The following is a 133,607-nucleotide window of genomic DNA, read 5'->3' as shown; positions in this document are numbered from 1 at the left end:
TCCTGTACGCCAAGCATCTGCCTTCACCACCTTCAGACCCATTTCTTCCAGGAGTTTGTCCTGTGTGGCTGTCTTCAGTATTGCTTCCTCCCACACCTGCACTGCTGTCCCATGTTTTGTCTTGTCCCAGATGGACTGTAAGCTCTTCAAGCCAGGGAGCAGCCATCTCTTATATACTAAGTTATATAATTAATTAAAGAGTAGAAAACAGGATTTTACTCTCTTTCTGCTACAGTATAGCTTCTGTTAGACGGCACCCATAATTGGTAGGTATGTGACCTTTTAATTAATTTCCAATTAATATTAAGTTGTTAAAGATAAGGGCGCAATAAAACCCAATTTAGCTTTCAGGTTCAAACTTCTAGGTCAGTTACAGAAAATGTATTTAGAGAGGACCACTAGGAAACACTTTAGTGATACAACTGAACTTTATTCAAAAGGAAGATGATTAGTTAGGCAGACAGGCATGCAGTTACCACATACACAAACACTACACTCAAAGATGAAATGGTGTATCAATGGATGATCAGTCCACTGACAAGAATGAAGTACTGTACAACCTTATAATCCTGGAAACACCCACCTCTCCCCATGATGTTAATTGGAACTCCCATGCAATTAGCAAAACTACTTTTTATACTTCATAACACTGCTAATTAACATTAAACTCCCCTTCATCATAATTATATTTCCACAACCTTATTGGCTCTTTATATTATACATTATTTAAATTAACATCTGCATCAATGTTCTTCCCATACTATCAATATAGATAGCATTTTAATAAAACTTTTACAATTCTTAAAAACATTGAAAAACCTTGCTTAAACTAGTTATAACGAAACCATAATGGTCATGTCTTTGCTAACTCTTACTTTCCCATAATGCACTTTCTCCAACTTGCCTTTAAATTCTCACACTAGCATCTTCGGTCTCCCATATTCTTCTCCAGTTAGGCTCCTAACTTCTACTTATTCTTAACCCAAACCATCCGATAGGCTACAGGTGCAATGAATTTAAAATAATGCAATTCTAAAACATTCGGGTATTTATATTCAAGAATCAGTCCTGACCCTTTGTGTAGACATGGAAAAGTTAGTTTCCACGTACAAGACTATTTCCTTCCTTTGTCAAGTTCACCACCACTGGGTTTGGGCCAAGGGTGCTTGCTCTTGGCTGGGTTTTGGAGGATCTTTTGTTGCTGGTTTTGAAATAGATATTTCACCTACTCCCTTTCCTCCCTCGCCCGCTTCTTTATTATGCTTCTCCCTCATTCTCCTCTCGCTACAGGCCCTGATTCAGCAAAGCATTTCAGCATGTGCTTAACTTTGAAGTCAATGAGACTGCTTACTTACTTAAAAATAAACATGTGCACAAGTACCTTGCTGAATTGGAGAGCTGCAATCCACAAGAAAATTCAATTACATTTAGTGAAAGACGTGTTTTCTAAACTAGAGGGTCACACAATTGTTTCTGTAGGCTAAGTAGATTGTGTACACCAAGGGGGCTCCTTACATTCCTCCACACAAGCTCTCTGTGCACCAGTCTCCCATCCCCTTACATTTCTTTCAGGAACTTCCTGAACCTGAACCGCCCCTTCTGTGCACATCCTCTCCTCAGGCCAGGTGTTCTATGTGCCCCCCATTTCCTGCTCTGCCACATACCAGGGTTCTGTCCCTCTCCTCCCATACCATTCTCTCCACCATCCCAGGGGCTCCATGTATGCCGCCATTGCACCTTCACAGGTGCGCCACGTGCCCCCCACTTCCACCCATGTCAGAGGCTCTGTGTGCATCCCCATTCCCCACTTCTCTAGGTCTGAGAGATAAATCATTCAGTGTCAACATTTTAAAACTATTGGGAGAGAGGACAGAGCTGGGGTAGGAGGCAGTGTTATGCTTGAAGACAATAATGGCTGCTGTCAACCGGGTCTTTGGTCTATAGACAATTACACACTGGCTAAAGCTGTTGGCTCTGCTAACCAGATACTATGGACTCCGTGTGTCCACCATTTTCATCCTTCTGGTTTTTCAGTTTTACTCAAAGTCAATAGAGTTCTGCCCGTTGGTGCCTAGATGTTGGTATTCAGGTACGCTGCAGCATCATATACCATGAGTTTCAGGCCTTCCTTAATCTTTGCCCAGATGCAGTGGAACCTTTGAGCTACTCTTAGCTTTTCCTTTTGATCCTGATTTTCCCCCCCACTTCCCCTAGCTTTCACAGTGGAGGCACTCAGGGGACTGCTGGGTGTTCTGGATTACTTGAAACTAACATTATTTAAAAAAGGAAAGTTTTGGCCTGGCTGAAGCTCTAAACAACACAGCACTTTTGACTTTCCCTTTCTCTTCTCCACTAAAAATTAGTCAAACATCTCATGACTCTGATTTCACTCTTTTCCTTCTTTGATCTTAAATTTACTTTAGCAGGTGCAGATGAAACATTCTTCTGACAGTCATAGCTATCCCTGAGTGTAGGGGAGGGTGGAAGCTGCAGAGAAGAGCTAAGAGCATGTACGAGCTGGAAATACATTTTATGCTTTAAAATAAAAATAAGGATTTTAAAAATAATTGAAAAGGGCCGAGAAACAAATGATTTAAAGGTACAAGTCCCCACCAGAATCATCATTGGTTACACAAACTTTTCCCCTGGATAATATGGATTTTTAAAAAACCATCATGACTTTCACTCAGCAGACCTGCTTCCTGTGTGTGTTACTTAAGTCTGCTAACAGTAGTGACCAAAATAATTTGTATTACTTTTACTCATAGGAACCCTTTAGAGCAGTGGTTCCCAAACTTTAACAACCTGAGAATCCCTTTCACTAAATTGTCAAGTCTTGCGAACCCCCTCCTAAAAATGAATATTTCTAGGGATTTTTCATAGATTCATAGACACTAAGGTCAGAAGGGACCATTCTGATCATCTAGTCCGACCTCCTGCACAGCACAGGCCACAGAATCTCACCACCCACTCCTATGAAAAACCTCACCTATGTCTGAGCTATTGAAGTCCTTAAATCATGGTTTAAAGACTTCAAGGAGCAGAGAAGCCTCCCTTAAGTCAACCATGCCCCATGCTACAGAGGAAGGCAAAAAACCTCCAGGGCCTCTCCAATCTGCCCCGGAGGAAAATTCCTTCCCGACCCCAAATATGGCAATCAGCTAAACCCTGAGCATATGGGCAAGATTCACCAGCCAGATACTACAGAAAATTCTTTCCTGGGTAACTCAGATCCCATCCATCTAATATCCCATCTCAGAGGATTAGGCCTATTTACCCTGAATATTTAAAGATCAATTACTTACCAAAATCACATTATCCCATCATACCATCTCCTCCATAAATTTATCAAGTAGAATCTTAAAACCAGATAGATCTTTTGCCCCCACTGCTTCCCTTGGAAGGCTATTCCGAAACTTCACTCCTCTGATGGTTAAAAACCTTTGTCTGATTTCAAGTCTAAACTTCCTGGTGGCCAGTTTATACCCATTTGTTCTTGTGTCCACATTGGTGCTGAGCTGAAATAATTCCGCTTCCTCTCCTGTATTTATCCCTCTGATATATTTATAGAGAGCAATCATATCTCCCCTCAACCTTCTTTTAGTTAGGCTAAACAAGCCAAGCTCCTTAAGTCTCCTTTCATAAGACAAGTTTTCCATTCCTCGGATCATCCTAGTAGCCCTTCTCTGTACCTGCTCCAGTTTGAATTCATCCTTTTTAAACATGGGAGACCAGAACTGTACACAGTATTCTAGGTGAGGTCTCACCAGTGCCTTGTATAATGGTACTAAACCCTCCTTATTCCTACTGGAAATGCCTCTCCTGATGCATCCCAAAACCGCATTAGCTTTTTTCACAGCCATATCACATTGGCAGCTCATAGTCATCCTATGATCAACCAATACTCCAAGGTCCTTCTCCTCTTCCATTACTTCTAATTGATGCATCCCCAACTTATAACTAAAATTCTTGTTATTAATCCCTAAAGGCATAACCTTACACTTCTCACTATTAAATTTCATCCTATTACTATTACTCCAGTTTACAAGGTCATCCAGATCCTCCTGTATAATATCCCGATCCTTCTCTGAATTGGCAATACCTCCCAGCTTTGTATCATCTGCAAACTTTATTAGCACACTCCCACTTTTTGTGCCAAGGTCAGTAATAAAAAGATTAAATAAGATTGGTCCCAAAACCGATCCCTGAGGAACTCCACTGGTAACCTCCCTCCAACCTGACAGTTCGCCTTTCAGTAGGACCCATTGCAGTCTCCCCTTTAACCAATTCCTTATACACCTTTTGATGTGCATATTGATCCCCATCTTCTCCAATTTAACTAATAATTCCCCATGTGGCACGGTATCAAATGCCTTACTGAAATCTAGGTAAATTAGATCCACTGCATTTCCTTTATCTAAAAAATCTGTTACTTTTTCAAAAAAGGAGATTAGGTTGGTTTGGCACGATCTACCTTTTGTAAAACCATGTTGTATTTTGTCCCATTTACCATCGACTTCAATGTCCTTAACTACTTTTGCCTTCAAAATTTTTTCCAGGACCTTGCATACTACAGATGTCAAACTAACTGGCCTGTAGTTACCCAGATCACTTTTTTTTTCTTTTCTTAAAAATAGGAACTATATTAGCAATTCTCCAATCATTCAGTACTACTCCTGAGTTTACAGATTCATTAAAAATTCTTGCTAATGGGCTTGCAATTTCAGGTGCCAATTCCTTTAATATTCTTGGATGAAGATTATCTGGGCCCTCCGATTTAGTCCCATTAAGCTGTTTCAGTTTTGCTTCTACCTCTGATATGGTAATATCTGCCTCCATATCCTCATTCCCATTTGTCATGCTACCATTATCCCCAAGATACTCTTTAGCCTTATTAAAGACTGAGGCAAAGTATTTGTTTAGATATTGGGCCATGCCTAGATTATCTTTAACCTCCACTCCATCCTCAGTGTTTAGCGGCCCCACTTCTTCTTTCTTAGTTTTCTTCTTATTTATATGGCTATAGAACCTTTTACTATTGGTTTTAATTCCCTTTGCAAGGTCCAACTCTACTCGACTTTTAGACTGTCTCACTTTATCCCTACATGTTCTGACCTCAATTCGGTAGCTTTCCTTGCTGATCCCTCCCATCTTCCACTCCCTGTATGTTTCTGCTTCTTCTTAATCACCTCTCTAAGATGCTTGCTCATCCAGCTTGGTCTACAACTCCTGCCTATGAATTTTTTCCCCTTTCTTGGGATACAGGCTTCTGATAGCTTCTGCAGCTTTGATTTAAAGTAATCCCAGGCCTCCTCTACCTTTAGATCCATAAATTCTTCAGTCCAATCCACTTCCCTAACTAATTTCCTTAATTTTTGAAAGTCAGCCCTTTTGAAATCAAAAACCCTAGTTGCAGATTTATTTTTGTTAATCCTTCCATTGAGTTTGAACTGAATTAGCTCATGATCACTTGAGCCAAGATTGTCCCCTACAACCATTTCTTCTATGAGGTCCTCGCTACTCTCCAAAATTAAATCTAAAATGGCATTCCCTCTAGTCGGTTCAGCAACTACTTGATGAAGGAATCCATCAGCTATCGTATCTAGGAAAATCTGAGCCCTGTTACTATTACTAGCACTGGTCCTCCAGTCTATATCTGGGAAGTTAAAGTCTCCCATGATCACGCAGTTTCCATTAGTATTTACTTTATTAAAGACATTAAAAAGGGCTCTATCCATATCCAAATTAGATCCCGGAGGTCTATAGCACACCCCAAGCACTATCGTAGGAAAGGCTTTACTAGTTTTCTTCCCCAATGTAATTTTTGCCCACACGGACTCTGTCTTATCCATTGCATCGCTTCTTATTTCTTTACATTCTACCTCATCATTAAGAAAAGGAGTACTTGTGGCACCTTAGAGACGAACAAATTTATTAGAGCATAAGCTTTCGTGAGCTACAGCTCACTTCATCGGATGCATTTGGTGGAAAAAAACCCACCAAAATCCACCAAATGCATCCGATGAAGTGAGCTGTAGCTCACGAAAGCTTATGCTCTAATAAATTTGTTCGTCTCTAAGGTGCCACAAGTACTCCTTTTCTTTTTGCGAATACAGACTAACACGGCTGCTACTCCGATACCTCATCATTGATATACAATGCTACTCCACCACCTTTACCTTTGTTTCTGTCTTTCCTAAACAGCACATACCCTTCAATACCTGTAGTCCAGTCATGACTACTATTCTACCATGTTTCTGTTATCCCTATAATATCTGGTTTCACTTCCTGCACCAGTAGTTCTAGTTCCTCCATTTTGTTACCTAGGCTCCTCGCATTGGTGTATAAACATCTTAATTTTTGCTGTTTGGCCTCGCTCACATTTTGTACCCTATTAGGCACAGTCATTCTACAGCCAGTATAACCTATTACACTAGTATCCACACCGCCCTTGCTCCTTATATACATTCTCCTACCCACGGCTGTATCCTTTCTTACTTCGTCTTCTTCCCTCTCAATGCTAAAATCTGGCGTGGAGATTTCCTGGACATCTCCCAACCATCTCCCCCTAATTCCTAGTTTAAAGCTCTCTATCAGGTGTGCCAGCCTCCATCCTAGAAGTCTATTTCCTTCCCTACTCAGATGAAGTCCATCCCGAGAGAACTGTCCTCTCTCTGTGAATGCCTCCCAGTGGCCATACATCCCAAAGCCCTCCTTATAGCACCACTGCCTAAGCCATCTGTTGACAGTCATAATCTTGTCACACCTTTGTTGCCCTTCTCTAGGAACAGGAAGGATCCCGCTAAAGATCACCTGAGCCTCAATTTCCTTAAGCGTCTTCCCCAGCCTAGCATAGTCTCCCTTAATACTTTCCAGTGAGAATCTAGCCGTATCATTTGTTCCCACATGAAGGATAATTAGGAGATTCTTTCCCGCTCCCTTTCGGATCCTTTTCAACGTCAGGTCTACATCCCGTATCTTAGCACCCGGAAGACAGCACACCCTTCTATTCTCTGGATCAGCTCTAGTTACAGGCCTGTCTATTCTTCTCAATAAAGAGTCCCCGATCACAAAGACCTGCCTTTTCCGGGTGACGGTGCTATTCTCCAGTCTCTCCCCTGTTCCCTCTGGCTGCAAGTTCTTTCCATTCCTATTTTCCCTTATAATCCTCTTCAACCCATCCTGTATCCTCCTGGGGCTCATATTTGGTGTAGTCTCCCTTGACTCTTCTGCTTTTCCTATAGGACTAGCCTCTCTTCTCTTCTTCCTTACCCTTCCACCTTCAACAAGTACCTGCTGAGCCCCTTCTTCATTTTCCAACTCTGCAAACCTGTTCCTAAGCTCTATTTCTCCTTCACTAGCCCGTCTTTTCCTCTGCCTGGTTCTTTTAGTCACATGCTTCCACTGACCACTTTCCTCACCCAGTCTCCCCTCAAAATTCCCCATCCCTGCTTCCATCTGTGAGTCTGAGCTTTTCCCTTCAGATACCTCATATCTTTGCTCCATCATCTGCTCAAACCCCTTCCTAAACTCAACGAGACTTTCCACCTGCATCTCCAAACCTCAGATCTTTTCCTCCATCAGCTCTATCAGACGGCATTTCATGCAGAAAAAATTCTTACCGGTTCCCCCCTCCAGGATCATGTACATACCACAGCTTCCACATCCAGTCATCCTGTGTCTTTCACTACAGGAATCACTCCCACAGCTGCCTCCGTATCTGTCATCGCCTTCCCACCTAAGTCCTGTTAATCTTGGAAACACAACTCACACCAAAAAGACCACCCCCCCCCAGCAAAAGCAAACCCTAAACAAGCACCACAATACAAACTCCCCTTATAGACTCCCACTCAAACTCCCCTGTTTACAGCTCTGGTTGCTAGCTCCTGTGCCACTGCAGCTGTCTGTGCCATTGCCTGACTGGCTGGCTGGCTACCTTTATAGGACCCCTAGTCAGAAGCCCCACCCCCTAAGCAGGGCTCAGCTGCTCTCCCAGCACAAAGCCCCTACACACACAGAAATACTAAAAATACAAAACCAAGTACAACTACCTTCTCCGCCAACAGAACTCCCACTCAAACTCCCCTGTTTAGAGCTGTTTGCTAGCTCCTGTGCCGCTGCAGCTGTCTGCAGCTTATACTCTTTACCTGAGTATAAATGATAAAAGCAGTGATCATGGGAATATAAAATTTATTTTATGACATGCTTATTACACACTTTATTATTATTATTAATCATTACAGTATTTTTATTACATTATGAAAATGGCTTCCAAGATCTCACTTTCGTAGGTTGTATCACTTTGAATAAGCCAAGGCTCCTGTTTCATCAAGGAGTATCAGATGTGAAACAGCATGAAGGGATTTAAGAAGCCCACTCAGAGTTCCTCCTACACAAGCATTCAGGTCTTGAGCAGTCTCGGCAAACAACGCATGTTACAACGAAGCTTAAACTTGTTCTTCATAATAATTTTAAAACAATACTAGCTGCCTATTTAATTTTAAAAACAAAAAAATCCACCTCCCTTTCCATTTTTTATAAGGAGTCTTGAAGTTTAAATCTCCGCAGTGTGATAGATATGCTTGCTTTGATCTGGTTAGCTCTGGGAAGTCCAGGGGCTCTGGGCTGCTCGCCCCATGCTGCCCGGGGTCCCTAGGGACAGCTCTGTCTGCCATTAGGGAATTTTTCCCCAAAACCCCCCTGTAATATTTCACAAACCCCAATTTGGGAACCACTGCTTGAGAGCCAATCCAGCTCTAGGAGAGGGAGCTGCACTCTTAATTCTTCAATACATTTGTCACACAAATACCATTTACTAGTTTTTGACCCCATTGTCTTTAAGACCCTGATGTTTTGAAGACAACAGGCTTCATTCTTATCTCAGTTATATCAGCGTGAATTGGTAGATGTTGTAAACCCCGGTGAGAACAATCTTGACATTAATAGGCACTGAGGGCTAGCTGGTTCCCCAACATATATCAATTATCTCCTCCAGTTTCAGCCAGGTACCAAAATAAGTTAATGAGTCATAAACCAAATGTAAACTTTTAAAAGAGTGTTTACACAGGAGCTTGAGCTGGCGTAAGTTTATTTTAAAACTGATTTGACTTAAATTGGTGCAACATGTGTATGAATAGCATGGGGCTAGGTGGATAAAATGAAACATACTCCCACTGGAGGTAGAAACCTGGAAATCAGTAATAGGAAGAAGCATGTATTGAAGAGATAAGTAGATTTATAGACATTCACAGTGTAGTGTGTAAGGTTAATGATAATTTGTCTGAATCGGCAGAGATCATATCACAAAGCAACAAGGAGAAAGCTCTTTTCCACATAGCTCTGATGTGAAAACATCTAGAACACAGTGTTCAGTTCTGTATACTTGCTTCATAGATATTTAAACACATACAATATCTGTCTATACACACACCCCAATCTAATATTCACAGACACACATTGATTGGTTTAATTTTTCAGGAAACATTTTAAAGATGAGCTAAACACATATAACGTGTAGGTGACAATTATGAGGGGACATTAATGACCATTTACAAATATTTCAGGGGCTGAGAACCAATGAAAGAAAGGAAATATTTAGAGTAATGCAAGAGGGTATTGATAGGCAGAAAGTCATACAAGGAAACTTTTAGCTGAGTATCAGGAGACTAAAACTAAGTAGTCAAACATGAGATGGCATACTGCAGGGAGTAATCCTGAATTGGCAGGGATACAGACTCAAAGATCTAACAGGGCTTTTTGCCATCTCCAGAGTATGTGAGTATTTTAATGAATTCTAGGCATACAGCCAGCCTGATCTCCCCTTGTTGCTCTGTCTACTCTTTCCTTTTCATCTTTTGTTATATTCTCCTTCTGGACCTTTTCATTCCTTCTTTCATGTTAATATGAGCCCAATCCTGCAGTCTTCACTCAAGCAAGATTTCCTTAAGTTGTAGTTTTGCCTACATAAAGACTGCAGGATTGGCTAATAGAGTCACCTCTTTCTTATTCACACCATTTCCCTTCCTTTCTCCTGCTCAAATTGTCTTTAGCTGTGTTTCCTCCCGTCATCCCCTTCCTTTCTGTCCTTGTTTTACATTGAAATGCTCTTAAAGGGATCTACTCTAACTTTGTCTCTAATTATATATTGCAATATGTTAAACACAGGGGTTCAAATCCACACCAAAAGGATCCCTAAAGAGACCAGTTTTTCTTACAAACTACAAATGCAAAGTTAAAACCACAAAGGCCAGAAAACACAACAAAAAAGTCCAAATACCCAAATCTGATCAACTCACATGAGCTCCAGCTCCTTCCTCAAAGAAATCATAGATTTTTAAGACACAAGGGGACTACTACAATCTAGTCTTATCTCCTGGATAACATAGGCCATAGAATATTACTAAATATTCCAACATCTAGCCCAGTAACTTGTGGCTGAACTAGGGAATATTTTAAACTGACCAAAGATTCCCAGTGGAGAATTGCCCCTAGGTAGGATAAAAATCCGCTGGTGTAGAGTTGGTAGAGGTAACATTAAGATTGTTGCTTCCCTGATAAATTTATTTTATCTTTCTCCTGCGTTTGCAGTCTCACACTCGCTAGCATGTGGAATTGGCTCCCTCCCTAGTTTACCAGCTAACACCTGTGAAAATTACAAAGCGCTTTGTCTTCACTAGGATTTTCCCTGTTTCAGTTACTTTGCGGTAACTAAGAAATTACCATTTTTCCTACTGTGGATGCACCTGAAGAGACCTGAAGGTCAAATTTTGGCTTCCTGTGATGTCCTCTTCCCATTCCTCCAAATACGGCTAAAGTCATCCTGGAAAGAGTCAGGACCTGATCATTTTAGCATACAGAATAAATAAAAATATTTTAAAACAAACACAGGCCACCATTTTATATCACAAAGGAGTAGTAAGGGGAGCACAATCATATTTTGGGTTGAAGGTCAGTTTTCCTTCCAGGCTTAGACCTTATGTTTGCTAGGCAAAAGGTGTGAGCTTATGGTGTGTGACCTAATACTTGGTAAAACCTTTATGTGGATATGGCAGTTGAATTAGTTGGTCGAGCTGAATGCTAAGGGAGAGCCTGCCAACATTTGAGAAACTTACAGCTGCCTTGTCTACACTAGGATTTTACTATATGTTAATTGCCACGTGTTAGCTAACATGGTACAATAACACCTTCTTTGCTGCTGGGGAAGCCCTGGTGGGGTTGGTAATGGAGAGACTGACCTAACCACTTGCAAATATATTAACTTTGACTGGAAGATAACACAATCTGTGGCAGACCCATGACACAAAACTGCAGTTGAAACTGTAGAGTTCATTCACCAGAGTTAGTCTTGGTTGGGAGGACTCTCCTCCAAAATGCTTCTTGCCATGAAATAATTGTATTTTAGAAAAAACTTTAAAAACTTTATGTAATGTATGTGTTGGATTAGGATTGAGCACAAATTCTATATTTTAAATTCTTACGTATTGCAACAGGATGTTTCTAGAATAGCTACTATGATTTCTTTTTGTAAAATAGGAGAAAAACAAAGGAAACGCAAAACATTTACTTGCAGTATATTATTCAGCCGCTAGATGTCTCTATGCTTTGAGTTCCAGACCCGGTGTGGTCTCTGGCTGACAGCAAAGAAAAAGCTTGGAACTTGCGCTGTCTGTCATTGCACCTATTTTCTGTTAAAGTATGTTTCTTCACTGTAGTTAACTTGGGTGATCAGCCCCTGGGTGTTAGCCATGCACTGCAAAGTGCCACCGAAGTTACTATGTCCTTACTGGTACTGCTCTGTGGTGTGTGTATCCATGGTTCTTTGTGCTGCAGAAAGCTTGCCTGCTATGATTCTTCCCAGGGAATTGTGGGATAACGTCTGTCCTCCTCAACACACCTGGGAAATTGTCAGAAGGGATGAGAAGACTGTTAGCACTCATGTGGTTTAACCTGTGTCCTCTCAGCAAAGAGGGCAGGTTACCAGCCCAAGTGAAAGTCTGGTGCAAATAGCCCCAAAGGAGCCAGTGAAATCACCATCAAGCTCTGGTGAGAATGTTTTGTGTGTGGATTGTGGCCAGGTTGGGCCAACACCTGAGTCAAAGCCCTGATTAACTCTGCAGTGAGGACATACCCTAAAAGTCTCTTCAGTTTAAGAATGACAGCTGAAAGGAGACAGTAATATAGTTCTGCATGTTTACATGTAGCACAATCTCTGTCGTGCCTTTGGCCCAGTTGTGAAGCAGCAGCCATTTTGTGTTTCAGTTCACATGCAGGATGTTAGTGAGTCATTATGCATGTGCTCTCCTCTCATAAGAAGGCTTTATTTCCTTTTCTTTGATCTGAAGTAAGGCCATTTGGGCAGAAAATAACCCTTATTGTGTTTTTGGAAAAAGAAAGGATTATTCAGAAAAATAAATAATTTCAGGATAAAATCATAAACATTCTAAAAGTATCCTTTTGTAGTCTTGAGGGGACTCTTGTTAGCAGCTCACTGGCAAATCTCTTCCACATTGAATTCTGTTTTCATCACACTCTGAGATCTCAGGAATATGTAATGGACCCATTTGAGCCCTTTACTTAATTGGAGATTGTGTGATACATAGGACTCACTTCCCTTAATAGTAGTCATTACTGGCCTTAATGAATGAGCGTATAGCTGAGTCAAATCCTATCTGTCTCCTGAGATATAATGCCAGGCTGTGTATTTATTGGGCAGAGGGTAAAGCAAGTAGTATCCATTGGTCCATGCATGAGCCCTTGTATCATCTCATGGTTTCAACCGAGGCAATAAAGGGCGGGGTGGACCGAATGTGCCCTCAGTTTCTTTTCACTGTCACATCGTCTAAGTTGGAGCTTCTGCTGTTGTCTTGTACCTTGTGATGCACTTTCCAACTTTTTCTGAAAAAACTATTTTATTCTTGTATATAGTTAGCATGTTTATTGTTTTTGTAGTACTTTTTAGTGTTAGTAGTAGTTTTCAAGGACTTTGTGGTGCTGCTTTGGCGGTTTCCCACTTCTCCTCCCCCTCCGGCCCCCCATACCCAAGCCTGGGTACTGGATTATGCCAAAGATGCTGGGGTTCAAGATCTGCACTTCCTGCTCTTGCTCGTTTTCAATCAGCAATGAGCACCAATGCTGCCTATACTGCTTGGGGGGAAGCCCATGTTGCATCCAGATGCAGTATCTGCCATTCCTTCTCTGACCGTACCCAGGAAGGCTGGAGACTCCACCTCAAGAAGCACCTCATGGAGGTTGCCATGAGGCCACAGTTGGATCCAGGCCAGGAAACCCTCCCTGTACATTGGCCTGAGCAGTTGAGGAGTGCACCTCCTACCATGGAGCTCTAGTCTGGTTCTGCTGGTACCAGCACTATGGACCCTGTGCCAGGGCTTAGCCATGAGGCAAGGAAGCATGCGCATAAGCATGGCAGTAAGTTTTCCTCAAGGCTCAAGAAAGACACTGCTCCTCCCTGAGTCCCAGCCATGGAGAAACGGCACATTCCAAGGCCCATAAGCACAACAAGAAGTTGCATAGAATGCTGGACATGCTCGTCCTGGTCACTGAGCCTCATACCCCTTCTTTCTTGGTATCACCAAAGTCATGAGTCTCATCGGTTCCAAGATAGCCCTCTGCCCCCATTCTGGCTCTGGTTCCGTTGGTGGAATATGTGCCGCTGGCACCAGGGAGACTAGTGTTGGCTCCTGGACCGCATGATCTGTTTGCCATAAATGAGATGAGATTCCCACATCTTCCAGTGCATTCGCCTCCAAAGGGACTCTACTCTCCTGCTTTGCATTTGCTATCTTCAGGTCATGTTCCTGAGCAGTCCCCTATGATTCACTCAGTTCCAACGGCTCTACTGTTTGAACAAGGGTCAGGTGCACTTTCTCGCCATCTGAGAACTCTGTGCACATAGTCCGCCACTCCTGTACCAACAGCAAGAGCATCCAAAGTCTCTGCCTGCCCAATGGCAATATCCTCCCTTCCCTCAGCACAGGACCCATTGATACCCATCTCCATTGGGACCGCCCCAGCAACCACCAGATCTTCCTGGTTGGCCAGGGTCTTGGCCCCAGTATCCGCCTTCTCCATCCGCCTGAGAGGAGTCCCCTATCTCACCACTCCAGCCTTCATCAAGTAGATATTCAGAACTGGGGTTGGCAGTACCACCAGATCTGGAGAGGTTCCCTTCCTCGTCTCTGGATACAGCAGCATCAACTCCTTCTTCCTCCCCTCTCCGGATGACTACCACCAGTTCCAGGACCTGTTACGAAGGGTGGTTAAGGCCCTCCACATTCCAACATCCATTACTGGACATGCTGCAGCATTGGTACCGACCAGAGTGACACTACAAATCAGTGATACCATTCTCCAACTGGCCCAAGCAACTCGTTTGTCCACCCCAAAGGTGTGTACCAGCGAAGGGGTCTGAGTTTTTGTTTGCTTACCTCCACCCAAGGTTATTCAAGCTGCTACTGAGCAGGCCAGACAGCAACACCCACGTTCCACTCCCACTGACAAGGAGTGTAAAAAGACTGGACCTTCTGAGTTGTAAGGTCTTTTAGTCCGTCTGCCTTCAGTTCTGCATCTCTAATTACATGCCATTGCTGGCAAACTATGACTTTTTGAATTATGGCCAATTACTAGAATTTGTGGACAAACGTCTCCAGCAGGATCATGCTGTGATGGGTTGGATCACAGAAACCCCCTTGGGGATGCCAACTGATGGGCCAAGACTACTTCTGCCCCTGCTTTCCCTGCCAGCTTGGGACTCCAGCACCCTGTCTTGCTAAGCCAGACACGCCAGTCTGCTCCAACACAGACCCAGGGTCTGAACCACGTGCCCCAAAGCTGCAGACTTAACTGAAAGCAAGTTAAGAAGTGTTCCTGTCTTTAACACTCAGATGCCCAACTCCCAATGAGGTCCAAACCCCAAATAAATCTGTTTTACCCTATATAAAACTTATACAGGGTAAACTCATAAATTGTTTGCCCTCTATAACACTGATAGAGAGAGATGCACAGCTGTTTGCCCCCCTTCCCCCTCAGGTATTAATACATACTCTGGGTTAATAAGTAAAAAGTGATTTTATTAAATACAGAAAGTAGGATTTAAGTGGTTCCAAGTAGTAACAGACAGAACAAAGTGAATTACCAAGCAAAATAAAATAAAACACTCAAGTCTAAGTCTAGTGCAGTAATAAAACTGAATACAGATAAAATCTCACCCCCAGAGATGTTTCAATAAATTTCTTTCACAGACTTTCTAGCCTTTCTAGTCTGGGCACAATCCTTTCTCCTGGCACAGCCTTTGTTCCAGCTCAGGTGGTAGCTAGGGGATTTCTCATGATGGCTGCGCCTTTGTTCTGTTCCACCCACTTATATATCTTTTGCATAAGGCAGGAATCCTTTGTCCCTCTGGGTTCCCACCTGTCCTTCTCAATGGAAAACCACCAGGTTAAAGATGGATTCCAGTTCAGGTGACATGATCACGTCACTGTAAGACCCCAAGCCTTCATTCCTCCCAGCCTGACTCACAGGAAGGCCTGCTTGCAAACAGAGTCAATTGTCCTGGTTGATGAGAGCCATCAAGATTCCAAACCACCATTAATGGCCCACACTTTGCATAATTACAATAGGCCCTCAGAGTTATATTTCATATTTCTAGTTTCAGATACAAGAGTGATACATTTATACAAATAGGATGACCACTCTCAGTAGATTATAAGCTTTGTAATGATACCTTACAAGAGACCTTTTGCATGAAGCAAATTTTAGTGACATTATATTCACAGTCATCGGCATACTTTCATAAAATCATATATTTCCAGACTATTTTAGAGGAAGGCAAATTGGTTGCCAGGTTGACACTCCAGGCCATGGTAGATTTGGTGGACATGTCTTTGACTACTGTGGCCATAGGGATCATGATGAGGAGGGGGATCCTGGTTACAGTCCTCTGGTTTCCCAAGGGAGGTACAGAACACAGTCAAGGCCCTTCCCTTTGATGAATCTCACCTCTTCAACCAGAAGTTGGATGATTCATTACACTCAAAGACTCTAGTGCAACCCCGTGATCACTGAGCCTTTATACACCAGCACCTAAGTGCAAATTCTATTGCCACCTCCTGCACAACAGTACAGAGCTCCGTTTTTCCGTCAGCGGCCCTATGAGCCTTCCCTCAAGCGTCAAAAGACTCAATGGTCCTATCCACCTGGCCCGTCACCATAGCCCTGGACATCACACACTCTATCTTCATGTAAGTGATATTTCTGAAAACATCTAGGGAGCCATCAGCCACATTGCACCCCACAGTTCTTGCACCCCAGAACCTTTGGGGGTCATCTAACACTCTTTCTATCAGCCTGGAGTGCAAGAACAATGGACAAGTGGGTCCTGGATGTCATTCGAAAAATGGCTATACAGTCGAGTTCATGATGCTACATCATCCACATTCCTGAGCCAACCTCCGGGACCACTCATGATAGTATCCTTGCTCTGGAAGTGGATTCCCTTCTACAGATAGGGGCAATAGAGCCTGTGCTCACAGACTTCCAAGGGACAGGCTTCTACTCCACCTACTTCCTGTTTACAACATGGTTTACAACACTGGACATGCAAGACACTTACTTTCACGTAGTTATCCACCCAACCCACAGATGATTCTTGAGGTTTACAGTGGGCCCTTGGCACTTCCAATACATGGTTCTATTGTTCAGACTCACAGCTTTTCCCTGGGTCTTCACCAAGGTGGTCTCCATAGTGGCGGGCTACCTCCAGTGTCAAAGGGCCCTTGTTTTCCCTTTTCTTGATGACTGACTGCTAGCAGCACAGTTCAGAAACAAGGCTTGAGCATAGACTTTTCTGCTGCTTCTACTGCTCTCCTCTCTGGGAATCAGTGTAAATGTCAGAAAGTCGATGTTTCTCTCACACATCCTGAGAAGAAAGGGAATCAGGAAGTATGCCAGACTCCTTACCAAGTGATCATCACCCAGATAACTATGTGGAAGAGGATGATGGAGTTTTCCCAGGGGACTGAACTGGCAAAGATGTTACGGACTTTCCCCCAAAGATTCCTTCATCGGTGAGGCTGCAGTTGCATGGTAAATCCCAGGTGCTCACAAAGACTGACCTGCCCTTGTGAAAAAGTCTCATATCCCAGCTGGTGTAGGTCCTCACTCCAAGTCCCATCTCACTGCAAAACAAGAGTTCATGGGCTGGGAGTAGTTGTGGCAGAGTGCCCTTTCTGTGGCTACTGAGAGGGCCTCCACACAGATAGGAGGCCAAGAAGCACTCTCTGTTATGAAAGTGGATGGAGGAACAAATTCAGAGAAGTAGCAGGTGGGCAGAATTCTGGAAATTTTAAGGTAAAAGAAAATAAGGAAAAATGTTGCTTGCCCTTGCCCCAAAATAAGACTTACAAATGGACTTCAATGGATATATCAGGGATACTGAGCAGCTGTTCCATTAGAATAGATGGAGGAAGAGACCATGGAAGGGGCCATCAAGTCCCAGAACCCCATGAACAAGCATGAACAGCTTCCAGCATGGGTGGGGGGAAGGGGGCGAGAAGATGGGGATGAAACCTAAATCTCTGTTTGGAGAAGAGATCAGATCCAGAAACACTTTGTTTTCCTTTAGAGGTGCCCATGGTTAATGGCACACACCAGGAATATGTGTGTTATAAGATGCAATCTTTTGGTTCATAAAAAACCTAGCTTTAAACTAACTCTTCAGCAGTTCAAGAAAGCAGATAAAGAAATCAAATAGTCTATTACCTCAAAATAATGATCCTCCTGTTTTTAAGCATATAAAGAGGTAAAATGCAGAGGGGAAAATTCCACATATACACAATCACCAAGCTGCACAGTGAATTAGAAGAACACATTCTGTTCCTAGCAGAGATGTGCCTGTTTCAACTTAATCTATTCCAAATACAGAAAACAAGGAGAATCTTTTTAATATTCATACTATCTGTGTACATAAGTAAAAAGTGACAGAAGACTTTTCCTGCTTAAGAATTAACATTAGTTTTCATCAGAGACAAACTCATTTTAAGTCAAAGAGTGATTCAAATAAGAGGCCAAGTTTCGTAATTTCTCTCCCTCATGAAATAGCCCCAGAGGTTTCTGTGAGACCATTCATATGAGAAAAGATTGCTGGATCAGGTCCAGTATTTGTATCTAGTTATACCAATCATCAGTAAAATTGGTGCCAGCTACTCCAGTGGCCAGCTGCTTGGAATTTTAGTTTTGAAACCCTAGGTTCCCCAATTAGAGAGAAATCAGAAATCAATTCACTGTTAAAGTCACATGGATAAAAATGACCTCAAAAGTAGGTGCACAAAACAAGTCTATTCTTTAATTAGAATGCAGCCAATCAATGATGGCCCATTACTGCACCACCAGACAAAGTGACTCCATGTGTATTAGTCGCTTGAAATAATGGTGCTCCAGGACAATGCAACAGGATCATCTTTTGTTTCAGTACTTAGGTATTTTTATCTCAAAGCATGAGACTTGTAACATTGTCCAGTGCCACAAACATTGCTTAGGTATAATTTATGACTGGCAAAGTTATTTTCATGCCCCATTAAAATGAAGATGTTTAGTTTGTGTATTGTAAAACAAGAACTTTCAGCAAATAACACCACTTGTATAATAAAGCATACAGTGCAATATTAAAATCTAATGCTTTTAAATATATCAGCAGATTCAGACTCTTATTGAAACACACTTGAAGATCCCAAGTGCATGATATCATGTTTGTGCAACAACAGTTAAACTAGTGTGCTACAATACAGAATAAACCTTTCCGGCTTAGACACATGATGCGGTATACACAGTAGTTCTCAAAAAGTGATGTACTTAGCAAAATATTGGGCACTATCTTGCAGAAGATTAGGAGTTGTTGATGCCAGCCTCTTTTAAAGATAAATGAAGGTCACCGGTCTCCTGCTGGAAAAACTAAACCTTTAGTTCACCAGCATCCAGAAGTACAGAAACTACCACTCATGTAGCATAAAGAATGGTATAAGAACATAAACAAAATGAAGAGAGGAAAGAATAAAATAGGTTCCTCTAACTGAATACAAGGTTAAATAGTTTATTTGCAACAAAATGACTCACTCTTATATAATGACAGAGTTGTCTTAACTTAGATATATAAAAGAATCATTCATGGACCAAAGTCATGTATTAAATGTGTTTCTACAGAACAGTGGGCCTATCAACATAAAACAAGCATAACATCAAGGTGAAACAAACCAGGAAAAATAAAAAACTTTACATAGAAAAAGAATACCAGTGAGAAGTCTATACCACAACACAATGTGCAGCATGCTAAAATGGGTTTCATATTTTAAGTGCCCACACACTTCACATACATGGGAAAACCTTTAAAGACACACAAAAAATACTAGTGAGCCTATCCACTGAAAGGTTTCAGAGTAGCAGCCGTGTTAGTCTGTATCCTCAAAAAGAAAAGGAGTACTTGTGGCATCTTAGAGACTAACAAATTTATTTGAACATAAGCTTTCATGAGCTACAGCTCACTTCATTGAATGCATGCAGTGGAAAATATAGTGGGGAGATTTTATTTACACAGAGAACATGAAACAATGGGTGTTACCATACACACTGTAGCAAGAATGATCAGGTAAGGTGAGCTATTACCAGCAGGAGAGAAAAAAAAAACCCTTTTGTAGTGATAATCAAGGTGGGCCATTTCCAGCAGTTGACAAGAACGTCTGAGGAAAAGTAGGGGGGGAAATAAACATGGGGAAATAGTTTTACTTTGTGTAATGATACATCCACTCCCAGTCTTTAGTCAAGCCTAACGTAATGGTGTCCAGTTTGCAAATTAATTCCAATTCAGCAGTCTCTTGTTGGAGTCTGTTTTTGAAGCTTTTTGTGGAAGAATTGCCACTTTTAGGTCTGTAATTGAGTGACCAGAGAGATTGAAGTGTTCTCCGACTGGTTTTTGAATGTTATTATTCTTGACGTCTGATTTGTGTCCATTCTTTTACATAGAGACTGTCCGGTTTGGCCAATGAACATGGCAGAGGGGCATTGCTGGCACATGATGGCATATATCACATTGGTAGATGTGCAGGTGAACAAGCCTCTGATAGTGTGGCATCATTTACAAAAAGTAAAACTATTTCCCCATGTTTATTCCCCCCCCACACACACATTGTTCCTCACACATTCTTGTCAACTGCTGGAAATGGCCCACCTTGATTATCACTACAAAAGGGTTTTTTTCTCTCCTGCTGGTAATAGCTCACCTTAGCTGATCACTCTCACTACAGTGGATATGGTAACACCCATTGTTTCATGTTCTCTGTGTATATAAAATCTCCCCACTGCATGCAACCGATGAAGTGAGCTGTAGCTCACGACAGCTTATGCTTAAATAAATTTGTTAGTCTCTAAGGTGCCACAAGTACTCCTTTTCTATCCACTGAAAGAAGTAGTCCAGTGTAATACAAAAAGTAGCAACACTTGATCAATGTTAAAAGGGTGGGATTGAAAGTTACAATAAAGGTGGGATTGTCTATATGAAAACATAATTTACTTGTTTAGTCATAAAGAGCAATGCCAATTTAACTTGATTAAATGTTCATTTGACTGTATTTTTTCCCCCAATCATAAACAATTTCCAATGACTTAGACTAAGAGCAAAGTAAAATAAAGTGCTGGCAGCTACCAATTTAAGTGTTTTGCCTTGCTAACTTTCATTGCAGCAGAAGCAAATGAGGTACATACTTTCCTCAGATCAGGAGACACATAAAAAGGAATATGTTTGAATGAGAGATCCAAGAGCAGGTTGTCTCAAATGTGGATAGGGAATAGTCTTCTAATGAATTGCTTGGAATGAGTCACTGGGCCAGCTGATGCTTTTGATGAGAATGTGTAACAGATTAAATTTACTAATTAATTTCATTTTATACTACGGTTTGAGAAATCAGTACAACCCCAACAAAAATGAACAGCCCCAATGGCAAGAGACACTACAAATACAGACAAATTTGACTCAAACAGCTTACACGTTTAATTTTTCTATTACAAAAATTCTTCAGACAAAAAAAAACCCATGTACAAAATATTTTAAAACTGATTACTATTTAAGACTTCTGGTTACACTGGCAGAAAAAAATCCACATACTGAATAACCAGATTGAATTGCATAAAATAAGTTTGCAAAATAAAAATGTATGAATAGTGTAATGGGAGATTAGTACTAGCGTCACAAATTCGGTCTTTGATGTGATCCTGTCTCCTGGAGCTACACATCTTAATTACATTGCTGCTGTAACTGGTAGCCCTCTATTCTAAAGACAGCTACTGTCAGACATTATATAGTACATACTGACAGACTTTGCTATTTCAATGCTGTTATTAACCGCTTCCTACCTCTGAGATGCCAAAGAGCAAGCAGTGAGGAAATGTAATGCAGATTCCTTACAGGTAATAAAAATATTTCTTCAGGAAAAAGAAAGTTACCTCAGACCTAGCAATATGTTTATTCTTGTAATTTAGTTGAGTGGTTAGAAAAAGGGCCTGGGAATCAGGGAACCTGGGTTTCAGTCCCTTTATCTGCCCCAGAAGTGTTAAGTAACAATCTCCTATGTGCCCCCATTTTTCCTTCTATACAATGAGGAAAATTCTATCGTGCTTACCTAACTTTACAAAGAGGTTTGAGAATTTCAAGATGAAAAGTGCCTGCTGTTATTTTGACAGTTCAAATGTCCAATGTTATCTAAGAACATTTAAAGCCACAAAGATGCATGCAAAAAAACAAACATTACAACTCAGAAAAAAAGAAATAGCATTTAATTATGGAAAAAATGTGGTGACAAGACAAACTATCCAGATGTACATATAAATACTGCACATTGGAATTTTAAATATTTTGCAAGTCTATTTTTCTCAAATGTAAGTAACATATTCCAAGACAACAAATAATGCTTCTCCGTGCAAATTCAGTCTTCAAAATTAAAATAATTTAGGTATGAAAAATAATCCACTATATACTCATAATAATTAACCTACCTGCAGTTGATTTTGTCATCCTTATTATTACTGAACTGGAGTGCTTAATAAAAATTCCAATAGAAAATATTACCATCTATAACTGAAAATTATTCTGAATTACAGTATCCGACAAGAGTCTAGCTACATCTAATTAAACTTGATTAGCATGTCTCTGAAAAGGATTTATAGCACAGGGGGAAAAAAACGCTTTGCAAATTCAGTCCCATTTTATTGTTTAATTCTTAGCTATGACAGTATCAAAAATCCAAAGTCAGTCATTCCTCATCTGCTACGTTAAGCATTTTATTTTAAAAATGCATAAAATTTAAAAATAAGATGCACGTGTAATAGAACCAGGTTGCAGACTCAAATCACTCATTGCCATTATAGGTTTCCATCACACTTACCAGAGAAGAGAATGCACTAGAATTCTAAGCATTTTGCTAGCTACAGGCTCAATTTAGACACAAAAGAGGGCAGATGCTTGTCCTTTTCAGCTGCAGAACTTTCAACAGAGCTTCTACAGTTTATAGGTCATGAAGCCCAGGATTTCACAAGGCAAACACGAGCTTCTGGACAGCTCAAGTGCAGGAACTTAAACTGCCAAGGAATCACTATATCTCAATGAAATACAAGGGAAGTAGCCTACACTGACTGCTGGCACTGCATCCATTCAACTGAGAGAGAACACTAATATTAAACAGGTAAATGAGTCACTACGATCACATGAAACATAGTGCTATCATCTCTTTAAAATGGCTGCAGGATCTGCAATTTTTGTAGAGCCTTGAATTGAAAAAGCCTTGAAGGTGCTCGGATACATTGGTGATGCACACAACACCTAGAAAAGTAAGTTCTACTGCCCCACCTGCAAGCGTCACAGTACATTAGCAAATCACCAAAGCTGCTTTTGAAGCTTTAATGGCTTAATTATTGCTTGGGCTAAAAAAATCCTTGAGCAAAACCTAATCAAGTGTCAGAAGTGGCTGTATGGATTCTTCTCAAATGCAAAATGACAGTTGGTCTGTCCAACATGCTCACAGGACCCATAAGAACACCACACTTTGCCCAGGACACCCAGGGTTTTAAGCAATGGCAATATCCACCAGTTGCCTTTTGCCTTCCTTCTGTCAGCAACTGGCATGCCAGATCCCAGTAAATTCAGATCTCAATTTTTTTATACAGCTTGAACCAGCCTGTGATATACAGGAGTGAAGACAATAGAAAGATATTAGAATGGCATCCTTCCCCTTTTTGCTTCACTTGGGATTCACTTATCTTTTGCTTATATGAATGGTGAGATCAATCTTTCCCTGGTTGAAGGACTATGTCCTGTCTACCAACAAGTTTCCAGAGACTTTAGCAGAAAGTTTGGAAGAGTTTTAAAGACATATCAGAAAAATTAAATTGTACAGCAAGGAATTACTTAAATTTCAAGCTTTTCAGGGGCAAGGCTCTTCATATGCATTTGCACAATGCCCAACAGTGGGACCCTCATTCTCACTGGGCTTCTGGTAATAAATATCAAATACAAATGGTCAGGATTTTCGCAACTAGTGATTTGAGCCACCATAAAAGCAGCCTGATTTTTATAGAGTTGGCATGCAGCTCTTGGAAATCAGGCTGGATCTGCAGTCTTTAAGAGAGTTAACAGGCCCCACTGAGCACATGGCTTCTCAGGGTAGAATATAAAAAGAAGGGGAAGCTGGGTAAAAAGGGGAAATAAAGGGAAGAGTGTGTCCTCTCCCCTGCTGGCTGAGGCAGGCAAAGCCTCTGGAGATTATTTGCCCAGTGTTTCTCAGCTGATTTGGCTTTTTGTTTTGTTTTGTTTTGTGAAGATTGTGTGGAAAAGGCCTTAAAAGATTTGGCGATTTATTTCCATTCCCTTGCTGGCGAAATGGCCCACCAGCTTACAGACTCCTTCAAGTTGCCTCCAGTTGGGCACCCAAAATCATTTAACAGATAGTGAGATAAAAGTCAAACAACCTACAGTAATCCTTGCACCAAAAAATGCTGGACATCAAGTTTAGAGGGTGTATTACATGTACAAATACTGAAGCTCCATAATTCTTCATATTCTTCAATATAAACCTTGCTAATGCTTTTTCTATATACATGCTATTGTGTATGTGTACCTCTAATAGGACAGCTTTTTCTGGAACCCATCATCAGAGTTTTGCTGTGGTCTCTGGATATTTTAAAAGAGCACTTCATATTTACAAACTGTCACATTGACCAATTGACTGGTAAGTGGCAACTTTCTTTATTTAAATTTATCACAGGACCCCTTAAGCTAAAACAACCACTGCAATTGAATCCACTGACATTGAGGTGAGGATAGGGAGTGTTGGCAGTGCCTGTTAGTACTACCACATTCTAGGCAGTAATTTCCCAATTCCTAGCCAAGAAACCTGGGACTCTCACTCTCCTATGAATATGCTGGGGGAACAGCAACTAAATTTGGTTCAGGAAATATACCGTATATACTCGTTCATAAGCCGAATATTTTTGGTAAAAAAGTGACGCATCAAGGAGCAGGGGTGGGGTTATAAACAAGTCTACACCAATATTTGATGATTTTAAACATTATGGAATCATTGAATTGAATATCTAATACATTGTCATTTTGTTTACATGGAGCATCTGCAGGCATGGAGCCCCTCAGCCCATGCTTGCAGACACTCCAGGTAAACAAAACGTACCGACCCGCCAACGGCTTACCCTGACAGGCCGGGAGCCAAAGTTTGCTGACCCATTTATTGATGACAATACTGCAGCCTTTTAAAGTTGCAAAGACTTTGTTTAGTAGACTAGATTGGCTTGAAAGGAATACTAAAAGAGCAGTGCTGCTGATCTGCATGACATTTGACTCATGCATTTCACAAAATGCTATGCCTTACAAGCCAATCAGAAAAATACAATGAACGATAGTACTGTAGCACTGGTGTCAGTCCGCTACTGTGTAATTTGATCTCTTCATGCACTTCTACCAATGGACCTCATAAGTCTCAAACCAATATGAAAATATAACGTGCAGAATCAATGGAATCTCTAATAAAATTGGAATAGCCCGTTATCCCCACAGACATGCCAATCTACAGGGCTGCTTTGAAATAAAGAACAATAATTTGACAGTGATAAAGTGGGTGATATTCCTATATAAAGTCCTACAAAATCTATAACTACAATAATAATAATAATAATAATAATAATCTATTTTCATACTAGTATTTAAAATGAGCAATGGTGAAATCAAAAGAAAAAGGTCTGCTTATCATGCAGCGTTCAAACTTAAAGTTGTTCGCAGAAGTAATATGCAGAAGCAAACAACAATTGCGCCGCTGCTCGTGAATTCTGTATCAATGAGAAGCAAGTAAGAGAATGGCGAAAAATAAAACATTAAAAGACATGCCAAGAACAAGAAAATAATGTCCAACAAGGTGCGCTTCATTTCCTGAGTTGGAGAGAGAGATCTCAATAATTGGGTTGTTGAATGTTGACAATATGAGTACATTGTCACTAGAACTGGAATTTGTCTGCGTGCTCTGCGAATGTTGAAAGATGACAAAATACAAGTCAGTAAAGCCATCAATGTTTGTCACATCAACAGGCTGGTGTACTCGCTTCATGAACTGTCATAGTCTCTGTCTTCGTCAGCAAACAAAGATAGCGCAAAAGCTGCCGAGAGATCTGGAAGAAAAAAATCGAATCTTTCCAAAGGTTTATTGTAAAATATCGAAAGGAATATGCATTTGAACTGTCACAAATAGCAAATATGAATGAAACACCAATGACATTGATCTCCGAAGCAACAGAATGGTAACCAGTGTTGGCAAGAAAAAAGTTTTAATTAAAACCACTGACCATGAAAAAATCCATGTTACGGTGATTTTATCTTGTTTGGCATATGGATCAAAGCTCCCTCCTGTTATTTTTAAAAGAAAAACCTTGCCTACAAACATGAAATTTTCTGCTGGTGTTATTGTACGTGCACTCGAAAAGGGATAGATGGATGAAAGTGGGACTATTGAATGGCTGGAAAAAGTGTGGAATAAGAGACCAGGAGCATTTTTCAGGAAACCTGTTATGCTTGTTTGGGACATGTTTAGTGCACACAAGACTGATTAGGTGAAAAATATGGCAAAAAATATGAAAACTAATTTGGCTGTAATACCTGGAGGCTTAACTTCAGTTCTACAACCTTTTGATGTCTGTCTGAACAAATCTTTTAAAGACAGGATACGCAAAATGTGGTCTGAATGGATGTGCTCAGGCATGGGGAAGTTGACAAAAGGTGGAAATCTTATGCAGCCTGAAATCAATCTGGTCGCCCAGTGGATCAAGGATACGTGGGTGTCCATTCCCTTGGAAATGATAGAAAAAATCATTTAGGAAATGCTGTATCAGAAATGCACTCGACAGGTCAGAAAATGCCATATTTGATGATGACACAACAGAGGCTGATGATGAGAAGAATCAGAGTCTGAAGACGACACTGCCAACATCTACAATGACAATGCAGGTGCAGTTGTGACTGAAGCTGAGTTTAATGAACTGTTTGGTGAATTAGAGACTGATTCAGACTCTGAAGGATTTTAAGACTTTTTTTTTAAGACAATAACAAAACTCATATTGTTCTAAGTTGCTTGTTTTAAATATCCATTTACTGATTTTAAATATTGACTAATTTTTAAGGTAAATACATATTTGTTCAGTTATTATTATTATTTTACAACAACAGGTTTTTCATTAGATTGCACTAAAATAATTCTAGCAAAACCTGAAGTGGGTTTAGCCCATGAAAGCTTATGCCCAAATAAATTTGTTAATCTCTAAGGTGCCACAAGTACTCAGTTTTGTTTTTGCTGATACAGACTAACACAGCTACCACTCTGAAACTTAACAGTTGTATTTATTTAGTAACCTGTTGATAAACTCCTCTTCCTATTAAATACTGAAATAAATCATCTTCAGTGTAAACTGCCTGCAGAAGATTCTTTTATCGCTGAAACACATTAGAATATTTTCATTTGTAAGTAAGTGAATATCCAGAAAGAGGAGATGACGAGCTGTTATAAAACCACAGAATCTTTGCTACAACCAGGGAACACACACACAATGATTAACAATAGCCAACTTGGCATGGATATTGTCGAGAGAGAAATATACTTGACCCTAAAATTTAGGGGGGTTTTTTATACAAAATGATTTAAATCCATCAAGCTCACTTTGCAATTTATAGCACATTAGATGTAAGTATCTAAAAGCACTTTATAAAAACATTAAGGGTGAAATCAATGGGAGTTTTGCCACGGACTTCAATGTGGCCAAGATTTCACCCAAATGCTTTGTCTGGCTTGTGAGATCTCACCCCACCCCACTGAAATGCTGTCAGCCTTAGGTTGTAAGAACCTAATGTTTCATAGTGAACACAAACTCTGCACAACACTTAAGGCCATTAAAAAAATACATCCACTGGAGATATATGAAGGATTTATAACTGGAGGAAAAAATTGGCAAGAACACAAAGATGTACATCCTAAAAACAGGAACAGCCATATCAGGTCAGACCAATGGTCCATCTAGCCCAGTATCCTGTCTTCTAATAGTGACCTGCATGACATGCTTCAGAGGGAATGAACAGGACAATTCATCGAGTAATGCATCCTGTTGTTCACTCCCAGCTTCTGGCAGTCAGAGGTTTAGGAACACCAGCACATAGGCCTGCATCCCTGACCATCTTGGAATTGATAGACCTATCCTCCATGAACTTATCCAATTCTTTTTTGAATTCAGTTATATTTTTGGCCTTCACAGATTCCCCTGGCAAGGAGTTCCACAGGTTGACTGTGTTTTGTGTGAAGAAGTAAATACTACCTCCTTAGGCACCCTCTCCATACTATTCATGATTTCATAAATCTCTATCATATCCCTCCTCACTTGTCTCTTTTCTACTGAACAGTCCCAGTCTTTGTAATTTTTCCTCATGTGGAATCTGTTCTAAACCCTTAGTCATCTGTGTTGACCTTCTCTGTACTTTTCAATTCTAATATATCTGTTTTGAGATGGGGTGACCAGAACTGCAGTATTCAAGCTGTGGGCGTACAATGGATTTATATAATGGCATTATATTTGTCTTATTATCTATCCCTTTCCTAATGATTCCTAATATTGTCAGCTTTTTTGACTGTGCTGTATATTGAGCAAATGTTCTCAGAGAACTATCCACAGTGACCCCACAATCTTTTTCGTGGGTGGTAACAGCTAATTTAGACCCCATCATTTTGTATGTGTAGTTGGGATCATCTTTGAATTTATCAACATTCAATTTCATCTGCCATTTTGTTGCCCAGTCATCCAGTTTTGTGAGATCCCTTTGTAACTCTTCACAGTCAGCTCTGGACTCAACTATCTTGCGCAATTGTGTGTCATCCGCAAATTTTGCCACCTCAGTGTTTACCCCTTTTTCCAAGATCCTTTGAGTATGTTGAGCAGCACAGGTCCCAGTACAGATCTTTGGGGTGCCCAGCTACTGACCATTCCAGTGTGAAAACTAACCACTTATTCCTACCCTTTGTATCCTATCTTTTAACCAGTTACTGATCCATGAGAGGACTTTCATACTCCTTCAAAAAGTGTGAAGGGAACTACAAAAGCATAGGAGGACAGGACCTCCATTTGAAATATTATCCCAAAGATAACACAAACTGCAGCAACGTAAGATTCCTTTGGTACTATGCTGGTCACTGGGGAAAAATACTCAGCTAAAGACAGCACCATTTACTAAATTCCCAGACAATACTTACTTGAGCATTTAGCTATTCTTTGAAAGTTTCATCTCCAAGTAGTGACCCTGAGAGACCCCTTAGATTGAGAAATTTAGCTGAATCAAGGAGCACAAGGTTTTATGGCTTTTCTTTTAAAAGGAACTTCAATAAGTATCTATCAACATTAGGTATTTGAGCTACAAATTAGATTAATTTCAAGATAGACATGCCAGCTGATGCACACCAGAAAGAAAAAAGTTAAACCACTCCAATCCCATCAGGGTATAAGAGTCAGTTGTAAATTCCCAAGAAGAATCTAGGAGACAGTATGTGTAGCTCCGTCTCTCTGTCTTTGTTAATGACAGCGCTGAAGACATCTGTTCTAATCTACTGCACTCTGCAACTCAAGACAGGGGGATACAATAAACTTAGAGGGCTATACATCGGAAATGGATAAAAAGAAATATATTTTTACACTACATAAAATTTTACTTTTGAATTCAGTGTCACATGATATTGAGGAAAATGGCCTCATAAGATTCAAAACAGGATTAGACACCCATGAATAAGAGCAGAATCTGTAGATACACTAGCTAGGATCAACACTGTAACAAATATCAATCTTAACTTTTCAGTATGTAAGTCAATTTTGTCTTTCTGGGAAACTCTCCTCCCTATCAAACTTCCCCCTGCTGACAATTCCTCTCCACTCCCTCAGGCCAACATGCTGCAGAGGGAGATTACTTGAGTTAGGGAGGTCAAACCTGGGGCAGAAGTGAATTCTGTGCAGGTAGGTAGGCTGGTAGCTTAGGTAAGGCAGAAAAGGAGAGGTACTCCTGGGGGAATTCTGCATAACTGGAGCGCAGCAGAAAAATGAGCTACAAGAATCCCTTTGCTTCCTTGCAGAAAATAGTTTCTGTGGGGAAACAAAGAGAAGCTTCAGCAGTGCTCACTCACCCCTCCCGGCAGCTCAGACATATCTGTTCAGGCAACCAGGGGAAGAGGTAAATCACTGGGGGGAGGGGATCTGGGGATGCCCTGGCCACTCAGGGACATTAGTCTCAGCTGGGCATGGGGGGCGGAGAAGAAGGACAGAGACCTTCCCGCTTTCCTGCGCTGAGTAGCTGGGTCAGATCAAGCCCCAGAAACTTCCCCGGCTACACAAAGCTCTGCACCATGGGTGTGTGTGTGTGTGTGTCTGGGTGCGGGGGGGGGGGTGAGGTTCAGTGGGAGAGGGGGTCCAGATTCACAGGGATTGAGCAGACATGGGGAGCAACTCCCTGTATGGTGACCCCTTCCCCCCCCCCACCGAGCCCCCTTTGTAGTCAGGAGCCCACTGCACCCAGAACCCTCCCAAAGAGTCGCCAAACCCATATGGCTGAGCCTCCCTCTTGCATCAGGAGCCACCCAGACCTGGACCCTCACCCCACTGAGCTCCAACCAGCTGCACCCTGACCCCCACACCTCACCAAGTCCCACTCAGTCCTAATCACCTTCACCTCGTGCCCCCCCTGCAGAGTCCTAGTCTCCCTGCACCCAGAGCCTCGCGCCAAGCCCCTGTGCATTCAGACCATCCACTGAGCTGCCCACACCCAGATTGCACCCTGGTACTCCTGAGGAAATTCTGCACCAAAAAAATAAAAAAATTAAAATTCTGCAAAGTTCTGCATATTTTAATTGTCAAAAATAACAAACACAACAACAACATAATCACACCATTTTCAATTATTTTGGTAATTTATTTAAAAATACTTGTCAGCAAATAATTGAAAATGGTGTGATTGTACTGTTATTTTGACAAATAAAATATGCAGAATATTAAAATATTGTGTGCAAAATATTTAATATTTTGGCGCAGAATTCCCTCAGGAGTAGCGAGAGGGAGACTAACCACTGGGAGTGGGATCTGCCTGCACTCAGCAAGAGTGACTAGAGAATGACAGGAAAACAAAGGAAGTAGGAGTGCCTAGTGGAAAGAGAAGAGAGTAGAATATGCTCTTATCTCCCTTCTCTGAACTAGCAGGACACTATCAGGATTCAAAGAATAAATTGCCAACTGCAGCCATTTCAGAGAACATGAGTTTTCAAGTATCTAATAGGATGTGAAGAAAATATATATGGCACCAACTCTTCTTCCCTAGAGCAGTAAGGAGCATCTGGTGGCCAATCTGCAAGTAACAGAGACTTTCGTTGCTTAAGGAGGACCAAAGCACTCATCCTCTTCAGTAGTCAGATTAGCCTTGAATACCAAACAAACTGTTTTAGTTAAAGTAGTGACTCAGCCATTATAATACTGGCCCTTCATATCTTCACTTCTGACTCACGGGCTTCTGCATTCATTTTCTTAATGTACTTCTGCTACACAAAAGGGAATTTCTGCTTAACCTTCCTGGGCATAGAGTGTTCTATTCATTTTCATTTATAAACAGCCAGTCAGCCAACAAGTCCCCCAAAGAAGCAGTTTAGACCTAAAAATCACTCAATGTGTCGTAACATGACTTTTTCCAAAGAACTGCAAAAATTTTACACTCTTCATACATTTATCCTGTTCTTTGAAGTTCGTAGTCAATTATATTTTCAAGCAAATTTTACATTTTGCCACTTCTTGTATAATCAGTTTCACAGTCTCCCTATATGACTAGTGTTCATCTGTTTTTGGGGGAAATCTTTCAAACAGCAACAAAGATGCAACTTAGAAAATGGCAGGAACAGGGTTTTTTTTTTTCCAAACTGACTAGATTTCTGGTTGAATGTGTCCTTTAAAATTAAGGCTCTAGCCATTTAAAGTATTCTTCAGTGACTACATTGATTTTTCCACAGTGACAGATGAACTACTTGGCTGTGCCATGTGAATGGCAGCTTTTTCTCTTTGCAGTGGTATCTGCAACCACGGGGGATTATCGTTTAACATAGGCCCTCAATACTGCACACCGTTTTACAGGTGGTTAACTTCCATGCAAGTATGTGGACGTGCCTGCAGGATCAGGGCTTCATCTTTTCCCAGTTTGTGCATCAAAAAATGGGGTGCTGAGAGACTGAATTGCTTACAAGATGCTTTGAGATCCTTGGATGAAGTGTGCTATACACATGCGGAGTAACATCATTCCTCTAACTCAAACTAATTTTTTAAAAAAAATATCCAGGAAGTTTTCACCTTTTCCTTATTTATCTAACAGACTAATTCTTACAAAATAAATATTCAGGAGGACAAAGGGATATATTGCGGAGTTTTAGTAAACAAGTTTTGTCTAGTTAAAATCTTGCAATATCTTTCAAAAAACATCAAAACACCACAGAGATACTTAGGGTGCATTTTCAAGCACAGTTGTCATTACAACCCATTCTACCTTTACTCTTGTAGTTAGGATATTACCAGAATGCCGAACCTCTATAGTACACTCTATGGACCCGCAATATTTGGTGGAAACTTGGTACAGTACAGCTTCTTGACATTCATAAGTAACTCTCAACCAATTTTAGAGAATGCTGTTTAATGAATCTCTCTCTCCTTGGAAGAAGTCATCAACTTTTTATCAGCCATCTCCTCTTTTTAATTATCCTTCATTGTTTCTATTATGCTCCCAGTTTAATAATATTTAGACCAGTAATGCTTTCCAAAAGCCAGTGTGAAACAACTCTACATATAGTACAAATTCAAATTACCAGACTATTGTCTTTTGCTACATAGATAAATGACGTTGCAAATTTTTACCGTTTTACAACTAATCAGGTTCCAGGTGACCAACATTCTTAAGGCAAATTCATTTACATGACTGGCTGACTGGTTTCATGGTATGCTTTCCCAAAAACAAAGCAAAAAAGTATCTGAGAGGCAAAGAACATCACGTATAAAATTTATTCTTTCACCTTTGTATCAATGGGAGTTACTTGCAAGAATGGAGAGAAGCATTGACCCCTTATAATCTTTTCTTAAAATAATTAATGTGATTTATCATTTGTCATTTTGTGCAAATTCAGTAAAACATTAAGGTGCATATTAAGAGGTGAAACTCGCAATGCCTTACAAGAATATATATTTTTGGATGCACTTGACAAATGGATCTGGGAATATGGGGAAAGCATCAGTTTAAAGCTACAGAAACCTTCTAAGAACTATGCATCTCTATTGTCACTAGCTATAAGATCTGAAGAGCCCAAAAGGATTTTATGTAACAGATGACACTGACTGTGCAATATAAAACTGCTGCAAAGAGTGGATTTTCTAAGCCCATATTCAGCTATGTTAGAACTTGTCTGTTGCATCATATTGCTGTATAAGATGCTATTGACTATTAAAGGGATTCTATAGATTTTGCTGATTTTTATTTGTGCATAAAAACTGGCCTTTAAGAAATAATACCCTTTCACTATACAGTTGTGTACTTAAGTGCAATCACAGTGCAATCCCATTTGTCAATATAAAACCAAACCAACCAAGCATATTTTGGTAAAGTTGTTATACCACCGCCTACACCAAAAATGCTTAGTGCTTTTCTTAAGTCTCATTCATCACTTTGTTTTTTGCAATTTCAGTGCCCTCACAGCACTTTGTATGGAAGTAATTGGCTACTATGATTCAGAGGATTTTGGAACAAAGCAGAGACTTTAAACTGAATGCAGAAGTCATCTTCGGGAGAGGCAAAGGTGGTAAATTATCGATTAGCTTTGTATTTAGATGCATCCCTGGGTTCACTGCTAGGATTGCTCCAGTCATCAGCTTCAGGTGTAGTCTTGTAGTGTCGCCATGCTGACTTATTAAAAACTGGAAGCCTTTCAAATGATTCACTTGAAAGAGCCTATAAAATGAAAACAATGGTAAGGGATTGTTGCTGAGAAATGTACAATAAAATGGTAAACATGATAACAGACTCTTTGTGAACACTAACTTCTGCATTCAACGAAAGCTTCAATGATTTACATGACGCCCACACATGATATTTTAGAAACCACTTTGACCATGCTTATGGTGACCCAGTTCAAAATGGGTTGACCATATTGCAATAAAAATCCATAAAAAAATCCATTTTGAAATTCTCCCCATCTCCAAGGTGGCTATAAAAAGAATAAAAAGAAAGCAGTTAAAGAGAAAAAAGTTTTAGGGGGCCCTTTATGCGGTTTTTAAAAAAAACTATTTTGGCAGGCCCACTCCCCTAGATCAGTGGCTCTCAACCTTTCCAGACTACTATATCCCTTGCAGGAGTCTGATTTGTCTTGCGTACCCCCAAGTTTCACCTCACTTAAAAACTACTAGCTTACAAAATCAGACATAAAAATATAAAAATGTCATAACACACTATTACTGCTTACTTTCTCATTTTTACCATATAATTATAAAATAAATCATTTGGAATAGAAATATTGTACTTACATTTCAGTGTTTAGTATACAGAGCAGTATAAACAAGTCATTGTCTGTATGAAATTTTAGTTTGTACTTACTTCACTAGTGCTTTTTATGTTGCATGTTGTAAAACTAGGCAAATATCTAGATGAGTTGATGTACTCCCTGGAAGACCTCTGTGTACCTCCACGGGTACATGTATCACTTGCTGAGAACCACTGCCCTATATCTAACATGATTAATTTGAATCTAGAACTAAAGCCAGCTGGCTTGACGCAATCCAGACAAGACTGAGATAGTGTTGGTCGGTTGTGGGGAAGCAGGTGGAAGAGGTGATAGAATTCAAAAAGGGATCGCAACTGCCAGTTGTAACACCAGTGCACAACTTGGGGTTTCTTTCAGAGCCTGGGCTGCTCCTGGATACATGGGTAGCAGTTTTTTCTATTATTACATTTTCCTGGGCTGGTGAGTAAGCCCACCAAACATTCATCTTTTCTCTCCAGTGAGGACCCTGCCATACTTGTCCATACCTTTGTCAAATCAAGATTAGATTATTGTAATGCACTCGACGTGGGGTTACACTTTGGAACCATTCAGAAGATGAAGCCAGTGGAGAATTACTTATGAAATGCCTACTTAGGGCAGCTGCACGAACTAACACTATGTGACATGCACTGGGTTGGATTCAAGCAGTTGGCTTTAAATGCCCTGATTTATTTGTGACCTGGTTACCTAAGTGATGTCTCTCTCGCCATGATATACTGCTACAATTGAGCTCAGCAGACACACTGGAGATGGAACTCCCTTAATATAAAAGAGAGGGAGCTGCTGGCAGAACGTTCTCTGTGAGGGTTTCTCTATTTTGTGATGATCTAGTCTGACCTCCTGTACAACATAGGCAGTAAAACTTCCCCACAATAATTCCTACAGCGTATCTTTTAGAAAAAGATCCAATCCTGATTTAAAACTTGCCAGTGATGGAGAATCAATCCTTGGTAAATTCCAAACAATAACTATCTAACCTTCATTGGCTAGGGGCAAGGTTCGTACTAAAGGGGTGAGCCCCAAAGATGGGAGAAGTAAAAGTAAAAACTGTGAGGAGGAGAAAAAAAAGAATAGATATGGAACATTTTAACCTGTATCATTATTCTGCACTCCCATGTACACTTCACTCCTGCTCTCCCAATTTAATTCACAGCGTCAGAAACCAAAAGAACAAAAGTACTAAGAAAGCAGGGTCTTGGGTATCTCATCACTTTAATATGAAGCAAAATCAAAATATGGAACAAAGACCCAACATTAAGAGATTAAAAAAAATACTGGAAACAAGTTAATTCAGTATCAAAGCTGGTGGTCAAAAATGCCACATTTATAACTTCATTTTTTTAGGATTCTGCATGTCTGATTTAAATAAAGTACAGTAATACAAGTTAAAAAACACTGGTATATATACTGGAAACAAATTTAAGTGTAAAGCAGGAACAGTTGATTGTTGTGCCTGACAAGAGAATTAATTATATTGAGAGCTTTACTATCTTATGATGGAATCAAGTTGTTACCTTCAAATAAATTACAGCATCAGTACCCACGCCTTCCATCGAATAGAGTTTGAGATCTCCTTGAAAGTATCTAGCATAAAGACGAGAGATTGGCAAACCATACCCAAATCCAGCCTACAGAACAAAATAAAAATTTGTGGTGAGGAAGTTAAAAATCAATATACTGTATAAGCTATAATTATTTATCAAAACAAGATGTTAAAATTAAAGAAATTAGTTAAAGAAAACGAATTACCCTACTTGCATCAATTTGCCCTTCAGACTTTCTTTTGTTCCTCAGCCTATATAACATTGCAGCCTTCTTTCTGCCTATATAAGATTTGCTTCTTAAATATTAAATAGAAAAATCACCAACAGCCGTAATACATTTTGGCAATATATAAAAATAAGGACCAAATCTGATTAGAGGCTTTAGGAGACTAGCTTGTGCATTTTGTTGCTTTCCGAAGAATACAGTTAATTTAGCAGCACAAACAGTAAGCAGTCCCTACCAAACAAAAGAGGATGATGCTCTGTACAGCTCTCTCATGAGATAGCTTGTGCTGCAATATTCCATTCATCGTTGGTGATACTGAGCATCTGACAGCAGTTTATTATCTTGGAATAGAATGTGGAAAAAGCAAGACACAGCCCCGCATACTTCAGCTGATCTATAATGTAGACCAGTGACTGTTGAGGGCACGTTGCAACATGCTGCAATGGAGGAGAGAAGGGAGGTGTAGGGAAAGTAATGACTGCAACTTTATTAATTATATACAAAATAGTAATAGACAGATAGTCCTTGCTATGGTTACCTATCATCAAAAAAATCATGCTGCAGCATAGTAGCCCTTCTGTTGAACATTAAGGCCTCATTAGAAGCCACACTCTACTTGCCTAGGCAAAGACTCATTCATAGGCTTGAAGTGGTTACGCACTAAGACCTGTATCCCCAATTACATAGGACACAAGTCTTCCCCTTTCATGACCCTAGCCTATGGAAATGAGGATCATCATACTGGCAGTCTTCTCTCTCACTGAAGATAGTGGAACAAGTTTTTACTTGCAGATCCTAGCTTTCAGCCCCTGTGACAGAGTGCAGAGAGTTACCAGGTATGCTTGCACTCTGATCACTCTGACATTATTTAGTTCCCTCAGAAAAGGCTGATTAGATAATTAGATAATTAACTTACATTATCCCAATCAGGAGTGTGGGGGGGGAGGCTGGATGAGCTGAAGAGCCAATTGGCCCATCAGCTCAAAACTGATAAGAAGGGCACAGGAAAGCAGCGAGGGGGAGAGAGGATCAGAGCTAGCTGAGTCCAGTTTCACAGAGATCTCAGAGAAAAAAAAAACACCTCAGCTCCTCTCAGGTCCTAGTATAAGGGCCAAAAGCACAGGGTACACTGCAAATAGCACTGCTGAAAGAGACTGTAAAGGTGTTGGTGGAGGGAACATAAATGAATGGCACAGTTAGATAAACAATTAAGGGAGTCTAAGCAGGTTTCTGTGATGCAAGGAGGCAGGAGCGGCACACGCCCTGTTTCAGGCCCCCCACAACGTGGGCCCACCTGAGGCAGAGAATCACCATACTTGTTATTTGTTTGAATCCCCTTATATTGGCAAGGACTTTCCAAAGCAAGAAAGATAGGCTGCAATAAACAAAGTGCTTGAAAACTATGCTCTTGCAAAGCAATGAACAAAAAGCAGCTGCCAAAAAAGTCTGAACTACAGCAAAACAACAAGAAAGGCGAACCAGAAGCACAGGAAAAGGACCAAAATGCTCATTTAACATTCAGTCATTTATGTAATCTAGTCCTTGTGAAGAATCACATCCCACAAACATGAACAAACAAATGGCTGCTCCAGCTTCTTGGCTAACTGACTGACTAGAGGAATCACTCACCTCTGTGGCTCCCTAGCAAGCCCAACCACTTTTGGGGGGCAGTAGTGATGAACAGAGCTGTTGTAAGAAACCCTGTATGGGAATTCGAGTACCACCAATACCCAGTAACACATTGCATAATAAGGCTGTTAATGTGTCATCTTGACAAACTTTAGAGAAAAGTTACTAATGAGGTTAGTATTAATAACCCTGGCTTGAGCCAGGCATTATGTACGTGAGTTGCTGTGCTAACTTCCTCACATAGCTCTGCCAAAGAACCTCATCCCTGACCTTTTTCAGAAAATCAACAATGGTACAAGAATCACATTGCGTACAAACTGCATTTATTATAATTTTGCTCTGTCTTCTCCATCTCCTTCATTTAAGACCTTAATTATAAAAGTAAAGTACATCATACTGTCTTCCCTTTGAGTGATACACTTTAAACTGTATGGAAAAGCAGCATAGCATCAAATTGCAATGAGTCTCTACACAAGTATATATCCACTGGGGGCACAATACTTATTGCTATGGCCACCACCTTGAAAGCTGAAACTTTCTATCAGTTCAGACCCAAAATATGCCTCCCAGAAAAGAAGTAGATATCATGTAAGGTAAATATCATGTAAGGTCCTCAAGGACACAGAGTAATACATGCAATGAACACACACACGATATATATGGACATATATTAAAATTATTAGCATGTACAGTAACTCCTCGCTTAACGTTGCAGTTATGTTCCTAAAAAATGCAATTTTAAGTGAAACTATGTTAAGTGAATCCAATTTCCCCATAAGAATTAATGTAAATGGGGGGGGGGGGGGGGTTAGGTTCCAGGAAAAAAATTTTCACCAGACAAAAGGCTATATTATATTATACACACACACGGTTAAGTTTTAAACAAACAGTTTAATACTATACACAGCAATGATGATTGTGAAGCTTTGTTGAGGTGGTGAAGTCATAGGGTGGAAAAGGGTGGGATATTTCCCAGGGAATGCCTTACTGCTAAATGATGAACGAGCACTCGGCTGAGCCCTCAAGGGTTAACGCATTGTTGTTAATGTAGCCTCACTCTCTACAAGGCAGCACAAATGGAGGGAGGGGAGACAGCATGGCAGACAGAGAGAGAGAGACACACCCTGTGTGTAAAAGAGAGAGAGATGCGCATTGCCCCTTTAAGTATGCTGACCGCATTCTAAGTACATTGCCTTTTTAAGTAGATCAGCAAGTTGTGACAGCAGTGGCTGCCAGCAAGCTCCCTCCATCCTGAGCCCTGTCATGTCCCCCACTCTATGGAGATGGGGTAAGTGTGAGACAGGAGCGGGGGGGAGGGGAACACCCTGACATTAAACCCCTTTCCTCCCCCCTGCACAGCAAGCAGGAGGCTCCCGGGAGCAGCTCCAAGGCAGAGGGCAGGAGCAGCACATGGCAGTGGGGGGAGGGACAGCTGAACTGCTGGCAATTGATAGCCTGCTGGGCGGCTGCCGCACAAGGAACTTAGAGACACAGAACTTAGGGGAGCTGATAGGGGGGCTGCTGGTCCACTTTGGTTCCAAGCCTCCACCAGCTAGCTCCAATGGGCTGCTCTTTCTACAAGCAATGGACAAAGCAGGTGGCTGCCAAACAACGTTATAAGGGAGCATTGCACAACTTTAAACGAGCATGTTCTCTAATTGATCAGCAACATAACAAAACAACGTTAACCGGGACGACTTTAAGTGAGGAGTTACTCTATACTGTGTTATAAACAAAAATGTGTAAACAGAGTGGAAGAGTATCATGTGACAGGTGTACCTCTAGATTCTTTAGGGCAAGACCAGGGCATTTTATATTTTGGAAAGCCAGGAAACCTCCATTCCAATACAATGTTTCTAGCCTTGGTAGATGGCAAGATACTTGGTGTCAGATCCTTAGCTGGTGTAAAATGGCCCAGCGCCACTTAAGTCAACAAGGCAACACTGGATTTACATCAGCTGAGGATCGGGCCTGGATTTTAAAATACACAATGGGATGCTATGTTATAAAGGTTTTTCCAGCATGAGTTCGGGATGACCTACACAATTAATGCATGGATTCAACACTCATGAGTAATACATCCAATGAAGTGAGCTGTAGCTCACGAAAGCTTATGCTCAAATAAATTTGTTAGTCTCTAAGGTGCCACAAGTACTCCTTTTATTACAGCTATTCCAAACTCATATTGATAAAACCTTTATACCAAAGCTCCCATGTTCTCTCATGTTGTGCAGCTTTGTCATTTCTATCTTTACAGACACACACACACACTCACTCTCTCTCTCTCTCTCTCTCTCTCTCTCTCTCTCTCACTCTTCCAGGGAAGTTGCCTGATTTTTACAGAATCTAAATGCAGAGACTTGGATTGGTTACAGTATTGCTCAACTTTTAAGTTGATGGCAAAAACAGTAAGTTGAAGCGAAATGGAGGAGAAAAATGGGGAAGATAATTCCTGGAAACATTTGTTATGCTGCTTGTTATATAGTTATTAGTATCTGTGCTTCCACTATGAAAATAGCTGTTTGTTTACTTGCTCTTTCTTTTAAATTAAAAAACAGCATGCCATAAACTCACTTCTCAAAGACTCCCATTAACACAGGACATACAGGCACATGCATTACTTGGAGACATCTCATTTTAAGAGCATATTTATTTCTTGTGAATCATTAACAATGGAAGAATTTTTTCTAGGATAGCAAAATAATCAATTTCCAAAGAAATGTTTTAAAAAACAACACTCAAATCTTTGCTGGACATAGGACACTAGTTATTTTACTAAAGTCAAAAAGCATGTGAATTGGGAGAGCTAACAGTTGACATGATTCACCCTCAAGAGTGGATCAAGACTAAACAGAACTCACTGCCCCCAAATTTTGGGCATCCCCAGAACACACACTGCCTCTCCCCAGACTCCATCATGGAATCCCATTATTACCCAGTCTTTCTTGTTTCCCATCCCTTACTTTTGTCCATGCCATCCCACACCAATTCATTCCTAAATATTATCTTCCCCTCCCCATATTCTCCAGCTCATCCTTCGGAAAGCAGACTTCCTATTTTTCATGCACTGTTTTGGTGGACACCTTGAAGGCCACAAGGTTCAGAGTCCAGGGATCTTGTTTTAACATGACCCTGTTCTCTCAAGTAAAAGTATGCCAACTAACACACATTAACTGCTGTGACAGGGCTGTCCTTGCTCTAGGTCACAGAATACAGGCAATGGGGGCAAAACTCTGGTCTTTGGGAAAACAAGCTTTCTAACACCAATCTTTCATCATGCATCAGACTGTGCACCAGAAACATGGGAAATGTATTCCACACTGTATTAAACATGCTCTGTTAGCATTATCTATTAGATCTACATTAAAGCACGTTTTCCCCCACTATAAATAGTTAACTTAGATTTTAAATGTGTGACTTAAACCGTTCTCTTAAAGATTTAACTGTCATTAAATATAAGTGTCAATGGATTCAATTGTTATTTATCAATTATAAATACATAGTATGGGCAATCCCAAGACCTTCTCAGGATCAGAATGCTGGTAGCACCGGTGCTAGCCCAGTGGGGGCCCTAAGCAGGAATATTTTTGCTGCCTCCCCACACAACACATACTAATAATTAATGAGGGCTGGGGGAGCGTGTGCTGCTAGGGGCCCTAAGCAATTGCTTAGTTTGCTGACGCCTATTGGCAGGACTGGCTGCCATGGTAACAAGGTTTTTCCACTGACCTAATTTCGTAGCAGAAATTATTGAAAGAGAAGGAATATTCATCAAAGAACTAAAACCAAAATCAAATGTAACGTTTCATACATTGTATATGGGCTCTATTTAAAAAAATGGGAGAGAAAGTTAAAACAGAAAAATAAAAGTAATCATTTTACGTTATATGACAAGTTCTGATATATGTTATACAAAGTAAAATAAGAGTATCATACAATCATTTGAAGTATAGACCTTCCTTCCTATGCAGGAGTGATGGGTGTTTACTGAGTTACGTTTTATGGTCTCTGATATTCAGTGATGGAAAAACATCTTCCTATGATATAGATGGGCTGAATGATTCAATTTAAACAGGAAATTCTTTCCTACATTATCCTGAACTATCTGATTTTGTGGCCAAAAAAACCTGAGCATATCATCTCCCTCAACAATGGAATCAGCAGTCGGTCTTATCTCTCTCGACTCCTGAATTGGATGAAACAGGATGGTGAGCCTTGCTTTGGAAATTCTCTCCCCATGACCATGTAGACCTCAATGACCTCTCTCTCTCTCTCTCTCTCTCTCTCTCTCTCTCTCTCAATATTTGGTCCACTACCATAGAGGGAAGAAGTTAGACTTTCAGGACAATAATTGCCAGGATCACTTTTCTTTCCTTTTGGAAGATTGAGGGGCGAGAGAGAGAGAACGCTTTACTGACTGAAAACAATTGCTCATGCGGGCAGAAGAGGGAAATACCGCCTGAAGAGGGAGTAGAGTAGAAGAAAACTGAAGTATAAATGCTATAGAACAGATGTGGCCAAATCGCGGCTCGTGAGCCACATGCAGCTCTTTTACAGTTAAGTGCGGCTCGCAGAGCCAACCACATCCCCATTCTCTGCCTACCAGACTGGGGGCGGGGGCTCGGGGCTTCTGCCCAGCAGCAGGGTGGTGGGCCTTGGGGATTGAGCCCCGGGGGAAGTGCCTGCTGGTCCTAGGGGTTTCTGCCCTGTGAGGGGGGAGCTCACGGTTGGAACCCCGGCTGGTGCTTCAGCCCCATGGGGCAGGAGCCACGGCCGAAACACCTGGTTCTCAAACTTCTGAAGATCATCATATGTGGTTAGGACGGTCAGTGAGTTTGGCCACCCCTGCTATAGAATTGCAACTGGCTTGTAGATTAGGAGACAATATAAGGTTCCATTCATGGGAAAAAATAGGTATGGGAAAATATGAAAGTGGAATATAGTATCAATTACAGGCAGACATAGATTTTATAGTAGAATTCCTAGTGAGAAAGTGTTTTAGAGGAAAGGAGTTCCCACACAGATTGGCAGCACAAGTATAATAGTAACACCTTCCCCACACTCTGAACTTTGTAAAATCTCAGGGGACATAAAAGATGAGAAAACTGGATAAGCAAAAGCCCCAATCCTGCAAGCACTGATGCACATGCTTAAGAATAACTATGCTTGTCAGTGGTTGCAGGATTGGGTTCCAAGTGAGAAGGTATGGATTAAGTGGATGAGAGATTAGATATTAAATGAAATGATTGTATACAGAATTAGGAAAGATAGGAAGGCAGTTTTTAACTGGATTCACAGACGGAAAAGAAGCAACTGAAAATGATACAGGAAATAATTTGCTCAAAATAGTCTAGATCTTACAACATTTAAAAGAGCAGGAGTTTAGGAAAACCATAAAAGGAGAAATTAAAATAGTGATGACAAAATGTGATTAAGAAATGAATAAGATATTTTTATCAGATTCCTGGTATGGATGAGTTCTGGCAATTTTCTGAGGGTGGTAAAAATCAGATTTCTAGACAAAAGTGGTGCTGTAAGAAGAGAGAATGGAGTCAAGGAGGACTAAGCAATTCCGGATACTGGGAACAAACTTCAGGTTTGAATTAAAGAGACCATTCCATGTTGCTGACTATCCAAGAGGATTTTGTAGAAAAAGAGCACTTCTGTTTTTGAAGTATTTGGTATTAATCTAGAATTTGAAAGAGTCAAAAGCAGTAGTAGTTAGAAAGATAGGCTATAGAAAGATGAGAGTGCAAGTCAACAGAGATGTAGATTGGGGTTCATTTGCACTGAAGGAGCATCTGAGGCTGGAGCAAAACAATGAGATACCCAAAAAGAGAAGCAGATGCTTGACATAGAGCCACTCAAATAACCTGAAGGAAAACAATAATTTTCTCTGTACCAATGAGATTGTTCCATGCCAAACACATTACGTGTATGAACTAGATTGTAAGCTCTCTGGGGGAAGGCATCATATCTTCTTATTTGCTTACAAACAGCAAAGCAAACTAATGCAGTTCACCACCACCACCACCAAATACCACACAAGAACACGTTTGGTAGGAGAATATTTAAAACATGAAGAAGAAAGTGCCCAAGATACCATTTTTTACTTTACATACTCAAGGCTAAAAACTGCATGAGAAACTGTACAGAACAAACAAGATGAGAAGAGGGGTATCTATGATTAAAGGCAAGTGAACTGTAGGTCATTAACCAACTCTCTTATTAAATAATGCCAGCCAAGTGGTACACTAGTTAGACCAACTTTTCAATGATCCAATACATACAAAATGTATAAATCCTGCAAGAAGGAATCATACATAACAGAAGGGCCAAACCTGAAATGTATTCAGCATCCTGCAGCTCCCATTGTTCTTATTGGGAGCTACTGGGTGCTGAACATTTTTGTAAATCTGGCACAGAAGATATTACTAAAGAGGAATAGAATGACAGATGCCACTACTAAAGAGCAAAGACTAAAATGAGTTAGCTGGTGACACCACACATTACAAACAAATTCTGATTTCATTTTATTGTTACAGGACAAAGACAAAGCTGTATAAAAGTCATTTTTTAAAAATCTGATACAAACTCACTTCCTACTTACGGGCAGTGCTCTGTAAATACTATAATACTGAAATAAGTGGCTCAGCTAATTGGCTACTATTTGATGTATATGCAAAACACTATATTCTAGTTAATTTAGATACTGAACATCTTTTACATTAATCTGTTTTAAAATGCTGCATTGTATATAGATATAGTTATTTCCAAGCATATGGTGTTCAAAACACTCAAAGAAAAGTAATTTCCTACTCCAAAGTTAAGTTGCTAAAAGTTAATTATAGTGAAGAATCAGCAGCATTTTCTCCTGGTAAGTTTTGCCTATGCAGATTTCCTGATGATATCCAGTTTCCGTGATAGAAAAACTTCAATAAGTTTTAATATAGGAAAAAAGATTACTCTAGAAGAGAGACTAGGAGTGTAACTACACTCGCATTCTAAAAAAATATTTTTCCCTGACCCACAGATGCTTACCAAAGGTGCAGCTCTTGTTGGCTCCAAACTAGGCCTAGGTGCTGTTGAGTACATGTAGTTAAACAGTCGATCTATTTTTCTCAGAGGGACACCACCTCCTTGATCACTTATCTACAGAAAAAAGTCAAGGTTTTACTTGAACACTCAATATCTGCTCGGGAACAGAAAGTTCAAGCATCAAACACAGACAAAGCATTATTTGAATCACTTGTATAAACATTAATGCAAATGGAATGAGTGCCAGAACCTATACAGAGTACATAATTTAGTCCTTGTAAAATTAAAGATAAATTTATCAAAAACATTACTAATGTGAGCATTTCTTTGAAAGTCAGTTCAGCAGTTTAAAATTATTATTAGTTTACCTTTATGGATAGATCTTCTTTCCCCAAAGTGACTAATGTTTTAATTGATGGACAGCCTTCTTTCCTACCTTCATGTAATTCCACAGTAGCTCTCATTGAGTTCTAAAGTTAAAACCATATGTTTTAGATTCTGATATATTCTCCACCTCAACTTTATCATAAATACTTTTAGTAACAATGTACAAATCGAATACATTTTCACTGTGTTATTCTGAAAAACTTGTGAATAAAACTGCCCTAAATTTGCATACACGGATACAGAAGAGGATATGTCTGAGTGAACTCAAGATGTACTTGACAGCAGGTCAACTGTCAATGTATTACATTTTTATATTGTAATACTTTACTGTAAAAGTAATTTAGTATTTCTATTGGATTCCTCACCATAAAGCACAAAACAATACAGTAGAACCTCGGAGTTAGGAACACCAGAGTTACAAACTGACCAGTCAATCACAAACCTCATTTGTAACAGGAAGTACACATTCAGGCAGCAGCAGAGACAAAACAAAAACAAACAACAAAAAAAGAAGCAAATACAGTACAGTACTGTGTTAAATGTAAACTACTAAAAAGATAAAAGGAAAGCAACATTTTTTATGCATAGTAAAATTTCAAAGCTGTATTAACTCAATGTTCATTTGTAAACTTTTGAAAGAACAATCATAACGTTTTGTTCAGAGTTACCAACATTTCAGAGTTATAAACAACCTCCATTTCCAAGATGTTTTTAACTCTGAGGTTCTACCGTAATGTATTTCTACATTAAATTATTCATACATACCAAGGCTGCCCACTTCCACAGTTCAAAAATTTAACACTTGTATTAGTCATATAGATTAAATAAATCACTATACTTTGAAAATGACAAAGTACAATAGAAGTATAGTAAAGCCTTGATGTTCCTGACCCACATCAAAACTGTTAAGTTGCAGTCATTTAATCAATGCAGTTTGCACTCACAGTACATCACAAATTGAACACCATTTACAGCTACTACTGTGTGTTTGACTTTTATATTAGTGCACGAATGATATCATTTTAGAGTTTTATAAACACATCTACAGCATCACTCCACAAATTCGCACCAACTCTGTCCTAGAGTAAGTCACATATCATATAGCTCATGACAGGACAGGGGAAAGATAGCAGTCGAGTACATGCACATTAATGGAGAACACACAAAGAAAAACATATTCTTTGGAAAAACTCCACATTGCTTTCTACTGAATGTATTTGTTTTCTTTAATTTCTAAAATGTGCCCAATTATGCCTTTCTGGGAACTTGCACATTATTTCACAAAACATACAATTTTTGCACTTTAATTTCTCTCCTATTCTCTCTGCTTTACAGTTTAACTTGTCAGTTATTCTGAACATTAATAAACAATTTTTTTAAAAGTTACACCATTCAAAAATAAAACCGACATCCCTCAAGAGGAACACTAGCATCCACCCAAATATCCCAGCCTTTAAACCATCCAATAAGGCAAAAATCCTGAGCAAAATAATAATGTCTTGTACTGTACCATTAAGGGTAGTGTTCTAAATTTTACCACAAGCTGTTTTGAGTCAACCAAATGCAGAAAGGGGTACAATCATCACTGGAGTGTAAATGAGTGTTTGAAGTATGTGCGCTAGGGAAGGGCACAAGGGCAACTTTCATCACATCACTCCAAACTTTCAAAAACTAAGTATGAGAACATGAGGAAGAATTATTTTTGCAAACATTATGACTGAGAAGAATCTTAACTACAACATACAATTACAATCAGAGCATTAATAAATCTTACCTACCTTGAACAACTCAAATAGCATATGAAACAGGTGTGAGGGTACATAGACTACTTGAATAGGCTTGCTTGGAGCTTTAGCTAGAAATAAATAAAACTTCAGTTAGCTTAAAAAAAAATTTCAACATATTCCCCTTGTGGTATCACAGTTCACTCCATCTACTGTAGTGAGCTGAATTTGTAACAAATAAAGACAACTGTATAATTATGTTCTCTCTCACTTTCCAAACATGTAATAGTGGAACTTGAAAACATACTTTACAATTAAACACAGAATGCTGTCATATCAGAAGATTAGTAGAATCAGGCCTGGTAATTACCTACACAATATAACTCGAAGGAAAGCAAAGGCAGCTGCTGGAAGTGATATTTGATTCATCATGCAGCACTTTCCCCTCAGCATCAAGTATTAAACAAATGCTCCTTTATGTTAGGGTGCTCCTCCCATTGGAATCACTTTATTTAACTAATCAACTTCTTTGCTGCCCTAGAAGGGAGAGTAATTAGGAGGGCAATGAAAGAGACCTCTTTGTATTATGATCTTTGAATCCTGCAGTAATTGAAATTTAAAATCTTATCTATTGACTAAACAACTAGCAAGTATACTTGTTTTTATTAAACTTCTATACCCCCTCTCCTGTATTTCCTAGAGCACTTAAAATAAAATGAACTTCCTATTACCATTGAATTCTTCAACTTCCAACTCTGGTGCAACCAGATAATACTGCTCACACAACATCTTAGCTGTTTCATAAGCATCTGTGAAAGAATAAAACAGCACACTTTAGCCTGAATTCTCCATTTATGCAAAAAGGCTAGCAATGTTCATTCAACATCTAAAAATAACAAGGCTGCAAGCAGATATCTGACTTTTTAGGCACTGGCTTACAAGTCTGAAATCAGTGTGCATTTTCACTGTGATGTGTACTGTGTATCTATGTTCCCATCCCTCAAGAAAGGGCACATTATCTTAAAAAAGGATTTACTATCGGAAGTACTGAGTTATAAGGGTTGTGCAAGTAGAGGCACACAACAGTCATCTTGCCTTGGAAATTTATAGTAGAATGAGAGCATACTTAACAGCACACAGCAGGGAAAAAGGCATCCTTAGGACAAGGACCATGGGGTGGGTTACAAGATCTGGCAACTCTGGAATGGTTTAAAACAGAGTAGGTAAAAGTAGTTGAGTATAGGCCAGCTGTCATTCACTAAACCTGTCTTCAATTGCTTTTTATTTAAAAAAGATACAGTCTGACAGTTTCTCCTACTGTATTCATGTGCTGTGTTGCCAGAATGCTTCAAATCCTCTGGAAGGATAGAATGTTATAACATACGTTTGGGGACATTGGAGCCCAAAGAGGGCACAATCAAAATTGCAAGGTGGGATTGGTGAGTACCATAACCTTGTATTTAAGAGATTTAAGCACAGGTGCACGTTGACATTCTGCAAGGGTACAAGGCACTATAGGCCAACCTTAAATCTGAATTTACGAAGTTTTTAGCCCGTGAACTTCCCTGGTTTTTTGAGTAAGTGGTGGTAGTGCAGGGGTCATGGTTGCAGGACACCTGTGGTGGGGGAGTACAAAGCCTCACTGCTACTCAACTACCAGTTCTGTTCTCCTCCTGGCCCCTTCATGCCCCCAGTAGGACTGGAAGGACTTGGAAAAAGTAAGAGGGGGGCAGTGAGGAGCCTACATATCACCTGCAGTCAGCAAAACTGAGTGGAACAAAGCCCCAAATTTTGTACTCCGATTTGGGGTGCTAGTTTAGAGTGAGGAGGTCTATGCACAAAACAGGAGGATTGCAAATGTGTGAAGATGTTCATTCATCTCAATGGGACGTTCTCAGATGAAGGAGAACACCCATGAAGATGAATACAATACAGTCTGACACAGTAAGTCAGAGGGGGTAACTTATGATTTCATCTCAATGGAGTGTTCTCCTCCCCAAAATCTACCCCAGCTTCTGTTATGGAATACCAATTTTCAAGGCAATATAACTATGCAAGTGGGTTTTAGAGCAGTTTGAATAATAAAGTGAACTCCTTATTGGGGGAGTTGAGGCAGGGCTTATCCAAGGAACCCTTTCCCCAAATGACTCCAAATTCACAACCAGTAGTATATACATCTTTGGCTTTAATATGGCACAGCAATATTATGATAGTCCAGTACCACCACCATAGGTAGGGCTGCACCAAGATTTCCTTTTTAACAGGGGTAAAAAAAATAATCTTACAAAAATTATCTTTTGCATTAGAATATCATTTTAAAATATTTATTGTAGTTTGTACATTGCTTGATATTTCTATAGTAGTTTATATCATTTGAGGTTTCTTCTGACTATTTTAAGAAGGGCCAAGCAACCGAATTTTTTTTAATGGCTTAAATTTTCTTCAAATCCCTTTGTCATAGGGGAAAAAATGGTTATTTACCTTACTTACAGTAACTGTGGTTCTTTGAGATGTGGTGTCCATATGCAGTCCTCTCAGTGTACACGGGAATCTTTTGGCCAGCAGCCTGCATTGGCCCATGCCTACACCCTGTGTGTCCTTGCCCCCGCTCCCAAGGGCATAAAAGAACAGAGCAGGGCCAACTGCCTCTCACTTTCTTTGCCAAAACACAATCCGGGTGTTAAAGGACTCTGTACCAGAAGGGAAGGAGGGCAGGTCACAGAATACATATGGACAACACAACTGAAAAAGAACCACGGTCATGTAAGACATCTTTTTTCTTCTTCGAGTGCTTGTCTACACACACACACACACACACACACACACACACACACACACACACACACACACACACACACACACACAAACTTTCCATTCTTCGTGACTTTCGAGAAGTAACCTGATGCTAAGAAGTGAATGCTCAGAGTCTATTTAAATAGAGATTGTAATACAGCTCTGCCAAAATGGACAGCTGCTCTATGTCTTTACAGGGGAATAGTGTTTATGGAATGCATGCACAGAACTCCAGGTGGCTTCTCCATGAATTTCAGAAATCAGGACACTTCTGAAAGAAGCGGCATGAGTCCTTGTGGAGTGAGCTTTAACCTGACTAGTAGATTTTAATCTAGCTAACTGGTAACATTTTAATAAACTCCGATATCCACTTAGATATTTTTTGGATGATACAGCCTGTCCTGTAATCTTCTGCAAAGGCAATAAACAATCTAGAAAGAGTGCTCTTAACACGTTCAGAGAGTGGAGCTTCACTTTACTGTCACTAGAGTGAAAGAAAAACATGTAAGCAAACAGTTCTGGAGGTCTAAGAGAAACTTTGTCCCTTGTGAAAAACAGTTTACAATAGGCCTGCCATGAATGCTTATAATTCACCTGTGAGCTGATGTAATCACTACTAAGAATTCAAAAGCCAACCCCTCTCTCCCCAGTCTCTCCCCCAAAATCAACCCAGCTAAAACCACATTAAGGTCCCAGGAGGAAGGAGATTCACCTATATTGGAGGGAACACATACATTAAGCCCTTGAAGACCCTAGTCACTTTAAGGTGTGATGATCTAGTGTGATCCTGTATTGGCGGATGGTGAGTTTTCATATTTGCTAGGTGAACTCCTACAGAGCTAACAGAGTCCTAATCTCTTTAATGAGAAGAGATAATCCAAAATTGTAGGAACATCAGACTCTGTGAGGGAGAGGTGATGCTGCTCTGTTCAAATAATGATTTTTCTTCCCACCTGACCACAAACAAATCTTGTGGACACTTGTCTATTGTAAATCAAAATGGATCAAGATTTCTCCATGTCGGCTAACCAGCCAGTATCCAGGCTGAGAGGTGCAGTGAAGCTGGGTGTGGATGAAGGATGAAGAAGTTACTCACCTTGTGCACTAACAATGGTTCTTTGAGATGTGTCCCCCTAAGTGTGCTCCACTGTAGCTGTGCTTGCATGCTTGCGTGGCTGATTGGAGAACTTTGGTAGCAGCGTCCATTAGGCCCACACGCGCTGTCTCCCCTCATGACCTACCACAAGGCTAGTCAGCACACATAGGCTAACCCCTCTCAGTTCCTTCTCAACTGCCCCGGCTAGAAACAGAGGTATTCACAGTCCGTGAGGACCATTGCTTTCAATTTGCATCTCTATAGTTAGTCTCCTGGTTCTTAGTTGTAGTTCTAGTTTTTCCCTTTTTCTTGTCTTTTCTCCCTAAAAATAAAAAATAAAACACGTTTTCCCCCTGCTCCTTTTTCCTTGTAGGGAACACTTCCCCTAATGGGATGTGCCCAGGTCACTAGGCTTCAAGAAGTGCCTCTCTCTTGCAAAGAAGAGATCCCTGTCACAGACAAGCACTCCCAGTGCATTCACTGCTTTGGAAAAGGCCACATTCAACAAAAGTGTGGTCTCTGCCAGCAACTCAGGCCCTGGTCTCATAAGGACAGATTGCTCAGACAGAAGATTATCTTCATGGAGCCAGCTCTCCGGACCTGCGCCATGAGTTACCTGGCAGATGTGAGTCTTCAACCCAGAGCCTTTAGATGTTGAGGCCTAGGGGAAGAAACAAGCCACTGACTCCTCTCACAAATAATTGAAAAAGAGAGAGTGGGAAGTCCCTACAAGGAACCCTAAGATAGCCGCAAATGCTCTCTAGCACACTCAGTGCAGACGGTACCAAGACCTTCTCAGACCAGTACCCGTGGCTCATGGAAGTCCTCAGTGGCAGGCACCATTGACAAACCCATAGTCCCGATGGGTACAGGCACTGAGTCAATGGCACCAAAGGACACGAGTCAGCACTCCTCTAAAAAGACGCTGCTGGTACATGATCCTACATTGATACTGTCAACACCACCTCATTAGGCACCAGAGCAACCAGTATGGACAAGATCTCCATCCATCCTGGTACCGCCAATGGCATCAAGTTGGTCAGTATCGCTGGAATTCTAACACTCTAGGGACCTCCGTGTATCAGATGTTCTGCAGTCTCCTTGGTGCCAAGACCTTCACACAGTCTTCGCCTGGCACGGGAAACTTCCTGACTGCCCCCTCATGTTCCTCCGCTCTCTAGTGAGGGCTCAGATTGCAAACCTGAGGAGGTGGCATCACAGTACTCATCCCAGGCTCTTTAGAGTGCCCAATATCAAGAGTAGTAATACTGACAATCTTGGGCTATATAGTGCCACCGTGCCTCTTGAGCTTCCAGTCCAACCCTCAAGGCACACCTCTTCAGCTGTGGCTTCCAGAGCTTCAGAACCTCTGGAAGAAATAATGGAAGATCACGAGAGCACTGTAGAGGAAGAAGTGACCCCAAAGACCATATCCTCCTACTCTCTGGATAAGGCTGCCTGCCTCTCCTGCCATCTCTGGCAGATGACTTTTGCCTCTTCCAGGACATGGCAAAGAGTGTGATGGACACTCTCCAAATATCACTAGAGGAAGTCAAGGACACCCACCATCACCGCCTTGACATACTCCACTCATCTTCTTCCTCAAAGATTGCCCTACTATTAATAAGGCCATTCTAGACCTGGCAAGAATCATTTGGCAGACCTCAGCGTTATTGGCACCTACTTGCAAGTGGGCAGACAAATATTATGGCCCAGCGTGGGAGACTTCTTCCACCCTCCACACAATTCCATCATGGTGGACATGGTTAATTCCCACAGCCATCAACACCAGATGAGGTCCACTGTCTATGATAGGGACTGGAAGCATTTGGAAGCACACTCCTCGTTTGTTTGTTTTTTCTTTTGGCATGAACTTGAAGCTTTGCTGGTTCATACGCTCCTGGGCAGCAGTGACCACAAGTGATCCAGGTGTTGGGTGAGTATAAAAATATTCAGATATCGAAGAGGGAACTTATTACTACTTATCAGCTTTCTTAGACATTGGCGGTATGGTGGGTGATGTATGTCACAAAATGTGTGCATGTTCTAACAGACCATCATTAACTGGCATTGCCAGTCTTTCCAATAATTAAGTATGCAGGATGTCTAGACGTTCGATTTTTCGTGTACAATCTGTACCCGCATCTCTAATGTTTCAGCCATTCTTCTGAGGAGATCCTGAAAAGTTTTGTAGTTATCGGGATGTGATGATGTCGATGACTGTAGACTCTATATGGGAGGGCAATTTGTCTCTGGAGTGGATAGAGGAAGGCTTTCTAACATCTGGAGAGACCCCAGGAGCCCAGTAAGAGCAGGGGTGCGGTCCATAGGCGAACTGTGTATGGAGCCAAAAAGGGGTTTGGAGAGTACCAGATAAAACATCTCTACCTATAATCCCTGTGGTTATGTTAATACACATGTACCCTAAGTTCTCTGACAGAAGTATAGTAGACTCAGGAGTCATTAGGAGAAGCCTCCATACTCTGGTCTGAGGCTGATAAGGAAAAGAAATACTCCTCTAATGGTGGAGCAGGAATCCCTGTAATTTCTTTGGGGACATCCCTTATAGACACCATATGTGCACTCCGTGCCAAGCTTCTAGTGCAACTTGGTACTGATGTGGGACAATGACTTGGGAAGCAGAAATTGCTGCAGCATGTCTCAAAGATGCAAGAACTGGTAACAGAGCCAGTGCTTACCAAGGAACTCTTGGAAGAAGACTGCTCAGATTTGGATGGATCTTGTTTACCCAGATCAGAGGCTGGTCTCAGATTTATCCAAGAGAAAAAAAAAAGTTTCAGTGAGCTTCTCTTGTTTTCTGAATTTATTATGAAAATGAACAATCAACAGAACATTGAATATAAAAATAAACATGTTAAATGGCCACAATTAAGTGGTATAGCTGTCTTGTCTTGCTTACAATACTTAGCAATACTTAAAACTGATTGGAGATTTTTGTTCAGCCACGAAGATTGAAGACCCAGTCCCATATAACAGAAAAAAGTGTTTCAAAGCATTACCTGAAAAGAAACCTAACAACACACACTTAAACAAAACTATACTATGACTATTCTAAAAGTGATCTATACAATCTTAAAAATTAACTATGCAAGTATGCAAAAATAAAACATAATACTTGCAAGACTGTGTCTCACCCATGGGCAATAAGAAGGAACTCAAAGACAATTGGCCCCACTCTGCCACTTTATGCTCTCAAGAGGGAGGCTAGAGGGCATTTACGGTACAGGCCTGGGCCAATGGACACTGCAGGCCAAAAGATTCCAATCTCAAGAGCATGGGGAATGTGGGCACTAAGAGTGGAACACATACGAAAAAGCACTTGAACTCACTTAGGGGGGTGAAACTGATAGGTGTGGACCCTTGGTTTATGTAGCTTAAATAAATTATTTTAGAAACTTGAAATGTGTTTTCTGTGTTTATTTTTCATGATAAATATAAGTTACTATTTTGACTAATGGCAGCATCCTAGTACTGTGTTACAATGTCAACTTTGCACAGTCCTTAAAACAGGCTCTCTATCCTGGGTGCATAACTTGAGCCTCAGCAATCCCTTTGATCACACTGACACTGCTGAGAGTCACAGCTACTTGCCCCCCCACACTTTAAAACACAAACACACAGTCCCATTGGTCAGGAATGGGATGAGAAGCATGCATCATGATTACACTGACCGAATGCTACTGCTTATTAGAGTCTTTCATCTTCCCTCTATTTAATTAGGTAATTCAATTTTCCTTGGCAATACTTCTAACATAAATCTGATTAAGCATGTGGATTTCAGAACATAGCTCTTAAACCAGAAACTGTATCCTCAGGGCACAACTTCCAGAAGACGACCATGTGGAGTACAGACTGAAAGCAACTAATGATTAAACATCTAGAAAACATGACTTATGAGAGAAGATTGGAAAAAAAACTGGGTTTGTTTAGTCGGAGAAGAGAAGACTGTGGGGTGGAGTGGGGCAGGACGGGACACGATAACAGTTTTCAAGTGCATAAAAGGTTGTTACAAGAAGGAGGGAGAAAAAAATATTCTCATTAACCTCAGAGGATAGGAAAAGAAGCAATTAACTTAAACTGCAGCAAGGGAAGTTTAGGTTGGATATTAGGAAAAATTTCCTGTCAGGGCAGCTAAGCACTGGAACGAATTGCCTAGGGAGTTTGTGGAATCTCCATCATTGAAGGTTTTTAAGAACAAATTAGACAAACACCAGTCAGGAATGGTCTAGCTATTACTTAGTGCTGCCTTGGATGAAGGGGACTGGACTAGACGACCTCTTGAGGTCCCTTCCAGTCCTACACTCCTACGACTCTGCACAAAAATATACATTCTTTGAAATCTACTTAGGGCAGAACTCAAACTCACTGTACATGGGTACTTCTTAGGTTCACTTGCTACAGCATGTCACTTTTTTGGTTTGGTGGACTATTTGGGGTGTCCCTTGTTCAAATGACCTCAAGTTTTGACTACTAATCCTGCCCCCAGGCCTCCTCAAGACACAGCAACTTTCAGCAAATAAACATGTGGATTTTAGAACACTTAGAAAAGTCAGTAAGTTAGTCTCAACTAGAGGTGGGTGACTTTATTTGGCAAATAGTAAATTTCCCAAGAAAATGCATTTTGGGGGTTATTGAAACTGAGAATTTGGGTCAAATTCAGCAAATAGTTTTAGCTGGAAAAAAAACCCAAAATGAAAATTTCAAAAATGTCATTTCATATCAACATTTTGTTTCAAAATATCATTTCAAACTGACATTCAAAATAATATTTCATTTTACCTGAATAAAAAAATTCAGTTTTTTGTTTTATCAAGAAAAAACTAACAAATTCAAGTTTCAGTTTGAAATTGTTTTTTTTCCCCCTTCTGATTTTTCAGTTCAGCCACTAAATAAAAAAAAAAAATTATTCATCAACTCTAGTCTCATCTTTAACTCGTGGTGCTACTGTCTCACTATAACAAAACTATTCAAGTGACTAAGGATTATATAGCCAGGCCCAAGTGATCAATACTTGTTAGATTTAAATGTTGTAATACAGTAGCTTAAATTTCAAGACTCATCTCAATATGACATCAATAATTACTATGGATTAGAACAGAAAGATAAAATCAAAGGAACATCAAGAATCCATTTTGGTTATATTTCCTGCTTTGGCAATCTATGCCATATCTCCACCTGCTGACAAAAAATTGCAACACAATGCAGACAACAGCTATCTTGAAAACACACCGGACAAAACAGCACTTCTTATAAGGCAGCCATTGTTAACCTATAAAAATAAACTGTTTCGCCAATTACTATGTAAACTGGAAAATATTAATTTATGAACAATTTCCAACTGCAATGACTTCATAAAAAAAGAAAAGCTGAATCTATGGGGTTAGAATTCTTTGATGATATCAAAATAACACAAACTCTTAATATTTATTCTCAAGCTCTGTAATTTATAGTTACTTATAATTCATACACTAAATTTCACATGGTTTCAACAAACATTCAAAAACTGCTTTTAAAAAAGCTCAGTAAAACATGAAGTCACTTTGGGATAGTCACTTACTCCAAAAGCAAAACTGGGATAAGGTTAATATTAATTTTCAAATGTTTATAAATCAGCAAGACTGTAGGTGAAACATTACAGACACATCAACTGATACACAAATGTATAACAAAGGGTGAAATAAAGTATCACGTTGCAAGTGGAACTGTATTCAAGCAATCAGTGCTATGCAATTAGTACATACATTGTGTATATATATATATATATACACACACACACACACACACACACACACACACACACACACACATACATATATACACATATACATACACAAACACACACTTATGCAGCTGCTACTTAAATATTAAAAAATGCTTTGTAATTTTGCTTTATTAGAGGCTTGAACAAACTTGTTCTGTAGGGTTTAGCACGTCCTTTTTCTTTCTTTTTAATATACCTGAACTTCTATACTATTGCTTACATAAATTATGTATTTTATAGCATATATCAAAATAACATTTTCAAGTATGAGCATGGATAGATTCCGTAGTTTTAAAAAGGTGCTTTGTGTTCCACTAGTTTCTCACGTGGTGTGTCTCCGTCCTTCATAAAGATCCGAATACCCTCTCCTAGCACTAAGGATTCCCTCCAACTATTTTCTTCATTTTTCTCCCCTCTTTTAAAGCATTGTGGGTCACACTCCCTTACAGGCAAATCAGTTTTGCTTCTTGAGTTAATATGGGTGAAATGAGTTCAACAGGAAGAGATACCTCCTCTCATGGGTGTAAAATAGTTTCTGCTTCCACTGTGTTCATAGCCCTTGTCAACCCAAGAACTAAAGACCAAGATTTGATGCCCAACACCAGTTCTCATATGGCATCCCAATATTCTTCCACTAGATTACCATCCTAGCATAGTTGGTCACTATGTCTTCACATGAGAATATATCAATTGAGAATTCAGATACACACATTCCATACACAGAATAGGTACCCAATGTTTGTATGTGCATATGCTCATATGTATGTGTATGAACATATATGTACGTGCATTTATTCATGTGCGTATAGAACGTGTGTGTGATGTGTACACACACACACACTCTCCCTCCATGGGAGCAACACTGTGTGACAAGGTGTACAGTTACATCAAAACTTCCCTATATGCTTGGTGCCCAAAGACAAAAGCCAAGAGTTTCTAAATATCTGAAGATTATTCCTATATTATATTATTCCTGGGGGAATTCTGCAACAAAAAATTAAAAATTATGCACACATTTTCAAATTCTGCAAAATTCTGAATATACCTCTATCCCGATATAACGCTGTACTCGTGAGACAAAAAAAAAAAAAATCTTACCCGCGTTATAGGTGAAACCGTGTTATATCGAACTTGCTTTGATCCACCTGAGCGCGCAGCCCCGCCCCCCCGGAGCACTGCTTTACCTCGTTATATCCGAATTCGTGTTATATCAGGTAGCGATATATCGGGCTAGAGGTTTATTTTATTTTTCAAAACACCACAATACAATCACACCAGTTTCAATTATTTATCATCATTTATTTCATAGAATCATAGAATCATAGAATATCAGGGTTGGAAGGGACCCCAGAAGGTCATCTAGTCCAACCCCCTGCTCAAAGCAGGACCAAGTCCCAGTTAAATCATCCTAGCCAGGGCTTTGTCAAGCCTGACCTTAAAAACCTCTAAGGAAGGAGATTCTACCACCTCCCTAGGTAACGCATTCCAGTGTTTCACCACCCTCTTAGTGAAAAAGTTTTTCCTAATATCCAATCTAAACCTCCCCCATTGCAACTTGAGACCATTACTCCTCGTTCTGTCATCTGCTACCATTGAGAACAGTCTAGAGCCATCCTCTTTGAAACCCCCTTTCAGGTAGTTGAAAGCAGCTATCAAATCCCCCCTCATTCTTCTCTTCTGCAGACTAAACAATCCCAGCTCCCTCAGCCTCTCCTCATAAGTCATGTGCTCTAGACCCCTAATCATTTTTGTTGCCCTTCGCTGTACTCTTTCCAATTTATCCACATCCTTCTTGTAGTGTGGGGCCCAAAACTGGACACAGTACTCCAGATGAGGCCTCACCAGTGTCGAATAGAGGGGAACGATCACGTCCCTCGATCTGCTCGCTATGCCCCTACTTATACATCCCAAAATGCCATTGGCCTTCTTGGCAACAAGGGCACACTGCTGACTCATATCCAGCTTCTCGTCCACTGTCACCCCTAGGTCCTTTTCCGCAGAACTGCTGCCGAGCCATTCGGTCCCTAGTCTGTAGCGGTGCATTGGATTCTTCCATCCTAAGTGCAGGACCCTGCACTTATCCTTATTGAACCTCATTAGATTTCTTTTGGCCCAATCTTCCAATTTGTCTAGGTCCTTCTGTATCCTATCCCTCCCCTCCAGCGTATCTACCACTCCTCCCAGTTTAGTATCATCCGCAAATTTGCTGAGAGTGCAATCCACACCATCCTCCAGATCATTTATGAAGATATTGAACAAAACGGGCCCCAGGACCGACCCCTGGGGCACTCCACTTGACACCGGCTGCCAACTAGACATGGAGCCATTGATCACTACCCGTTGAGCCCGACAATCTAGCCAGCTTTCTACCCACCTTATAGTGCATTCATCCAGCCCATACTTCCTTAACTTGCTGACAAGAATGCTGTGGGAGACCGTGTCAAAAGCTTTGCTAAAGTCAAGAAACAATACATCCACTGCTTTCCCTTCATCCACAGAACCAGTAATCTCATCATAAAAGGCGATTAGATTAGTCAGGCATGACCTTCCCTTGGTGAATCCATGCTGACTGTTCCTGATCACTTTCCTCTCCTCTAAGTGCTTCAGGATTGATTCTTTGAGGACCTGCTCCATGATTTTTCCAGGGACTGAGGTGAGGCTGACCGGCCTGTAGTTCCCAGGATCCTCCTTCTTCCCTTTTTTAAAGATGGGCACTACATTAGCCTTTTTCCGGGACTTCCCCCGTTCGCCACGAGTTTTCAAAGATAATGGCCAAGGGCTCTGCAATCACAGCCGCCAATTCCCTCAGCACTCTCGGATGCAATTCGTCCGGCCCCATGGACTTGTGCACGTCCAGCTTTTCTAAATAGTCCCTAACCACCTCTATCTCTACAGAGGGCTGGCCATCTCTTCCCCATTTTGTGATGCCCAGCACAGCAGTCTGGGAGCTGACCTTGTTAGTGAAAACAGAGGCAAAAAAAGCATTGAGTACATTAGCTTTTTCCAAAAAAAAAAAAAAAAAATATTTCAAAATATCTGTCAGCAAGTATGTCTGTATTGTTACAGACAACAAAAAAGATTTAAGATTATTAATACAGAACTCCGAGTAATAATTCATTTAAAGTACAATACAGAAACATATTTCTCACACCCCTCAGAAGCAGTGCAAAGGCTTGTGGGGAGTCAGGGGTAACAGAGGGCTTGAGGGAGATGGAAGTAATTGCTGGGAAGGAGCCTGGGTGTGAACTTGGAGTGTTGTTGGGTATGGGTGGGAAAAGTATAGAACAGGTTTTTTGCGGGGAGAGATTGTTAAGGAGCTTCCCCGATGCAGACCCTGGCTGACCTCTAGCCTCTACCATTCAATCAGGCACATCTGCCCCTGTCCCATGTGCCCTTGAACTCCCTGTCCACGTGTCCCTCCACTCCCACTCAGACATCCATTCTCCCCATCCTGATGTGGCTCTACATCCCCTACCCTGTCCCCAGGTGGCCCTGTACCTCCTCCCTGTCTCCACATGTCTCTATGCCCCCACTCAGCCACCCCCTGTCCCTATGTGTTTCTGTGCCCGCACTCAGTCACCTCCCTCTCCATATCTGGCCCTGCACCTCACTCCACTCTGTGGCCCTACGCCTCCACTCCCATTCAGCCCCTGCCCCAGTCTGTTCTCCCACACTAGTCCTTATGAGCCCCTGTCTGACTCCCCAGCAGCCCCACACTGTCTGTTTCCCCATAGCCCCTGTCTCCTGACCTGGCCCAACAAGTGCTGTAAAGAAGGTAGGCTCTCTCTTCTCTAGCTGGCTGGGAGCTGCTGCTTTGTTTTATCACCACAGTGCCCTCTGGTGGACAAAAGGCAGAACCGCAGCAACTTTCCAAAGAAGTTATTTTCTGAAGGGGCTGGCAGGGGAGGCTGCTCTGTTCTAGTGCCATAGTGCCCTCCGGTGGGCAAAAGGTGCAAATGCAGCAACTTTCCAGCAGAAGCTTTTTTCTGCACAAAAAAATTAAAATTATGCATGGCTCATTAACTTTGCGCACATACACAGTGGCACAGAATTCCCCCAGGAGTAATTATAACTTCACTTTCTTACGGTGTTTGTTTCTTTATCGTAGAGCCTTACTTGAATAATCATACAAGAACAGATGACTATGTATATCCTTGATTTTCTTTAGAAAGGATGTCAAGTAGAATATGTATTCTTAAATACTTTTTGGAAAATAATTTAACCACCATATCAAACATAAGAAAAGGATAAAAGACTTTGATCTGTCCTTGTAGTAGAAGATAAAGTTATAATTCCATTTTTTGTAGCTCTATTAACATTCCACTAGTTTCAGATTTTTGGATTTTGAGGCCACTAGAAAGTGTGATCTAATAGATAAAGCAGCAGACTAAGACACAGACATGGGTTCTAGTTCCAGTTCTGCCCCTCGCTTGCTGGGTGTCCCTGGACAAGCCTTTACTTCACCTCTATCTCGGTTTCCTGATAGGTAAAAAGGAGATAACTGTACCCACCTTCCTTGTAAAGTACATAGAGATCTACAGATGAAAAGTACTGCAAGAGCTAGATATTGTTAATATTATTAAAAACTGATATTTTTATGGCCTTGCTATAAGCAATTAAATGTGTACCATTCCTTAGAGTTTTTTAAAATTTTAATTAAATGGAAATAAAACTTCTGCCTTGGACACCTTAACTGTATGTAGAACTGTAAATTGGGGTTTGAAACATAATACAAATATTAAATGTATCTCCTTACCTTTTACTACGTCAGCCACGTTACAGGTAGGATCAATACTTCCAATATGCTTGGGATGAGCAGGATTAGTGTCTCCACCAAAAAGAAGTGCTAAGAGGAAAAAAAGTTGACAGTTAAGTGAATGGCTATTACATTTAAACCAACATAGAAAAGTTAAATCAGACAGTATGTTGACAAGATTTGGTGTCACGCTGCAAAAAGATACTCCTCCATAACATTAGTCCCTGATCAAGACTATTGACCTCTCTGAAAAAACACTCTGTTTAGTAATTATTGCTTGCAATATCTGATATGATATGAGAAATAAATGCATTGGAGTCCATTTATGTCTATCCAGAAGAAAGAAAAAAGTCTCAGGATAGACTAAAGTCAGTACAGATACAACTGAATTATAAAATGTTCCATTCATATAATTATCTCAGTAGGTAGGAACTGCAAGTTCGATGAGGTATAAAAGGTTTCTAATACTTACCACCCATTCGTCAACAATAAATTAAACAGAACTCTGTAGGGGTCAAGGCCAAATTACATGAAGCCTGTTTTCAAAACTTGTCCTAGCCATCTCTCTTTCAACACTTAAGAGAACCATTTGCCCTAAACTAATCACTGATCACTAGAATTTGTCTACACAAATGACAGGTTTAAGAATAGCAGCCATGTTAGTCTGTATTCACAAAAAGAAAAGGAGTAATAGTGGCACCTTAGAAACTAACAAATTTATTTGAGCATAAGCTTTCATGAGATACAGCTCACTTCATCGGATGCATTTGGTGGAAGATACAGAAGGGAGAGTTATAAACACATACAGAGAACATGAAACAATGGGTTTTATCATACACACTGTAAGGAGAGTGATCACTTAAGATGAGCCATCACCAGCAGCGGGGGGGGGGGGAAGGAGGAAAACCTTTCATGGTGACAAGCAAGGTAGGCTATTTCCAGCAGTTAACAAGAACATCTGAGGCACCCTGACAGCAGGATTGTCTGGCTATGTAGACTCCCTCCTCAGGCCCTACGTTACCAGCACTCCCAGCTATCTTTGAGACACCACTGACATCCTGAGGAAACTACAATCCATTGGTGATCTTCCTAAAAACACCATCCTAGCCACTATGGATGTAGAAGCCCTCTATACCAACATTCCACACAAAGATGGACTACAAGCCGTCAGGAACAGTATCCCCGATAATGTCACGGCTAACCTGGTGGCTGAACTTTGTGACTTTGTCCTCACCCATAACTATTTCACATTTGGGGACAATGTATACCTTCAAATCAGCGGCACTGCCATGGGTACCCGCATGGCCCCACAGTATGCCAACATTTTTATGGCTGACTTAGAACAACGCTTCCTCAGCTCTCATCCCCTAATGCCCCTACTCTACTTGCGCTACATTGACGACATCTTCATCATCTGGACCCATGGAAAAGAAGCCCTTGAGGAATTCCACCAGGATTTCAACGATTTCCATCCCACCATCAACCTCAGCCTGGACCAGTCCACACAAGTGATCCACTTCCTGGACACTACAGTGCTAATAAGCGATGGTCACATAAACACCACCCTAAATCGGAAACCTACTGACCGCTATTCCTACCTACATGCTTCTAGCTTTCATCCAGATCATACTACACGATCCATTGTCTACAGCCAAGCTCTACGATATAACCGCATTTGCTCCAACCCCTCAGACAGAGACAAACACCTACAAGATCTCTATCATGCATTCCTACAACTACAATACCCACCTGCTGAAGTGAAGAAACAGACTGACAGAGCCAGAAGAGTACCCAGAAGTCACCTACTACAGGACAGGCCCAACAAAGAAAATAACCGAACGCCACTAGCCATCACCTTCAGCCCCCAACTAAAACCTCTCCAACACATCATCAAGGATCTACAACTATCCTGAAGGACAACCCATCACTCTCACAGATCTTGGGAGACAGGCCAGTCCTTGCTTACAGACAGCCCCCCAATCTGAAGCAAATACTCACCAGCAACCACACACCACACAACAGAACCACTAACCCAGGAACCTATCCTTGCAACAAAGCCCGTTGCCAACTCTGTCCACATATCTATTCAGGGGATACCATCATAGGGCCTAATCACATCAGCCACACTATCAGAAGCTCTTTCACCTGCGCATCTACCAATGTGATATATGCCATCATGTGCCAGCAATGCCCCTCTGCCATGTACATTGGTCAAACTGGACAGTCTCTACGTAAAAGAATGAATACAAATCAGACGTCAAGAATTATCAATTCAAAAACCAGTCAGAGAACACTTCAATCTCTCCGGTCACTCGATTACAGACCTGAGGGTGGCTATCCTTCAACAAAAAAGCTTCAAAAAACAGACTCCAACGAAAGACTGCTGAATTGGAATTAATTTGCAAACTGGATACAATTAACTTAGGCTTGAATAGAGACTGGGAATGGATGAGTCATTACACAAAGTAAAACTATTTCCCCATGTTATTTCTCCCCCCCACCCCATCCCCCACTGTTCCTCAGATGTTCTTGTTAACTGCTGGAAATAGTCTACCTTGCTTGTCACCATGAAAGGTTTTCCTCCTCTCCCCCTCCCCCCCCCCCCGGCTGCTGGTGATGGCTCATCTTAAGTGATCACTCTCCTTACAGTGTGTATGATAAAACCCATTGTTTCATGTTCTCTGTATGTGTATATTAATCTCCCTTCTGTATTTTCCACCAAACGCATCCGATGAAGTGAGCTGTAGCTCACGAAAGCTTTTGCTCAAATAAATTTATTAGTCTCTAAGGTGCCACAAGTACTCCTTTTCTTTTTGTCTAAACAAAGAAATTCCACCAGTTTAATTAAAAGTGCAATATTAAACTGGTTTAGTTAAACTGCTGCAACTTTATATAAACTAATGATATAAGCCAGGTTTAAACTGGTATGAGTGTCCAGATTCAATATTGCACCAGCTAACTAAACCGGTTAACATCGCAGTTAGTTAAACGGGTGCAACTGGTGTGTTTAGACTAGGCCTACAAACTCTGATAGGATGAAACCTTTATTTATTAACAACATTTATTTTCTAAGAAGGGCCTTTTTATTTATCTAGCTTTATTGTCGTTGTTTCTTTGTTTGGCCAGATTTATTGCTAAGTGGATATACTATTCTAATCTTTTTAGCCTTGTTATACTAGTGCATTTAACACCTTTCACTGATCATATTATAAATAAAAGTTACTGGATACACAAGTAATTGTTAGTAAAATACCCTGGATTTAACGTTTTTCCTACCATATGTAGTGTGATCATGTTTCTAAGATGTCACAAACAGCAAAATATTGTACAGGAAATGAAACCCTAGAGCCCATGACACAAATATACACTTCAAGAGATCACAAGATTGATCTTAACTTTGAAATGCAACAAATATTGATTACTGGGAGCTATGTAATTCCTTTCATACTACAAGATGAATACCAATGGATACTTAAACAGTACAAACCTGAGAATCTAATTTGAGGGAAGTGTGAAAATCAGAACTGCTGTGCTTATTAATAAAGGAAAGAATAAAAATTGAAATCCAAGTGAGAAATAGTTTCTTTAGAAAAGAAAAAAGAGGTTGGGGAATTAACAGGAGACAGCATAATTTGTTAGAAACTATTTAGCTTTTAAAATATGCACAGTGAACAAACAAACAAAACTGAAAAGGTGGAAGACTTTTTTTTCTGTCTGATGATTAAACATGTCAAATCTACAAGTGGACTGCTAGGCAGAGAAGATGTACTGTATATACTCGTTCGTTAGCCCGTTCGTTTATAAGCCAACCCCCTAGATGCATAGGTAAAAAGAGCAAAAACTGTATGACCCTTTCATAAGCCAACCCTATATTTCAGGGGTTGGCAAAGCTTTGGCTCCCAGCCCATCAAGGTAAGCTGCTGGCGGGTCGGGACGTTTTGTTTACCTGGAGCGTTCACAGGCACTGAGCCCCTCAGCTCCCAGTGGCCGCGGTTTGCCATTCCCAACCCATGGTGGCTTCCCGCAGCTCCCATTGGCTCGGAATGGCAAACCGCAGCCACTGGGAACTGAAGGGCTCTGTGCCTGCGGAAGCTCCAAGTAATCAAAACGTCCCAACCCACCAGCTTCTTACCCTGACGGGTTGGGAGCCAAAGTTTGCCAACCCGTGTTATATTTTAAAAGCTGGCATCAAAAGAAACACTCAAAAGTTTTGCTAGAATGATTTTAATGTAATCTAATGAACCTGTTGTTGTTATAATAACTGAACAAATATGTATTCACCTTAAAATTACAGTTAATATTTAAAATCAATAAATGGATATTTAAAACAAGTAACTTAGAACAATATGAGACTTTAAAAAGTCTTAAAATCCTTCAAAGCCTGAATCAGTCTCTGATTCACCAAACAGTTCATTCAACTTTGCTTTACTCACAGCTGCACCTGCATTGTCATCGTAGACGTCGGCAGTGTTGTCTGACCCATCGAATGCACTGCTGATATCTGATTTCCTAAATGATTTTTCTATAATTTCCGAGGGAATGGACACCCACAGGTCCTTCATCTACTGGGCGACTAGATTGATTTCGGGCTTCATAAGATTCCCGCCTTTTGCCAATTCGCCATGCCTGAGCACATCCATTCAGACCACATTTTGCGTAGCCTGTCTTTAAAGGGTTTGTTCAGGCAGACATCAAGAGGTTGTAGAACTGAAGTTAAGCCTCCAGGTATTACAGCCAAATTAGTTTTCATATTTTTGGCCACATTTTTCACCTCATCCATCTTGTGTGCCCTGAACATGTCCCAAACAAGCACAGCAGGTTTCTTGAAAAATAGTCCTGGTCTCTTATTCCACACTTTTTCCAGCCATTCAATAGTCCCACTTTCATCCATCCATCCCTTTTCGTGTGTACATATGACACCAGCAGGAAATTTCATGTTTTTAGGCAAGGTTTTTCTTTTAAAAACAACAACAGGAGGGAGCTTTGATCCATTTGCCAAACACGATAAAACCACCATAAAATGGATTTTTTCACGGTCAATGGTTTTACTTAAAACTATTTTTTCACCAACACCGGTTACCGTTCTGTTGCTCGGGAGATCGAATGTCATTGGTGTTTCGTCCATATTTGCTATTTGTGACAGTTCAAATGCATATTCCTTTCAATATTTTATAATAAGCCTTTGGAAAGATTCAATTTTTTCTTCCAGATCTCTTTGTTTGCTGACGAAGACAGAGACTATGACGGTTCATGAAGCGAGTACACCAACCGGCTGATGCGACAAATACTGATGGCTTTATTGACTTGTATTTGTCATCTTTCGACATTTGCAGAGCACGCAGACGAATTCCAGTTCTAACGACAATGTACCCATACTGTCAACATTCAACAATCCAATTATTGAGATCTCGCTCCAGCTCAGGAAATGACGCACACCTTGTTGGACATTTTTTCTTGTTTCTTGGCATGTCTTTTAGTGTTTTATTTTTTCGGCATTCTCTTACTTGCTTCACATTGATACAGAATTCACGAGCAGCGGCACAATTATTGTTTGCTTTTGCATATTCAACAACTTTAAGTTTGAACGCTGCGTGATAAGCAGACCTTTTTCTTTTGATTTCACCATTGTTCATTTTAAATACTAGTATGAAAATAGATTATTATTATTATTGAAGTTATAGATTCTGTAGGACTTTATATAGGAATGTCACCTGCTTTATTACTATCAAATTATTATTGTTCTTTGTTTATTTCAAAGCAGCCCTGTAGATTGGCATGTCTGTGGGGATAACAGGCTATTTCAATTTTATTAGAGATTCCATTGATTCTGCATCTTATATTTTCATATTGGCTCGAGACTTATGAGGTCCGTTGGTAGAAATGCATGAAGAAATCAAATTACACAGTAGCGGACTACTCAGTGCTATAGTACTATCATTCATTGTATTTTTCTGATTAGCTTGTAAGGCATAGCATTTTGTGAAATGCATGAGTCAAATGTCAAAGATCTGCAGCACTGCTCTTTTAGTATTCCTTTCAAGCCAATCTAGTCCATTAAACAAAGCCTTTGTAACTTTAAAAGGCTGCAGTATTGACATCAATAAATGGGGCGGCAAACTTTGGCTCCCGGCCTGTCAGGGTAAGCCACTGGCGGGTCGGGACGTTTTGTTTACTTGGAGCGTCTGCAGGTATGGAGCCCCTCAGTTCCCTGTGGTCACGGTTTGCCGTTCCCAGCCAATGGGAGCTGCGGGAACAGCGAACCGTAGTCACAGGGAGCTGAGGGGCTCTGTGCCTGCAGATGCTCCAGGTAAACAAAATGACAATGTATTAGATATTCAATTCAATTATTTCATAGAATTTAAAATCATCAAATTTTGGTGTAGACCCATTTATAAACCGACCCCCGCTCTTTGATGCATCACTTGTTTACCAAAAATATTTGGCTTATGAATGAGTATATACGGTAATTATTTTAGTACCTAAAATAACCTTATACATTTTTATACAAATTTTTTAGTACCTAAAAATACCTTATACATCACCTTGCACACTGTACCTGCTAACAGGGTGAAAAAAATTTTTACAGTCACGTTGAAAAAATAGAACAGTGGAGCTTCACTGCAAGCCTATCACTTTGGAATACTGGGCTGTTATTCTGCTTAGTGGTTCAGATTAATTTCTAGACACCTCAATAAAACTGCACTACTTAAATAACCAATTGTCACAATATATCATCTACCATCTTCACCTCAGAATATTAAAATTAGTCACTGGTGCGAGGAATGCCAAATCAATGTTGTCAATTTAGGTTTATAAGCAACAACCAATTATTCCTCCAAGTTGAAAAACAAAGCAATTACTTACTGTGCTGGTTAATAAGCATGCGGAAAGAGATGCGGTTGGTGTAGAACCTATCTAGAAAATACTGGATGTTACTGCTAACAAACGGATCAAAGCCATACTTTTCCTTGTACTCAATCACCCCTTGCGCCATGGTAGGAACCACATCATTGTGTCTGTTCCTTACTTTAATTAAAACTTCTAAAAAGCTGAAACACAAAATTAGAAACAGAATGTTAGAGTAACAGGAATCTCTGCATCTCACACTGTGGTTTTCAAATATTCATTTGCATATAAGAGTCTCATTGTTTATCCCCCAGAGTCTCCAAAAGTTTATCAGAGAAACAAACGTCCAACTACACTACTACCTACCACATGTCATGCAAAAGGGAAATATATTAGGGTGCAACTGTATGTTCAAACTAGTGTAAACATTCAAGGCTTCTTGATAACTAGAGTTATGTCCCATAAATATTTTATTTAAAATTGTGTTTTCTCCAGACCTTTCTTCTCTGTGAACAACATATGTCATTTATTCTGCTTGGTTTACAAATTCTGCAGGAGGCAGTGGATGGTGGGGAGCTGTCTCAGAAGAGACCGGTTGGCTGTTTATCAGAATTACCAGAAAGGTGTCCCTACAGTTTGTTTTTAGAGTAGGTACCAGATGAAAGGAATTTATGAGGATGGTTATGTTTAAGTAATGAGCTGTATCAGCATGTGCACAGACACAATTCTGTTCTGTTTCTTTTTATGCTTCTAGAGGGCAAAAAAACCACACAATGGCACTTTCTTCTTTTTCCTGTAGTATCTTCCCCTTTGAGATCAAGAAGTTTTAGGAGCTTACTTTCACTTATTTTTTAATAGTATTGATGCAAGAGAAGAGTAGGCAGATATTATAAAATAGATTGAAAATGTTACTTGTCAAAGCAAACCACAGCTTGTGATATTTAAAGAATTACCCTTTCCTTTTAAATACAATTCTTTTGAGGTACAAAATACTGAAAAGAACCATACACGTTTTAAAAAAGGATGACTTGAATATCTTATTAATCTCAAAACACGAAAAGTTAGCAACCTTCATCTCTGCCACTTTTCTCATTGACATTAATGACGATCATATACTACATTGACAATAATGCTTTATTCCTTCCTTCAGGATCAAATAGAAACAAATGCAATATACTTTTCAAAAGAAAGAAAAGATGGTGACACTTTTATTAAGTTGTAACTGTGTCTACAAAACTAAGGAGTCTTTTTATATGTTAACTCTGAAGCAAATTCTCAATGGGTTTATAATGAGCACAGAAGAACAGTATTTGACAAATTGAGTGAATAATTCATTAAATTAGAACCTAAGCACCACCTCTGGAAGGAAATAATACATTAGATTGTATGAAGTTATAGAGCATGGAAGACTGATTAGTCACTAGTATTTACTTCTTCTGAGGCCTCGTTTACACTACAGAGTTTTGTCAATGCAAGTTATGCTGATGATCAAAAAACACTATAATCACTTTGCTTGTGCACGTTCACATAACGCCCCTTCTGCTGGCGAAGCACATCCACGGTTGGTGCTCTAGCATCAGTGAGAGTGAGAGCAATGCACTGTGGGTAGCTATCCCACTGTGCTACTCGCCATCTAGGAATTGTGGGATGGTGGAGTGGATTGCAATTCATCAAGGGTGCATGTTCCATGATGCAGTTTTTTCCATCCCATCATTCCAGAGGCTTCTGACTGTGTTCTGCGACATTTTTCAATGGCCCCTGTTTACTGTGCACCTGCCATCTCAGTCTGAAAGGATAGAGCCTGCACTGCTGTCTACTGTTGTGGTCACTGTTATGAACACACTGCAGATGGTTATGCAGTAGATCACAAACTCCCAATCTGAACAGGAATCAGAGGTGCCTGACCTGCTGTGTGCCATGGAAACAAGCAACACCAGATTACTTTTGGTATTCACGGAGCAGCTGTACACGGTGGACCATTGCTTTTGATCTTGGGAAACAAGTACTGAATGGTGGGATAGCATGTGATGAAGATCTGGGATGACAAGCAGTGGTTGCAGAACTTTCAGATGTGGAAAGCCACCTTCCTGGAACTGTGTGAAGAGCTCGCCCCAGCATTGCAGAGCACGGATACCAAAATGAGAGATGCCCTCTCAGTGGAAAAGCACGTGGCAATCGCTACATGGAAGCTGGCAACTCCAGACTGCTAGCAGTCGGTCATGGTTTGGAGTTGAGAAATCGACAGTTGGGGCTGCATTAATGCAAGTGTGCAGGGCTATTAATCGCATTCTGCTACGAAGGACTGTGACTCTTGGAAGTGTGTGTAAAACAGTGGATGGCTTTGCGTCAATGGGACTCCCTAATTGCGGAGGGGCGACAGATGGAGCACACATCCCAATTTTGGCCCTGGACAATTTTGTGATGGAGTACATCAATAGAAAGGGGTACCTCTCTATGGTACTGTAGGCGCTTGTGGATCACCATGGGCGTTTCACTGACATAATGTAAGGTGCATACATCTTCAGGGACACTGGCCTGTACAGAAAGCAGCAAGCAGGAACTTTCTTTCCAGACCAGAAGATTCCAGTGGGGGATGTTGAAATGCCCAAAATGATGGGCCCAGTATGCCCATTACTCCCATGGCCAAATGGGTATAAACTGGCCACCAGGAAGTTTAGACTTAAAATTAGACAAAGGTTTCTAACCATCAGAGGAGTGAAGTTTTGGAATAACCTTCCAAGGGAAGCAGTGGGGGTAAATGATCTATCTGGCTTTAAGATTCTACTTGATAAGTTTATGGAGGAGATGGTATGATGGGATAATGGGATTTTGGTAAGTAATTGATCTTTAAATATTCAGGGTAAATAGACTTAATTCCCTGAGATGGGATATTAGATGGATGGGATCTGAGTTACCCAGGAAAGAATTTTCTGTAGTATCTGGCTGGTGAATCTTGCCCATATGCTCAGGGTTTAGCTGATCGCCATATTTGGGGTCGGGAAGGAATTTTCCTCCAGGGCAGATTGGAAGAGGCCCTGGAAGTTTTTTGCCTTCCTCTGTAGCCTGGGGAACGGGTCACTTGAGGGAGGATTCTCTGCTCCTTGAAATCTTTAAACCACGATTTGAGGACTTCAATAGCTCAGACATAAGTAAGGTTTTTCGTAGGAGTGGGTGGGTGAGATTCTGTGGCCTGTGTTGTGCAGGAGGTTGGACTAGATGATCAGAATGGTCCCTTCTGACCTTAGTATCTATGAATCTATGGCTTATGAAGCCTAACAGAAACCTAGGCAGCACCAAGCAGTGCTTCAACAATAGGCTACGCAGATGCAAAATGACAGTAGAAAGTGCGTCTGGCGAATTAAAAGCATGCTGGCACTTTTATGGCAGGTTAGACCTAAATGAGGAAAATATTCCCATGGTCATAGCAGCCTGCCGTGCTCTCCATAATATTTGTAAGGTTAAGGGTGAACAGTTTCCCCTGGGGTGGAGTGTGGAGGCAGATCACCTGGCAGCTGATTTTGAGCAGCCAGATACTAAGCGGCAGCGAACCAGCGGAGCAGCGGGGACAGCAGAGCAGCGGGGACAGCAGAGCAGCTCACAGCAGGAGTTTGCCTGGGACTGGTAAGTATCCGAGTGTGTGTGTTTGCTTGCTGAGGAAGTATCCGAGCGTGTGTTTGCTGGGAGGGAGCCTGAGTGAGTGTCTGATTGGCTGCTAGCCTGCAGGGGGCGGGCATTAGGGTGTCTGTGTGTTTGCGTCAGGGAAGCCTGGCTGTTTAAAAATAGCCGGAGCCTCGCGAACCAGCTGAGCGGCAGCGAACCAGCGGAGCAGCGGGGACAGCAGAGCAGCTCACAGCAGGAGTTTGCCTGGGACTGGTAAGTATCCGAGTGTGTGTGTTTGCTTGCTGAGGAAGTATCCGAGCGTGTGTTTGCTGGGAGGGAGCCTGAGTGAGTGTCTGATTGGCTGCTAGCCTGCAGGGGGCGGGCATTAGGGTGTCTGTGTGTTTGCGTCAGGGAAGCCTGGCTGTTTAAAAATAGCCGGAGCCTCGCGAACCAGCTGAGCGGCAGCGAACCAGCGGAGCAGCGGGGACAGCAGAGCAGCTCACAGCAGGAGTTTGCCTGGGACTGGTAAGTATCCGAGTGTGTGTGTTTGCTTGCTGAGGAAGTATCCGAGCGTGTGTTTGCTGGGAGGGAGCCTGAGTGAGTGTCTGATTGGCTGCTAGCCTGCAGGGGGCGGGCATTAGGGTGTCTGTGTGTTTGCGTCAGGGAAGCCTGGCTGTTTAAAAATAGCCGGAGCCTCGCGAACCAGCTGAGCGGCAGCGAACCAGCGGAGCAGCGGGGACAGCAGAGCAGCTCACAGCAGGAGTTTGCCTGGGACTGGTAAGTATCCGAGTGTGTGTGTTTGCTTGCTGAGGAAGTATCCGAGCGTGTGTTTGCTGGGAGGGAGCCTGAGTGAGTGTCTGATTGGCTGCTAGCCTGCAGGGGGCGGGCATTAGGGTGTCTGTGTGTTTGCGTCAGGGAAGCCTGGCTGTTTAAAAATAGCCGGAGCCTCGCGAACCAGCTGAGCGGCAGCGAACCAGCGGAGCAGCGGGGACAGCAGAGCAGCTCACAGCAGGAGTTTGCCTGGGAGTTCGCCTGGAGTGAGCCCAGTGAGGCTTACATCTTGCCAACGTCTCTGAGGAAGCTCCGTAGTAGGTAGGTGATATGGAAGGGGGGAATTCAGCTGTTGTGACCTGCACTGGATGTGCCATGTTTGTCTTTCTTCCACAGGACAGAAGCGACTTTGTCTGTACAAAGTGCAAGCTGGTCTCCATATTGGAAGAGAAGATTGAAGGTCTGGAGCAACAGGTAACGACCCTGCGTTGTATACGAGAGACTGAGGATTTTCTGGACCAAACTCAGGATAGCCTTCTAGGGGCACAAAGCTCTAAAGATGTAGAGCAGGTTACACAGAGGAGCCAAGAGGCCAGTGAAGAAGCTTGGCAACATGTGACCTCCAGAAGAGGTAAGCGGAATGTCCGGGTTCCAGTAACACAGACACAGGTAACTAACCGCTTTCATGTTCTCTCCACAGGTACCAATGCGGAGAGTGGACCAGATGATATGTCTGGGGGGAGAAAGCAGAAGGAGACTCCGCTGGTTGGGAGGCATGAGATGCGATGTCCTGAGGTTGGAGGTTCCACGACCACCACTCCCAAGAGGAGAAGGCGGGTGGTGGTGGTCGGGGACTCTCTCCTCCGGGGGACTGAGTCATCTATCTGCCGCCCTGACCGGGAAAACCGAGAAGTCTGCTGCTTGCCAGGGGCTAAGATTCGTGATGTGACGGAGAGACTGCCGAGACTCATCAAGCCCTCGGATCGCTACCCCTTCCTGCTTCTCCACGTGGGCACCAATGATACTGCCAAGAATGACCTTGAGCGGATCACTGCGGACTATGTGGCTCTGGGAAGAAGGATAAAGGAGTTGGAGGCGCAAGTGGTGTTCTCGTCCATCCTCCCCGTGGAAGGAAAAGGCCTGGGTAGGGACCGTCGAATCGTGGAGGTCAACGAATGGCTACGCAGGTGGTGTCGGAGAGAAGGCTTTGGATTCTTTGACCATGGGATGGTGTTCCATGAAGGAGGAGTGCTGGGCAGAGACGGGCTCCATCTTACGAAGAGAGGGAAGAACATCTTTGCCAGCAGGCTGGCTAACCTAGTGAGGAGGGCTTTAAACTAGGTTCACGGGGGGAAGGAGACCAAAGCCCTGAGGTAAGTGGGAAAGCGGGATACCGGGAGGAAGCACAGGCAGGAATGTCTGTGAGGGGAGGGCTCCTGCCTCATACTGGGAATGAGGGGCGATCAACAGGTTATCTCAAGTGCTTATATACAAATGCACAAAGCCTTGGAAACAAGCAGGGAGAACTGGAGGTCCTGGTGATGTCAAGGAATTATGACGTGATTGGAATAACAGAGACTTGGTGGGATAACTCACATGACTGGAGTACAGTCATGGATGGTTATAAACTGTTCAGGAAGGACAGGCAGGGCAGAAAAGGTGGGGGAGTAGCACTGTATGTAAGGGAGCAGTATGACTGCTCAGAGCTCCGGTACGAAACTGTGGAAAAACCTGAGTGTCTCTGGATTAAGTTTAGAAGTGTGTGCAACAAGAGTGATGTCATGGTGGGAGTCTGCTATAGACCACCGGACCAGGGGGATGAGGTGGATGAGGCTTTCTTCCGGCAACTCACGGAAGCTACTAGATCGCATGCCCTGATTCTCATGGGTGACTTTAATTTTCCTGATATCTGCTGGGAGAGCAATACAGCGGTGCATAGACAATCCAGGAAGTTTTTGGAAAGCGTAGGGGACAATTTCCTGGTGCAAGTGCTAGGGGAGCCAACTAGGGGGAGCGCTTTTCTTGACCTGCTGCTCACAAACCGGGTAGAATTAGTGGGGGAAGCAAAAGTGGATGGGAATCTGGGAGGCAGTGACCATGAGTTGGTTGAGTTCAGGATCCTGACGCAGGGAAGAAAGGTAAGCAGCAGGATACGGACCCTGGATTTCAGGAAAGCAGACTTTGACTCCCTCAGGGAACAGATGGCCAGGATCCCCTGGGGGACTAACATGAAAGGGAAGGGAGTCCAGGAGAGCTGGCTGTATTTCAAGGAATCCCTGTTGAGGTTACAGGGACAAACCATCCCGATGAGTCGAAAGAATAGTAAATATGGCAGGCGACCAGCTTGGCTTAATGGTGAAATCCTAGCGGATCTTAAACATAAAAAAGAAGCTTACAAGAAGTGGAAGGTTGGACATATGACCAGGGAAGAGTATAAAAATATTGCTCGGGCATGTAGGAAAGATATCAGGAGGGCCAAATCGCACCTGGAGCTGCAGCTAGCAAGAGATGTCAAGAGTAACAAGAAGGGTTTCTTCAGGTATGTTGGCAACAAGAAGAAAGCCAAGGAAAGTGTGGGCCCCTTACTGAATGAGGGAGGCAAGCTAGTGACAGAGGATGTGGAAAAAGCTAATGTACTCAATGCTTTTTTTGCCTCTGTTTTCACTAACAAGGTCAGCTCCCAGACTGCTGTGCTGGGCAACACAAAATGGGGAAGAGATGGCCAGCCCTCTGTAGAGATAGAGGTGGTTAGGGACTATTTAGAAAAGCTGGACGTGCACAAGTCCATGGGGCCGGACGAATTGCATCCGAGAGTGCTGAAGGAATTGGCGGCTGTGATTGCAGAGCCCTTGGCCATTATCTTTGAAAACTCGTGGCGAACGGGGGAAGTCCCGGATGACTGGAAAAAGGCTAATGTAGTGCCCATCTTTAAAAAAGGGAAGAAGGAGGATCCTGGGAACTACAGGCCGGTCAGCCTCACCTCAGTCCCTGGAAAAATCATGGAGCAGGTCCTCAAAGAATCAATCCTGAAGCACTTAGAGGAGAGGAAAGTGATCAGGAACAGTCAGCATGGATTCACCAAGGGAAGGTCATGCCTGACTAATCTAATCGCCTTTTATGATGAGATTACTGGTTCTGTGGATGAAGGGAAAGCAGTGGATGTATTGTTTCTTGACTTTAGCAAAGCTTTTGACACGGTCTCCCACAGCATTCTTGTCAGCAAGTTAAGGAAGTATGGGCTGGATGAATGCACTATAAGGTGGGTAGAAAGCTGGCTAGATTGTCGGGCTCAACGGGTAGTGATCAATGGCTCCATGTCTAGTTGGCAGCCGGTGTCAAGTGGAGTGCCCCAGGGGTCGGTCCTGGGGCCCGTTTTGTTCAATATCTTCATAAATGATCTGGAGGATGGTGTGGATTGCACTCTCAGCAAATTTGCGGATGATACCAAACTGGGAGGAGTGGTAGATACGCTGGAGGGGAGGGATAGGATACAGAAGGACCTAGACAAATTGGAGGATTGGGCCAAAAGAAATCTAATGAGGTTCAATAAGGATAAATGCAGGGTCCTGCACTTAGGATGGAAGAATCCAATGCACCGCTACAGACTAGGGACCAAATGGCTCGGCAGCAGTTCTGCGGAAAAGGACCTAGGGGTGACAGTGGACGAGAAGCTGGATATGAGTCAGCAGTGTGCCCTTGTTGCCAAGAAGGCCAATGGCATTTTGGGATGTATAAGTAGGGGCATAGCGAGCAGATCGAGGGACGTGATCGTTCCCCTCTATTCGACACTGGTGAGGCCTCATCTGGAGTACTGTGTCCAGTTTTGGGCCCCACACTACAGGAAGGATGTGGATAAATTGGAAAGAGTACAACGAAGGGCAACGAAAATGATTAGGGGTCTAGAGCACATGACTTATGAGGAGAGGCTGAGGGAGCTGGGATTGTTTAGTCTGCAGAAGAGAAGAATGAGGGGGGATTTGATAGCTGCTTTCAACTACCTGAAAGGGGGTTTCAAAGAGGATGGCTCTAGACTGTTCTCAATGGTAGCAGATGACAGAACGAGGAGTAATGGTCTCAAGTTGCAATGGGGGAGGTTTAGATTGGATATTAGGAAAAACTTTTTCACTAAGAGGGTGGTGAAACACTGGAATGCGTTACCTAGGGAGGTGGTAGAATCTCCTTCCTTAGAGGTTTTTAAGGTCAGGCTTGACAAAGCCCTAGCTGGGATGATTTAACTGGGACTTGGTCCTGCTTTGAGCAGGGGGTTGGACTAGATGACCTTCTGGGGTCCCTTCCAACCCTGATATTCTATGATTCTAAGGCGACCAAGTATAAAATTGTAAATTCTGCCACCATTTTCCACAGTCAATATCTCAACCCCTAGGGTAAACATGGATGCAAGAGTGCATCTCATGCATGCGTGGGGTTTCAGATCAGATCCTTATGCCGTTCGCTTGTGTGGCACTTCAGTCCCTGCACAAGGGATTACAGGAAAGTTCTTACGAGGGAAGGAACAAAGCAGCTCTGCCAAGGAACCTTCGGCAGAGGACTGGTGAGTACCTCAAGGAAAGTTTCCTAGAGATCTCTCTGGAGGATTCCCGTGAAATCTCTGTGCACATTAACACTGTTACACTGCTCCACAGGGGAACGTGAAGCACACGCAAACACAGCTAGTCTCATACCTATCTATCTCTTCACCCACTTCTAGAATATAACAAAGAAAAGGACAACTCCACCTCAGATGCAGCATCAACTCAAGAAGATGACTTACCAGAGCTCCCCATGTGTGTATCATGCACACCAGAGATGGAGTGCTGGGATTGGCTCAAACCCGCATGGGTCAAGAAGAAGTCCTGGCTTGCCATGGTACCGGATGACCCTATCGCCTGTCCCATCTCGTCCTCCAACTCAACCTCTTCACCCACAACTTCATCCTCAGGGTCGAGCCTGCTGTCTCCAACCCTGCCGAAGTATCCATGGGGCTCTTGGTAGTGGAGGTGGGGTCACTGCCAAGGATGGCATCCAGCTCCTTATAGAAGCAGCAAGTATTCAGCACAGCACTGAAGTGACCACATGACTCTCTTGCCTTCTGGTACACCTGCCTCAGATCTTTTATCTTTGCACAGCACTGACATGTCCTGTTCACAGCTCTTCTCCAACATGCCACGAGAAATCTGACTAAGTATTGAAGCTCCTACCGCTGGAGTGAAGCTAGAACTGTACCTCCTCCTCTCCCCACAGTGCCAGCATATTCAACAACTCAGGTGTGCTCCAAGCAGGAAAGCGTTTGCTGTGTGGAGCCGCCATGGTTAGCTGGGAAGATGCGATATGAACTGTCCAACCCAAGCAAGCAGGAAGTGGAATTTCAAAAATTCCTGGGCCTTTAAAGGGGGAAGGGTGTACCTGGGTGCAGGGTAGTAGAGATCTAACTGCTGACCAGAGTGTTCAGAATGGGCATTGTGGGGCACCTCCTGGAGGCCATATACAGCGACCTAACCAAGTGCAGTGTCTACACTGACACTTCGTCGATGAAACTTAGCCACAAAAAGCTCTACACTTCTTGTCAAGGTAGTTTTATTTTGTCAGCAAAGCAGGAGAGTTTTGTCGGCAGAAGGAATATTGTAGTGTGTACATCTCCACTGTTTTGTCGACAAAAACGGACTTTTGGAGACAAAACTCTGTAGTGTAGATAAGGCCTAAAAGTCAATATATATCCTCTCAGATTAAAGTTGCAAGTACTCAAAAAGGGCTTTAATTGCTTATTTGTAAACAAAGGAATTGTCACCACATCCCTGGATTTTTTATAGGTATTCAGAAGTTTTAAAACTTTAAAAGTCCTGTGATAAACCCAATTACTCAATTAGAGTGGAGAGTGATGCCTCTAGTCTGTCCCTCTTTACTTTATCTCACACTATTCCTCAAAGTTAAAAAGGGAAAAAAGCCATTTTATCAGTTTCTTAAAACTGGTATCTATTTCCCACTTTCTTATGTTCTTCAGGCCTATAACACTGTTGGGAAGTAAAATGTACTGTGACAGTTTGTATTCCTATGTTCACCCTTTTACATGACTGACGCATTTTGTACAAAGTATGCCTTGTGTATGTTTTCCCAAAAGATGCCATTTGAAAATTCAATTTGCCAATTATTGTCCTAGTCCAATGCGTGTGGGCAACACTGTATGTAAAGGTATACGATTCTACTATATGATACTACTGAGACATATTCCAAGTCTGCAAAAACAGCCACAAACCAGTTCCTCAAAAACAAGAGGCAAACCAACACCTCAGCCAGGTGTCAACAAGATCAAATGGACCATCACCTGATGACTATTTGGCAGAAAAAAGGGCAAGAAATTTACATCTTGACAAAGAAACTGTTGGAGGTTCCCATCATCGCAGACTTTTTGTCTTCTGAACCTCAGTTGGAGATGATTTTCAAAGAAAAAGAGAACTGTAAGAAAGTAGAACAGACACCTCAAAAGATTCCTCCCTTTCTCTTTGCCCACAGCACCAACACGTCCCAAAGAACATGGAAATTAACACTGAACTGGGGGAGGGGTTGTGGCTGAAAGGAATCCAGCCAGTAAGACTGCTGAAGCATGCGGTGAAAGAAATCTTTGCTTGGAATTCATTTAGCTTGTTAAATTAGATATTAATTGTATTTTACCTTTTATTTTTTTTTATACCCAATTCCGACTTGTATGCCTCATTACTTGTAATCACTTAAAATCTTTCTCTTTCTGTAGTTGATAAACTTATTTTATCTAAACCAGTGTGCTTGGTTTGAAGTGTTTGGGAAACTCCATTCCACATAACAGGATTTGTGCATATAAATTTTTATTAATGAAATGATGGACTTTATATGAGCTTGTATTGTCCAGAAGGAGAGAGCTTGGCACTACAGACATATGCATCTTGACGGAAAGTCTGGGACTAGGAGTTTGCAGGTGTTGCCCTGCAGTGCAATTCATTGGTGGCTCGCTAGTACTCATACAGTATATCTGGGAGTAATTCACATGCTGAATGCTGCATGTGAGCTGAGCAAGAGTAGTTGCTCTCACAGTAAACAGTGTAAAAGGCAACCCAGGCTGGAGAATTGAGTGGACACAGCTGTTCTACAGTCCAGATTGTACCCTGGGTAATGTCACATGTACCTCTCCTAATGAGTAATAATGTATCTATTTTCCCTAAAGATGCTTTCCCCTTCACCCTACATTGCTGATTGTGAAGGAACGCTCCTCTTGTAAAATAACTTATTCACCATCTCCTATCTAATCAGCAATTCTTAAGTGCCTCCACAAATGGCTCATCTAGTCTTTCAAAGTAACATCTTACTTTGCAAAATAAGCAGTAATGTGGAAGTCTTAATAGATACTGCCTAATCCCAAATCTAAAGACTTTTAAAATAAAGAAGGGCTGTTCTTACATACTCACCTACCTTGCTGATTGGACAAGCATCCCCTCTTCAAAACTACTTTAATGCTTAAGGCTTCAGAGATTCTTTTAAATAGATTAGGCCTTTCTGATTATGTGTGCTCTGTAACTACTGAAATCTCAGAGTTAAATGCCAAGAAAAGAGAGGTTTCAATCCTCTTCTTCCTAGCTGTGAATACCAAAATCATTTTTTTGGTTGCAAAGAAGTACAGGAACATAAAATCCTATTTTCTCTTCTGCAAATAGAGAGATAGTGCCACAAGGAAACAAACTTGAATTTCTTTATGTTTCATATCAGAAAGCATGCCTGCCTAGAAACCAGAATCCCTCAGTGCTACAGAGGACAACATATATTATAAAGGAACCCTTAGTTATTTCTAAGGCCTGGGCTATGCTGGGGGGAGGAGAGGAGGGGGAGGTCGAACTAAGATACGCAACTTCAGCTACACTATTTGCGTAGCTGAAGTCAAAGTATCTTAGTTCGACTTACCTGGCCATCCTCACGGCAGCGAGTCGACCATGGCGGCTCCCCGTTGACTTCACTTACTCCTCCTGCCAAGGTGGAGTACAGGCATAGATTTGGGGATTGATTTATCACGTCTAGATGAGACGCGATAAATCAATCCCCAATAGATTGATCACTACCCGCCAATCCGGCGGGTAGTGAAGATGTACTCTAACATGCAACTGCTCCTCCTCCTATCGTCAAAGATGCTTTACTTCGCTCTTGAAGATATTCCTTTCCATGAACTAAGATAGACAAACGTTTTTTAAAAAGGTTAACAACCTGAATATATTTATGTGTAACTCATAAATTTATGAGATTACCACTTTTCCTTAATCTTGCTATGCTCCATGTCTGTCAAATTGGCCCCTGATCTTTTCACTTTAAACTGTAGATGAGCACCAATTATTTCAAACAAAGCTCACATGACACCAGAATGAAAAAAATTAATATTCTCAGTTAGCCACTTTTAACCAAGTTTTCAAAATACTGCGTACTACCTCTCCAAAACCACAGTGAGTAACACTGAGTTGCACAGAGCAGGAATTCTTAGAAAGCTGGTTGAACCTAGACAACTTCATGTGCTTTGGCAGATGTGCATGAAGGCAGCATCAGTAAGAAGAGGAGGAGTTCTTTACCCCTTCATTTGGTAACTGCCTATCCAGAAACAGTAGCTACATGAAGACAAGCTGAGAGGATGTAACAAGATGCATAGTAGGTCTTACTAGTCAATACATTTGGAAAACTCTATTGGCAAATAAAGATTTTTTCATGAAAAATACAAGGTTCACTGATTCCCCCCCCCCCCCCCACACACACACACTCACAGAGATTACTTAGCATTAACCCCTTTGGAGCAAGGCTGAAGAGCTCCATAATTTGTAAACAGACTGAAGGAGCAGTTTTACCAAAATACGTATCAGATCTAACTTCTGATCTGGCTTTTGTATCAACACAAGAGCGTCACCACAGCTTTAGCAGAGTAAGCATAGCAACCTTCTGTAATGGCAATTTCTAAATAAGACACAATTCAAGTGACTATCCATTTAGATTACTACTGATTGGATATGTTAACCCTTTTTGGCCTACCCTCATAAACACAAGAAAAGAGTTAAGCAAAAACTTTCATCTCGCCACATAAAAGTGGAAGGTATTTTTTATATCCAGCTCATGGAGAAAGTCTTCCATTTGAAGGATTTAGAATGCGAGACAGGCAGAGGGACTCATTTTGAATGGAATTGTATACAAGTTGAATGAGAAATTTGTGATGAAGTTTGAGAATCACTTAAAAATCAAGAATGAAACATGAGAACATATCTTATTTACCTTTCTGGAAGAGAATATAACTATTAAAAATGTCAGTTTAAAGTGCAGTTCTGGTCTGCACAGGAAAAAACTAAACATGACATATTTCTCAACAGATCAGCACCAAGTCTAATCTGTTTACTTTAATGACTAAAAGAATTTATTACTTCAATACTGTTAGCACTGCAGAACCAATACAACTGAGGGAGCATCAGTAGAGTTTTATTCCTTCTATGCATCATCAACAAAATTGTCTACCAAGTTTCAAATGAAGGGCCAAATTCTGTGTTCAGTCATACCTGTGTAAACGCAAAAGAATCATATGGTTATGCAGATGTAATGGAGAACTTTTGGAACTTGTTTCCTCCTCAGCTCTTTAACAGTCCAAGTCCATTAGCCTTCTGAGTCCCCACCTTTTCTCCTTGACTATGAAGATACGAATGTAGGACAGGGCTGAATAGCAGTGGTGTTGGATTCTGTTGATTAGTTTTTGTTATACTTATGCTGTTGGTGGGTTATTTGATCTGATTTGGGGTAACTGATGGATCTGCCTGTTTATTAGTATATTTTTAAGAGTGTCAAGGGTGCCTAAAGTATTGGATGGACTCTCTAAATTGCAGTTTAACAAACATCTAAGGTAAATAAAAACACAGAATCTACAGAACCCTTACTTTAATGGTAATGATGCATGAGCAAGAAAGGACTTTCCAGTCTGAGGTAGAGTGTTTGTTACTGTAAGAAAATCAGAATAAGATTGATCTTCAGGGGAAGTTGTGGCTTGCTTTCCTCTGGTCTGAATTTGGCCCACGAAACCTTTCACCTCAAAGTCATTTGTCTGAGTTCAGCTCTGACAGATAGCAATGAAGGGTTAAATCCTGTACCCACTGTAATCAATGGCAAAACTCCCATTGATTCCAATAGTGACAGGATTTCACCCAAAGTAATTTTTATTGTATGGTAAATGTTCTGTTTCAAGTTATAGACCTGTTTGAAATATTAGTACATTAACATAATACATTAAAATACTATAATAGAGTACCTGAGCTCAAGGAAAACAGAGTACTTAAGTAGGGGTTTTTTTTTGTATTAAAAGTGTTTGGTACCTTTAGTATACCTTTATTTATATATACTTTTTTCTTTTACATACCTTTAATTTAACATGTTATACAGTATTGCAAGTTAGGAACTAGCAGGATACAGCATAGGCTGTTCAAACAAACTTAGATTTTATATTTTAGTTATTACAAACTCAGTCTTAAGTACCTGAATTCTACATTATAAATTTGATTATTTCTATGCTGTTACAATAAACAGAAATCCTGGCTTCTAACAGATATTTTTCCTGGTGGTTTTACTTTAAAATAAATCATTACTTACTTATCCAGAATATGAGGATCCTCAGAGCTTTTATTTTCATATTCTAAAAGCTCAAGGAAACTTTGCATATACCTGAAATATAAAAAGAGATGTGACATTAAGAACTAGGGATAAAACATTCAAAGACACCTAAGTGACATAGAAGCCCACTCAAACAGATCATATCTGGCCATAGCACTCTTACTGAATCACAACTTCAGTGACCACCTCGCATCCATTAAACTCTCTCTAGAACTCTTCTGCACTAAAATCAACTTCCTGGACTCCATGATCAGCTTCAGCAATGGATCCCTACTGATCACTGTATACAAGAAAGCCATGGCTCATCACACTTACCTACACAGATCAAGTAACCAGCCCAAATACACCAAGAAACCTGTTACCTGCAGCCAGGCACTCAGATACCACAGAATATACTCAATGGAGAAAGTCCATTGGATACACACCTTAACACACTTAAAACTGCCTTCACTAAACAAGAACACTCCCCCAGAGAAGTAAATCATGTCATGGAACAGGCCACTCAAATACTCCAAGAGAAACTCCTTCAAAACAGGAAAAAACCTTCTGACCGCACACACCTACTTGTTACCTACCACCCCACACTGGAACCCATACAGAGTATCATTTAACATTTACAACCCATACCTGTTGGCGAACACATCATGAAAGAAATCTTTCCCAAACCCCCTCTTCTTGTCTTCAAACAACAGACACCCTGCCCCACAATCTCACCAACCTCATTATCAGAAGCAAGTCCCCCACAGACCAGACCCACCAACTCAACGCAGCACCAGACCCTGCCATAACTGATGAAAAACTTGCAGACATATACAATAGTCAATACCCTCCAACACATTTTTCAAGATCCATGGGTCATACACATGCCTACCACAATATGTTGTGTACCTCGTCCAGTGCACTAAATACCCCAATAATTTTGCGAATACAGACTAACACGGCTGCTACTCTGAAACCCAATAATTATGTGGGAGAAACCAAACACTACACTTTTGAATGAATTCACAGAGAAAAATAATAAAAGACAGACACCATATCACCTGTGGGCAAACACTTTTCACAAAATGACAACTCCATATCTGATCTCTCAGTCCTCGTTCTCAAAGGAAACCTACACAACACCTTCAACAGACAAGCTCGAAAGCTGAAATTCATAATTTTGCTAGACACTAAAAATCAGGGTTTTAATAAAGACACTGGATTTATGGCATGTTACAACAATCTGTAACCCACTAACATCCGTTTTTTGTCCTATGACTGCAGCCATCTTAACGGGTTACTTCAAACTGAATAGTATCCTACAATGTGTTAACTACTTATGTTAAATAATCTGTTACAACTTGTATTTAGCTGTGACACTCTGAGTAGGTTTATCAGACCTGAAGAAGAGCTCTGCGTAACTCAAAAGCCTGTCTCTCTCACCAACAGAAGTTGGTCCAATAAAAGGTATTGCCTCGCCCATCTTGTCTCTCTAAAAGGAGACTAAATCACTTTTGAAATTTTTACCCTAGGACTATAATTTTGTCTGAAACAAAAACATATGCAGTACACAAAAAGAGTTCCCTGCAAAGGCTGCCAAAAAGTGGGACATTTCCAAGAAAAGCAAAAAAAGGACAGTCAGAATCAGCATGCATAAAAAAAAATCATTTAAAAAAGAACAAAACACAAAAATCCACACTTTTAAATTAAAAAAAATCTAATTTAAATAATCAATTTAAATTAAATACAGGTTAATTTTAAAAAAAAATAAATTATTCAAAAGTCAATTTGAAATTGACAACCTATATTAACGCAAATTTATAATAATCCCTAAAAATAATTTAAATTAAATACAAAATAATAACATTAAGCAGTACATGTTGGCTGCCAAGTTTTAAAGAAAGTCAAACCATTAAAATGGTTGAAGTCACTGGCTATAGCACCTGAAATAGGAGGTCTTGGAAATATGCATCAGAGTCCAGATTGCAGGTATCAGTGACAACTGTGATGGTAAAGAAGAGAAGAGCTCTCCTACCAGTAAAGCTGTTGGAGCACTCAAGTCTCCTTTGAAGACTGTTTCCATTGATGTGCATTAATGCACCACAGAGTGATGCAAAGATCTTATATTTGGATGAGCAAAGGGTGTGACACAGGTCATGAGGAGACAATCAGGCCCAGCAGTCTTAGAAAAAATTGTACAGTTGTTCCAAGATTTGCCAAGGAGTCTTGAATTTTCAAAAAAAAATCTCTCTTCTGGAAGGAAGTCTCTGGCCCAAGTGGAGTCCAGGACAGCTCTGATGAAGGTGATCCTTTGCATGGGTTAAAGCGAGAACTTTCTCCCACTTGACTTATAGTTTCCAAGACTGGAACAGTATGCAAATGTATAGGATCTGAGGGGAATCCTGTTAAGAGTTGACCCTTTGGAGTCAGTCGTCCAGATATTTAGGCAAATATTCCTGGGTGTCTGAAGTGAGCAGCAACCACCACAAGGCACTTGAAGACTCATGTGCTGTGGACCAGCTGAAAGGAAGGACTCACCTAGTAGCATCTCGTCCTCACACAAAGAATCTCAGGTATTTGATGGGCCCCCTCCTCCCTGCATGGCAGCTGCTGGATCTGGCAAGCTGGGAGCTCCTGCCAAGGGGAGAGGCAGCGGCAAACAGCTGGGAGCTGCAGGGAAAGCTGCAGCTTTTGCTGCTACCTCTCCCTATGGAGCTAAAGCAGTGGCTCTTCCCTGCAGCTCCCAGCTGTTTGCCACTGGCTCTCCACATGGAGTTAACATCTGGAAGTTGCAGGGAGGGGTCACTGAGGGCAAGACCGGGGGTGTACCTGAGGGGGCATAACTCAAGCTGTTAGGGGAGGGTGAACCTTTAAATTGTGTTCCCCCCAGCAGGCACCAATTGTCTCTAGCAGAAGCCCCTAGCTCCACCACAGGGCAGAAACCGTGAGCTCTCCACACCCCAGTCTAGTAGGCGAAGACTAGGGGCAGTGTGTTTGAGTGGAGCTCCATGAGCTATACTTTAACAGTAAAAAAGCTGCAGTTTGGCCACCCCTGCTTTATACCCTCAGCTTAAAGCATGAGGGAAGCCAGGGCGCAGGCGTGGCTGCCCCCTGGGTACCACTAGGGAAAACTTTCCAGCACTGATGCATGAGACACACACACACCTATGGTGGAACAGACACATTCATTCACTTGAAGAAGAAACGTTGATTAAAAATTCCAAATTGTTAAAGACGTTGACAAGCATGCTTGAAGCTGCAACCACCACCACTGTAATTTTAGATGCAATTCTCCTATCAGCAGCCAGCAAAATCCATTCATTCTTGCCCTTTGGGAATGCCTTACTTTTAAAAGCAAATGAAATGTGATGTTTCCCATCTATATTAATTCAGTACAAACAAAAGTCTAGTAATTCTTGTGACATTATCTGATTAAAATATGACCATACAGATTATTGCAACCAGAGTTATATATTTGCAACAAATCTTGTACGAAATGTGGTATGTAAGATGTCTATGGAAAGGTTATGATTTTCTGAGTATGATTATGCTATTTGTATGCATCATTTTTGTATTTAATGTTATGAGTATTGGCTCTATACCTGTATTTCTAATATGTTTGCTTCTGGGAAACACCAACAAGATGTTTAGCCAGCACATTGTGAATTATACATATTACGTGGCTCATTAAGAAACACTTAACTGACATTGGACCATGCCCATCTACACTGAATTGACTGTCCTGCAAACATACTGTCTGGAGTATAGGTAATGGCTTCCTGCAATGACTAGGGTATTACTTCACTAGCAATGTTAAAGCAGCTGCGTAGTCACTACACCAGCACTGGGAGAGAGCTCTCCTAGCACAAAAAAAAAAACCAAAAGACCCCCACCCCCACGAGGGGAGTAGCTCCCAGCACCAGATGCATTGTCTACACTGCCACTTTACAGTGCTGAAACTTGCAGTGCTTGGGCGGGGGGGGGGGGGGGGGCGAGGGGGCCTGTTTGAAACTATGGGCTTCCCTCCACATGGCAGAAGATATAAAAGGCCCTGGAAACCCCTCCATTTTGCCTCTTTCCTGCTCAAACCTCTGGACAATGAACTAATGGGAGCATTCTAACCAACGGACTGAGGACCTTCCAATGATTCAGAAGCAGCCAGAGACTTGAGTTAAGCCAGCAGTTGATTCTATCACTGCTACAAGCCTGAACCGAGAACTTTGCATTTATTGTATGTATTTGATTCCTTTAACCAATTTTAACTCTTGCCTTTCATTCTTTTCTTTTTATAAATAAACTTTTAGATTTTAGATACTAAAGGACTGGAAACAGTGTGATTTTTGGGTAAGATCTGAGTTGTATATTGACCTGGGTATGTGGCTGTTCCTCTGGGATCAGAAGAACCTGTTATTTGACGAAATTTGTTGTAAAGATCCACTCATCTTCAAATATAGTGTTTTTGGTGGTGATATAAGGACTCGGATATCTAAGGAAACTGCTTTTATGGCTTCCTGTTAGCCAGTGTGGTCAAAAAGAAGTTTACTTTTGTAGCTGGTTTGGTATTTTTCATGGGAGAATAACCTCCAGTTCTGGGGTATATCTGCCACATTTCTCAGCAGTTTGTCCTGAATTTGGTATTCTCAGTTGTGTCCCACAAAGTTACACTTGTGAAAAATTCACAGGTTGATGGATTTATAATGATTTGAAAGTACTAGACAATATTTAAAATATGAAAAAACATTTAGAAGGTGACTAATTTCAGGTATAATAAATTTTGTCCAAGATTCTTCATCAATACATTTTTAAGGTGACCTGTTAAGACCCTTGAATTTCAGCCCCCCCCAAAAAAAGATTTATTCTTCTGACAATAGTAAAGAGTTAGTTAATTTGGTCCTAATACAGGTAGATATTTTTCTTTTTAAAAAACATTTGGTGGTCAAAACAAAATATTTGAGAGAGAAACATAAACATCATTTGAGGAAATACAAACATCAATACCTTTTAACAACTGTTTAGAGTCAACACTTGGATATGGAAATTCAACGCTGAAAATATTTGTTGCAATTTCTCACAATAAAATCTTATCTGTTACAAGTCCAAAACCACATGTATTTCTATTTTCTCAAAAAACAGCTCCCTCTCTGATCTATTATTTCACACATGGTGTTTTTATTAAACAGAAGATAAAGAATTTAATCTTTCAAAAAGGAATCCATTATAACAATAAACATAATATATTCCTCTAATCATGGACTTTAAATGTCATTTCCTGAACTATCAGAAAAAATTCCATCTGTGAGTTTAGCAATCAGACGTCTCCGTCATCTTGAAGACATTGGTGAGCCACTAATATGCTGACAATAAAAGATGGTTACCTACTTTTTCGTAACTGTTGTTCTTTGAGATGTGTTGCTCCGTCTCGGGTACCGGCTGTGCCGGGGGCAGGTTGTCTGATGCAGCCTGGGAGGAACAATGGGAGTACGGAGCCGGTACAACAGGTACACCCCACGGGTTTCCAGTACTGCCACTGGACAGGCCATTGCCCCTGACTCCACACTGCTGCCACAGGAGCCACGCTGGTCTCGCGGGTCAGTGGTGATTTGCCTTTTATAGGATAGGGGCTGAACTCCCCTTGAGGCTTGGCCCTTCCCGAGTTAACTTTGCCCTTCCGGTGACCAGGGTGGAGCCATAGATGCCTGCGTCTGCTGATTGACCCTAGTCGGTGACCGGTCAGGAGAGAGTGAAGACCGGTGCCTGTCCAAGGAGCGGTACCGGGGACCCAGAGATTGTTGCCATGACCAGGAACAATCCCGCATGCAGGGGGATCGATGCTGGGAGACTGCCGAGGCCAGAGGTGGGCAAACTTTTTGACCCAAGGGCCACATCTGGATATGGAAATTGTGTGGCGGGCCACGAATGCTCACAAAATTGGGGTTCAGGTGAGGGAGGGGGCGAGGGCTCCGACTGGGGGGGCAGGCTCTGGGATGGGCCAGAAATGAGAAGTTCAGGGTGCGGGAGGGGGCTACGGGCTGGGGCACGGGGTTGGGGTGTGGGAGGAGGTGAGAGCTCCAGCTGGGGGTGTATGCTTTGCAGTGGGGCTGAGGATGAGGGGTTGGAGGTGCAAGAGGGTGCTCCAGGCTGGGACTGAGGGGTTCGGCGGGCGGGAGGGGGATCAGGGTTGGGGCAAGGGATCGGGAAACAGAAGCGGGTCGAGGTGCAGGCTCTGGGCAGCGCTTACCTCGAGCACTCCCCAAAGCAGAGGCATGTCCTCCCTCTAGCTCCTACGCAGATGGGGACTGAGGCTGCAGTGCTGGGATCCAAGGCCACAGCAATGGAGACTGACACCTGTGGCCTGGGGATCAGGGACGCTCTGCTGCTTTAGGGGGTGGTCCCATAACTGGCTTGCCCATAGATGCCAGCGCCTTGGCTGGATCCATCACCTGGCTTGGCCTCTGCTGTGCCAGTCGGCCTGCTTGCTCTTTTCTCACTGGGCCGACTTCAGGCACAGATGACCATACTAGGGGCCGGGACCCGCTGCCACTCTCAGGAGCAGGAGGCGGGTCTCTGGCTGGATTAGGGGATCTGACAAGCAGCTCCGGGGTGGCCATGTGGCCTGACACAGGTCCTTTGCCCGAAGCCCCCTTTTCCTGCACTGTTGGAGGCCCATCAACTTCAACTGCTTCTTAGGCACTGGGAAGGGAGAATGGTGCCAGGAGGGTTCCGGTGCCAGTGATGAGCTGCGCACCAATGCCAAGATTCCAGGCGTGGAGTCCAATCAAGAGGGACGAAGCACAGCCTCCACAAAGAGAGTTGTCAGGCAGATATCCCACTCCTTCTGAGTTCAAGGGTGAAAGTTTTTTGCAGATCCTGCACTTATCCTTTCTGTGGGACTACCCCAAACACTTTAAACTGCTCTTGTGGGGGTCACTAAAGGCAACTGGCCGGCTGCATGATGAACATGGCTTAAAGCCTGGAGAACAGGGCATGCCCAGCTCCAAGGCGAAGTCCCAGCCTAGACTCTAACTCCTAAACAACTACTCTAACACTTAACTTAAAGGTCTAATTAAGTCTAACAACTAACAACAAAGGCGACAGAATAATGGACTGTAAGAACCGCTAATGCTCCTAAGGAACTGAGAGAAAGTAGGGTTAAGCAGCGCCTAACATACCAGCACATGAACGTGGCATTCAAAAGGGCACTACAGCCAATCCTATGGATACTGCTAAGGCAAAAATCTCAGATGATTGTGCACATGGGCATGCACACACCTAGAATGGAATCGACATGAACAAGCACTCAGAGAAAAACTAACTATACACATTTGCATATCACAATATAGAGAAGCACGGATAGCTCAGTTTAAAGCAAGATCTTAACTCGGAATGCAAATATTCCTAACTTCCATAGCTCTACTGTATTTTTCACACATTAATTCACTTTCAAATTTCATGTACACCACTACCCCAATATATCGCGGGTTCGCATACAACGCGGTAAAGCTCTGACAGGCTGCTCTGAGCAGTGTGTCAAGGGTGCCGGGCCGGGCCAGGGTCGAAGGGTTGGATAAGGGGCAGAGGGTCTCGGGGTAGTCAGGGGCTCCCCCGTCCCCAGGGTCTGGGAGGCAGGAGCTCTGGAGGGGCATTTTTGGGGGCCCCGCAGTCCCAGAGTGGCCTGTGGGATTAGCAGGGGGCCGGGAGCAGCCCACTCCGCTTCCCACACCCCAGCCCCAGCCGTGTCGCTCAGGGGAGGGCATTTGGGGGAAGGGATCTCCCCTGCACGCACTGGCAGAAGCAGAGCAGCCCGGCCCCAGCCTGCTCCACTCCACCAGCTCCCAGCCACGGGACTCTGTTTCCCGCCACAGGTGAGTGCGGGACCTTTCCCCAACCCTCCCCCCCAGCAACACAGCTGGGGCCGAGACAAGGAAAGCGGAACGGGCTGGGGTCACGTCGCTCCACTTCCCGCCACCAGTGAGTGCGGAGGGCGTCCTTTCCCCAACCTCCCCGCACTCACCAGCGGCGGGAAGCAGAGAGCTGCGGCTGGGAGGTGGCGGAGTGGAGCGGGCTGGGGCCACATTGCTCCACTTCCCGCCGCTGCCAATGAGTACCTGTCAGGAGGCAGGTTGTGTGGACAGGGGTCAGAGCAGTCAGGGAACAAGGAATGGGGGGGGGGCAAAGCAAGTTCGATATAACACAGTCTCACCTATTACACGGTAAGATTTTTTTGTCTCCCGGGGACTGCGTTATATCAGGGTAAAGGTGTATTTGGCATATAGACTTACTGATTTGTACGTAATGAAGTTTGAAATGATCTGTAAGAAAACAACTAGCATTGCATGATGTTTTTACATGAATAAGACAAGTTTAAACCACATATTGCACAAAATCTAACACTAATCTAGATTTTTTTAGGTCTGAAGTTAGAGATACAACCGAACGTTAAATAATTAACCTATTACTTTACCACCTGAAAAGACTAAAGTTACTGAATTCCCATCAAGGTAAGATGCAACTTACGAATACAAAAATTGCGGTCAAATTCACTTGCAAAATTCTGCAGAGTATGCAAAGATATTTACACATAAATTTGGTGGATTAATTCTTCTCAAACATGAACACCATGAAGAGCTGTGCCTTGTGGCAGAACTTGTTCAGAGCCCAATGAATGTAGCCAAGAAAGAAGTTTACAGACCTTTGGTCAACTTACAAGTAAAGTAGAGATAAATGGTATTGAGTAGATGCCAGAATATGGTATTAACACTAATACAAATCAGCTGAGAAGATAAGATGCATAGTTTGTCTCAGCCAACTGGACAAACTACAAAGTTTTGCAGTTCCAAGGTACCAACTGAATCAAAGCTGCCATTTTAAACCTTTAAAAACACAAGCTATGAGAGCAGGAAAAGCTTAAATCAGTTTTCAATTTTAGTGATGATAGGATAGCTGGAGAAGAGCAAACATTTAAAATATGTGCAGGGATTTATTTCTTCTGATGCAAGAATCCATAACAGCTACAATTAAATTAGGTTGATGTTTAGTCTTTCCTTTAAAAATGAAGCAGGCCTTGTAGCAGCTACTGATTTACCACTCTAAACTCTTCCACTGAAATCACTCGTGCTCAGAATTTCTGGGCTCCGACTAAAAAAACCAATTTATGAGTCCCCATTCTTCCTCTGAAAATTGTATGAGACTATTTGTTTAGTATCAAACAGCAGAAATGAGACCTCATTTGTATAGGTATAACAGTTCAACAGGGGAAAAATGTTATAAAAATGAATTATTCAGATTACACAACTGGATAATAAGATCCATTTTTACAAGTACAACTTTTAAATACATTTACAATAGTAGAAATGTACGGATTTCTTAATCCACTCTCCATACTTACCAACTCTGAACTAGCCCAACTGAAGGCCTGTTTAGCAAGTTATCAGGCAACAAATTGACTTCTCTCATGGTATTAGCTAGCCGCACAGGAAGTTCTTTCCGTAGGAACATATATGATGTTTTCTCACATGCATTATCACGTCCTGTTAGAAAAAATAAAGAATTCTATTGCAATAGACTATGGTTTAGAATTTGCAACTCTAGAATGAAATAAATGTTTATCTTTGAAAACAAAGATCAATTAAAGTACCCTTAAGTCTGGTCCCCCTTTGATCCCTCCAGTTCCCTTCTTCAGGGCACCGCCTTTATCTTTACCTCTTTAGCTCCTTCCCCATGTCCATCTGTCAGTACCCCTTCCAAAGCCCTCTTTCCCCCATATTTTCAGGTTCCACCTGCCTGAAAAGGTCCTGCCCCCAATTCATTCTTCCAAGCTTTACCCAATCGCAATTTGTCTCTAGTGCTCAAAACCTCTATCCCAGCCACACTCACATGATTGAAAAAAAACTTACTGTAAAAGAAAAATAATTTACAGTAATTTTCTCCAATACAAGGAGACTTTTTTCTATTGCTTTTGTTGTAGAAGCAATTCCATAATAATTGTACTTCCAGAATGCTCTTTTCTACAATGTTAGCACTTCTGTTCTAGAAAAGCTACTGTTATTGTAGAATCATTTTTGATACAAGGATTACTTAGATTCCCTTTAAATAAGCATTAAATAAACTAGCCTACACAGGATAAAATGCCTACCAACTCTTCTCAGTACTACAACTACTTCATCAAGAGTTATAATCCCACTTTTGGGATTGTGGAGACTCTGTATACAAAACTACTCAAGGTAGTTAAGTCCCAGGCAGACAGCTACAAAAGAATCTCTCAAAACTGGGTTACTGGGCAACAAAATGGCAGACAAAATTCAATATTGATAAATGCAAAGTAATGCACATTGGAAAACAATCATCTATACATATAAAATGATGGGGTCTAAATTAGCTACCACCACTCAAAAAAGAGATCCTGGAGTCATTGTGGATAGTTCTCTGAAAACATCCACTCGATGTGCAGCGGAAGTCCAAAAAGCTAACAGACTGCTAGGAATCATTAAGAAAAGGATAGATAATAAGACAGAAAATATCATATCGCCTCTATATAAATCCATGGTAGGCCCACAACTTGAATACTGCATGCAGATGTGGTCACCCCATCTCAAAAGAGAGATATTGGAACTGGAAAAAGTTCAGAAAAGGGAACCAAAAAAAGATTAGGGATATGGAAAGGCTTCCATATGAAGAGAGATCACTAAGACTTGGACTTTTCAGCTTGGAACAGAGATGACTAAGGGGGGATATGATTGAGGTCTATAAAATCATGACTGGTGTGGAGAAAGTAAATAAGGAAGTGCTATTACTCCTTCTCATAAACACAAGAACTAGGGGTCACCAAATGAAATTAATAAGCAGCAAGTTTAAAAACAAACAAAAGGAAATATTTCTTCACACAACACACAGTCAACCTGTGGAACTCTTTCCCAGAAGATGTTGTGAAAACCAAGACTATAACAGGGTTCAAAAAAGAACTAGATAAATCCATGGAGGATAGGTCCATCAATGGCTATTAGCCAGGATGGGCAGAGATGGTGTCCCTAGACTCTGTTTGTCAGAAGCTGGGAACGAGCGACAGGGAATGCATCACTTGATGATTACCTGTTTTATTCATTCCCTCTGGGGCACCTGGCATTGGCCACTGTTGGAAGACAGGATACTGGGCTGGATGGATCTTTGGTCTGACCCAGTATGGCCGTTCTTAATTATCAAAGTTGAGATGTATAACATAATTTTTGTGTGTGTGTATAAATACACACACACACACACACACACACACACACATTCCTTAAGTTTCCTTTGCCAAATCTCACACTGATGACTTGGCAGATCCACTAGGCTAGTTCTACTGCTTAACAATTTGTCAGTACGTAACAGAACCTCTTTAAACAAAAGTCTGTTTTTTATTCTCAACTAATATCTTGATCTACCTGCATACCCTCTCCTATATTTTTTCTAACATAAAATATAAGTTTTATAGATAACCAGCAGCTCCAGTAACCTAACCAATTTATATGCTAGCTTTACTTTTACACTTTTCATATTTTATGCAAGTTGGAAAGCTTTGGTTGCCATTATAAATAAAAATGTTGCCCATAATCAGAGTCCAATTAAACATTTCAAAGACCTAAAGCAAACATACATATACTCAACACAAATATGAGGCCCACTTCTGCCCTCAGCTACACAAGTGAAGCTCAATTTCAGTTGCAGTCATAAAAGCAGAACTGGACTCCTTTTTACCAACGCTCATTTTGTAAATTCACATACACAGGGTGTTTCCAGAGTGGTGGTTAGAAAAAAAAATCTTAAATTGTAATATCATCAAGCAAATTTAATTGAGTAGAACCACACAATGCCATTTTTATAATCACTTTTTCGATTATAAGCACTTTTTAAACTGTACATTATGTGCCTAAGTCTGCCTTTGTCCAGTTAAATTATTAAACCTTTACATTCCTGTAAAGTCAATTGTGTTTAGTATTAGCAGAAATATTGAAAAATTCTGGCAAACTCAGTTGGAATAGTACTGTAAAGACAGCAATTTTTTGACTGTTAATATTTGCAATACCCAAGGTAAAAGATGCAGAAGGAAAACTAATTTCACAGCAGTGAATCTGTGGCACTAAGTTTCCTGGTTTAGCTCCATAGCTTAAAAATGTTTCATGATCAAAATATTCCTTTCAATTTCGTTTCATTTCTAAGGTGAATTTTTAAAACTGTCATACTTCAAGACTTTGCTTTGGAAACTATTTATATTCTGTGCTTCCAAAGTCAAAGTTTAGTTAACATTGCTATAAAAACTGCCTTTTGCATTCCATAGCAGTACTAAATAGGGAAAGCAAAATAAATTAGGCCCTGGTCCACCAAAAAAGTTAACTCTGTAGTTACTGGGCTACAAAATCTTTGTGCCATAGCTGACCTATGAGCTATGAAATATATGAAACCTATGAGCAAATTATTTCTGAATGGCAGCACTCTGTGCATCCTTTTCCCCATACTTACATACACTGGAAGTTGTGAACAGCCAGACTGCCATACCAGTATATCGCAACCTGGTTTCTGAAAGGCCTTGTCCAAGAATATCCAAAGAGGAGGCATAGTCAACACAGCCTATTAACTTGTGAAGAGGGAAGAAGGGGGAGTGAGCTAACATGTTCTTTCCAGGTGTCACGGGCCGCAGACTGCCCACCACTGCTGTCAGGCCCTGTCTACTCTACCACTTTTGTTGGTATAATTTATGTCGCTCAGGGATGTGAAAAAACACACATCCCTGTGTGACAAGTTAAACCAACAGAAACGCCAGTATGGACAGTGCTATGTCAGCAGGAGAGCTTCTCCCACCGACATAGCTACCGCCACTCATGGAGGCAGTTTTATTATGCGACAGGAGAGTTCTGTCAGCATAGAGCGGCTACGTGAGCGGTCTTACAGCAGCCCAGCTGCATCGCTACAGCTGTGCCACTGTAAGCTTTCTAGTATAAACTTGGCCTAAGAAAATTGAAATTTCCTTTGAGTTTCCACTTTAATCTTAAAATGTATCATTTTACTGGATTCCTATTGTGTGAATAAACAGAAGCATTCATTGGAGACATCTGTGTAAAAATACATACACAGGTATTTGAAAGCAATGGCGATGCTTACAGACACTATCCTTCACTGTAAAGCTTAATTGAGTGATTAGGTCTTTGACTCAGTGACTATGCCTATTTTCAGATTTCCCACCCTTCCCCAGGAGTAGAAAAATCTATGGCAATATGCAAACAGACTGGGTAGGCTCAGAGACCTGTGTTTTACTTGTCATGGGCTATAAGTATTCCACTATAGGCAAAAGAGAAATTGAAAGTGTCTTTTGTGACTACGACCAACACAACTGCCTGAAAAATGAACAAAAAATACAAAGTACTGATTAAGCTATGTTCAGGCAGCCCAAGAAAGGTTAAAAGCATTGCTATGCATATAATAACTAAGATTTGCAATTTGAAAACCCCTCAAGCACATTGCAACTGGCACAATCAAGGTCACACTTTAAGGCAGTCCCATTATAATCAGTTGAACAGCACAGCATTCAACGTCTGTTCACAGATGGGTACACTGGCAAGACAGCCCCCAATTCGGCTTTAAAACAAGCATTTGAGGCTTTTTTTGTGTGCTCATTTAAGGCATGTCAGTCAATGGACTGTTATGCTCTATTGGCATCAGTAATTATTGATTTAAGGCCCAATCCTGCAAATTCTTATGATTATTTTACTCATATATTTTTTGCAGGATCTGTCCCTTCAGTTACACGTAAGTAAATTCTGTAAATGTTGTATTAGTTAGCAACTCTTAGCCACCGAAGTAACTAATTATGAAACTGTATCGTTGCTTTTGATAAGATACACTGATGATTAAGGCTGCATGTGAGTCACGGAAGTCATGGATTCCGTGACTTTCTGGGGCCTATGTGACTTCTGCAGCAGCCAGTGCAGCTGACCTCGGGGCCAGCCACACCGGTTGCTGCTTGGCCGTTGCCCCGCAGTAACTGGTCCCGGACATTGCAGCGAAGCAACAGTGGCGTCACAAGCCAACCTCCCACCTGGAGCAGCAGCAGTCGGTGCTTCCACCCCCCCTCCACAGCAGCAGCAGTGGGGGGGCCCCCGGAGCACACCCCGCACTCAGAGCAGCAGCAGCCCCAGGGCCCCAGAGCGCCCCACCCCCCACAGAGAAGCAGCATCCGCGGGAGTTACCCTCCCCCAGAGCAGCAGCATACCCGTGATTAAATCGTATCCTTACTGATGATATACAGTAGGAATCCTATTTTGTCATGCAATTTATTAGATTAAAAAAATCTTAGCATTTTGGCCCCCCCATGTAACAACCTGGTAATGGTTTTCTCTGTGTAGCTACTTTAAAAAACTCCTGAAGAAAACTGGAAGGAAACTCAGGTAAGGGACAGGAGTTTTATTTGTCAATGAAGTGGCAGATTTGGCCCCCAACCCATAGATTTCTGGTCACCCTAAGGGACAGAACAATTTTCATGTAGTCCCAGGACCTCTGCAGAGTTTCCTTGACTCCCAGCTACAGTCTCAGCAGTTGAGCTGCCATGCATCAAAAGCCATCCTCAAAAAGGAATGGGGAGGTAGGGAAAGAGAAAAGAGGGGTTACTGCTCCTCTGACCAGCACTAACTGTGGATGTTTTTCCAGACTGAAATCCCCACACACATGCAGGAAGCATGCCATGTCCAGGGGTTGCTCCTTAGCAGTTCCTTTTCCCATCCGGAGCTGCAAAAGGACATCCCACTAAGTCTGGGGCAATGGAAGAACACAGCTGAGCCATTAATCTTTCTTCACCATGGATCTGACCCCTAATTTAGAGCATATTTTGTTACCTTAAACTCTGTGAAGCAGAGGGTAGAATATGGTCCATTCATAACCATCTTGATTATCACTACAAAAGTTTTTTTCTCCTGCTGATAATAGCTCATCTTAACTAATTAGCCTCTCACAGTTTGTATGGCAACTTCCACCTTCTCTGTATGTATATATATAATCTTCTTACTATATGTTCTATTCTATGTATCCGATGAAGTAGGCTGTAGCCCACAAAAGCTTATGCTCTAATAAATCCAGTCTCTAAGGTGCCACAAGTACTCCTGTTTTTTTGCGGATACAGACCAACACAGCTGCTACTCTGAAACCTGTCATTATTTTAGGGAATTACTTCTTAATACAGATATAAAACACTTTTTATAATCAAGATTGACCAAGATGCTCCCCAGGAACCATCATTTATTAAATTTCACAATCTTTTTAATATGTTCAAACTAAAACCAACCTTTGAAAATGAAATTTCTGAACTTATTGTAGTGTTCTTCAAACTTTTTGTTATACTGATCAATTTTTTCTTTAAAAAAAAGTATTTTTTCATTTCCTGGCTCCTACAAGTGTTCCCATGGTTTTATTTTTATCACTACAGTTTAGTCAAGACACATACTTCAGGTCAGATTTTAGTACCAGTATTTAGTATTCTGATATAAATATGGATTAACTCTATTAGCACCAACACAGTAACTTTGAAATTACATTGGTGTGGTTGAGATTGGAATCGGATCCTAAATTTATAAAGCAGCCTCTTGTAAGGCACTACACTATAATACAGATGTATAAAATATAATAAAGACATACCACCATGCTTTTAAGACTTCGCATGAAAGGAATAAATAGCAGAGGAAAAGAATGTCCAACAAAGAAAAAGCCAGGCATTGGGAGGAAAGATTTTAAACATGAAGGCCAACAGTGATCATACTTTATATTTTCCCAAAATGTGTTTAACATTTTTTAATTGAGTTGTGTAAAAGAGTTGAAGACTTGGCAGATTTCAAGGAGGAACAAATTACAATGGTATAGAAAGGTGAACCACATGGTACCATAAACATAGCTCTTGTTATAAATTACTACCCAACAGCCTGCTGTTTTCATACTTGAAGTATTATATCACAAATACAGATTTATGTTGTCTTGTTAAATTATATGAAATTAAAAAGCATATATAGCTCTGAGAAGTCATGAATTCCTGCCTAGAAGATGCTAAATTACAAGATATCAAATTCTGCTGAAGTGTGATAAGCAGAACTGTGTTTGAAGAAAAAAAAACAACAGAATCTGAAAGTCATTATTAGGGATAAAAGAAGAGCTGCATCCTAGAAATATATTAGTGAGTAACTTTATTCACTTGAGTAGTTCCCACAATGTAAGTGGAACTACTGACAGCTGGTTGAGAATTTTTCAAACCGGTTTTTGCATTGGACAATACAAATTCATCAACACAAACATTTTGCAGAAAAAGTTTCTGAGGTCCAGGAAAGAAATTCTGGTGCGACATTGTCGTCTTTAGAATAGCCAACAGGCCCAGGTTTACGTCCCAGCTCTGCAATTCTACCTCAACCCAGATGAATACCCAAACTACCAGGTTACTGGCTATCTGAGATAGCGGTCATTCATTGGGCAAAAGAGAGAATTACTCTATAGCCTGGTGGTTAGGGCACATACCTGGGCTGCGGAAGAATGGCAAAGCACAAACTTGAACCTGGGCTTCCCACATCCCAGGTCAGTATCCTTACCACAAGGCTATTGGATGGGTAGATCTCTCTCCATCCCTCCCCTCAATCTCCCAATGCAGATTGGGAAAGATTTTTGAAATCTGAAAGTTGTGCAGCACAGAAGAACTGTTTCCCATCCAGCTCTAACTCAGATGAGTAAAGAGCTTAACTGTTTGCAGAAATGGGACCTAAAAGGAAAAAAGCCTCAGATTTAGGAGCTCAAAAGCTATAGGATCCACACAGCCTCGTGCTTCTGCACAGACAAGTGCTGAATCTGATACTAAGGGAGGGGAAAGAGTACACAAATATTCAAGTAGGGAGTTATGACAGCTGGTACATGGATTGTTAGTGCTTTTTAACAAAATAAATTTAAAAGGTAATACCGTGATCTGTATCAAAATTCTTACTTTGGTATTAAATCCACCATTGCCTCAACTATCGGTTATTACTCCTAGCCTCACATTTCTTGTTTGGAATTTTCATTTTTAGATTTTTTTTAAAGATTTATTAATTAAACTCTTCCCCTTTCATTTTTTATTCTTGTCTGTATTTTTAAATTATTTTTAGCTGTCACCTTTTCATCTATGTTTATTTTTGTAGAAGCTTAACTAGTTTATATTCAAGTGAATACAAGCGAGTTACCCTCAAACTCTTAATCAGATTTTACTTTCTCTAAGTGATGGATGTACCTTCTTTGAAATATTATTGAATATGTTCCTTAATGAGAAAGAAGTGTTGTACAGAATTTATAGTCAAAAGCTGAGTTATATTATATGTACACACACACACACATTATATTATATATATATATTTATTTCTAACTTAACAAGCACAAGTAAAGTGCTTTTTCCACAGAACAACAAACAGATTCCAATGTATTTTGAATAATGTATTTCTATTAATCAATCTCCTCATCAGAGGAATTCCGTCTGCTGAGGAAGCATACATCGTTCTCATACTGACTGACTGATTCTGGTTCCGCATGATAACTCTCTTTCATCTCGGTGGTGGGTTTTTTTTGGTGACGAATAGTTAAGTACTGAGAACCTCCCCATGTTTTAGTCACATGTTTATTGATTATGCACAATGGAACTGTAACATCTAAAGTTCTTGGTTCAAGACTTTTCTTTTAAAGTTACTCACTCTTTAAAAACACTGAACCCCCATGGCTACTTTAACTTACACTGGGCACATTTTGGCACAATCAGCTGCCCAAACTCTGTGGGTCAAATAAGTGGTATAAAACCACATTTGCTCCCCACGCAATGTCTGTGCCTCACTTCACCAGCGATAGCTCAGTATGGGAAGTCCTAAGTCTTCTGACCTTGTCAGAGGCCAGGACATTATTCAGTTAGACAATTCAACTAATTTTTTTTGAATTATTTTTAGCTTTCACCTTTTTCATCTATGTCTATTTTGTAGGAGTGCAACTAGTTGGTATGCAAGTGAATACTACTAGTGAGTTATCCTCAAAACTCTTAATAAAAGGCCAGATTTTATATACACCAAACAAAAATTAAGAGTCCACCAAAAAAAATGAATATTTTTGGGAGGAAGAACGTTCTTTCATCAGTTTTTTAGTCCAGAAGTGTCAGTTTTATAAAGATTTTAAAATACCATTTCAGATGGAGTCAAGCTGCTAAGATATTCAAGAATCTGCTTCAGAAAAAAAGGCTTCAAGATTGTACATCGGAAATGCAATGTATTAAATGTGTTTTTACAGATCCCTGCATGTTTAATTAAAGAGTCTGAAAATAAAACATGTGCAGAGATCCCTACTGAGGAATTAGTAAATGCATTGTATGACTGTTGCACTCCTGTAGAGAATGTAGAGCGGCGAGATAACAGTGTTGTGAATTCAGCACTTCCTTTCTTAAAATGTCCCCTCATTCTAAGTACTTATAGTGTCCCAATCAAAATTCTTACTGAGTAACTTGATAAACACATTTACAGAGGGGATTTGAAACAGGAATTGGGTGCGAGGGGGATCTAGATTTTAATACATGCACATGATAAGCACGCCATTTGTTTTGGCTATGTTTTGGATTCTCTTCATCACACTTGGCAACAAAAAACACAATGTATTTCCTGTAGGAAACTATTGGAAAAAACCACCTGAAGAAAATCTGCTAAAAAGAAACCAATCTCCTAAAGAACAGTGACCCTTAAAATCATGCAGCCAAGGAGGAAAGCTAGAACTACTGCAACCAGTTTAACGGGCCTCAGCCTCAGGCACTGAAAGATACTAAACAGTCTGGATTTTTATACAAGATTATACACTTTATTAGGTGTATCAGGCACAACTGAAAGCAAAACAAAGATTAATACTAACTAGCTACAAAATGTAATAGCTATAAACAATCTGTGCCAAATTCAGTTCTAGTGTAAAAAGGTACATTGACATCTGTGTGAAATGGGTCCATGTCGTAGAACTGACTTCAGCCTGCTCACTTCTAGATAAAATGACATTTACAATAGTAATTAAAAATTATTTTAAAAACACTTTCAGAAAAAAAGTTAGAAAAAACAACCAGAATTAGAAACCTGAGAACTTGGGTGTATACCCAGTTCCACTGGAAACTAGGAAAATTTACTTCCAAATGGCAGATCTACTTAGCCCTTCACTAGCTAATTACTCAGTTTTCTCAAGTGGTCAAGATACCTCCACCTACAATGTTTACAGAAACATTTTACCCTCCAAGAATTTTATTTCCCGAGCAAATCTATGGCGCCATAACAAAATTCAAGTGTTTGTTGGAGCTCCAGGTAAATGGAATGTGCTGATGTCCAAATTATATACATTCATCTTCTCTGATTACTCCCAAGTGCTCTTCAGGAAGCAACAAAGTTTTACTTAATTCCATCTGAAAGAAACAATAATAAGACCAAATAGTATTTTATCCAGAAAAATTCTTTGTGGACAAGCTTTTTTTAGTTCAGACCTTGGAACAGGCTTTCATATTTGTTCAGAACAAGGACAGATTAAAGTAATATAAAATCCTAACCATGTTCCACATGATCCCACCCCAGCAGCATGGCCCTGAACCTCTTCAAAGTGACACTGGCAGGGACTATCAAAACCAGAGCAGTTTGCTGAGCTGGTTGGGAGACCAGCAACATTCCTCTTCGAGCAGACTGGGACTCCCTTGGAGATTGGACAACACTGTTCCCACTCAAATGAACAATCATAGAATCATAGCACTGGAAGGGACCTTGAGAGGTCATCTAGACCAGTGGTTCTCAAAGCTGGTCAAAGGGCGCTCAAAGGGCGGCCAGCACATCCCTCGGCAAACAAACCGGCCCAGCCCACCAGGGGCTTTCCCTGAACAAGCAGCGGACCAGCTTTGAGAACCACTGATCTAGACAAATTCCCTGCACTCATGGGGACCAGGGGTCAGCAACCTATGGCACGTGTGCCAAAGGCGGCACACGAGCTGATTTTCAGCGGCCGGCCGGCCGGCCAGGGTCCCGGCGGCCAGTCCTGGGGGCTCCACTACCGGCCTGGGGTACCAACCGCCGGCCCCAGACAGTCAGGGTTCCGTTTGCCAGTCCCGCTCAGCCCGCTGCCGGCCCCAAGTCCCGGCCACCAGGTATTTTCACACATGAAATCTGTCCTCTGTCCCTCTCGGAGCCTGTTAACAACTAATCACTCAGAAGCCTGTGTGCAGCTTAAAGTATCCAAATGTGCCAGACATTGGAAAACTCAGCAAGGAAAAGCAAGGGCAAGGATCACACTAAACTAATAAGTTCTGCATTTTAATTTAATTTTAAATGAAGCTTCTTAAATATTTTAAAAACTTTATTTACTTTACATACAACAATCGTTTAGTTACGTATTATAGACTTATAGAGAGAGACCTTCTAAAAACATTAAAATGTATTACTGGCACATGAAACCTTAAATTAGAGTCAATAAATGAAGACTTGGCACACCATTTCTGAAAGGTTTCCGACCCCTGATCTAGACCATTCCTACCAGATGTTGTCTAACCTGCTCTTAAATATCTCCAATGATGGAAATTTCACAACCTCCCTGGGCAATTTATTCCAGTATTTAATCACCCTGACAGTTAGAAATTTTTTCCTTATGTCCAACCTAAACCTCCCTTGCTGCAATTTAAGCCCATTGCTTCTTGTCCTATCCTCAGAGGTTAAGAAAAACAATTCTTTTCCCTCCTCCTCGTAATAATCTTTTACGTACTTGAAAACTGTTATGTCCCCCCTCAGCCTTCTCTTTCCAGACTAAACAAACCCAATTTTTTCAATCTTCCCTCATAGGTCATGTCTTCTACCCCCTTAATCATTTTTGTCACTCTTTTCTGGACTCTCTTCAATTTGTCCATGTCCTTCCTGAAATGTGGCGCCCAGAACTGGACACAATACTCCAGTTGAGGCCTAATCAAAGCAGAGCAGAGCAGAGCAGAGGAATTACCTCTTGTGTCTTGCTCCCAACGCTCCTGCTAATACATCCCAGAATGATGGGGTTTTTTTGTTTTTTTGGTTTTTTTTTTTTTTTTGCAACAGCGTTACACTGTTGCCTCATATTTAGATTGTGATCCACTCTGACCTCCAGATCCCTTTCCACAGTACTCATTCCTAAGCAGTCATTGCCCATTTTGTGTGTGTGCAACTGATTGTTCCGTCCTAAATAGAGTACTTTGCATTTGCCCTTACTGAATTTCACCCTATTTATTTCAGACCATTTCTCCAGTTTGTCCAGATCACTTTGAGTTTTAAGCCTAACCTCCAAAGCACTTGCAACCCCTCTCAGCTTGGTATCATCTGCAAACTTTAAGTGTACTCTCTATGCCATTATCTAAATCATTAATGAAGATATTGAATAGAACCGGACCCAGAACTGATCTCTGCGAGACCCCACTCATGATATCCTTCCAACATGACTATGAACCACTAGTAACTACGCCCAGTGAATCGTTTTCCAACAAGTTTTGCACCCATCTTATAGTAGCTCCATCTAGGCTGCATTTCCCTAGTTTGTTTATGAGAAGCTCATGCAAGACAGTATCAAAAGCTTTACTAAAGTTAAGATATACCACGTCTACCGCTTCCCCGCAACCACAAGGCTTGTTACCCTGTCAAAGAGAGCTATCAGGTTGGTTTAACACAAATAGTTCTTGACAAATCCATGCTGACTGTTACTTATCAACTTATCTTATAGATGTTTGCCAATTGATTGCTTAATTATTTGCTCCATTATTTTTCTGGGTACAGAAGTTAAGTTGACTGGTCTGTAATTCCCTGGCTTGTCCTTATTTCCCTTTTTATAGATGGGCACTATATTTGCCCATTTCTAGTCTTCTGGAATCTCTCCCGTCTTCCATGACTTTTCAAAGAATCACTAATGGCTCAGATATCTCCTCAGTCAGGTCCTTGAGTATTCTAGGATGCATTTCATCATCCCCTGCTGACTTGAAGACATCTAATTTGTCTAAGCAATTTTTAAACTTGTTCTTTCCCTATTTTAGCCTCTTCTGATCCTACCTCATTTTCACTGGTATTCACTATGTGAGACGTCCAACCACCACCTCCTCCTAGAAACTGGAGTCAGAGGTGGGGAGGATCCTTGCTGACAAACCTTCATGCATATCCATGATAGCACGAAAGCAGACACTTTTTTGGAAAAAAAAAAAAAATACGCTCTGATTTTGAGCTATCAAGTGACTCCAGGAACTCAATCTCTGGGCACATGGGGCTTATTCCTTTATCTAGCATTAGTTGAGAATAAAGAAGTTGAGGGGAAGGAGTAAAAAAATTAAATAAATAAACCACACTTGCAACCCTTAGAACAGTCTGCACACCTACAAACATTCAAAACAACACATCTTCATGTGTTTTTAAAATATCCTTAACTATTTCAGAGCAAAATTTCTTCAAATCAAAGAATATGTTCTTAGTTCAGGAATATATATACCCATGCAAAGTTTGAAACCAAGCTTACTTGTTAAAGTACGAAAGATAATTAATAAAAACAGCTGGAAAATCATTTTTATTCCTATTAAGATAATTCAGTGGCCAAATGGACATTTTAAACTTCTTGGCCCACATACACACAAAATCTCTTCTAGTTTCAGGGAATATATGAGCAGTTTCAGTTCAAAAGGTAACCTGAGAAAGTTATAACCAACTTAACCTGTATTTGGCAATGGAAACATCTCACCACAATTAAAGAGACAATAGCGGTATCCAGAATGAATATAATTGTGGTCTGCAGAATTCCTCCCTGGCTGTCTAAAGAGTGAAACATTTAGGAAAACAAGTAGTTGGGGACTAAAATGTTATGATGGGAGCTTGTCCATTTCTCATAAAATAGCTTACAAAATGAAAAAGTTTGATAAACCACTAAATTAGCCCTTCACATCAGAGCATCAAGATAACCACATCTATACAAAACAATGCACAGACAATAATGCGAGGAGGGTTTTTTAGGTTCTAGTGTTTCCACTTCTACATTTTTTCTACTAGACAAATTTGTCATGACGAAATACATATGTCAATTTTGCAGATGTTTTGGGAGTCAATCATGCACAGGTCAACCTCATCAACCTGGGAAAGTCATACTTGTATTACCCACATTTTTCCTTCTTTATTGTAAAGATGTTCAAGACAACAAGGTGCACTTTTTCCAGTGGAACAACATTCTACAGCAAGGAGTCTTAATCACCATAATATTCCTAACTGGGAGAAGGAAGAAAGTGGAATTACTAGGCAGCTACATTCACTATAAGGTGCATGTCTAGGCGACTGTGCACAAGGAAACGAAGTGCCATAGACCTAAATAGTGGAGCCATGCAGGTGTGGCTGTGGCTCCACTAATTAGGTGCCTCCTGGAAAAGGTGTGGAAGGTGAGGTGGTGGGGAAATAGTGGGTGGGAGTCAGTGGGGTCAGGTGGGGACTAAGTTTGGGACAAAGTAAGCAGGCAGAGGAGTCTGACTTGGTCTGTTTCAGCCCCAGCTGGGCTGTAGGGGCTGGAGAGACTGAGTCCCACTCTCAGATCTCCCAGCTCCATCTGCACGGTGGGTGCTGGGATGGGAGAGACTTCTGGCTGGAGAATAACTCCAGTAACTGTGGATTGGTTTTTTTGTTTGTTTGTTTGTTTTTTAAAAAGGAATCCAAATAAATAATCTCTTCTCCTCCCTAAAACTGTCATTAAAAATCACATTTAGTAACTTTTTTATAATCACAAAAGTGACAATGTATTATTTATGCCTAGCTTTTGCATTGGATGGCATTTCATAATTGCTTAAGTGGTACATAGATCATTTTATGAACTAGATTAATTAAATGCTTAAAATGTTTGGATTTAGCTTTGTCTGGGAACATGTATTACAGCTTTAAAGTTTGATTTGCAGTATCACTCTTCTATTTTCTAACCCGGGGTCCCCAACGCAGTGCCCGCGGGCGCAATGGCGCCCACCGGGGCAGTTGTGTGCACCCACAGGACACTGTGCTTCCGAAATGCCACCGCCGAGCGCGGCTGATGGAGAACCGCTAACCGAAATGCCGCCAAGGAGCGTTGTTGTTTCTCGGCAGCATTTTGGCGGCAACACTTCCTTCTGCTGCAGCTTCTCGGCGACATTTTGGCAGTGAGGTGTCTGGCGCCTGCCACAGTCTTGTGGAAATAAGAATGTGCTATTCCACATAAAGGTTGGGATCCACTGTTCTAATCTGTCATGTCCCAGCCTCAGCTCAGGGGCTGCAGCAGCTAGGAAAAATGCCTCTCCCCAAACAATTTCTAAAACTTAATGGAAAGCACTTGGATTCCAGACAAGTGATTTCCATTAAGTTTTAGAATTTGTTTGGGGAGAGGTACTGGAAATCATTAAGGCCAGATCTTTGCTATCTAGTATAGTTCTGGCTCTTCAGAGTACTCCCACTGACTCACAAGTAGCAAGCACTAGGTTTGGCGTTAGGTTCTTTGTAGGATGAAGACCTTATTTGCAAGCTCTTTGAAGCAGGGATCTGTCTGCAAACTCCCAAGCCATGTGTTAAGGTGCCCCATTTACTTAAGGGGCTTGTAAAAACTTAATAAGCCTACTCTGAGTTTTTAAGTTGGTGACACAGTGTGAAACCAGGAAAACTTTGCCTGTTTCTATAGGGCTCTGTTGCATTTGCACAGAGTGGGTTCTAAACACTAATTTAAAATATCCATAATCAACCACTTGATGTTTTACTTCCCTTCATATTTTCAGTGTTGTCATTTCTTTTGTTTATGGTTTTGTTTGCTCTCTGTGTTGCTTTATTATTTATTTGTACTGTTCTGTGCGTGCGTGTGAAGTATTAAATTAAGAGTTGACATCCCATAGAAAAAGTATAAGCCTGAGTGAATGCCTTTTACTCTCCTTTCCAGTATCAGAAAATATTGTATTAATATTTGCAAAGAGAGCATGACTATTTCTAGTTGACTCATATTTGTTTAGCATTTTAAAGCTGAGCTATGTTTGCAGATAATGTGTGCACAAGAGGGATAGTTTTGTGGACTGCAAAAATCTGTAGCATGCTAGTGTTTTGTCAGGTGCTTTTTTTTTTTTTTTTTTTTTTTGAGAAGCTTTCCCTGAAGATGTAGTGGTCTATGATAGTAGGTTATTAAATTGGGCCTCTGGTGCTTATTTTTTATGCTTTCACTTAATAGCCATGTCTTTTTTATTTATATAGCTGTTTTCAGTATGCCACATTTTGGTGTGTTTACTAGTTTGAGTAGTTAGAAAGGATGATAAAATACATCTACTCTAAGGAGAGTGTTAATTTTCTTTTTATTTGATTTCATATTAAATAAACATCTTAAGTAATGTACCTTGTTAATTATCCCTTGTTTTAATATTCTCCTCTTCTTCCATACCTAAGAACTTTTAAAAAAATATACATTAAATCTAGATTGTTTGTACTGGTGCCACACATCCATACATTACCTCAATATTGGTGCTGCACGTAACAGAATTCATTCCACGCTTGGGTGGAAAAATTAAGAGGGAACATTGCTAGGCAGCCTTTAATGTATAGTCTATAGACAGCTGCTGCTGATGTGTAGTCTACAGGTGGTCTTAACCCACTGTGCTATTAGAGGGAGAACGCAACTGGAGTTGTTCTCTCTGATACATAATTTGAATTTTTTTCCTAACAGGTATTAGCTTGAGGATGACTTACGAGCCTGGGTGAAAAGCACCTATTCCACCCACTCAATGCAGTGGTCCCCAAAAGCTATATGTATTTAATTTACACTGCTATATCTCTTCCCTTACACCACACACGCCTCCCTCCAACCTCACTCCTCTTCCCATCCCGCTTTGAGACAGGGAGAAGAGGAAGGAGGCATGTGAAGGTTGCTGCCACAAGCTCCAAAACACATAAGAGACTCTCTACCACATAGTTATTCTACTGCACCTGGGTTCTGATCTCCAGTGCCCTATCTTCTCCAATAAAAAGAGAAGTGGCTCTGGTCGCTCTCAGCATCAGTTCCAGTTGCACTGATTGCCAGCTCTCCCCTTACCCTGAGAAATGCAACAGCTCCTCATCCCAAATTAACTCAGTTGCCTTGGCAGGTTTTTGAACCCTGCTCATACATCACTACTTCCTCTAGAGACTGTAGGCATTCAAAATACAACACTTTATTTAGATCACAATTAAATTAGTTTAAAATTTAGTGTCTTCATTGCAGACTACATAACAAAGGAAAAAATACCAGGTTTCAAGAGTCTTGGTTCACACAAAAAATTGGAGATCATATTGTATCCAGTAAAAGAATGTATGAATCTCCCCAAATGACAACTATTTCATAAATGGATGAAGAAGGTGGGACGCTAAAGAGAAAAGTCAGGTCCCATAATAGGATTAGAATATCCAGTCTTCAGGACAAAGAGGCTTGCCTTTTTATTTATCTTCCAGTGCCACATATGCCAAGGATGATTAAAAAAAATGCAACAAGCAATGCCTCATTCATGCTAGCTGTTTGTGTGCACAAATATTTATTTCTTCTGCACTTATCTATTATCCAGCCACCAAGAAAAAAAGCTACCTTTTAAACCAAGTTCAGCGAAAGAGTTACAGTTTGATTATAGACAAGATATCAGTGTGAATTAAGAACACACTTCCTATCTAGGAGTTGAGGATTAATATATTATCATTATTAATTATTTGTATTGCTATAGTGCCTAGGAGTTCCAGTCATAGACCTGTACCCCAATGAGCTAGGCACTGTACGAATATAGACCAAAAGGATGGTCTCAGCCCAAGAGAGATTATAATCTAAGTATAAAATGAGACAACAGATGGATACAGATAGATTGACAGGGAAGGAAACAATAAGGTAATACTGGTCAGCATGATAGGTAGAGGTCTCAGCATATCAACAGCCTAACTGTTGTCAAGTTTTTTGTAGGCATCACGGAAAAGGAGAGTTAAGGAGGGATATGAAGAAAGAGAATACATTAGATTTGCAGATGTTTAGGGGGAGCTTCTCTCAAGCATGAAGTGCAGTATGGGAGAAAGCACAAAAGTACTTGTTTGAAAATTTAATAAGTGGGAGATGGAGGCTGGCATCCAGGGCTAAGATGCAAGAGCTGACCTTTCAATAGCACATGAGAGAAAAGTAAGGTGGGGATAAATTGTTAATGGTCTTAAGAGTGAAGTCAAGTAGCTTATGTTTGATGGAATAAAGGGGAGAGATAGTGGAGGGACGCAGAGACAGGGATGACATGGTGAAAGTGATGTGCTAGGAAAATGATCTTTGCAGCAGATAAATGCACATGAGCACAGCATGATTGCATTTGTCAAAGCCAAAGAGAAGTAATCGAGACACAAGATGATGAGAACTTAGATTAGAGTTTGGCAGGGTAGATGGATAGGAAAGGCTGTATCTCAAAGATATTACGCAGAAAGAATATACAAGATTTAGACATAGCCTGGATATGAGGTCCTAGAGAGGGGTCCAAGTTGAAAATGATCTCCAGGTTATGGGCATGAACGACAGGCAGGATGGTGATAGTGTCCACAATGACTGAAAAAAGAGGTGGGGGGAGGGGTTGGATGGGAGGATTACGAGTTCCATTTTAGCCATGCAGAGCTTGAATTGATGGCTAGACATCCATGTGGAGATGTCAGAGTTTGGTCTGTACAGGAAAGAAGACTGGAGGACAGAGGTAGATCTGTGTCTTTGTCACAGAATTTATGTTGACAGGTGAGATTAGTCTGAGATAAGGTTTAGAGGGAAGAGAGAATGTGACCAAGACAGAGACCTGAGGAAACTTAAGAGAAAGTTGGAGAGGGGGATGAAGATGATCCTCTGAAGGACATGTTAAAGAAGTTATCAGAGAGGCAGGAGAACAACTAGGAGAGGAAAGAGTCATGGAAGCCATGGGAGGATGAAATTTCATTAAGAAAACATCACTGACTGCATCAAAAGCAGTTAACAGGTCAAGGACAATGGGGATGGAGTTCAGATTCTGAGATTTGGTTAGAACAAATGCTACTCAAAGTGGTGGTCTGTGGACCGGTGCTGGTCCGTGAGCCAGTCTGCGCGCAAATTGGAAAAAAAAATTGCCAGTCCCCCACATCAGATAGCTTGAGAAGCACTGGGTTAGAAGACATTAGAGACTTTGGCTAAAGTGACTTCAGTGAAGCAGAAGGGGTGGGAGTCAGACTAGACACACACTAGAATAGAACTGGAGTAGAGGAATTCCAAACAGTGATTGTAAACAGAGCATTCAATGATCTTAAAGATGAAAATGATAAGGTGGATGGGTTGGTAACTGGGAGGGAAGTGAGTTTAAGGATGTTTTTTTTAAAAATGGGAGAGAATTAAGCATTCTTGTATTTTGTAGGGAAGAGCCAGAGGAGACTGACAAATTAAGGAAAAGAGTAAGCAAGGGGATGAGAATGGGGAAAGGGGAGATCAGGAAATGGGATGGGGTCAGTGGGGCACAAGGAGGGATTACACCAGGAGCAGCAGATGAGAAACTTCCGTGTTTGTGATGAGAGGTGGAGAAAAATTGTAAGAGGGAAAGGAAGAATTTTCTCTTGGAAGAAACTGGCAAGAGACTCTATGCAGAGAGAAAGGAAGAGGGTAGGGGGTTGAGGAGTGAGTTAAAGTTGGCAAAAAGGCAGCTGGGATTGTGAACATGGGATTCAATAAGTTGGAAACACAGAATTGGTTAGCTAGGAAGATGGCAAAAGTGGAGAATGAGAAAATAAATTAATTGTGAAGGAAGCCAGGTTGGTCATGCGATTTCTGCTAGAGATGCTCCACAACACAAGCAGAGGATAGGAGGAAGCAGATGTTGGGAGTAAGACCCAATCCTTCCTACTCCCAGAGCTCCCACCTTTGGTTCTTAAAATCTTAAAAACAGAGCAAGCCTCAGCTTCAGTCCAAGTTCCATTCTGCTTTCTTATGGCTATTCTATTCCACTCAGAAAGAGTGCCCCATCACAGGATAATACTTCATTAGTCATGGGGAAAGGTTGTATTTTAGTTACAGGTATTTTTAGTAAAAAAGTCATGGACAGGTCATGGGCAGTAAACAAAAATTCATGGCCCGTGACCTGTCCATGACTTTTACTATATACCTCTAATTAAAACTTGGGCGGCGGGCCGCAGGTGCTCGAGGGTTGGTCTGGGGGCACCACAGGTGGAGGCCGGCGGCCCGGGACCCCCGCTGGTGCTGGAGTGGGGTGGAGGGAGGGCAGCGGTGGCGTGTGGCCCAGGCCCTCTGCTGGTGCTGGGAGGAGGGGCAGCAGCATGCGGCCACCAACTCTTGCTGGTGGCCACTTTGAAAATTTTTCCTAAAATATTTAATTTTAGGAAAAACAAATAAATATGTACACGTGTCCGAATCATTGTAATTTACTTACGTAGGTATTTTTTTGCACACTCAATAATAAAAATCATGTACAGTGGTCTCTATTCTTTATTGGACCTTAACAGAATAGAAACACAAATAAGGTGTTTTGCACGTTCTTGTATTTTTTGTTGTTTCTTTTGCTTCTTTGGTCACTTTTTATAAAAGACTTACTAGCTGGTAAGTCTGCTGCTATGAAACCTGATACTTGTACACTAATACCACTTTTCACAGCCTCCCAGCTAACTACTACATCTGCTGTAAAAAGTGATATTAACAAACATACAAATATCACTTTTCACAGATTTACTCAGCCCTGGCAAGTGCAGAGACAAATTAAGCCCTGGATGGGGAGGTTTAGATATTAGCATGAGTAACAGGCCAAAAGCATGTGACCTTTCTTATGATTTCCTTCTTTTGGGGGGATTGTTTGTGTTAAACTTGTAGCGACTCTTGAAATACCAGTATTATATTATTTAAATTAGGGATGAGGTCATAGAACTACAGGAAATATGGTTTATTCGGTAACTGGTGCAGTATATATTTGGTTTGTTTAGGTTATTATAAAGAAATGCTTAGTTCTCTAGTTAGGAAGAAATATGGTAAAATGAGATAAGAAAGCCTTGAAGAAAGAGGCCCAGTCATTAATCTTGTCTTGATCAGTGTAAAGAACAGGACTTCATCTGGCCTTAGCTAAGGTTCAATTACCAGCAATGACATCAGTTGTTTGTTACAGTGAAGGAAAAACCCATGGTTTCCTATGCTTTTTGTCAGAACTTTCCTTAATCCCCCCTCCCCCTTGAGTCACACCACAATGGGAAGATACCTCCCACACCTGATCCTGTTGTAAATATTTTGGCCAGTGCTTATAACTGTAATTTTGCTAGGATATGGAATATAGGCATGTATATGCTTAGATTTGTATTTTAGATGTAAGCAACAAGTGGCCTTTGGACTAATAAAGGAATGCTTGTGTGGAAACTGAGTCATGATATACCTTAAAAACTTATTAGGAAAATTATTTCCAACATACTTGGAGCTTTCAAATGGCCAATTTCACATAGCTGAAAACAAAGATGACCTTTCAGCTGGGAGGAAGAATTTAGTTAGAGAAATGTGAAAGATAATTAGGAATGTTTAAGAATACTTTATTAGATACCCAAAAAAACCACAATTGGGGAAGAAGGGTTTACTGGTCAAAAAGCCGATCTGGTTTAGAGGGGAAGTGAAGGCAGCTATAAAACCAGGAAAGAATTTTCTGTAGTATCTGGCTGGTTAATCTTGCTCAGGGTTTAGCTGATCGCCATACTTGGGGTCGGGAAGGAATTTTCCTCCAGGGCAGATTGGAGAGGCCCTGGAGGTTTTTCACCTTCCTCTGTAGCATGGGGCATGGGTCACTTGAGGGAGGCTTCTCTGCTCCTTGAAGTCTTTAAACCACGATTTGAAGACTTCAATAGCTCAAACACAGATGAGGTTTTTCGTAGGAGTGGGTGGGTGAGATTCTGTGGCCTGCGCTGTGCAGGAGGTCGGACTAGATGATCAGAATGGTCCCTTCTGACCTTAGTATCTATGAATCTAAAACATAAAAAAAAATTAACAAATGGAAAAAGAGGGGAAGCTGACAGTAATAAAGATAAGTCAGAAGCTAGGAAATGTGGAAAATTGATAAGGGAAGCAAAGGGACAAAAGGGAACATCTATGGCCAGCAGAGTTAAGGACAATATGAAGGAGTTTTTTAATGTATATTAGATACAAAAAAGAATCTTAACAATGGTATTGGTCCACTACTAGAGGGAAATGGAAGAATTATCAATAGTAATACAGAAAAGGTAAAAGTGTTCAATAAACATTTATGTTCTGTATTTTGGAAAAAAGTAGATGATGTAGTCATCTCAAATGATAACACTCTTCCCATTCCACTGGTATCTCAGGAGATTGTTAAACATCAGCTATTAAAGTTAGACATTTTTAAATAAGCAAGTCCAGATAACTTACACCCAAGAGTTCTAAAAGAGCTGGCTACGGAGCTCGCTGAACCATTAATGATGATTTTCAGTAAGTCTTGGCACACTGGAGAAGTTCCAAAACACTGGAAGAAAGCTATAACAATTTTTAAAAAATGGTAAATGGGATGACCCAGGTAATTATAGGCCTGTCAGTCTGACATCAATCTCAGGCAAGATAATGAAACACCTGATTCAGGACTTGATTAATAATATAATGAATGCCTATCAACATGGGTTTACGGAAAATAGATCCTGCCAAACTATCTTTGTTATGAGATCATAAATTTGGTTGATAAAGGTAATAGTGTTGATGTAATATACTTAAACTTCTGTAAGGCATTTGACTTCATACAGCATGACATTTTGATTAAAAAAACTAGAACAAGTTAACATGGCACACACTAAATGATTAAGAACTGGCTAATTGATAGGTCTCAAAAATTAATTGGAAATAAGAATCATCACAGAACAGCTGTGTTTCTAGAAGGGTCCCACATGGATTAATTCTTTGCCCTACTCTAGCATTTTTATCAATGAACTAGAATCATTACTGATAAAGTCTGCAGATGACACAGAAATTGGGAGGAGTGATAAACAATGAAAAGAAGAGGTATTGATATAGAGCAATCTGGACCGTTTTGTAAGATGGGCACAAGCAAACAACTCATCTTTTAATATGACAATGTAAATGTATACATCTAAGAACAACGAACATAGGCTAAACTTACAGTATGGGGACTGGTTTCAGAGTAGCAGCCGTGTTAGTCTGTATTCGCAAAAAGAAAAGGAGGACTTGTGGCACCTTAGAGACTAACAAATTTATTTGAGCGTAAGCTTTCGTGAGCTACAGCTCACTTCATCGGATGCATCCAATGAAGTGAGCTGTAGCTCACGAAAGCTTATGCTCTAATAAATTTGTTAGTCTCTAAGGTGCCACAAGTTCTCCTTTTCTTTTTGAGCATGGGGACTCTATACTTGGAAGCAGTGATTCTAAAAAGATTTGAGGGTTGTAGTGGATAATCAGCTGAACATGAGCTCCCAGTGTAAAGCTGTGGCCAAAAGGGCTAATGCAATCCTTGGATGTACAAATATAAGAATCTCAAGTAGGAGTAGAGAGGGTACTGTACCTCTATATTTGGCATGTTTGGCAGAAAGATGTTGAAAAATTGGACAGGGTTCAGAGAGGAGACCCAAGAACCATTAGAGGATTAGAAAACCTACCTCGTAGTGACAGACTCAGGGGGCTCCATCTATTGAATGTACCGAAGAGAAGGTGAAATGGGTTTTTATACTCTGTAAGTACCTAAATGGGGAACACATATTTAATAATAGGCTCTTCACTCTAACAGACGTAGGTATAACATGATCCAGTGGCTGGAAGTTGAAGCTAAACAAATTCAAACTGGAAATAAGGCATACATTAACTAGAGTAATTAACCACTGGAACAGTTTACCAAGGGTCGCGGTGGATTCTCTACAACTAAGGCTGCAAATCATTCACGGATGTCACAGCTTCCGTGACTTTCCATGACCTCCGTGAATTTTGCTGCGGCAGGTGCGGCTGACCGCAGGGCCATATCAGCTGTGAGTAAGCCCTGGAACCAGCCGCACTAGCCGCTGCTCCGGCAGCCCCAGGCAGCTAGTCCCCGGCGCTGCCCTGGAGCTGTGGTCCAGGACCAGCGGCAGTGTCCTGGGCCAGCCCCCCGCCCAGAGTGGCTGCGGGGGCCCAGGCCAGCCCCCCAGCAGAGGCGCAGGGCCCTGCGCTGCCCCCCCTCCAGGAGCAGCAGTCTTCAGGAGCGCTCCTCTCCCAGCTGGTAAGATTCAGTCACAGGTATTTTTAGTAAAAGTCATGGACAGGTCACAGGGCCGTGACTGACTTTTACTAAAAATACCCATGACTAAAATGTAGCCTTATCTATAACTGACCATTTTTAAATAAAGAATGCATGTTTTTCTAAAAGATATTCTCTGTATTGTTTTGGGGAGGTTCTGTGGCTTGTGTTATATAGGAGGTCACACTAGATGATCACAATGATCACTTCTGGCCTTGAATCTATGAATATTACTTTTCTGTGACAGCAATTGCTGTAATTGCCACAGAAATGGAAAGGGAAGGAGGTCCATGAGACCCTCTCATATTAAGACATGGAAATCTCATCTATTAAGACATTTGAAGAAGTCTGAGAATCCACCCCCTAAGGCGTTATATCTTAACGGACTGCTACAAATCTACAGTCAGCCTTCCCATTCATTGCTAGCTCTTTTGCACATTACAAACATAGGTTCTGATTCATGGATGTTATGTTCCCGGAACCACAACACTGCACACACTGCTAACTTCAAAATCAAATAATTAAGGCTATGGCTTCACTAGAGAGCTTACAGTGGCCCAGCTGCATCGCTGCTGCTGGGCCACTGTAAACTCTCTAGTGTAGCCACTCTAAGCCAACAGGAGAGAGCTCTCCCATCAGCTTAATTACTCCAGCCCCCGCGAGTGGCGGTAACAGCTCTCCCACCAACATAGTACAGTCCACACCAGCATTTAAGTTGCCATAAGTTATGTCGCTTAAGGGGTTGACTAATTCATACACCGGGGTGATATAATTTATGTCAACAAGCTGTAGTGTAGCCATAGCCTTTAATCATAGGACATTAATTATTTGGATGAGTTCCTTCCCACCCCTCGAATCCAAGTAGTGGCTATTTAATATTTGAAATTTTATATATTGTCATTTTAAAAAGGAGGGGAAAGTCTCATCCCTACTTTTTAAGCTATATTTAAATTTCACTTTATTACTGCAGAATCCATCTCACAAATGTGTTAATGCTGAACTATAGCCCTAATGAAGGAAAAATTAGGGTAACTGGCCAACCCAGTTCTATTGCTAGCCTAATCGCTCCAAAACACTTAATTATGGGTTTTTGATAACTCAATCTATTTTTCTTGACTGAGCTCTACAATGGCCATGATTGTATTTAAAATTTGGGAAGTTACTATGTGAGCCATTTAAAAAAAAAAAAGTTAGGGCCTGAAGTAGGAAAAAAGGGGCCCCTCTTTGGATGAATGTTGTTTAAGGAAAAAACATCTAAGTGCATGAATTGATTTAAATGAAAGCCCAAAACCACTTTTGGGAGGAATTTAGGGTATGGTTTGAATATAAGGTTGTCTCTGTAGAAAACTGTTCCAGTCACAAGGATTTGTAATTCATCCATTCCGTACTGAAGCGATTGTCGCAAGGAAGCAGACTTCATAGACTGGAGAATTAACAAACATGAAGCTAATGGATTAAATGGAGGACCCATCCAAGTGAGGGGAGATTTCCAAAGCTAGAAGGAATGCCCTAATAAATCCTCTAAAAAAAACAAACCACTGAAGGCTGAGAGAACACTGTATAATTTTGAATACTAATAGCTGCACATCACACTATTAATTATTTACAATAAAAGTTACTAAAGGAGTAAAAAGGAGCACAAGTGCAAGTGACAGCTAGCTGGCTCCACAAGAGACAAGGAGAAACTGAGGGTTGGTTGGTCGCTCAGCCCCCTTTATACCCTCAATTGAGGGGTCCCCACAAGGGCATGAAGAGCACAGGTGGATACTGCTGGCTAAAGTGTTGTGGTCGCCAGTACACTGGGTTCATGCACACCAGAAGTGGAACACAATAGTGAACTTGTCTGCACTTACAGAGCTGCAGCAGCACTTAGTCAGGATGCTACCTACACTGCCAGAGGTTCTCTCCTTAAGCTTCATTGTAGGTACTCCACCTCCTGGAGAGACAGTAGCTATGTCAACAAGAAGAAAAGGAGTACTTGTGGCACCTTAGAGACTAACAAATTTATTTGAGCATAAGCTTTCGTGAGCTGTAGCTGTAAATTTGTTAGTCTCTAAGGTGCCACAAGTACTCCTTTTCTTCTTGCGAATACAGACTAACACGGCTGCTACTCTGAAATATGTCAACAAGAGAAGCCTTCCCGTTGATATAGCTGTCTACGCTGGGAGTTAGGTCGATATAACGGCATTGCTCAGGGGAGTGTACTCCCCTGAACAACACAGTTATACCAACACAAGTTTATAGAGTAGACCCAGGCAAAGACAAGCACTCAAAGAAGAACATTTTAAAAAACCACAGGTGAAGATACATTTAACACTTGCAAAATTCACAAAGGGACAAAGGACAGCTTCAGGTTAAAAATTGTTATTTTAACCAAAAAGTTACGTTACACATTAGAAAGGGTAGTACTTTCAAAGTCTATATTTTTGCATGCAGTGTTGTTGTAGGTGTGTTGGTCCCAAGATATTAGGGTATCTTTTCATTGGCAATGTTAAAGCTCTGTGGTGGAGTAGTCGCGGCACCAGCACTGGAAGAAAGCTCTCCCAATACTGTAAAAACAACCACCCCCGCAAGGGGAGTCACTCCCAGCACTGTAGCACTATCTACACTGCCACTTTACAGTGCTGAAACTTGCAGCACTGGGGGAGGAGGGGGTGGTTCACACCCCTGAGCGAAAAAGTTGCAGTGCTGTAAAGTGGCAGTGTAGACAAGGCCTTAGAGAGACAAGGTGGGTGAGGTACAAATGAACTCTCACAGGAAAATGATAAAAGATAAAAACACCACATCAGTGGTGGGTAACCACTTTTCACATAGCAATCACTGCATCTGACCTACAAGTCTTCGTCCTCAAAGGAAATCTGCACAACACTTTCAAAAGACAAGCCTGGGAGCTTAAATTCATAACTTAGCTAGATACTAAAAATCATGGATTGAATAAACAGTGGATTTATGGCTTATTACAATCTGTAACCCACTCACAACCTCACCCCCACCCAGCTGCTCCCCCATCTTTTCCTCCCTATGACTAGACTGGTGTTAATGGGCCACTTACCACACATTTCAAGGGACCATTCAAGGTGAACTACTTATATTAAACAATCTGTTTCACCTTGTATTTGAGAGACAAGGTGGGTGAGGTAATATCTTTTATAGGACCAACTACTATTGGTAAGACAGACAAGCTTTCCAATCTTACACAGAGCTCTTCTTCAGGTCATTTTGTATGTAGCAGCAACACCCAGACTATGGCTTGGCTACACTTGCAGATGTAGAGTGCTGGGAGTTAAACTAGCCTTCGGAGACCGCAGCAGAGAAAACACTGCTGTGTGTTTACACTGTCAGCTGCAAGTGCACTGGCGCGACCATATTAACAGCTCTTGCAATGCCACAGAGAGCAGTGCATTGTGGTAGCTATCCCAGTGTACAAGTGGCTGCAGTGTGCTTTTCAAATGGGGGGGAGGGTGTTGTGTGTATGTGGGGGGAGAGACATGTATGTTGTGTGTTTTGGGGGGCAGAAAGTGTGTCAACTGTCCCGTAAGTTCAGAAAGCGACAGACCCCTGCCTCTCACACACGCACACGCACACCCCAACAGCATTCCACAATAATGGTTTGTTTTGTCCATAAGCATGCCAGCTGTCAGAAACGGAGCTTTGAAAGGGGATATCTGTATACCTGCAGCCAAGTTCGGGCTTGTCTACACTTACATTTTATAGCGCTCTAACTTGTTGGCTCGGGGGGATGTGAAAAATAACCCCCCTGAACGCAAGTCTGAGCGCTTTAAAGCCCTAGTGTAGACAGCCTCCAAGCACTGGGAGCCATACTCCCAGCGCTCGGAGCTAATCCTCTCGTGAAGGTGGATTACCAGGAGCGCTGGGAGAGCTCTCACTCAGCGCTCACGCGCGACCAAACTCGCACTTCAAAGCGCTGCCGTGGGAGTATTCCCACTACAGCGCTTTGAAGTTTCTGGTGTAGCCATGCCCTTCAAAACAATGACAAGAGTGGCCACTTGACTTCAGTGCATTATCGGATGTTTCCAGAGGACAAACAGCGCAGTAATGGAACACATTGTCCACATTGTCACCCAGGTGTTTCAGCCGGGGCGCAACAAGCTTTATGCTTCTCGTGGAGGTGGATTACCAGGAGCGCTTCAGCGGCAGAGTCCAGGCGCTCTAAGTGCCTTGCCAATGTGGACACCTCTTGAGTCAGGGCGCCCAGGGCCGATTTAATGCGCCCTAACTTGCAAATGTAGCCAAGTCCTATGTCTACACAACAGCAGCTGCACCGCTATAACACTTCTGGTGAAGACGCTCTGAGGCAGGGGTAGCCAACCTGAGCCCGAGAAGGAGCAGAATTTACCAATGTACATTGCCAAAAAGCCACAGTAATACATCAGTAGACCCCCCCCCCCATTAGCTCCCCCACCCCCGCTCCCAGCACCTACCGGCAGCCCTACCAGTCAGTGCCTCTCCCTCCTACCCTGCATCTCCCGATCAGCTGTTTCGTGGTGTGCAGGAGGCTCTGGAGAGGAGGGTGGATGGCACTGCAGGCTCAGGGGAGGAGGTGGGAAGGGATGGAGTGGGGGGCAGGGCCTGTGGCAGTGCCACGGTTAAGCAGTGAGCACCCCCTGGCACACTGGAAAGTTGGCACCTGTAGCTCCAGAGTTGGGGCCTATACAAAGGAGCCACATATTAACTTCTGAAGAGCTGCACGTGGCTCTGGAGCCACAGGCTGGTCAACCTGCAGCTGAGAAGGAGCCAGAATTTAACAATGTGCATTGCCAAAGAGCCACAGTAACACATCAGCAGCCCCCCCTCCCGTTAGCTCCCTCCCTACCCCCAGTGTCTCTCATTCGCCATCAGCACAGCTGATCAGCACCTGACCCTCCATCGCTGCACCTCCTGCCCACCGCCATCAGCTGTTCTGTGGCGTGCAGGAGGCTCGGGGGAGGGAGGAGGAGGAGCAAGGGCACGGCAGACTCAAGGGAAGGGATGGGAGCGTTGGAGGAAGGAGTGGAGTGTGGCTGGGGTCTGAGGCAGAGCCAGAGGTTGAGCAGTGAGCACCCTGTTGCACATTGGAAAGTTGGCGCCTGTAGCTCCAGCCCCGGAGTTGCAGTCTATGCAAGGAGCTGCATATTAACCTCTGAAGAGCCGCATGTGGCTCCGGAGCTACAGGTTGGCCACCCCTGCTCTAAGGCTATATCTACATTAGCCCTTTTGTCAGTATAACTTATGTCACTCAGGGGTGTGAAAAAACACCCCTCTGAGTGACACAAGTTACACCTACAGAAGCGCCAGTGTGGACAGCGCTATATTGACAGGAGATGCTCTCCTGCCTATATAGCTACCACCGCTCGACAGGAGGACTCTCCCGTTGGCATACAGCAGCTACACAAGTGATCTTACAGCAGCACAGCTGTGTTGCTGTAAAATCGCTAGTGTAGACATGGCCTAAACTGACAGGAAAGAGTTCTCCCTTCCAGGGCTTTGGAGGGGGCCCACGGAGCAGCTCCAGAGCAGTGGAGCTGCAGGTTTTTGCCTGGAGCTAGAGCACAGCCCCAAAGCCCTTCTCCCTTCGGCTTAATAAATCCTACCTCCAAGAGAGGCACTAGCTATGTCGGCAGGAGAAGTTCTCCCACCGACATAGTGCTGTCCACACTGGTGCTTAGGTCAGTATAATTTACGTCAGTCAGGGGTGTGGATTATTCAAACTCTGCTCCGAGCGACATATGTTATGCCAAAGTAATCTGTAGTTTAGACATAGCCTGAGTTAGTTTCCCAGACCTGAAGAAGAGCTCTGCGTAAGCTTGAAAGCTTTTTTCCTCTCACCAACAGAAGCTGGTCCAATAAAAGATATTTTGCACTCACACAGGCTAACAATGAAAGCTGACTGGTCAGTTTGACTTTCTGGGTTGTCTGCAGAGGGGAATCAGGGAAAGATGTAAAAGTTGTAGTAAAGAACCATTGTATTGGAACAACACCTTATTGTTTGGGTTGCAAACACACAATATAGAAATATTTAAGTCCCAACAAAACATTATTGATTTTAGGTTGTTTCATTCTATTCCCAACCCCATTTACACAGACCTAATTCTGGGGTTATTATGGATACCTGACAGTTTCCCTTCAAATAATTAATATTTCTGTCACAGGAAATTTCAACTACTAATAGAGATATAGCAGGGGCTGTTTTAAAGATAAACAGCAACAGAAAAAATGATTTTGTGCTTTATTTTACTTCTTTACTGCATATAAAGGACTAAAACATTTTTCCTCATCCTCCCCTTATTTTTTTTAAATTGGAAATCAAGCCTAGAAAATGCCTGGGGAACATCAGAAGAGCCAAGGGAGTGAAAGTTGTCTAAGAGGCGAAGGAATTTTAAATGAGACTATTTAAAACTGTCTTTTTGTACGTAACTTCAATCATGAATAAATGTTTTGAAAAAAGGAAGCCTTTGCTAAGGATTCAAATCCCTTCAACGAACATACTGAAGGCCCCAGAAGTCCATCATCAAAAGCAAGGAAGAACAAACTCAACATTCCTGATATATCTAATACAAAAAGCAAACAGAGAAAAATCCTTTCAAATGATCTTTATTGTACAAAATGAAGAAGTTTGAGAGCACAAGCCCCATTTTAAAAAATTCTTTGCAGATCATCTTTAAGTTAAGCAGATATCTTTTCCCAAGAGTACCAAGATGAACGAAAGCCCATTACCCTACACGCTGAGTTAGAGGAGTCAAAGGCACAACTCCACTCACAGGTCTCCAGGAATTGAAGAGAAAAGGACATTTGCTACCAACCACCTGCACAGACATAAGACTTGTCCTCACCGCAGCGTTAGCGTGAGACGCAACTCAAGTGTGACCCTGGCCCAATTCTTGTTCACACACACAAACCTCTAGCTCGATTTAAGTGGCGCTTTTAACTCAAGCTAGCTGGCCACTCAGGGAGCATGGGTTAAAAAAAACCCTCAAGCGCTGCTGATGCTTGAGTCAGTAATGCAATGAGGATGCAGCACTCTGGGCAGATAGTACAGTCACTCTGTACACCTTGCAATGCGATTGCTCTCACCTGAGCTAGGCTAACTCCCGAGGAGTGAAGTGGAGCTGAACTGGCGCGCAGCGCACTGCAGTGAAGACAGCCCATACAGTCAGAGAAAAAGCAGCCCCTGTCTCATGTATGACATCTCCTCGCAGCCAGTTTCTCCGTCCCCCGACCCCCTCCAGCTCTCAAGGCTCCTCAGCTGTAGTAACAACAATAACCCTCAGCCAGGCCTCCGCAACCCTTCACCGAGTACCTAGCTCCAGCCACACCCGCAGGTTGCCCGCAGAGGCGCCGCGCAGAGGGCAAGCCAGGGCGTGCAGCTGCCTGGGCCGGTTCCTGGGAGCCCCCGGAACAGCCAGGAGAAGTCTTCCCAGCGGGAGGAAGGCGCATGAAAGCGGCCGCTGCCACAGGGGACGCAGGAGCCCGCGTGGCAAGGAGGCTGCTCGGCCGCGCACGGCGACGGCGACGGCGACGGCCCCTCGCAGCCGGGCGGGCTGCGCACCTTGCCCAGCGGGGGAGGGGGGCAGAGGGGCCTCCTCACCCACAGCGGGGCTGGGCGCAACATCGCCCCGTGGTGAGGCACGTGCCTGACACGCACCCCCCGGGGGGCAAGCCAGGGGGTGCCGGTGCCGGTGCCACCCCCCGCCCCGCCCTCAACCGGGCGGCTGCGCATTGCCCTTCCCCCCCCCCCGAGAGACAGAGCGGCCCGGGGGGGTCCCGCTGCGAGGGCAGCTGGGGCTGACACCCCCGCGGCTAGCGGGGAGGGGGAAGCGGCGGGCGCCACTCACCGAAGTCCAGGAACTGCTTGATGGAGAGCGGCGAGGGGGAGAAGCGCGAGTAGTGCTCGATCTGCTTGGGGACGGGGCTCTTCAGCAGCGCCCCGCACAGCCGCATGGTGCGCGGCTCGGCCGGGCTAGTGAGCGGGGGCCGGGGCGCAGCCGCCCCCCCTCATGCCGGGCAGCAGCGAGGCCGGCTCCGCCTGTCACCGGCGGCCAACGGGGGCCGGGGGCTGAGAGGGAGGGAGGGAGGGAGGCAGCTCCGCGCCCGGCGACAGCACCTGACGCGCGCGCGCGCGCGCACCCCGGTAGCCGCTCGCACGCAGCCCCGCCCGCTGCCGGGCGCGTGCGCCAACTGTCCCTGGCAGCGGGCCCAGGCTGGCGAGGGCTCGGGTGTGGGGGAGCGAGGTTGACACGAGAGGGGAGTAACAGCGACACAGGCGGGGGAGAGACTGTGTGTCTCTCTCACACACACACACACACACACAGCAACACCGTCCATGTCCCTCCTGTCGCAGGGGGAGAGAGTGAGACTGTCGCACACCCACACCCACACCCACACCCTCCATGTCCTTCCTGGCACGGGGCGGGGGGGGAGGGGGAGAGACTGACACACACACACAAACAGCAACATCCTCCATGTCCTTCCTGGCATGGGGGGAGAGGCTGTCACATACAATGACAGGTTTCAAAGTAGTAGCCCTGTTAGTCTGTATCTGCAAAAAGAAAAGGAGGACTTGTGGCACCTTAGAGACTAACACATTTATTTGAGCATAAGCTTTCGTGAGCTACAGCTCACTTCATCGGATGCATTCAGTGGAAAATACAGCCATGCATCCGATGAAGTGAGCTGTAGCTCACGAAAGCTTATGCTCAAATAAATGCCTTAGTCTCTAAGGTGCCACAAGTCCTCCTTTTCTTTTTGTCTCTCTCTCATACACACACACACACACAGAACAACATCCTCCACGTCCCTTCTGGCACAGGGGAAGAGACGGTCACACACACACAGAGCAACTACCTGCATGTTCCTCCACACACAGAGGGAGAAACTGTCACATGCCCCCTTCCTTGCTGCCCCCACAGAAGAGAAAATATTGTCACAGGCCCAGCAACCACTCTCACATCCACAGCAGGGGAACCACTGAATGAAAATACACCCAGCAAAACTCTCTTCTCTCCCTCCCTCCATCACACAGGAGAACAGCCTGTAGCACACCTTTTGCCCCCACACAGGGAAATAGGTAACATGTTCACTGCCAAAAAAAAATGTATTTTTACATAAAGATGTTTAATGGTGTAAAATCCCAGTGGAGACAAAGCATTGATGGTTTTATCTAAGGTAGCCTGGTGGTGGTGTAGGTTCACCTCAACTAGCTTCATCCAGGTAAAAACTACTTGTGATTTATCTCCATTGATCTTGTTTCTGGAGTTAGGTATCTCAATGTAAAACTAACCTCTTTTGCAGTGAAAAAGCCAGAGACTGTCAGGTCTTGTGATCTGGGAGCAATGGTGTATTTTTAACCCATGTTAAGGTAACTCATGTTAGAATTTTAATGTAGATAAGGCAAGTTGTAGTTTCAACCCATATTAGCTGGTAAAGGAAAACCTTCACATCCCCCCTCCCCAGGCATACCGCCCTGGACCAGCGTAGATAGGTTAAAACTATAACTGCTTCATTAGGATTTTAATATGACTTAAATACCCTTTTTCCTAGTGAAGTCACAGCCTAACTCACCCAGTAATGCTGCCAATCTGTACATAGGTGGGGAAACTAAAACATACAGTAATATCCACCTCAGAGAATATAATACAGCAAAATCTTCTAATCTGAGGGACAGTGAGGAATACACAGGCAGCTCTCACATTTGTCCGTGGTAAGGCAATCTCTCCATATGCATAAAAGGTTAGGATTATCAAGTGTAGAAAGATGATAGATGTTACTGTCTTTATTCGCCATACATAGCAAAAAGACTTCTGAGTACTGTCAGGTGACCTAGCCTAGAGTGACACTATTAACAGCAACTGCATAGATAACGGTGGGAGTTGATGAATTAGGTGTTACACAGTTGGGGGTCATTTTATCTCAGTGGGTAGTAATGAGTTGGGCAGGAAGGAGCGCTGCTCTTTTGTGGGGGGGGAAATTATTAATGTAGGTGGGTGTATTAGTCTGGACAGGGCAATTAGGGGCTAAATTTAGTATCAAAGTAAGCATTAACTTCAGGGCGAGAAGTTAGGGAGCAAAAAGCTTGAGGCAATGTTATGAGGAGTAGTGCAAAAGAGAGAGAGAGAAAGGATTTGGGCCAGCTGATGCTATATAGAGAGAAGAGGTTGGACACACCAGTATACAGAACTCATTTATTAAATGAAATGCTGGAACCTGTATCTGGAATTTATGGTGCAATCTGGTCCTTCACAATAAAGCATAATTTATTGATATGCAGGGAGAGGGCTGCTTCATAGCTAGTTTCAGAGTAGCAGCCGTGTTAGTCTGTATCCGCAAAAAGAAAAGGAGTACTTGTGGCACCTTAGAGACTAACAAATTTATTAGCGCATAAGCTTTCGTGAGCTACAGCTCACTTCATCGGATGCGTGCAGTGGAAAATACTGAATATACTGTATTTTCCACTGTGTGCATCCGATGAAGTGAGCTGTAGTTCACGAAAGCTTATGCTCAAATAAATTTGTTAGTCTCTAAGGTGCCACAAGTACTCCTTTTCTTTTTCCATAGCTAGTGTATCAGATGTAGTCTGATACACTCTTTAGAGCCCTCAGAGGTAAGGACTATTGTCAGTGTATGCAGACACAAATGAAGCATTATCTATGTTATTATGTCACAGTAGCACTTGGATGCTCCAACTGTGACCAGGGTCCCATTGTGCTAGGCACTGTATAAACACATCATAAGAGAAAATTCCAGCTGCAAAAACCCTTCATCTAAATAGGTAAGACAGGCAGGGAAAGAAAGGCAAACTGATTTGCCCATGGTCACAAAGCACATCAATGGCAGAGCTGATATAGAACCCAGGTGTCCTGGGTAGTGTCACATCCACTGAACAAAGTTGCCTGTGTAATAATGCCTTAGGCCAGTGTTTCCCACACTTGGGACGCCGCTCATTCAGGGAAAGCCCCTGGCGGGCCGGGCCGGTTTGTTTACCTGGCGCGTCCGCAGGTTCGGCCGATGGCAGCTCCCACTGACCGCGGTTCGCCGCTGCAGGCCAATGGGCGCTGCAGAAAGCAGCGGCCGCTTCCCGCAGCCCCCATTGGCCTGCAGCGGTGAACTGCGGTCAGTGGGAGCTGCCATCGGCCGAACCTGCGGACACTGCAGGTAAACAAACAGCCCGGCCCGCCAGGGGCTTTCCCTGAACGAGCGGTGTCCCAAGTTTGGGAAACACTGCCTTAGGCCATCCAAATATTTGTAAAAGTTTTTGTATTTTTTCCTTTTCTTCTTGAAAAGCCAAATCCCAAAGCCTCCATTGACTTCCACAGAGTCAAAATTTCTACAATAATTTTCTAAGAAATATTTGTTTCAAAGGTAATTTTCTTCTTTATCCATTTCACCACTTTCCGTTTTGTGCTATTTCTGCCCAGACTTCAGAATTGCTTATACTTTTTCTGGCTTTTGTCACTGGTTGGTTATTTCCTTAATATACAATAATAAAATAATGAAATAATTTTAATTTCCAAGAAAGATTATGTCTCTTCTCTTGGAGGTATTATTTGAATTTTCATGTCTGAAAGCAGTATTGAGAGAGATTTAGACTGTGGGACTGGCAGGAGAACAAAAGGCAAGGAAAATGGACAGGTGTCACTAAGCATCTTAAACGGCAATCCATATAGTTAGTGATGGGGAGATGTCATAATAACAGATGTAAGATAGGGACAGGCTTCTACTCAGACCAGGTATGTTTTGTGCACTGAACTTGGACTCCAATCCTGTAAACACAGGTGATTAACTGTAAGCATGTGCATGTTTGCAGGATCATGGCCATATTACACACCTGTGTATACCAGATAAATAGTCTTGCAAAGAATGGGGCCTTGATACTGCTCCAGATGAGGTAATTACAATTTTGCCACTGCTCAAAAACAGATTCATTGTATGTTAGTGGATATTCAAATTTCTAAAATGTTACCTTCTCTGCCTACCTCACATGGAAAATACAAGTCCATGTATAATCCAAGAACATGTTTGCTTTTTGCTTCATTTTAAGAACTTCAAAGGCAAATCTTTATCCAATTCAGGAAAGCACCAAAGTATATGCTTAAATCCTATTGACTTCAATCATCCTTAAACACAAATGCATGTGTTTTTCTGAGCAGGGAGGCCTTCCTGAATCAGGGTCCAGAATTCTGCAGTGTTTTAAGTCAGAATTCTGCAACCATTTTCTGAAGATTCAGCAGTACTAAACTAGCAGTTCTGGACCTCACTCTGGAAGTCATAAAATGTATTATTTTTCCAACTCCAAGTGATTAAACGTGTTATTTAGGCTGACTTTCCCCCCCAAGGAAAGCCAAGAAATTAGAACAGACAGTACCATAAGCTTTTTTCCTTTATTTTATAATACGACCCTCAGTTGTCTTACCCTCGGAGAAAAATCACACCTGCATTTAGGATTTTATTATATGTTATTTATATATTTAGAACAGAAAGAAAAGTTAACGTTGTGTGTTGAGAGGTCAAGGGGTTGATATAATTTTCTTCCAGTGTTTCTTAATACTTTATTACTTACACCATATTTTATATCTTCAAAGCATTATTCATTACTATGAGCATTAAAGGAAATAGTATCACCTCATTTTATTCACTGGAAACAGAACCTCATTCTCTCCAGTCTTTCATCGTATGTAGTCATAGTAGTTATAAAATGGTACTGTTCTAATTTGGTAGTTTTTACATCCCCTTTGCACATGTGTAAATGGCTATATATAGTATGAAATAATGAACTGTCCACCCCATAGCAGAATCCACTCAGAATTTGTGAGTTGTCATGGGCCGCACAATGATTCAGTGTCATAGATGTGTTTAGAACTAAGGCAGTTTGATGCAGTTATATGCTCTGTCCTCCAAACCATGCTACCTCCTTCAGGAAGGATTACAACAATACAAATATCAACCTGTAGGGGTTTTTTTAAACCAAATATTCATTATTATTTATTCTATAAATTCTTGCTGTATCTTCCTTGGCTCTACTAGGTTTTACAGTTTGCGTCTAACCTAGAAATGTGTGCCTCTAGCTCTGACAAATTTATTGCCAAAATATTTGTCCAAGAATTCATGAAAGTAGAACTAATTTCCAAGATAAAAAGATCCTTAATTAAGGGACCATATCTTCCTCTATGCTTAGGCAGGGCCACCCATGTTGACAGGTGCTCAATAAATACTATAAATAATTACACAGCTTCCAAGTACTTTGGAATGTTTGAATAGTCTTGTTTATGACCTCTGGTCTATTACCCTTTTCATCTGTTCCTCATCCCCAGCAACATGGTGTGATTTCTTTCTCCCACCCTGCTCCATAATTTGCTTTTATCTAAGGCACCTCAAGAATATAGTGGCTGGACTGAATGGTCATTTAAACTGTTCATAGAAATAAGATATCCTATTCTCTCCAGCAAGTAAATTGATATGTAGATACAGTGTGTTCAAAAGAGAGTATATTCGTGTGATGCTAGCAGACCAGGTGCCAGCTCATGCCAGAGCCCCTAGGCCTCAACAGAACTCCGACCAATACGGAGGCGGAAAACAGTTTGGCAGCTCTTATGTTCTTTTGGTCCACTCATCTTCCAGCCAGCAGTTGTCAGACAGCTTCCTTTTCCTCCCAAAAATCTTTCTTTTAAGGACCACAAAAGGGAATGATGGATGGAATAGCTCATCCCCACATTAATTTGTCCACCAATTAAGTCTAATTTCCATCATACCAATTTTGGTCCTTTGATTTCTGGTGTTACCCACATAATTGGGGGCACCCTACCTATTCCCTACCAATGGCTCAGGGCGTGACCCAGTCAATTTAGACACCCCCCACCCTTTCCCTTCCAAGGGCTAGGGGCATAAGGTACCTACCCTTATTCCCAGGGCTCAGGGAGCAATCTGGTCAATTTAAGTACCTGCCCTTACCCACGGGGCTCAGGGCTCCATGCGCCCGCGGGACCTTTTCTCAATTGAAGATCCTTACACAGCTGTGCTCTAAACATCTATTTATTAGCAACACACACAGAATACAGATGCAAAGCAAATCTCTTATGCTCACCACTCCGAATATACAGACAAATTTCATCAGATGGCCAGTCAGGATTCACTCCTCTGGGGGTTCCCGGTGCCCTTACATGTCGTGGTTGTGTAGGGTATGATGTCTTGCAGCTTGTTGTTGTACTGCAGTCTGGAGTCGATTCCCAAAGAGCATTATTTTTCATTTACATTAAATAGGCAAAACTAATTACCTCCTTCAAATTTACTAAACCTATCACATTATCCCACACCCTTAAGGAACAAAATAATTTAACCAATCACACTGGTACCTATGTGTCCTCCTTCCTGCCTAAGTTTTTTTTTTTTACAATTTATCTTTCATGCTCAAATTATCACTTATTTGTGACCTTCTCTGTTGTTGCTGATGGTCAGAGCCTATCTTACCATTTGCCGAGTCTCTCTGTATTCTCCCTAAAATTTCCCAGCACCTGGGTGTCTTTACTTTACAACAACAATAGTGGTGCTCAGCACCCACCAGCCACCCGCCGATCAGCCCCTCCCCCATCCCCGGGGCCTCCCACCCACCACCGATCAGCTGTTGAGGGAGGGCAAGGAGCAGGGCAAGAAGAGGCAGGGAAGGGCTTGAGCTTCAGTAGAGGGGGCAGAGCAGCGGCAGGAAGAGGCGGAGCAAGGGGGGGTTTGGGGGAAGGCACAGAGTGGGGGCGAGGCCTTGGGGGCGGAGCAGCGGTGGAGCACTCCTGGAGAAAGCTGAAAGTCAGCACCTGAGCGTGGCAGTAATAACTCTTGTTAGGGACATTCCTGCGGTGGGCCTGCTTTATCAGCAGCAGTAGCAGTGCATTTTTTTTTCAATTTTAGTTGTGAACTCCCTGAATTTCACCCAAGGCTGGTTTAATATGGTGCAGGGCAAAAGGGTGATTAGGTCCCAGACCTACACTCTTCTCTTGTTTACCATTCATGATCTTAACCCAGTCCTTTATTATATCAGTCAGCCTTTTTGTCTGGATGAATGCAGTCTTTCTGCAGCCCTTTTGCATCTTTTCCTATCAACATTTATTATTATAGATTGACACAATTTTGAACTTTCACTTATTTCCTCACAATTGAGCTCATAATGAGGGTAAATGTGTAGGCCCCATGATTACAACATAATGCAAGGGTGCATAGTCTATTAGCTTTTCAACCAATGTGTTGTCCAGTTCTCTGAGCAGGGATAGATGACATCAGTTAAAATGCTAATGATCAGTCTCATCTCATTGGGCAGCTAATTTTCTCCAGCAATACCTCATTGGACATTTTAAATACCAAATAGGCATCTCCTCTAGTATATTTTTGGCCTAGTTTTCTTGGCCTAATCTTTTTCTCATTATTTATCTATCTTTTTATGTAGGATCTTGACAGATAGGGCCAAATCTTGCTTATCTTATCCATATAGTCCCATTATTTCAAACTGGTGAGTTTTAGAACCTATACAGCACTTTATAGAGGAGTTTTGATAATTGTTTACATTTGTAATGTAGGTAGGTATTATCCAATTTTACAAAGGGGGGAAATGGGGCACAGAGAGGTTCCGGCCAACATTTTCAAACTTGAGTAAATGAAGTTAAGCACCTGACTATATTTAAGCATCTAAACAAAAGTGACCTTATTTTTAGAAGTGCTGAGCACTCAGTTCAGACTGAAGTCATCGGAAGCTTTGATAGTAGCTTTAGATTTAGGTACCTACGTTTAAATAGCCAGGTTTGAAAATTTTGTCCTATGTGATTTGACAAAAGGCCCCAGAAGGTGTTAGTTACTCCCCTCCTCAGTCCTCTTGCACTGTTGAGCTGAATCTCCTTTTATACATAGGTCATGCTAGCTATGCAGCAGAGGACCTGGCTTAGTCACAGACAGCTGTCTGATAATGAATTTTCAATAATACTAATGTTGTAGCCATTTTGGTCCCATGAGGTAGGTAAGGTAATTTCTTTTATTAGACCAATTTCTGTTGCTGAGACAGACAAGTTCTCAAGCTTCCACAGAGCTCTTCTTCAGGTCTGGGAAACATATTTTAGTGTCACAGCTAAATACAAGTGCTTAGCATAAGTATTTAATACATATTTCAAGGGATAATTCATGGTGAAGTGGCCTGTTAACACCCCTCCACTTATAGGGGGGAAAGGAAGGCAAGAGGCAGCTGCGGGAAGAGGGGGTTGTTAGGATTAGTGTCATTTACAACAGTCCAGGTAGCACTGTGAAATGACTGGGGCTCTTCTCAAAAATCAACAGACCTATTGCTATTGGTTTTCCAGCCTCCAAAGGCATGGACCAGGCACCATGGTTGGTGGGGTGCCATGCGGCAGCACAGAGATGTGCACAGCCAGCAGGCAGAGGAGCTCCACAAACTCACAGAAGGTGCTTCCTCCCAGTATAGGAATGTGGGGTGGGGGGTCACGAGCAGTGACTCACATACTGCTACCCCACCGCCCATGTTCTTCTGTGCCCCCCACCAGGGGTCTGTGAGGTGGGGAGCAAGGAGCGACACCAAGCGCATCCATGTCACTTTCCTCACCTGGGCTGTGCTGTGAAGTGAGCATCAGGAACTGATGCTCTCCTGCCCTCTCGTTACCAGCTCAGATGAGGAAAGTGATCTGGATGCAAGGAGCCCATGGCTATCTTGGGAAGAAAGAGAGCCTGAAATGTACAAAGTTTTAAAAAATGAAAGCTGAGATTCTTTGTATAGGAGTCCTCTGAGGTTTGTCTCCCAGATGGTGGGAGAACCTGACCACATGCAGTTATTTGCACTGGGAGGCTCCTACACAGCCCTTAGTTCCTTACTCCTTACATCGGCCCTTACCTCTTGCAGGCCTTCTTAAGTCTCTCCCTGGGAGTTTGCTGTACTCCACAGAGGTTCAGGGTGAAGGTCTTCTGGCTGGGAGGTCCTCCTGTGGCCCCAGGTGTCACATCAGCAGTCACCTGATTAGCAATCCTGCTACTTCTCCTCCCACTCCAGCTGACTGCAGTCTCCTCCCTTTTAAAGGCCTCCTGTCTATCATACATGACTAACAAGGTCAGAGGGGCAGGGCTAGCCTCTCTGCCACCTTCCTCATTAGTATTGAGTGTGTACACCCCATTACATTCTTCTCTATATTTCCATTTCCATTTCCAAGGCATTCAGGGGCCCACAAAATCCAACTCTGGTATGAGTAGGGTGACCAGATAGAAAGTGTGAAAAATCGGGACAAGAGGTATGGGGTAATAGGCACCTATATAATAAAAATCCCAAATATCAGGACTGTCCCTATAAAATCAGGACATCCGATCACCCTAGGTATGAGTGATTCTTCT

At 41.9% G+C, this 133,607-nt stretch overlaps 1 protein-coding gene across 3 annotated transcripts; it reads right to left on the bottom strand.

The window, feature by feature from the left end:
* Nucleotides 1-21,812: 21,812 nt before the first annotated feature.
* PDK3 (pyruvate dehydrogenase kinase 3) lies at nt 21,813-124,406 on the bottom strand. Of its 3 annotated transcripts, none has more exons than XM_038392577.2 (11): nt 124,082-124,406; nt 92,385-92,526; nt 83,000-83,071; nt 68,027-68,211; nt 61,163-61,252; nt 47,467-47,544; nt 46,790-46,866; nt 44,993-45,094; nt 44,628-44,738; nt 35,702-35,815; nt 21,813-33,598 (listed from the first exon to the last, which is right to left on the bottom strand). In XM_038392577.2, exons 1-11 carry the CDS (start codon nt 124,185-124,187, stop codon nt 33,455-33,457), a joined length of 1,221 nt encoding a protein of 406 aa, XP_038248505.1. In that variant the 5' UTR covers nt 124,188-124,406; the 3' UTR covers nt 21,813-33,454. The 3 variants fall into 3 exon arrangements, with proteins under 3 accessions (XP_038248505.1, XP_038248524.1, XP_043360905.1); XM_038392596.2 differs by lacking the exon at nt 124,082-124,406 and adding an exon at nt 123,321-123,479; XM_043504970.1 differs by lacking the exon at nt 21,813-33,598 and adding an exon at nt 36,193-36,394 and having other exon boundaries at nt 124,082-124,358.
* Nucleotides 124,407-133,607: the final 9,201 nt, after the last annotated feature.

The sequence above is a fragment of the Dermochelys coriacea genome, chromosome 1 (genome assembly GCF_009764565.3).
Source record: "Dermochelys coriacea isolate rDerCor1 chromosome 1, rDerCor1.pri.v4, whole genome shotgun sequence".
Taxonomy (NCBI): domain Eukaryota; kingdom Metazoa; phylum Chordata; order Testudines; family Dermochelyidae; genus Dermochelys; species Dermochelys coriacea.
This window is presented reverse-complemented; position numbering and strand designations above follow the sequence as displayed.

Bases quoted from the DNA above. Each gene is read 5' to 3' on its own strand.
- PDK3 (XM_038392577.2), bottom strand. From the start codon at position 124,187: ATGCGGCTGTGCGGGGCGCTGCTGAAGAGCCCCGTCCCCAAGCAGATC. The intron at 47,545-61,162 runs GTAAGGAGATAC...ATTCTTTCACAG, and splicing joins CGTGGCTGACGTAGTAAAAG to ATGCTTATGAAACAGCTAAG. The intron at 44,739-44,992 runs GTAAACTAATAA...TTTTTTCTGTAG, and splicing joins AAGAAGATCTATCCATAAAG to ATAAGTGATCAAGGAGGTGG.